At 47.5% G+C, this 121,475-nt stretch overlaps 6 protein-coding genes across 22 annotated transcripts; 2 read left to right on the top strand and 4 right to left on the bottom strand.

Annotated features, from left to right (window-relative positions):
- Window positions 1-3,556: 3,556 nt before the first annotated feature.
- Window positions 3,557-6,996, top strand: Znf414 (zinc finger protein 414). Of its 4 annotated transcripts, none has more exons than XM_020160384.2 (8): window positions 3,557-3,690; window positions 4,362-4,674; window positions 4,957-5,064; window positions 5,165-5,270; window positions 5,682-6,025; window positions 6,105-6,155; window positions 6,594-6,767; window positions 6,843-6,996. In XM_020160384.2, exons 1-8 carry the CDS (start codon window positions 3,688-3,690, stop codon window positions 6,914-6,916), a joined length of 1,173 nt encoding a protein of 390 aa, XP_020015973.1. In that variant the 5' UTR covers window positions 3,557-3,687; the 3' UTR covers window positions 6,917-6,996. The 4 variants fall into 4 exon arrangements, with proteins under 4 accessions (XP_020015973.1, XP_020015972.1, XP_020015971.1 ...); XM_020160383.2 differs by having other exon boundaries at window positions 6,102-6,155; XM_020160382.2 differs by having other exon boundaries at window positions 6,594-6,996.
- Window positions 6,997-12,121: 5,125 nt separating this feature from the next.
- Window positions 12,122-20,391, top strand: Pram1 (PML-RARA regulated adaptor molecule 1). Of its 2 annotated transcripts, XM_020160378.2 has the most exons (10): window positions 12,122-12,246; window positions 14,628-16,164; window positions 16,249-16,315; window positions 16,392-16,468; window positions 18,960-19,014; window positions 19,090-19,198; window positions 19,307-19,469; window positions 19,550-19,583; window positions 19,658-19,692; window positions 19,800-20,391. In XM_020160378.2, exons 1-10 carry the CDS (start codon window positions 12,244-12,246, stop codon window positions 19,835-19,837), a joined length of 2,118 nt encoding a protein of 705 aa, XP_020015967.1. In that variant the 5' UTR covers window positions 12,122-12,243; the 3' UTR covers window positions 19,838-20,391. The 2 variants fall into 2 exon arrangements, 1 of the variants encoding a protein (XP_020015967.1); XR_002212159.2 differs by lacking the exons at window positions 19,307-19,469; window positions 19,550-19,583; window positions 19,658-19,692; window positions 19,800-20,391 and adding an exon at window positions 17,144-17,269 and having other exon boundaries at window positions 19,090-19,152.
- A 289-nt stretch (window positions 20,392-20,680) lies between these two features.
- On the bottom strand, window positions 20,681-61,523 carry Hnrnpm (heterogeneous nuclear ribonucleoprotein M). Of its 7 annotated transcripts, XM_020160375.2 has the most exons (17): window positions 61,360-61,523; window positions 50,545-50,714; window positions 42,866-42,918; window positions 41,948-41,955; window positions 41,769-41,862; window positions 40,314-40,352; window positions 40,161-40,196; window positions 39,282-39,435; window positions 38,190-38,239; window positions 37,188-37,248; window positions 34,261-34,362; window positions 32,900-32,944; window positions 32,336-32,413; window positions 26,101-26,154; window positions 23,444-24,246; window positions 22,713-22,764; window positions 20,681-21,103 (listed from the first exon to the last, which is right to left on the bottom strand). In XM_020160375.2, exons 1-17 carry the CDS (start codon window positions 61,470-61,472, stop codon window positions 20,940-20,942), a joined length of 2,076 nt encoding a protein of 691 aa, XP_020015964.1. In that variant the 5' UTR covers window positions 61,473-61,523; the 3' UTR covers window positions 20,681-20,939. The 7 variants fall into 7 exon arrangements, with proteins under 7 accessions (XP_020015964.1, XP_020015958.1, XP_073910366.1 ...); XM_020160369.2 differs by having other exon boundaries at window positions 40,161-40,352; window positions 61,360-61,518; XM_074054265.1 differs by lacking the exons at window positions 42,866-42,918; window positions 50,545-50,714; window positions 61,360-61,523 and adding an exon at window positions 29,580-29,678 and having other exon boundaries at window positions 41,948-42,705.
- Window positions 61,524-63,780: 2,257 nt separating this feature from the next.
- On the bottom strand, window positions 63,781-85,325 carry Marchf2 (membrane associated ring-CH-type finger 2). Of its 4 annotated transcripts, none has more exons than XM_074054261.1 (5): window positions 84,956-85,323; window positions 79,910-80,136; window positions 74,350-74,545; window positions 69,477-69,729; window positions 63,781-64,363 (listed from the first exon to the last, which is right to left on the bottom strand). In XM_074054261.1, the coding sequence occupies exons 2-5, from the start codon at window positions 80,083-80,085 to the stop codon at window positions 64,281-64,283; spliced, it is 708 nt and encodes a 235-aa protein (XP_073910362.1). In that variant the 5' UTR covers window positions 80,086-80,136; window positions 84,956-85,323; the 3' UTR covers window positions 63,781-64,280. The 4 variants fall into 4 exon arrangements, with proteins under 4 accessions (XP_073910362.1, XP_073910361.1, XP_073910364.1 ...); XM_074054260.1 differs by having other exon boundaries at window positions 69,477-69,686; window positions 84,956-85,316; XM_074054262.1 differs by lacking the exon at window positions 63,781-64,363 and adding an exon at window positions 68,101-69,338 and having other exon boundaries at window positions 69,421-69,686; window positions 84,956-85,321.
- An 11,054-nt stretch (window positions 85,326-96,379) lies between these two features.
- Window positions 96,380-106,419, bottom strand: Rab11b (RAB11B, member RAS oncogene family). The gene is made up of 5 exons (XM_020182656.2): window positions 106,261-106,419; window positions 99,147-99,342; window positions 98,158-98,351; window positions 97,821-97,901; window positions 96,380-97,352 (listed from the first exon to the last, which is right to left on the bottom strand). Exons 1-5 carry the CDS (start codon window positions 106,298-106,300, stop codon window positions 97,207-97,209), a joined length of 657 nt encoding a protein of 218 aa, XP_020038245.1. The 5' UTR covers window positions 106,301-106,419; the 3' UTR covers window positions 96,380-97,206.
- A 6,983-nt stretch (window positions 106,420-113,402) lies between these two features.
- On the bottom strand, window positions 113,403-120,804 carry Angptl4 (angiopoietin like 4). 4 transcript variants are annotated; one of them, XM_074054258.1, is made up of 9 exons: window positions 120,653-120,804; window positions 119,749-120,139; window positions 118,742-119,182; window positions 118,370-118,480; window positions 118,151-118,268; window positions 115,907-116,020; window positions 115,328-115,423; window positions 114,956-115,237; window positions 113,403-114,076 (listed from the first exon to the last, which is right to left on the bottom strand). In XM_074054258.1, the coding sequence occupies exons 3-9, from the start codon at window positions 119,072-119,074 to the stop codon at window positions 113,895-113,897; spliced, it is 1,236 nt and encodes a 411-aa protein (XP_073910359.1). In that variant the 5' UTR covers window positions 119,075-119,182; window positions 119,749-120,139; window positions 120,653-120,804; the 3' UTR covers window positions 113,403-113,894. The 4 variants fall into 4 exon arrangements, with proteins under 4 accessions (XP_073910359.1, XP_073910360.1, XP_073910358.1 ...); XM_074054259.1 differs by lacking the exon at window positions 119,749-120,139 and having other exon boundaries at window positions 120,653-120,775; XM_074054257.1 differs by lacking the exon at window positions 119,749-120,139 and having other exon boundaries at window positions 120,538-120,678.
- Between the last annotated feature and the right edge of the window lie 671 nt (window positions 120,805-121,475).

The following is a 121,475-nucleotide window of genomic DNA, read 5'->3' as shown; positions in this document are numbered from 1 at the left end:
CATCTATGCCCCTGCTTGATTTCGCTCCACTTTCTTTTCAGAAACTTCATCCCAAATGGTTTAGTGGGTGCTGTTGGCCTCAAATCTACAGCCCCCAAGCCCATCCAGTACCTGAGTAGACCGTGGGGATGAAGGCAGCTTCCCACATGGCTCCCCCGCCCCAGCCACTCTGGGTTACCCATGGTTCCTGCTTGCCATCTCACGCCTATGCCCTTTTAGTCTTTGGACAGCCCTTCAAAGAGCAGCCAGTCTGGGAGAGACAGTGCAAGACTAATGGGGTCAGGACAGGAGGGATGCAGAGGAGGGTGGTGAGCACCGGTAAGGAGGCCAGGAAGGCTGAAGCTGCTCTGTCTCTGTGGCTCATGGTGGCAACCACCACACAAGGATCTAAGCTGGAGCTGGGTGCCTGTGGCCCATGCCTATAATCATAGCTCTTGGAGACTGAGATCGGGAGGCTCGTGGTTTGAAGCCAGCCTGGAAAAATAGTTCACATGATCCCATCTCCAAAATAACCAGAGCAAAATGAACTGGAGGTGTAACTCAAGAGATAGAGCACCTGCTTTACAAATGCAAAGCTCTGAGTTCAAACTCCGGTCCCACCATTGGCACTCCAGGCAGAAGACGTCCGTCCCTCTGGAGAATGAGGCATGAGGTATCCAAGATGGACTGAATGTCCAGCAGATACAATCCATACTTTTTCCCTTCTGCATTGACCATGGGAAACCAAGCTTGGCTGGAAAAAAAAAAATCAAAAAGCTGCAACTGGGTCTCAACAGCCCTCTTAATGTCAATCATTCTGGGAAAGCATTTAACAATTCCTTGAATGTTCCTGGACACCTCTATCTTTGAGTTTCTTTACTCTGCTGCACAACACCACTGTGTGCCTCGCTGTCTGCAAGACTTGAGTTTGAGGACAGGTTGGGGTAGGGCTATGTGAGCCACCAACCTCATGGGCTGGGCATTTCCTGAGTGCGGAAAAAGAATGAGGTGGGGCTGGGGTGTAGCTCAGTTGTAGGGCACTTGCCTAGCATGCAAAAAGGGGAAGGAGAATAATTCTATAATCAGGGCTTCCATCTACCTTTTCTGTCCTCAAAGCTCAACACAGATTGTCTTCCCCTCCCGACACTTTGAGGTACATCCCCCCCATAGCACCACTGCCTTGGAGGGCACCCCATTTGCAGGAAGTAAAGCCTCTGAGCAAGATGGATGGATGAGTGTGGGCTGGGATGCTGGGGATGGAGAGAGAGTGGATTTGATGTATTCTACCAGACAGCTTGCTGGGCACTGGTGGTTCATGCCTATAATCCTAGCTACTTGGAACTGGTGATGTAGCACAGTGGTAGAGCATTTGCCCAGCCCTGTAGAAGGTCCTGGGTTTGATCCCTACTGCCTCAATAAAACAAAACAGAAAAAATAAAAGTGCTAACAGCACTCCAATAATTTTTTTAAATCCTAGCTACTTGGGAGGCAGAGATCAGAAGGATCGAAGTTAGAAGCCAGCCAGAGCAAATAGTTCTCGAGACCCTATGTCAACAAAACCCACCATAAAAAGGGGCTGGCACAGTGGCTCAAGTGATAAGAGCACCTGCCTAGCAAGCTTGAACCCCAAAAACTGACAGCTTCATATATTTAGGTTATATGTATCATCTTGGCCCCACCCAGCCCTGAACCTCATATCCTGTGCATTCTTTCACCAAATTTCTAAAATCCAGTCCTTCCTCTCCCTTCCCTTCTGAGGTGGGGCCCTGTCCCTTCTGAGACCTCACCCCACCCCTCCCCAGATTGCACCTATCTTCCCCAAGCATGCACATACACACCTCTCCACCTTGTGTCAAAATTCTGTAGCCCCCTGTGTGGTAGTACATTCCTGTAATTCCAGCACTCCAGAGACTGAGGCAGAAAGATCAGGAGTTCCAGGCCAGAATGGGCTACATAGCGAGACCCTGTTTCAGAAAAATTAATTAAAAAAAAATACTGATAGAAACACCTCACCTAAAGTCTACCCTTGCCTGACTCAACAAAAACCCTTTGAATTATCTAATAATGTATTCTAGAGATCTGAAATATGAGATCTATTTTACATCTGCCCCAAAAGCCCATGCTCCAAATGACTGCCAGAGATCAGATGCTGCACTTCCCTCTGCTGAAAATTCCTGGGGAGTTACACTAGAAACCACAGTTTTCTTTCCACTACTGACAAGTTCTCTGCAAGATCCCATCCAGCACCAAGTTTACTTTCTGACCTCCACACCCCACTTCATTCTACCCTCACTGTTCCTTGACAAAGACAAGCTTGCCCCTCCCCACCTCAGGACATTTGTGCCAGCTTCCCAAAGTGCTCTGTTTTCCTGACCTTCTATTCACTCACTACTCATCATCAGCCAACAGCTGAGAAGTCACTTTCTGGGACAGGCCTCCCAGACCCATGACTGTCACCTGTAAGTTTTGTTTTCTTCCTTGCACGGAATAAACCCAAGATAGTTTTCTGCATTTGTTTCTAACAGACAATAGTCTGTTTCCCTATTTTAAGATATGAGTTCCCTAAGGGCAAGGAAAGCTGTCCTGTTAACCTCAGGACCTCCAGCACTGAGATCAATACCAAGCACACAGAAGGCACTCCAAGAGCAAAGGATGGGGCCAGGAGCCAGTGGCTCATGCCTGTAATCCTAGCTATTCAATCAGGAGGCAAAAATAAGGAGGATGGCGGTGAGAAGCCAGCCCAGGCAAATCGTTCACGAGACTCTAGCTCTAAAAAAAGTCATCAAACACACACAAAGGGTTGGTGGAGTGACTCAAGGTGTAGGCCCCGAGTTCAAATCCCAGTACTACAAAAGAATTAAAAAAAAAAAAAAAAAGAGGAAGAACGTACGACGGACAGAGGACCACTTCATACCGGTGCCCACAGGGCGCCCCATCCATCTTCAGAAAAAACATACCTGAGGATTCATTATAAGTCTGAAGACCAACAATTAATTTGTTTCCAAGAGGGGGATGGGGGACAAACTATGTTTCCTGTTCTTGGCTGTTACAACAGATCCATTTCAACTGCATAGCCAGATAAACTGAAAAAATTTGATGACTGCCGGGCGCCGGGTGACCCACCTCTACTAGCTACTTAAGGGACTGAGATTGTTAGTTTCGCGGTTCGAGGCCAGCCCAGGCAAATAGTACGAGAGACCCCGCCACCCCATCTCCGAAATAACCTGAGCAAAATGGTCTGAAGGTGTGGCTCCAGCGGTAGAGCGCCTGCTTTGCAAGCGGGAAGCCCTGAGTTCCAGTCCCACCACAAAAAGAAATTGTTGCCAATTTTCTCCAAAAACAAAATTCCTGTTTATTGCCTTTCGAGGACCGGTGATGGGATGGGATAGGATGCGCGGGGATGAAGGTAGCCATTTTGCATACGAGGACACTGGGACCTGGAAAGATTCCCCCATGCGGGATCTCTGTGCTCCATGATTGCCTTAGGTTTGCAAATCTGAATCCGCGTCCAGCCCGACTACAGCCTAAAGAGCCTCAGACCCCGCCCCCTCGCAGAGCGCCCCGCTCAGACCCCGTCCCTGTTCTCGCGAGATCTAGGAGACGAAAAATGGCGCCGACGTGAACGCGAGCCTGCATCGCCGCGGAACCGCCGCCTCCAGAGACGGAGCAACCGAAGTCGCGGGAGCAAGAGGTCGAGCTGGGTGAAAGATGGTGAGCGCGGCCCCTGGAGCGCAGGCATGGCGGAGCAGTGGGGATTGGCAGGGAGCGACCCTGTCGCGCACCACCCTCCGGCCGACCCCGCCCCCACATCCGGGCACCCGCCCGCCGCTAGGTGTCACTCAGCGAGAGTCTTGCTCCTACTTCCGGACCGCGCCTGGCCTGGGCCGCGCGGGTCAGGCTGTCGTTCCGCCCCTAAACCTCACACATCCGGGCCCTCAGCACCTCCAAGTTCTCCCTCGTAGCTCGAGCCCGGCCAGTATATCCCCACTATAACACAATCCACTTCTGGCCCCAACATCGTCCTAGTCGCTCCCTGAACAAGTACCCACCTTCATAGTCTTAACCCCGCCCTCTCCCTCTAGGCCACGCCCCCTCCCCAAGCTCCTTTTTCCTGCCCCAGTTGAAAATGAGTGATGCTTCTTTCATATGTGTAACTCCTGAAAGATAACCCCTCCTGCATTTGGGATTTGGGAGGCAGGACCTCTGCTCCCCTCTTGCTGGTGACTCCTTAGAATGCGGGATGCTGGATGATGTCTGCTGTGGGGGGAGGGTAGAGGGATTCAGGAATGTTGAACCTGGTGGTCCTTTGGAGTGGGAGTGGTTCCCTGGTTGGCCTAGGCGAACCCTGAACCAACTCGCGTTTTCTCCGCCTCTTCCACTAGGAGGAGGAACCCTCCAGGCCCAGCCCCGACATGCTGGCCACGACGGAGCCCAGGTCCAATGAGAACGACAAGGAGGGGTTGTCTCAGGCTGTGGCTGCTACAGCCACCTTCTCCTCCATGGAGGAGGAGCCAGGCCCTGACCAGACAGCCCCACCCCCAGTGTGGGAACATGGAGGTCCTGGAGGGACACAGCAGGGTGCCTCTCCAGCCCCTGACAGCTGCCAGCCTGGTCCTGGACCCAGCCCTGTTCTGACCAGCACAGTCTCTGGGACCAGTGAGGACCTGCGGCCTCCCAGACGGCGTCCACCAGCAGGTGACCTGTGATGGGGCCTTCTGGGGAATCACAGGTCCTGCAACAATAGGAATAAGGAGTGTGGAGTATCTCCAAACTTGGGGCCCATTTAGGGGACTGTCTCACCATTTACTGAACACCAAGTGTATGCCAGGCATGGCTCCAGTGATGAGCCAGGCCAGTCCATCTCCTGTTTTCTGGCAGGTCAGCCTGGTGGGGGTGCTTGTTCAGATCCCTGGGGAAAGAGGGAAGGCAGTGTCAATAAAGAAGGGATTGGTGACTCTCGCTGTATGTATCTTGCAGGGAAACAAATTCCCTGCTCTAGCCCTGGCTGTTGCCTTAGTTTCCCCAGCGTTCGAGAACTGGCACAGCATCTCCGAACCCACTGCCCACCCACACAGTCACTGGAAGGTAGGGCCAGGGGAGGTAAGTGGTGGGGAGGCAGTGGTAGGCAGAATCCCCAGGGCCAGCTTTGGCCGTCCCACTCCACTCCTCTGTCCATCCCTGCCAGGAAAGCTCTTCCGCTGCTCGGCCCTGAGCTGCTCCGAGATCTTTCCCAGCATGCAGGAGCTGGTGGCCCACGGCAAACTGCATTACAAACCCAACCGCTACTTCAAGTGAGACGCTGACCTCCTTCACCAAGGAGTCCAGACCTTTATCCCTTCCTATGTGTGTGCGGGGCGAGTTGGGTATGGGGTGTGGGCGTACCCTGAGGAAGCCCCTCACTGCATGCCCAAAAGAAGTAACAGAGCAAGTCTCAGGGACTGAGGGCAAAGCCCCAAAGGGGAATACATGAGTGTGGGTACACCTTAAAATTGAGGCTTCTTTCGGTATTTTCCCAGAGCTGCAGGGGCCCGGAAGGGTCACTGCCACAGCAGGGGAGGGCACATAGAGAAAGCTCCTTCCCACAGATGGGGCGGCATCCAAAAATTGAACCCAAGATTTCCTTCCCACGGGATCCTAGGTAGCTGTGAATAGGCCCCTTCCTCATTGTCCCGGAGACAGCCCGGCCCTGTGCCCGCCTCCAGGTGTGAGAACTGCCTCCTGCGCTTCCGCACTCACCGCTCGCTGTTCAAGCATCTGCATGTGTGCGCAGAGCATGCTCAGAGCCCCGCCCCGCCGCCACCCTCGGCCCTGGACAAGGAGTCACCTGCGTCCGAGCGCCCCCCAGAGTCCGACACAGCGTCGGCGGCTGGCCTGCCGTTCCCGCTCCTCGAGTCCTTCGCGACCCCCACCTCTGCCTCCACTGGGCCCTTCCTACCCTACCTGAACCCCGCGCCCTTTGGCCTAAGCCCCTCCCGCCTGCGTCCTTTCCTGGCTGCCGCTCCCGGGCCGCCAGCCTCCAGCGCCGCCGTCTGGAAAAAGAGTCAAGGTGAGTGTCGGGGAGGGGCCGCCAGAAGGGCTGGCTGGGCTTACCCTCACTCTGAACTTGACCCGCCCGTTCACAGCAGGTGCTGGCGGCAGCCCCCGAAGACCGCAGGGCGGCTCCGATGCGCCCTCAGGTGCGTGCAGGTGACCACCAGGGTAGGGTGGAGGGGCTTTCTTTCCGTGGATTGCTGGGGGTCAGCAGTGCCCGCTCCCTTCCCAGGTGGCCAGAAATGCCACTCCCTAAAATACATGATTTTGCCTTTAAAATTACTGGTAACTACACCTTTATCTGCGCCGGCATTCCTGTGTGAAACTCGCGCCCCGTTCACCTCGGAGCGGTCCTTCCCCAGTTCGGCAGTTCCGGGGATGGGAGCAGATGATTAGGATCAGCCAAGTTTAGTGCCCTCCATAGCAGTGGCAAACGGGCCCAGGCTTGACTTGAGCGCCCGGGTGCTGATGGGGAGGCAGGTCAAGATCTGACCTGCCCTCGCCCGCGTCCATCATCCTTGGTGGACAGGACCTCTGGGGTGAGGCCTGGGATTGACGGGGTCCCGCTGCCTGCCTGCCCGCAGGGTACGCGGCCTCGAGCCGCATCGTGTGGGAGCACACGCGCGGCCGCTATTCGTGCATGCAGTGCGCCTTCTCCACGGCCTCGCGGCCCGCCATGACACTGCACCTGCAAGACCACCGCCCCGGCGCCCCCGCAGCCCCGGCGCCCGGGCAGCCGCGCCCCGACGCCCCTGCGGGTAAGGCTGAGAAATGCGTGGGCGGAGAGGGCGGGGAGCCAGAGGCTCAGGTGCCCCCTCCTCTGCCCCACCCAGATCTGACCCCTCTTGCATCTGCTGTGTCGCCGCTGCTGTCAGAAGGGGAGCTTCCGGTTTTCTCACAGCTTTGAACCCCCTGCGTTGGGCTGGATCGTAGGGTATGGGAATTTTTGTAATTTGAGGAGTGGGGACAATAAACGAGGCGCGATGAGCCAGCCTGTGCTGTGTGTGGGTCCCTTGGCACCTAGTGGACTTAGGGTGCTAACACTGTGGGAGGGGCAACTTTAGTACATGACATGTCCCCTCACAGCTCCCTGTCGCCATAAACCCCATCACCTAAAACCCTGGGACCCAAGTCTTCGGCTCAGTGCCACCCAGCCACCTGTAGAAGGGGTGGACCGTTCAGTGCCACCATCCTGCCCCACTACTTTGAAATCAGATGGAAGCCTGGCACCGGTGGCTCACGCCTATAATCCTAGCTACTTAGGAGGCAGAGCTCAGGAGTATCGAGTTCGATGCCACCGCAGGCAAATTCTAGAGAGCCTATCTCAAAAAAAACTTCACAAAAAAGTGCTGGTAGAGTGGCTCAAGTGGTAAAATCACCTGCCCAGCAAGAGTAAGGCCCTGAGTTCAAATCCCAGTACTGCCAAAAAAGAAAAATCAAGATAGGATGGGATTTTTCAGGGTTTTATTTATTTAAAAAGTTCCAGGTGGGCTGGCAGAGTGACTTAAGTGGTAGAGGGTCTGCTTAGCAAGTGTGCGGCCCTGAGTTCAAATTCAAGTGCTGCAAAAAATTTTTTTTCAGGAGTCAGGCCTGAGGATGTGGCTCAAGTGACAGAGCGTCAGGCCCCTAGTTCAGACTCCAATACTGAAAATAAAGTTCCAGTAGTCACAGGCTGAAAGGCTGCTTCTGAGAAAGTTCAAGGCTGGTCTGGATGGACCCCCTGATCCTGAGGCCAGTGGACTCGCAAAGAGAGAAAACTTAGGAGGGGAAGGGGAGAGTCATGTAGGGGTGGGGAGGAAAGGGCAGACTGGGGGCCCAAGCCTCATCTCCACCCTCCTTGATGTCCTGTACATCTTCCTGCTGCTGGCTTCTGCCCCTATTCCAGCTCTGGGAAGCCTGGGCTCCCTCCTGCCTCATCTTGGTCCTCATCATGGGAAGCCATGTGTCCTGGTTCAAGAGCCAGGCTAACCAAGCCTGCTGGATATGGAAGTCCAGGCATTGTTCAGTCACTCCTTGGAGGCTAGTTATACCCCCACTTTGCATCCTTCCCTTTCCTTTCAGACATATAGTCTCCTAGCCCAGGCCTCATCTCTCTCCCACTTCCCAGGCAACTCCTCCTGCCCTTCCCTTCAAGTCTAAACACCACTGGAAACACTCTTCTGATACTGCCCCTCTCCTGCCCAGTACCTTTCAACAGCTACGGGATGAAGATCCTGTTCTCCCTGTAGCCCACTAGGCCTATCTTGACCTTCCCCGTCCCCTCCTCATCCTTCCTTCATGCTCCTTCTGGAGACCACAGACATCCTGGAAGCAAGAACCCAAGGACCTCCTTAGCCCCAACCACTCCTTAACCTCCCCTTCCCCCGATCTTCTGACCCCATATCAGAATTATCACCTATCACCTCTTCATCCTGCAGCAAAGAAGCCAGTAATCCCCTGGGTGAGACCCCCCAGATCCTACCCCTGCCTCGGCTCCTCCATCTTCTTCTCCCTCCTCATCCTGGTCCCCCAGTACATTCACCCCAGACTCTGAAATGAAACCATCCAGGTGGACAGGATGAGGCAACTAAGCTCGTGTCACCTTAAGGTTGGGTAAGCGTTCCAAGCCCCACCAGCCCTGCAGCTTCTGTGAGAGGCAGGAACAGGATCCTGGACAGATGAGACCCAAGCCACCTGGACCCAGAGAGCCCACCAGCCTGCCTGCTACACCTCTGGGGTCCAGGTGACTCAAGCTGGTGTCTACTCTTCCAGGACCTAAAGGCCCCTGCTGAGTGGTTGTCATTTTTCACCAGCTGTGGGGTGGAGTCAGAATGGCCATCAGAGGACCCTGGGACTCCAAGGCCCTCTGAACTCCCCCCTTCTCAGCCAGAAGTCTCAGAACCTGTGTGACCCTGGCAGGGTCAACTTCTATGCACCTTGCCTTCTTAAGTTCTTAAAATGGGTGTCATCATGTTCATGCTTTGGAGTCTCTGGGAAGATTAAAAGGGGGACCTGGTGCGGGGAGAGGAGAAGGTTGGGAAATAACTGCTCAGCGACTCCCTCTCTGGCCACCAAGCCCATGATTACCTGGGATCCTGTGGGTGGCAGGGTGTTAAGAGTCTCATTGTCCAATGGAGAAGGTGAGGCTAAGACTGCCACGCTCAGTTCCAAGTCTGGGGTAATCTGCTGATTCTGCCCTGCCCAAGAGGCTGGGCCCAAGTTGTCACAGATAAGAAAGGCCCAGCACCCTTGGAGATCCTGCTCTGGTCCATCTCCTACTTCACCTCCAGAGATAGAGCCATGTCTTCTGTCCCTCAGGCCCCCAACCCATCTCCAGGGTAACCAGTGGCCCCTAGGAAGTCTTCCCATCAGGTTCCTCAATTGGCCACCCCCATCCAGGCCATGATACTTCCCAGCCGGCAGAGGTCCAGAGCCAGCACTTTGGTCAAGTACCTCTCTCCCACCCATCGCCCTCTGAGACAGAACAGCCCCTCCATGAGTCCCAGGGGGTCCACACCGCCTATGTAGCCTTTTGGAGCAGCAGAAACTCTGCCCTCAGGCCCCAGGGAGCTTCCACTGCACCCTGTCTACTCCAAAAGTACCTGCTAGCCTTACCGCCTACCACGTACGTCCAACATTTGCTGCCCTGGGAAGCCTTACTGTCCCCCCACCCACCCACCCAAAGTCTCTTCTGGGCTCCAGCATTGCCGCCGCCTCTTTCCTGGCCACGTTGGGACCTCACAGAGTGTTCTCTGCCCCTAACTCATAGAAAGCCGAGTCCGCTTAGTGCCCTGGCTGTCCCATAGGGGGCGCCTAAGAGCGTCAGACTGGGGATGAAAAAAAGGATGATCCTGGGCCAACGCAGCCTGAACCCCGGCGCGCACAGAAGTGACCAGAGGAACAAGCTGAGCGGCTCCAAGAGGCTTAACTGCGCCAAGAGGCCGGCCAGATGCCGCTCTACAGCCCGGCAATTACCAGCAACAGTTTTGTCACCCGCAGGTGCCGGCTGGGTTACCCGCAATGGGGTTAGGAGAGGTAGAGCGTATCCCCAGCTCCTGCTCCTGATGCCAGCCAGGTCGAGCTCCCTATTCCGGGCTTCCGACTGCTCCGCGTTCCCGACCTCTCTCCCTCCTCGCAGAGTCCCAGAGCCGCGCCCCAAAGAACCGCACTCCTCCAGGCAGGCCCTGGCCGGAGCTCTCTTGGGGCTTCTGATTCTCTATCAGTTGAAGCCACCTGGTCAGAGCCACGGCCATTGCTGCACGGACCCCGGCCGGGAACCGCAACCAAGGCGCCAAGTACACAAAGGAGAGGGGACACGCCCCCTGGCGGTCGTGACAGAGGCCTTCGCGCCACCCCAAGTCCCTTGCGCGCACCGTGCAGGGGCTTCGATCCCCATTGCCCCAAAGTTGGGTACGTCCACACTACTGAGTGGCTGGCCGAGAATCCTCAACTGTTATTTAACCCTTTAGCTTGCCTTGACTGAGCACTTACTGTATGCTCTGGTCCAACAGTCGCTTGTTCTTTCATTCTTCCCCATTTCATTTCATCATGGTGACTGAAAACCCAGAGAGGCCCCAGCCTTGGTCACCCTTGCCTTCCCAGTCTCCTGTTTAAAGGAGGACCCACATCTGGGAACTGTGACTCAGAAATACAGAGGCACAGAGGCGTCAAAATCTTGACGCTGTGCTCTTGAAGGAGATGTAAAAATAGAGCCCAGTCTAACCTTCCAGCCTCAGCTGAGTCCTTCCCATTTAAATTAGCTTATGAAAGCGCACCTGGTTTATTCCCTAGAGTCACCTATGTTCTTGCTACTTCAAGTGTGGCCCATGACCAGCAGCCTCACTCCCCCTGGGATCTGACTCACCACCTGAGCCAGAGCCTGCACTTTCACAGTGTCTGGGAGTGACTCCCCCAGACAGAGCCTCCCAGCACACAGAGCCTCTCAGCTCAGCCATGCAATAGAACCACCAGGCCAGGGTCTAAAAAGTCTCCCTGCCCAGGGCACACCCCAGCCCAAAAAAGTCAGAACCTCTGGAGGTTCTATTTGTAAACAGCTCAATGATTCCAATGTATGGCCAAACTGAGAATCAGGGTTCTACACTCTCCCGGTAGGCATCTTCTTCCTTCACCTATTGTGACTGAGGCCCCCAATTTCCTGAGGACATTGTATTTAACTGTCCTGGTTTGGCCTTTCTGCTCTCCTTTCTTCTCCCTTCAACCACTGGGAATGTGGGGTATCCCCAGAACCCATTCCACCCTGGGGACAAGCTGTGACACCACCCACCCCTGCAAATCTGCCATCCCAGCTGAGCTCTGTGCCCCAGGCACCAGCCAATGGGACATCTGCCCCCTAATGGGGAAGTCCTGTAGAGAGGGGGAGAAGTGTTGAAATGAGGAAGGCAAATGAGGCAACAAGGGCAGGCAGATGTGTTCTTACCATCCCACCAACCCCCACCCCCACGTCCTGGGTCTCCCCACTGAGATGACACCCCCCCACCCCGTTGCTCTCTGGCCCTGACTGAATTCCATTTCAGATTGCCCCTTTGAAGGTGGAAGGGCACTAGGGCCTGGCACTCAAGTCCAGAGGTCAGGCCGCCAAAGTGGTAAGAATAAAGGGACAGCAGAGAGTCAACAAACTAATGACAGGACTGGCAGAGTGGCTCAAGTTGTAGAGCGCCTGCCTAGCAAGCACAAGGCTGTGAATTCAAACCCCATGATACCAAAGAAAGACAGAAAAAGAGAAAACAAAGTTATTTAGCTCAGTGGCAGCTCACACCTATAATCCTATTTAGGAGGCAGAGATCAGTAAGATTGAGGTTCGAAGACAGCCCAGGCAAATAATTCATGAGACCCTCATCTCGAAAATACCTGACACAAAAAAAGCTGGTGGAGTGGCTCAAAAGTGGTAGAGCACCTGCCTAGCAAACATGAGATTGAGTTCAAACCCTAGTACCACCAAAAAAAAACTAGTGACAGCTAGTGATTGTGTGTGAGAGATACACTGATGCCCAACATATGCTTGGGGACAGTAACAGGCAGGACAGGTACTCAAGGGGAGAACAGAAGTGCCTGGCAGGATCTGTGGACAGACTGAGGCGGTCTCCGCCTCCTTTCCTTCCTCGTCTGCCCTCCCACCCCGAAGGCAGCCCCCACCTTTTGTGCTGGCCCGTGGAGCAGAAGCCACAGTTACTTCCTGAAGGCAGCCACCTCGGCTTAGAGCCCACTCACCCTGTGGCCCATCATCCACCTGCAGCCATGGTGAGTCCTCAAGACCTGGGAGAGGCCTGTAACTGGCAGAGAAGCAAGGGGCAAAACAGGTGGGAACTGAAAGGCATGCCCCAAGGGTGGAAATGGAAGGTGGAGGCTAGGAAAACAGTGCGGAGAAACAGAACGACTCAGGCAAAGGCCGAAAGGTAGGAGGAAGCAGCAGGGCACAGCTCCGGCTCCTATGGTCCAGGCCCGGTCTGTGACTGTGAAAGGGCAGGTGGGCCTGCCTGGGATGATTCCTCTCTCCCCGAGATAGCGTGAACGACAACCTGGGAACAGGCAGCTGAGTTGAGAGCAGAGGCTTCCTGTGGGGTAACTAAGTGGGTCATGCACCCACTGCCCCTTCCCCCTAGCTAGTCACCAAGTCATGACCTGCTAACCCCGACTTATCTAGCCCTGTGGTCACCCAGGCTGGGAGCTTTAACAGTGGCATTTCAGGCCCCAGCAAGAATCACCTCTTTTCCCAGGAGTGAGCCTGGTCTTCAGGATCTTGGTTAGGTAAAGTGAGGCACAAACAGGGACAAGGTTCAATTGTTCCTCCAATCTCTTTGATCCCAGGTGAAGACAGGCTAGGGGGCCCAAGGCAGAGCCTCCTTAGAGGCAGCCTGGCCTTCCTGAGCATCTACCTGTGTCTGTGACCCACAGTACATAACATCTTCAAGGACACCAGGAACATTCTGGGCATGCCCTGAATGGTGCATGTTCCAGCAGATGCCCGTTGTGGGGATGGGGGAAGACTGCCTGCTAGTCCTCACAGGGCTGTTGACTGAGCCTCTCGGCCCAATAACCTGGGTGTCAGGGACTGAGACACCCAGGCTATTGGGCACATCTCAGAGTATATGCTTGTCTTTGTGGGCCTGTATATTATTTCTGCAAATACTGACTGTGTGCCTACTATGTGCTAGGCACTGAGAGATCAGCAATAAATGAGCCAAGTCTCTTCCCTGCAGGGGTTAAGAAGAAATAGGGGTATGTGCATACCGAAACAAAAATCAAAATTTTAAAAAGCCAGGCAAGCTGGGCATTGTGTGGTGCACATCTGTTATTCCACCACTGGGATCGTGAACTCAAGGCCAGCCTGGGTTACATAGTGAGACGCTGTCTCAAACAAAGCAAAACATGTCATGCACCAGTGGCTCACACTGTAATCCTAGCTACTCAGGAGGCAGAGATCAGGAGGATCAAGATTCAAAGCCAGCCTGGGCAAATAGTTCACAAGACCCTATCTCAAAAAAGCCCATCACAAAAAAGGACTGGTGGAATGGCTCAAGGAGTAGGCCTTGAGTTCAAACCCCAGAACCACAAAAAAAAAGCAGAACAAAACAAACCCCCACATGGGGCTGGGGGTGTAGCTCAGTAGTATAGTGCTTGTTTAGCATGCACAATTGTTGGGTTCCATCCCCAGCGCCTGGAAAAAAAAAAAGTCAAGACATATTACAGAAAACCAACACAAGAAAAAAAAATATTTCTTATCTGTGGCAGATAAGAAGATGGGCAGGGATGGGGAGCAAGGAGACGGAGGAATTGATTGGAATAAGGAGATCCTGTCTCATTAGAGAGACTAATGCAGTTGGGGGTACATGTCCCGAACAAGGGGCAGGGCAGGGCAGAGGGGGCCAGCTGGGTGGTTCAGGGATGGTTCGTTTTTCCTTGTGGATAAGGTAAGAGGGCTTCCTTCAACTGCTGCGGGGGGAACTGAGCAAGTCTGGGGGTGGGGAGCAGCACCAGGAAGGGCCTGTTACAATAATCTGGGCAGTGGGGGAGCAGTTCCTCCAGCCGGGGGGACGGTGGAGGCAGTGAGAAGTGGTTGGATACCGGATGTGTTTTGAAATTAAAACTGAAAGGACATGGAGAGGTGGAAGGCTAAGGGGTCAAGGATCTTGAGAAGGTACCTCCAACTGGGAGAAGGAGTGTTTGGGGGGTGCAGGCATGGGGAGAAGCTTCTGGAGATGGGTCCTGCTTGGGGTGAAGTTTGACTCCTAAGGGGAAAAGTCAGGAAGGTGTGGCTCCCAGGAGGTCAGCTGGTAGTTCTTAGCCAAAAAGAAACAGGCCTAGCCGGGCGCCGGTGGTTCACACTATAATCCTAACTATTCAGGAGGCAGAGATCAGAAGGATCAAAACCTGGGCAAATAGTTTATGAGACCCTATCTCAATGAAACTCATCACAAAAAAAGACTGGTGGAGATACTCAAGATGTAGGCTCTGAGTTCAAACCCTAGTACTAAAAAAAAAAAAGAGAAGCAGGGCTGAGAGCCAGTTGGGCGCCGCAGAACAGGATGGTGGTGATAGATTTGGGTGTCTATAACTGCCAGATCTTTCCACCACCCACTCTTCTGTGTGAACGAGCTTACCTGATGCCTTGTGAACTCTAGGAGAACCATCAGAATTTCCGAAGCCTCCAAGCCAAGTTCCAGGCCTCTCAGCCAGAGCCCAGTGAACTTCCCAAAAAGCCTCCAAAGCCTGAGTTCAACAAACTGCTGAAGAAGTTCCCACCGCCTGAGTTAAGTGAACAGTCCAAGAAGCTCCCACAGCCAGAGATCACTGATCTCCCCAAGAAGCCTGCGCAGCCTGATTTCACTGGTCTCCCCACAAAGCCTCCGCAGCCTGAGTTCACTGATGTCCCCAAGAAGCCCCTGCAGCCTGAGTTCAATGATCTCCCCAAGAAGTCCCTGCAGCCTGAATTCACTGATGCCAAGAAATTCCCACAGCCCCAGTTGGCTGATCTCCCCAAGAATCCCTCACAGCCCCAATTTACGGATTTCCCCAAGAAGCCCCGGCAGCTTGAGGCCACTCAGTTTCCCAAGAAGCCCCCACAGCCCGAGGTCAGTGGGGCTACTCAGAAGGCCTTGCAGCCAGAGCCTAGCACACTTGCCCAGAAGCCTCTGCAGCCCCAGCTCAGCACCCCTGTCAAGCCCCCCTTAGAACCCAAACCCAGTCCATTAACTAAGAAGTTCTGGCAATCTGAATCCAGCGAGGCCTCCCAGATGCCCTCACAGACCCAGTTCAGTGCCTTTCCCAAGAAACCCCCACAGCTGCAGGGCAATGGCCTCCCCAAGAAGTCCTTGCCCCAGCCTGAGTTTGTGGAGGTCACTCAGACGTCCCCCTCAAAGTCTGGTCACAGGGAGCCCCACCCTCACTCCCCAAAGCCTGACTTCAGCACTTTTCCCAGGAAGTCCCCACAGCCTCAGGCCAGTAGCCTCTCTAAGAAGTCCCTGCCACAGCCTGAGTCTGGTGAGCTCCCTCATACTCTGCCCTGGAAGCTTGAGTCCAGTGAACCCCAATCCTACCCCCCACAGCTGGGCTTCAGTACATTTCCCAAGAAGCCCCCACAGCCTCAGCTAAGTGACATCCCCAGGAAGCCCCCACAATTGGAGTTTGGTGAACTTACCAGGACATCCTCAGAGCCCGAGGTCAGTATGCTTCCTAAGAGGCCACGGCAGCCCGAGTTCAAGCCACTTTCCAAGAAGCCCCCACAGCCTGAGCTGGGTGGTCTCCCCAGGACGTCCTCAGAGCCAGAGTTCAACTTGCTCCCCAGGAAGTTTCCACAGCCCGAGCACAGGGGGCCACCCCGCAAGCTCTCCCAGCCTGAGCCCAATGTTGTGCTCAAGAAGCACCCCCAGCCCGTGTTTTTCAGGGTTGTCCCTCAAAAGTCACCACTCCCTGGCTCGGTTTCTGAGAGCTCACTGCCCACTGCCATCGTGAGCTCCACCCACAGGTTCCCACTAAGTCCAGGATTTGGAGCCAGTGGGAGCCCCCGATGGAGGTCAGAAGACTTCAAAGCCCACCACCTACCCCGGCGAAGGCCTCTGCCCTCAGCCAGCAGTCTGGGAGACCCTCCAGCCAAGCCCCCACTGCCCCCAGGCCCCATCAATATCCACAGCTTTCGGAGACCAATGGCAGCATCCACAGGTGGGTTAAGGTGGGTGGTTCAAGTAGAGATGGCCTGAGGCTCCGGGGCAGGACTGCCTCCCTCCCATGCTCTCTTCTCCACAGCTCTACAGAGCACCTGCTCTTCCACTGTGACCCACTTCCAGGCCCAACAGCCTAAAGACATCCCACAGTGAGTGTGGAGAGGAAGGGGACCAGGCCCAGGGATGGGGTTGGGGGGGAGGGCCTCATCTCATGTATCCCTGCAGGGACCCAGATGAGATCTATGAGCTGTACGATGACGTGGAACCCACAGATGATTCCAGCCCCAGCCCCAGGAGCAGAGGTTTGTGGGTGGCTTTCCTAGACACATGGGAAGCTTTCTTTTCAAGGGCACTTTCTGCCATGCTCCTGGTGTAAGGCCAAGAAGTGATCCAGGTCACACTGGCTCCTGGTGGGCCAGACTGGGAGGAAGAGGAAGCCCAGAAGCCAGTAGCCAGTGAGAAGGTTGTTGTGGGCAGGAGTGGCTCCGGGTGGCAGGGAGCCTAGATAGCCATGAAGAATCCAGAGATCAAAAACAGCAGGACCTGGCAGTGTGTTTGGGGTGAGGTGAGCAAGCTCACTGCATGGTGAGTCCTAAGTTTAGAGCCTAATGCTCAGGTGTACAGCAGAGCCACCACAAAGTTGGACAAGATGCCAGCCAGGTTCCATGTTAGGTTAGAGCTGTGTTCAAGGTACCAAGGGGATGACGCTGGGCAGGACCGTGGGCCTGGATTTAAAGAGAGCGGTGCAGGCTGGCGATGGGTGTGACAGTGGCCGGAAGGGATACCACTCTGCTCTGGAGTTCCAAAGGACTCTTTTCTTTCTTCAGTCCATGCTTCTGGAGGTCGGGAGCGGGGAAGGCAGGCAGACTTCTGCCTCCAGGCCTGCTTCAGGGTTAGCACCGCCATGTGTACAATAAGGGCTTCCAGGCAGGCAAGCATTTCACTGACTGCAGCTTCACCCCCACCCCTGACCCAAGGCATCATCACCTCCATGGCATCAACCCGGAAGTTCCAGGATCTGAGACTTGCCCAGCTCACAGCACATCCAGAGCTGTGGGGGCTCCCGGTCCTGTATATGCAAAGGGCTTCCTGAAGGGAGCCAGGTAATCTAGCCTTTAGGATGTTCCTGCCCTCCCACCACCATACCAAACAAGGCTGCCTTCAGATTGTCCAGCCCTTGCTCCTTCCTGGGCCCCTTTTGCTTCCTCTGGGCAATCCCCGGGAGCTGCTTGCAACACCTTCCTGAGCACAGCTTCCTGACAGGGCCCCTTCTGCTTCCGCTACAGGGAGGCTCTGTGGCTTGGGTCTGGGGGCTGTGGGGAAGGCAACTGCTTAGCATTCTAGCCACTCCACTTCCAGGGTCCCCACCAGTCCACCCAAACCAGACAGACACAACTCCACCTTGCACCCTATAACCATATAACCTCCTCCCCAGACCCAGCTTAAGACCATGATCAAATACCATACCTCCCAGGGTCTCTCCTCAGGATGCTGGATGCCTGATCCCATGCACGCAGATGCTTTGGGGGACTTAACCAGAGCCTCCAGCTAGCTAGGCAAGCACTCTACCACTGGAGCCACACCTTTTCTTTGCATTTTGAGCCTCATTAATCTTGTACAGGCTAGCCGCAAACTCTTGATCCTCCTGTCTCCGCTTCCCAAGTAGCTAGGATTACAGGTATGCACCACCATACCTGGCTTGCTTTGTCATTTTCAAACTTATCCTTTTACTGGCAGGGTGGACCAAGTGGGTCAGGACTAATGGCTCCTTCCTTGGAGCAGTGATAGTTCCAGTTGGTCTCTAGAAAACTGGGGGCTCCTGTGCTAAAGGGGAAGGGTCCAGCCTTTCTCAGAATATGAGTAGGCTTACAGTAGAAGGCAGGCAGTGAGTGACCTGCTCAGGTTAACCCAGCACAGCAGGCCCCAGGGACCTGAGGTGGCACACTTATATATGCTCCTGACTGGGTGACCCCTCCACCTCCAGGCAGCCTTTGATGCAGGAGCGATGGAAGGACTGTAATCTGGGTGGGAGCCCTGAAGACATTATTGTCTGATGCTGAGCCCTAGATCAGTGCTGACTGGTTGAATGGGTCTAATACAGATGCCCCTCAGTGGACTGCCTGATATGAGGGATGATAAAAAGGACAAGCAGGGACCTCGGGTTCAACTTCACTTGTGGGGTTCCAGAGGCTCCTGCTTTCAGCCACACCCTTGGCCAGCAGGGCTCATACCCAGAAGACTGGTCCATTGTAAGAAGTGGCACAGGCCAGGCGTTAGTGACGCATGTCTGTAATCCTAGCTACTCAGGAGAGAGATTAGGAAATTGTGGTCTGAAGCCAGGCCAGGCAGTTTGTGAGACCGTATCTTGACATCACAAAAAAAAAAAATAAATAAATAGAAAAAGACTGGTGGAATGAATCAAGGTGTAGGCCCTGAGACTTGGAGGGCGGGAGGGATGCAAAAATCCACCCTGCCTCTACCACCTAGGTTGACTTCTCTGAGCCTTTATTTTACTCAGCAGCAAGTTATCACCTACTAGCACAAATAAGGTGGTTGTGAAGGTCAGAACAAGTCAACAGGGTAGAGCAGTTTCTGCCATGCCAGCATGTGAAATTAAGAAATGTAAGGCAATCCACTAGAACTAATGAGCCCTGAGAAAGGCCCACGAAGGTGCCAGACTCAGAGAGGTCTTGAGAACGGACACAGGGCAGGCTCACTCCATGTCAAGCCACTGGGTGGGGTAGAGGCTGGGCTAGAGGGTCCTAGCCCTGACTTGGTGTTAACTGCCCCCAGATGAAGTGCCATCTACTCAGCAAGTCACCAGGAGGCCGCCACAAGACCCAGACAGGTACAAGACAAAGGGGGTGAGACAGGGTTGGAAGAGGACCACTTCTTGCTCATGAGCATTCCAATTCTGTATCAGGAAAGAGAAGGCTCCTCAGTCACAGCAGTTGCCACCCATGGACCCAAAGTTGCTGAAACAGATCAGGAAAGCAGAAAAAGCAGAGAGGGAGTTCCGGAAGAAGTTCAAGGTATGGACCCCCAAGCCAAGCAAGAGTCCTGGAGGGCTAGGACCGGGAGAGAAGGCAGGATGCCTGCATTAACAGTATAAGCAGAAGATCTAACATCTTGCCCCTTAGTTTGAAGGAGAGATCGTGATTCACACGAGGATGATGATTGACCCCAATGCCAAAACCCGGCGTGGGGGTGGCAAGCATCTGGGGATCCGTCGTGGCGAGATTCTGGAGGTGATCGAATTCACGAACAAGGACGAGATGCTGTGCAGGGACCCCAAGGGCAAATGTGAGTGGGCTGGGTACCCAGGGAAGGATGGGAGCCAGCCAGGGATAAGAATCCACCATGCCTATTCTCTCCTACTTCAGATGGCTACGTACCCAGAACTGCACTCCTGCCCCTGTGAGTACTGGCTGGCCCTGCTCTGGTGGGAGATAGTGGGGACTGCCACCTAATCTGATTAAGCTCTCCACCAGGGAAACGGAGGTGTATGATGACGTTGGCTTCTGGGGTAAGTAGACCATTCAGGAGGGCTAGAAGGGACCATGGTGTTTCCAGAGGGGCTGCTCACTACCACGCCTCTGGGGAGAAGGGTCACTTGAAAGCCATTCTTTGCAGACCCTCTGGACAGCCAACCATTCCCCCGAGGACATTAAAGCCCACAGGTGAGGCTCAGGACAGCCTACCATCCCAGCCAGCCACTAAGCCAGGAACCTGGATTCCAGTTTGGCAGAGACAGCTGCCCAGGAGCACACGTGACCACATAAAGTCAACTTTGAAAGCAATCCTTGCTTCTTGTCTTTTCTTGACCTCCTAACTCGCACACAGTGAAGTCTGGGTACCTACTATCACTGCACATACACGTGTATATGTGAGTGGGGCACTTCACCCCTCAGCTATAAAGGTAACAAAGGAAAAAATCAGTTGCCTGTCAGAGTTGGGGGAGAGCTGGGTAGCAGCACACACCCCACATCCAGGACAAGCAGCAGCCAGTCTCTCACCAAGTGAGTTTATGACAGCCCTTCACTGGTGAGTGGACTGACAGGGCTACGGTATCAAGTTTATCCCAAACTTCTGACAAACTAGAAATGAGCCTGACATTGTTTGGACCCCACAGAATAAAATCACAAGGGAGCAGATAAGATGGCTTTCAGGACTGCTCTAAAATGTTCGACTGCAGGGACTGGTGGAGTGGTTCAAGTGGTAGAATGGCTGCCTAGCAAGTGTGAGGCCCTGAGTTCAAACCCCAGTACCACCAAAAAAAAATATTTTTATTATCAGCACTGGTGAATCAAAGACACCCTCAAAATGAGGCTTCCACAGAAGTTTTCCTAATGTGGCCAGGGCCCTTGTCCCCCTCATCCCTGGGGCTCTCAGACAAACAACAGGGGTGAGGTCCCTCAGGGTCACAGCTCTGAAGGAAGAAAGAAGCCAAAGTGGCTTCAGCTCCCAAAACGACAGGTGACTGCCCCCACAATACACACGCAAGAGCAAACTGCTTTCAGGAACTGGTATTTATTATCAAAGTCATATTTGATGTCAACAAGATGCCACAACTACAAAAAAAATTGCGCACATTGCAATCTCAATGCAAACAGTCAAATGGAACCCCAGTCATTAAAAAAGTAATTCGAATTACCCCAAAAAGCAACTGAATTTTTTAAACATCTTTATACATCCAGCCAACAAATTAAAATGGTTAACAAGAAAAAATACAAATTCAGAGGTCTGGTATTGATGTTTAAAAAAGGCAACCGCTTAAGCATTTCTATCGATTCGAACATCTATCTCTCGGCCACTCAGCTTCATGCCATTCATCATCCGGCAGGCTCTTTCAGCCACCTCTGGCGACTCAAATTTAACCACACCGCACCCCTTGGACTTCCCGTTCTCCATCTTGATGTCAGCGTACAGCACATGGCCTAGCACAGGGAGGGAAGAAGAGACCACACATGTCAGGCAAACTAAGAGCTCAGCCTCAGTCTGGGCTCCACTCAGTCCAGATCACCTGTTGAACTTTGGTGACACAGTCAAAAAGGAGAGAGACCCTTGAGCATGAAGTGCAAATGCTCAAAACACCAACACAGTGACTACAGCCCCTCTGCCACATTGCCATTGTTCTGTGAGCAGGAGAACAGTCTGCTCCCCTTTACAGTCCAGGAAATTTCAAAGAGAAGGGGTTGGGTGAAGTCCACTTCAGACATAAAAATTGTAGGGGCTCCGTTTTTGATACATTGCCACCTTCAGTCACAAAACCAATCACTACTGTACTGTCCCAATGTAAGCCAGGTAAAAACTGGCCAGCAGATTACACACATTCACCTCAAGCACCTACAAAGCACCCAAGAATGTGTTAAGCACTGTGGACACAGGGTCTACAGGTAAGAGCACATACACAAGGCTCAACTCCAGTGAGGGACAAGGATAGTGCAGGAGGGTACAGGGGACCAATAATGCTCTAGGGAAAACATTCCAGGGGCTTCTCACGGTAAAATTCTGAAAGGGCTTAAGTAGAAATTCAACAGAAAAGACTCCTGCCAGGAATGGCTGGAACCAGAGCATTTCAGGGGAACACTTAGAGCTCGGGTTCAAGGTCAGCAAGATGAAGAGACTTGTACATGTGCACTTTCTTAGAGGTGGGAAGTAGCAGGACTCCTTTTGATTTTTCAGAAAATCTAGCTACGATGTGAAAACTGCAACAGGAAGAGGGAAAAAAGCAGGCTCTGAATCAACAGCTTTCCTCCAGAAAAAAACAGGGAGAAGTGGCAAGAGTGGTGAAATGTGAGCCAATCCTGAAACAATAAATGAGAAAAAAAGAGGAGCTGGCAGCCACCCAAACTTTGGGTTAGGTCTAACACAGATGAAAAGGAGCAGTGCAATGAGGGTTCACCCCAAAGGGCAGGGAAAGACGACGAACTTCGTTTCAATCACAAAGTAAGCCTTCCAGAAGGGTTGCCTGGTATGCCAAGAAACAAACATGTCCAGACCTGTGCAGTCTCACCCACAGCACTTGCTGACCACACTGTGAGTGCAATTTGAGGCACCAAACCAGCAGTACTATGGGGAAAAGCAATTTTGTCTTGGATGTGGCTTATAGCTCTGACAAGCCACATAACCCTAGAAAGGTGGCTTTGCTGACTCATCTGTAAAAAAAGGAAAACACTACTTCCTTTCAAAATTCTAAAGGAAGCTTATGGGTGGTAGTGCACACCCATAATCCCAGCACTCAGGAGGCTAGGGAGGAGCATTTAAGAGTTCAAAGGCCAGCTTGGGCTATGTAGCAAGATTCTGTCTCAAAAATACTGTAAAAGGAAAAAAAAGAACACAGGTGAAAAGTACCTGACACATACCAGGACACTCAATTCCAGTCAGAGTATTTGCAGAGGCAGAACAATGGCAAGGCCCATCGTTATGCTAGAGCTAATGGACAGTGGCTGTGAAGACTAGAAATGAAACTTCCTTGTTTGACTAAGCATCACCAACAATACACAACACAGGAAAGCACCTAGAGAGCCTTTCTCAGACACTTACCACATTCGTTGAATTTGTCCTTTAGCATCTTCCAAGTAAAATCAAATGGGAGCTGAGGGGAAAAAAAGAGGTACACTAATGTGCAATCCAACCACACCTTAATGTACAAACATCACAACAGTCTATGAGGATGATTTTTAAGAATTCTCAGGCTGGGGTTATAGCTCGGTGGCAGAGCTACATCCCCCCAGTGGGTTCATTCCCAGTGGCCCACACATACATAAAAAGAATTTCTCATCACACAGAAAAACTGGCTAAGGACTACATTGGGATGCTCAGCACAGAGCAAACAAGTCTACCCAGGATGAGTTTTCTGATGTGGCAAAGTCAGCACACTCCCTGCAACTTTATCTCTAGTCTATGGTAACATCAGTCAGGGAACACAGCACTCAAGAGGCTGGTGTGGATAGCCCACACAACCACTAAACAGTGGCTAAAAGCAGCTGAGTTGTTACAGATAATTCAGTTAGAGCCACCTTTCTCAAAATCACTGTGCCAAGCCTTAGGTGCTCCTCAAGCTAAGGGATTAGAAACCACTGTCTTTCACCTCAGTCTACTCCATCACCTGGCAAGTCAAAAAAGCCAAGGCAATCACAGGACTACCATTCCTGCCATAAGCTCTCATATTCCTGCCTCATACTCCAGCACTAGATTCTGGGGACAGGGACAAGGTGTGCTCTCCATGCTGCCCAGGTCCCCCTTCAACACTGAGTTCCTGAAGAGCCACTTACATTTCTCACAAATATCTGGCAGGCCTTCCTGGCCACCCCAGGAGCATGGCCTCCAGCTCCACCAAAGGAACCTGCGAAGCTTCCTCCAAAGTTTCCACGTTCCATCTCAATGGCGCGGTCGAAGCTGGCACCGCCACCACCACCCATGGCCAGGCCCATGCGCTCAATGCCAGCGCCTAAGGCGGGGCCCATGGCCGGGCCCATGCGCTCCAGGCTATTGGCGCCCATTCGCTCCAGGCCCATGCGCTCGAGGCTGTTGGCGCCCATGCGCTCCAGGCCCATCCGCTCCAGGTTGTTGGCACCCATGCGCTCCAGGCCAGTGGCCATGCGATCCATCACAGGGCCCATGCGCTCCAGGCCGGCCCCCATGCCTGCGGGCACCATGCGCTCCATGCTCAGGCCCATGCGTTCGATGGCAGGGCCCATGCGCTCCACACCAGAGCCCATGCGCTCAATGGTCTGGCCCACACGGTCAATGGGTGCGGCCATGCGCTCCAGGCCGAAGCCCATGCCGGCACCCATGCGCTCCACACCAGAGCCAATGCGCTCCATGGTCTGGCCCATGCGCTCGATGCTGGAGGCCATGTGGTCGAGGCCCAGGGGGCCCATGCGCTCGATGCCAGAGCCCATGCGCTCAACTGAGCCCATGCGGTCCATGACCAGGCCCATGCGCTCGATCTCCGAGCCCACTCGATCCATGCCGTGGCCCAGGCCTGCGCCCATGCGCTCCATGCCGGCACCCCCAATGCGGTCAATGCCAGGGCCCATCCTCTCAATTCCGGGGACGCTGCCTCCTCCTCCACCTGAAACAGGGACACAAAACACAGGTGGGCATGAGGGATTTGTGCAGGAGTGCATGCACCATGCCAACCTGGGCACTTTACTTCACAAGCTCACACACAAATAAGAAGTTTAGTCCCTCAACAACTTAGAATTAAGACATGAAATGTTAGTAACTGCTAAAGCTGGATAATGAGTGCATGGGGTTCTTACAATCATTCTTCCCACTCTGTGACACAAAGTGAAATTTCCACAAAATTTAAAAAGAACAAAACCTCACCTCCATGTTGCTTCTGCAGTACTAGTGCCTGTGGCAAACTTTGTGAGCCACAAATTAGTTCCTAAGACCCTTGCAGTTTCACCATCACTAAACATCAAGAAATGCTTGAGGAGAGAGGAACAGAAACCCCACACTCATAGTTCCTTGGTATAACCAACAGGAGTGATGTGGAGATAATTCAGAGTCACACACAACCTTTACTCTCTCCCAACTTGTCCCCTTAAGATGTCCTGCTAGTGGCCAGTCTGCATTTCCTTAGCATTTTCAGGACATAAAGAAGCAATTATACAGCCATATAATCAAGCAGAGATAAAGGAAACAAAACACCCATATACAACATCCTGTGTGTACAAACACACATAGCTGGCCATTTCCCATGTTCTTACTTTATCAGGGAAATCACTGCCGAAGTGTAACTTCACTGGCTTTGGAAGAAAGAAGCCAATACCAGTGTGGGGTGTAATTCTGGAGGAGGCCTAGGGTCAGTCAGCAGTACAGAACGACCCGTGTTGGTGGTGTTTGCGACTCTGGACAAGGAGGCTTTTGCTCCAGCATCAAGGCCACTCCCCAGCACTTCCCACATGCAGAGCTCAAAGCTCCACAAGCTCATATTGCCCACCTCTGAACAGGGGCAGTCCAGTCAATAGCCAGCCCATTACTGACCCACACAGCCTACTTCAAGATGCAAGTGCAGGAAGAGGACACCCAGAAACTTCTAACTGGCTTTGTAGCTGACAAAGGCTGTGACCTGGCACAAGTCACTCCACCTCTCCAAGCCCATTTCTTAGCTGTAAAGCAGCACACTACCAAATGGCAAAAACAAGCACAACTTTCAGAATGTTAAGACTTTAGAGCAGAATGGCTGGAAACCATCTAACTTCCTCTTATTAGAAGAGAAAAGAGTGCTTCCCCAACAGTAACACAACTAGGGAAGAAATGATACCCAGCAGAGCTCTTCAACCAGCCCTCCACAGAAATACCCAGGAGGCAGAGATGCCAAGGGCAGGCCCAGATCCTCAGAGAAAAAAAACTCAACTGAAAAAGTACATTTAGATCTAAGTGCTCATAAAACTGTATCATGGAAGAATATATACCAAAATGTTTACACTCACCACTGGGCAATGGGCCTGCAAACACTACTTTCTCTTCGACATTTTTGGAATCTTTATGAGTACATATACACATTTTAGAAAGTAACTTATGTATCAGAGTTTTACAATCAAGTAAAAAAACATTTACTTTTGAAAATTTATACTTTTAGAGTATGGAACAAAAGAAGGTCCCCTAACTACACCAGTATGGTAATAATGACAATGGCTAACACAAAGCACTTACACAAGAGCTTTTATGTGAGAGTTAGCTTATTTACTCTTCACGACAACCCTCAGGTAGGTACTATTGCATCCCCATTTTACAGGTAAGTAGCACGAAAAGAGAGGTTCAGTCACTTGCCACACATCGCACAGCTAGGAAAAGGCAGAGCTGGCTCCCACCCTGGGCAGTCTGTGTCAGAGCCCATGTTTGTCACACTGCTCTGCTGTCCCCCAATGTAACAGCCTGTTCTAAAAATCAAAACATCAAACTAAGCGTTTCCTACCTCCTCCCTGCTTTGCAATGATCTCTCCTCTCTTCAGTGCATTACTTAGGATTTCTAAGGAAATCAGGAAGAAAAAATAATTAGCCAAATTTCTCTATGGTAATAGAAACTTGCTCATTACAGATTCCAGAGTAGAAATACTACTGATAAAAATTTTTTCAAAAGAAAGAAAAAGGGAAAGGGGAAGGGGTTTGAGAAACACATACACAGACAAGATCGTATGACAGAAAACTGAAGAGTCCTTGACGATGGGTCACAATCCTAGGACCTCATGTAGCTCCAGAGTCTGAGGCTGTTTGCAGGAATCCCTGCGAATGCGTCCAGCAGAGCGAGGAACCGTGTGCATCCATGAGCTGAACTCAAAGAGCAAGAACAGAGCCCTCAGCCCTTGCTCAGCAGCAGTTTTCCAAAGCTGGTCTGGACCCTCAATAGTGAGGCTTCCCCGTCTCACCTGGGCAGGAAATCAGGTCCCCTCTGGGACTCCTGGCTTAGATGCCTGAAGCCTACACATCCTCAGAACTGCTTCTGATTAGAGACCATTCAAGCTGTGGCTACTCACAACAGCAAAGGGGAAAACCAGCACCTACATGCAAGCTTGCCTGAAATAAGCTGGGTGTGATGATGGTGACTAAGTGATGAAGCTTCAGAAAATAAACTCCACTGTCCCACACACAACACAATGCTATTTGCAGCTCAACAGCACATCGAAAACTTCCTTAACATCTGCCTAATGATGTCACTAGTGTCCCCTTTTAAAGTTTCTCTTCAATCTTTTGTTATGTGGGATAACTTCTCTGGTTCTAAGTATACCAGCAACTTGGACAAAGGTCTCAAAAGTACATCTCATACTATCACCATACACAAGTAATTAAAACCTACCTCACCAGCTGTGTTTTATACTCCAATTAACTAGCCACAAGAGAAAGGTGGGAAGGAAAGCACACTGAAAACAATGGACTAGGTCCTGCCTGCCAGCAAATACTGAGCTCATTCTTCCATGTGACACTGGAGATCCTGTTCCAGTGAGGCCTATGTTCACTATATTTTCCTAAAACAGCACTCAGCTCAAACCACTGAAAGCAAAAGCTTTCAATCAGTACAACATGTATTTGAAAAAAGCCAAATTTCTTTCCATGGCCATTTGACAGGCCTCCCTGAACTAATTCTCCACCTGTTCTTCTCCTATACCTCCTACCCCACTGCACCGAACACCATCTGACCTGTCTGCCAACACACCCACTGCCTATGCCACCACTCATGACCCCAGCCCTCTAGTTTCAGCTGCACCCCCTGCACTGTCTCCCTGCACTGCTACTCTGAGGAGAGCACATGTACCAGGTGTCCAGAGTGATGCCTTTTTAGGTGCTAACATACCTCACATGGCTGCCTGAGGTCCTGGGAATCAACCCCTCCATGTACTTTTTCACTAGACCACTTCCATATCCTGACCTCTGGTGCTCTTCTGGGCTACTCTGAGTATCATCTCTTCAGCTGTACCACATCCCTCAAGGTAAAGGACCACAGACTTATCTTCAAAGCAACAAGTATAGGTGTTTGCACAAAGATATGCAAAGATCTACTGCCATGATATGAGAAGAGACAACGAGCAGAAGGCACTACATAAGGTGGCGCCCTGATGATTCAACTCTCAATTACATAGAAAAAAAAGACCAAGAACTGAATCCAAAAACTAACCCAGCTAACTAATCTGAAAAAAACTTAGACCTGTTATTTTACTACTTTGGCTCTAATCACAAGTAGCATCAGGGAATTCCAGGCAAAGACCTCATAATCCTAAAAAGAAAGGTGCCAAAGCAGTAGTGAACAGGCCTGCAGGTGGCATTTCCATTCAGATCTAGCAGGAAGAATTTCCTGTTGTCACATGAAGTAGCTCCACAGGCAAGAAGCCCACATCCACTCCTGTGCCACTTCAGGGACAAGAACAGGCTAACAGCCTCACCACAGAGTTGACAGGGGCCACAAAGTAGCAATGACTGAAGACTCAGAGCAAGAAAAAGGAATTATGGATGTAAAGTTACACGTCACCTCAGGCATCCACGAGGCCAAATGACAATACATTTTTTTTTTTTAAATCCCAACTACTCCAAGAATGAAAATGAAGCCAGTCCATGGCAACAGAAAACTTAAATTATCATAGTTACATACAGATATGAACTCACCCTCCCCTCAAATTCTAAAGCTTTAAAAACAATTTGAAGCCAGGCCGGGTGGCTCACAACTGCAATCCAACTACTCAGGAGGCAGAGATCAGCAGGATTGCAGTGTGAAGCCAGCCTGGGCAATAGTTCACGAGACCCTGTCTTGAAAAAAACCCATCACAAAAAAAACGGTTGGTGGAGTGGCTTGAGGTATAGGCCCTGAGTTTAAACCCAGGTCCCACCAAAAACAAACAAAAAAACACAGTGGTTAAGAAAGCCATTTGTGGGCTGGGATGTAGCTCAGTGGTACAGTGCTTGCCTAGCATGCGTGAGGCCCTGGGTTCGATCCCAGCACCAAAAAAGAAAAGACAAAAAAAAAAAAAAAAACCTCTCCCCAAGAAAGCCATTTGTTCAATTCAGCTAACCACTGTCAGGGAAAATGAAAAACTCCACCAAACAGGTCATTCTGGGAGACAGTTCCAGCAGTTCCTAACCTTCAGTAAAAGACACTGCAGATGGAAGGACTAAAGACAACCTGGACAGTTGAGAAGCTGAGATGAAGGATGGATTTTTAACACAGTATTTCTAGGGCCTTCATAAATTCTAAGAATACAGCTAATATCAACCAGACACAAAAAGCCTAAAATTCTGATCCCATCTACAAGTGTCCTTCAAGTCTCTTAGAGAATATCGCCCAGCAACCCTGTACTGCACAGGATAAGAGATGGGCAGAGATGGGGGAGGTATCCATGGCTCTAAGCTGTCTTTGACAAAAACAGTAGATCTACTTGCTCCCCGCTAACAAACGAGAATTCAAATTCTCAGAAACATGTAGGCTGAGTGGAGAAAGATAGTATCTACTGAAAAGCATAGAAACTGCTTTTCCATTTAATCCAAACAGAAAAAAAGAATTTCTGTACTGAGATAGTCCAATACCCAAGGCTTTCCATGCAAGAAAACATCCCTGGCCAATCTAGATCTGTTCCAAAGCTATCAATAAGTATCTTAGGCCCTGGAGGAGGGAGACTCCCACCCCCTTAGCAGGGCTTTGAAAAACTCTACCTGGTCTAGAGAGCTAACAGAGTTATATAAATACAACAGTTTCTACAGAATGCAGAAACTTTAAAAAGAAGCTACTGAAAGACTGAAAGAAAAACAGTGCTATAAAGGACTAACAGGTCTATAAGACAGATGATTTTTAAAAAGCCTAAGGAAAACCAGCAGACTTTGCCTGAGAAAGAAGCCCCAACATCAGGCTGAGCTTGGGCAGCCTATAAGCCCAGGGACCCCGCCCACGTGGGGTCCAAGGGGCCATCTTACCCATTCCTCTGCCAAGGGGCTCTCCAAAGCTTCGAGACATTCCCATCTCGTTTCTGGCAAAGTCTCTCTCAAATCCTCCACCCATGCCACGTTCCATCTCTGTGGAAAAAAATATTACCCTAGGCCTTTCCAGGAATACTGTTTTGTTTCAAACATTCGAAACAACACTATAGACCCACAACAGCCAACACCAAGTCAGCATATACAACTCTTCTACAGGAATCAGCATCCACCCTTTTTTCCTTAAAGAGGCATCACAAGCAAATTACTGAAAACAGCCTCTTTAGTCTCCTAAGAAGGACCAATTTAAAACTTTGATGAAACCAAACAGGTACACCTACAGCACACACCATCAAAGGCAGACTGCATAAGAGCCTGCAATTCAGCAATGCCCACCCACTGGGCAACTCAACACATGCCCAGCCACAGACTATCTGTTATAATTTCACTGAACCCTCAAAATCAACCCCTACCTGCACTACCCACACCACCACCACTGCTCCTGCACAAAGAAACTGAGGCTTACATCATTTAGTAACTTGACCAAGGTCACAGGCCTGGTAAGGCTGAGGCAAAGGCTCCTCTAACACAGAAGCATACCTGAACAAAACAGAGAAATATGCCCACGTATAGACTGGCTAGTTCCAGCTATGTAATAGGCAACTTCATCATTTTTTGGAAATGTATTTTAAAAAAAAGAGCTCTGAACTTCCATTGGCGGGGGAGCAATGACAGCTGACACCAGCTTGAGAAAGACTTTCATAGGCTACTTTTTTCCTGTAACCTCATGACTCAAATGTGTTCCACTTTGTTTCCCTCCCCTACTGAGACATCCTGGAAAAAACTAGTATTATTGGGCTGGGTATACAGCTCAGTGATAGAGCTCTTTCCTCTCATAACATGAAGCCCTGGGTTCTATCCCCAGCACAACATTAAAAAAAAAATTCTATTATTAGTCTTATTCCTTACATATCAGGTAAACAGGTGGTATATAATGGACACGATTTATTTATTTTATAATCACAAAGAATGCTTATATGCAGGCATGCATCCTCATCCATTCAATCAAGTAAACAATTAAGAGATGTGGAAGGAGGTTCAGGCATTATGAACTAAGAAGAACTCTGGCAAAGATGGACTTATTCATAGTTTGAACACCTAAGTAAACCTCATAGGTTTGCTATCTGTTGGAAATGCCTGAGGGTGGGCAGGGGTCAGTCAGCTCAAGTGGCCAAACAGAAATCGCAGAGTAGCAACATCTGTGAAGGTCATATGCCCTCCCACCCTCAGAAAAGGAAATCACATGCAGCAGACCTCAGAACTAATCTTTCCAACTGTCAACAGGACCACAGAGTGCCAATTAACTTAAATCAAATCTAAAATGTCTCAATTTTTTTGCAGTACTGGGGAATGAACCCAGAGCCCCGTGCCTGCTTGCTTGCTCAGTGAGAGCTTGCTAGGCCAGCTCTTATACACTTGAGCCACACCCCCAGCAAAGTTAAGAATCTTATTCACTGGATTACAATTACTAGTTTGTCACATGCTCAGCAGAGCTCCCATGCCCACCCTCACCACTCCTCTCCTCAGAGCAACAACCCAAAGTTTCTTCCCTAATGATCTGTTCTGAGCTCATACATTCAAGCCAGACTTCAAGTTTTCACTTTTATTAAACTCTCAGGAACCTAAGAGCAGTAGGCAAGCCCAAGAACACACTGGAAACATGAACCTCTGTCCACATATTACTGACAGTGACTACCTTCCTACATCTTTTCACCATCATATACAAGGCACCGCAGGAGAAAGCAGTAAATCCCTACCCCTCAACTCTGCACTCTGGAGGCAGCACAGTCTGCTGAATAGCCTAAGCTTATTAAGATGCTTGCTCACTCCACACTACTTTGACATTATACATTCCTACAGACCAGCAGAGAAACATTTAAACCCAAATCCTTAATAATGTCTCATTCCAGTTTTATAAATAAAAATAGCAGCTTTCCAGCAGGTGGAGGGGCAAAGAATCAACCAGCAAACAGATGATTTAAAAAATAAAGACTTCCACTTTCTCAGCACCGGGGCTGACGCTGTGCTGGAGGCGTTTCTAAAAGGCAGGATCGAGGCATGATGAAGAGCCAGGTTCTGGAGCCAACCTGGGTTCACATTCTGGCACCACCATTTACTAGCCATGTGAACTTAGGCAAGTCACTCTCTGTGCCTCAGCTTCCGATGAAATGGGGAGAACAGTACCTACGTGTCATGTGGTTCTTGCAAGGACTAAATGGAGTAACACACTGTTAATACTAAAATTGATACTATACTTTTGTTAAGAGGTTGGGAGAACAGTAAGTTTTGACAGAAAACACCAAAATTTGTGATGTGTAAATGCTACATTAAAGGAGTTTATGGTTTTTATTAATGCCTCTTCTCTGCCCACAGCTTGGAATCATCTAGGCAGATGATCAAGAACTACCCACCCAAGCACCCCTGGGATCATTCCATGAACCTGATCAAAATCTTCAAACAACCCATCACATGTGGAATAATTTTTAAGTTTGCAAGACATAACCACAGATGTCTACATGTTTTTGAGTGCTGGAGACAATAAGGAAGCTTTTGAAATAATTAAAGCAACTCAAAAACATCTGATTCAGAAGCAAAAGTAGGACATCATTCAAAGATGGTCTGCAGTCTATAAAGATCACTGGGGAGCCCACAGCCAGCAAAGGTTAGGCACCAGGAGGAGAAAACACAAATCTTACCATTTATCCGGCCCATGTTCATCCCAGATCCAAATCGCCCCATGTTTTCCATACCACCACCAAAGGGTCCCTCCATGCCTGCAACAAAGATGTACATTTTAGTGCCATCCCAATGATACTACTCAGACTGATCAAGGAAAGAAGAATGTTTTCACATGTTTTGCTTTCAGCATTTTCTACCAAGAACTTACCAAGTTTAAGAGCTTTTGAAAAACAAAACTGTTGTGCCCTTGTTTTCACAAAATTAAAAAAAACAAAACATCACCATCTTCAGAAAGCTCATTTGATCCAACCCCCTCAATGAATACACAAAGCAAAAAGAGGTCCAGAGAGATGGAATGATTTGCCCAAGGTCACAGAGCTAGTCAGCAAGAAAGCCAGAAGTGAAAGCCAACACCAGCAAAGACAATGGACAAGTAAGAAAAGTCATTTCTAGACCCAAATCTTTTGGAAACCGAAGTGCAGATGTCATGCAGGGCTTGAAAGACAAGGAAGAAAAGAGGAAGAAGAGAGGAAAAACATACCTAAAAGTGATTAATTTGTATTTCATTTTAAATTTCTTACCTCCCATTTTATTTATTCCAAATCCTATGCCTTCCATTCCCATTCCTTAAAAAGAAAAAGTCAATGCAAACTAAAATTATGTCAAAGCAGTAACGTTTAAACTTCAAAATCACAACTTTCCAAACCAATAAATGGAAATATCTGATGACAAATACATTCTGGGGGATGGGGGGGCAAGCTACCAATTCAACTGTGAAAAGATCGCATTTCAAGCAAACTAATCATTTAACAAATTAAGCATCATGTGGTTTAAAATTCTGTACGGTCCAGTTTTATTAAATGACCAAGCTGGACAGTATTTTAAACATGAAATATAATTATCAGACAGACCATGCATGAACACTCACTTTTCAGAATTTTATAGAACAGAAGTGGACTTTTAATAAACATCCCTGCTAAACGTAAAATCCTTTCTTAAAAAAGAAAAAAAAAAAAAAAAGCACTTCCTAGAACAGAGACAAAGGCTTTCCTTTGGGTGTCAGACAAGAGTGCGTGTTTTATGTTGGCAGAGTCATTTGAGGTAGTGACCCAGAGTTACCAGGGATATGTAAAAGTAACTGTGGGAGGATAGAGAATCATTCACATCACAATCTCAAATGATTCCAAGAAAGAAAACCCGTAAGTCTGAGGTCATGAAAGTAAAATCTCTTTGTAATTTTGGCAGGAGTGGGGTTTGAACCCAGGGTCTCATCCTTGGTAGGGAGGCATGTTACCACCTGAGCCACTCTACCAGCCCCTGAAGTTTCTCTTAATGTATAGAAATAACTCAGAAATATATATACAGAAATAAAAACTTTTAAGTGCCAAAGTTTAAGTTTATTCTACACAACCATCCTTTCATTCGTTAGCTTTTCCTTGTCTTCTTGAGCAAAGACAACTGTCCATTACTTTTCCTAGTCACCTGTGACAATTATGTTGTCAAACAGTGAGGCCCTCTATTACCACCTGGTACTATCAATGCCTTCACTGCTAGACGAAGCCATACCAACATCCAGGTGAGGCCCCAAGGTGATCTGAGTGACAGAATTATCAGGGCACTGCAGCACTGCTGTAGTCTCACGTCAAGATACCTACAGTCTGTCACTGATGGTGTGACCTTGGGCAAGACCAACTCTCTGGCTTGCCTCCTTTTATTGAATGATTTAACTATCTCAGCTCTGAAGTCATTGTTGAAGGTAAAACAGAAATGTATATTGTTTTAAAAAAATCCAACTCAATAAAAACACAAAATACCGCCGTTATCAAAATGAAGTATTTTGTCCCAATTATATCTTTATTCCATTTGAACTACTTAAAGCCCAATTACTACAATAATTTTAACTTCCCTAAAATTTCCAATCAAGTTGCACTATAATTCTCACCTGCAGGCCCTATGTTTCCCATTCCAATGCCTTTGTTCAGATGATTGGCATCAATGGGTTGCCCTCCTGGTCCCAACCCCATGCCAATACCACCAAGTCCATCTGAAAGGCAAAGACAAAGTCAGAAATGTAGATTCCCCTTCCCTTTCTTAGAAGACATTTGACCTCAAAGGCAAGCAAGTCAGTGTGCTGCAATTGTCGCACTCTATTCCCTCACCCTAAGCAAAACCAGGGCCCAATTCACACTTCAACATCTGCATGGATGGGAGCACTCTTTATTTAGAAATAGCTTTTCATATGCAATCACAGATTTGAGTTTGTGTTCTACAGCTACACAACAAAAGCAGCTAAAAACCAGTTCACTTGAAAAGTTGCCAAGAACTAAGAATAACCCATAGGATAAGAATCTTGAGTTCCTATTATTGTTTCCCTAAATAATGAAAAGGTTTCATTAGAAAGTGACTCAAGTCAGGCATAGTGGTCCACACCTATAAATTTCAGTTATTCAGGTAGTAGGAATGGGGCAAGTTAGTGAGATCCCATTTCAACCAATAGGTGTGGTGGTGCCTACCTATTATCCCAGGTACACAGGAAGTGTAAATAGGAGAACTGAAGTCTAGGATGGCCCAGGCCAAAATATAAGACCCTATCCCCAAATTAATTGAAAGCAAAAAGGGCTGTGGGCATGGCTCAAGTGGTAGAGCTACGTAGAGCCTAGCAAGTGAGCCCAAGTTCAACACCCGCCCCAGTACCAACAAAAAGGGGAAAAAAAAAAAAAAAAAGACAAAGTGACATCAGGTGACAAGAAGCACTAATGTGTCCCAATGCCCACTTATACCTACCTCCCGACTCAGCAGCCCAAAGGACTTTTCTCATGAAAAAATGTTACTTACAATCCAGTCAGTTCACATACTGTGCCACACTGTTCTCTGGATCTGAGTGCTTTTATTAACAAGAACACCAGTTTATTCAAAGAACCCATATTCCTGCCCTGAAAGCTTCCTAACTCTTGATACCCAAGAGTATCTACCCTCAGCTCCTGTCCCTAAACACAAATAAGGCCTGATACTTGTAATGTTCTGGCTAACTATGATCTGAGGTTTTAACCAACTGACATGAAATCATCAAAAGCAACAGAAACCTACCACAGGTTCCCAGGTATTTAATCTGATTAACATCCCTATTTCTAATTGCAGGGCAAGAGCACTAAGAGATTACCAAGGTTACTCATTCCCAAAGCAGCCAAGGCTCTGAAGTCAACCCTCTTGAGTTGTGAGGGGAGACAAAGAGCCAGGGATAACAGGCTCTCTGGGGCCCAGTGCTGCTGCTGCAGCTGCTCCTACTCCTCCTTGCAAGAGTCAACAAGAGCCATGGCAAACATTAGCAACCATTTACTTGAAAATAGGTGTGTTAACACAAGGAACAGTAGTCCCTCTCTACATAAGGGTGCCTTTCAACAGAAAAGCTATCTTCTGGGTGTGTGGGTGGTAGTATTGCAGGGGGGCGGGGGGAGCGGTGTCTTGGAGACTGAACCCAGAGCCCTGAACTTGGCACTACACCAAGGAGCTATACCTCTAACCTGTATTTTTGTTTTGTTTTGTTACTGGGTTTTAGTTTTAGTGCTGGGGATTGAGCTAGCTGTATTGATCTACACTGAGCTAGTCTTGATTCTTGAAGCCACCCATTTTCCTCAAGACCTGCCTCTATTATGCTGACACACTACTATAATGCAAAAACTTGGTGCTTAAACCTAGAATCCTATTCAACTTATCTCAATCAATGGGACTTGAGGCTGGAGGTGCTGCTCCAGACCAAAAGTGCTCGCTAGCCCTTCAGACAGCACCTCTTAGGGGGGTAATGGTCTACCTAAGACGAGGTCCTTCCCTATGCAGCACACACAGGTCTCTCACCTAACCCCCATCCTTCCTGCTACAGCTTGCCCAGCCTGCACCACAATTCTCTAAGACCTCACACTGCTGATTCTTGCTCCCACTGTTGTTGGTATTCGGGCTCCCACTTGCCTAGGGTGTTGTAACAGCCAATCCCTTTTTTATTCCTCATAAAAGATGCAGTTGATAAATCTTCACATACCATAAAGTTCATCATTTAAGTACAAAATTCAGTAGTTTTAAGTATATTCAAATCTATGAAAACATTCCGGTCATTTAATGTCAAACTATTGTCATCACTCAAAAAAGAAATTCCATCCCTATTGGCAGTCAGTCACTCCTTATTTAACCCTTCTCCAGTCCCTGGCAACCATGGGAATTTACTTTCTCCCTTTATGGCTTTGCCTATTCTGGGCATTTCCTATAAATGGAATCAAGGTTCACATATTCTCCTCCTTTTTATGGGTGAATAAAATTCTGTCTCATTTATGAGTTTAACCACGTTTTATTTATTCATCCATCAGGGTCATCTGGACATTTTTTTTTTTTAATTTTTCAAGATGAAGTCTCACCACATAGGCCAGGCTGGCCAGAAACTTGTGGCCTTCCTGCCTCAGCCTTCTGATTGCCACCATGCCAGCCCAACTTTTTGACTATAACGAACCATGCTGCTATTAATATCTGTTAAGTTTTTGCGTGAGCATGCAGTTTTAATTCTCGTGTAATATACCTGCAAGTGGGCCAATGTGGTAGCAACCAATGTCTTCTGATCGTCAATGCAACCTCACTTCTATTCCCTTTCCAGTTTCTGGTTCTTCTTTCTCTAGGATACTTACAAAAATGCCTAATTACAACCTCTACATTAGGGCAGCCTGCCTCATCACAAAGTAATTCAATATCCTTAAGTTGAAAATCTCTCTACTAATTACTCTCTGAAAAATCTATAAAAAAGAAATGTTCAAAAGAAGCCCAGACTAATCTGACACAAGTTCAAGTGTAATTGTACCAGTTTCTGTTTAGTGTAACTCAGATACTTACGGGGAAGTTGCTGTGGTCGTTCAGGAGGGAAAAAGTCTCCCTTTGGTAAGGCCCTTTCATCCTGAAAGAGAAAGAAAATGAATACATCCAAATATCTACTGCAGACTGTGTGCACTACCAAACAGAAACAACGCCCAGCAACAAAGAACTAGTTGGGCCTGGGGACAGAGCTCAGAAGTAGAGCACTTACCTAGCATGGGGAGGCCCTGGGTTCTACCCCCAAACTCCAAAAAAAAACGATTAAATAAGTTATTTAAGGGACTGGTGGAATGGTATGTTTGTGCCATGGAGAGCTACACCAGGATGAAAAGGCACATGGGATGGGTTTATTACCTTCTGTGTCAAGGGAAAGAAGAAAAATACACACATTACTGCGGGGGGGGGGGGTGGGGGGGGGGCTGGGACCTGGACAAGTGCGACTTGCATTCTCTTTTTATGCCTTTGATTTTGAGTCATGTAAATCCATTCACTCAAAAAACTAAAGTATTGCTTTATAGTACTTGTATCTTGTTCCTGTTTTGTGTCCTTTGTGTCCTAACTAAATTGCCCTCAGCATGTTCCCATGACATTTGTATTAACTATTATCTTTGGCATCACTGCAGCAGGGCTAATGTTTATTAACACTGAAATGCTTCACCTTTAAAGCTGTCTGAATTAAAGACTTAATTATGTTCACCACAGATGCAACGTTAACCAAACATCATAAGGTAATGCTTTAAAAACTGAACCCATACATAACCATTCTTCGAAACTGATCACCTGCTCAAGCAGGATACTCAAATAACTTCCTAAACATGCCAATAGCCAGTCAAAAAGAAAAATCTAGAGACAAAAGGTACATGAGCAAAAAGTTACGTGTGTCATAAATGTGCTCAACATTCTGTAGCCTATTAAACATAAAGTGATCTAGAAGTTTAGTATGACTATGTGCACAGTCTCAATAATTCCACATTTTTACCAGACTTGAGTGTTATTACAGAGAAAGAAATCCTATTAACTTACCATTTTGACGTGCATTGGTCTATCAAATAGCAGCTGGCCATTAAACATAGCTGGTATTACAATTAAGGTTATTTGTTTTAACTGTAAAACCATGTGCAGCAAGAGAGAAACAAAGGGGAAAAAAAATACTCCACAAATACCAGTCCCTCTAAGTGGGGAATTACAAGCAATTTTGATTCTTCATTATATTTTCATGTATTTGCTCCTCCAATAAGCATAAAAGAAACAAAGAAAACTTGAGGGAAAAAGAAGGTAAACTTGTTTGCTCCTTAAGTGTGAAGCTTCATTCATGATCCTACATTTTTCACTAAAGATTACTCAGAAGCACTCATGTCAGTTTTCTGTGTATCCAAGGGGCCAAGTGTCCTACCATTTTCTGAAGTGCCATTTTTCTAGTTAAAGATACTTGGTGACAGTACTGCCAGAGGTTTAATGACTGTGATCATGTGTGTTACTCTTCACTGTGATTAAAAAAAAAAAAATGTAAGGACAGGTCCCAGTGGCTCACACCTGTAATCATCCCACTTGGGAGGCTGAAGATCAGGAGGATCTTGGTTTGAGACCAGCCTGGGTAAACACTTCCCAAGACCACCATCTCCAAAATAACCAGAGCAAAATGGACTAGAGGTATAGCTCAAGCAATAGAGCACCTACTTTGCAAGTGTGAAGCCCTGATTTCAAGCACCAGTCCCACCAAAAAAAAAAAAAAAAAAAAAATGTGCATCTAAAGCAGGAAGTAGTGCCTGTTTCAAAATGTCTCCTCACTGGACAGAGTCCTAAAAGACACTATATACAAATAAAAGCCCCATTTCTCTCTAGTGATGCACTTTCTGGACTTTTCCCTTCAAACTCACTTCTCTGAAAAGAAAGTATTGGAAAGCATTCATGGGCACACACCTATGTTCTAACCACCCATTCTATCCACACTGGAACTAATTCATCTCCAAAGAATTTTCAAATCCCACAGTAATCCATTCCCTTTAGTCTCAGAGAAAATATGAGAACACAGTTACCTCTTCCTTATACAAACATGTATTACTGCCTTAACGTAGTTAAGGCACCCTGATCACATGAGTTCCTGCAGAAGGATACATATAGCTTGCACAGCTTCAATGGACTGTTCAAAAGTCACAGTGCCTATTCCACGACTTTTCCCATCTTTATCCTCCAGAATGTCTGCTCGGACCACCACACCAGCCATACTAAACACTTCTTTCAGTTTCTTCCAGCCAACTTTATAATCCAGCTAATCAAGAGAAAGGGGGGTACAGAAACTTCAATGTAAACATTGCAAGAAAAACATTTCTATTGCACGAACATGCTTTGGTTGATAACAAGCACTAGGAGATGATGTCACAAAAACTAATTGCAGTGGAATTTTTCAGATAGGATTACCAAGCCTGGCTTTAACTGACCTATTTACTATCTCTTTTCTGAAAAGGAACAGTTTAACTTTCCTCATACTTTTCAAACACTTACTTTCTGAACATTAAAAAAACAGAAACAAAAAATACCTTCTCCTCTGCTAAGGTTTACAATTGCCCCCCAAAAACTTGCTTTCCTCTAAAAATTATTTCCCCTTGCAGATGATGAAGGTATCGCAGTTCACCCCAGATATAACAAAGAGAGACAAGTATCAGTATATCCTCTTTGCTTACTCTTATCATCCACCAAAACCACACAAGATAAACCAGCAGAGAATGTAGACTCAGCTGCTACTTTTAAACACCTGCGAACATCAGTAAACAAGGCCCCAATGAGATTGTATAGTCAAGTCTGTGACTAGAAATGCAGTGGTCACTAAGGGGCAAAGCCCAACCCCAAGGCCCATTTCTAAATAAATCAAGATAATGTAACCCTGCTTTAAAATTTTCATCTCAAATGACAGAATTACTTGTTTAACATACTGACAAGATCAGCTCAAAGTTCTGTACAGGTTTTCTACTTTAGACAATGTATCCATTTACTTACATTTGCTACAAATACTGTGCTTCCAAGTCTTCCAGCCTGTAATGCATGGATAATCTCATTTGGGATGTTAGGATTATTTAGGATACTGGGTGGGATATTAATCATTCCTGGGCCACCTGGTCCCATACCCATCCCACCAGTCGTAGCCATCACCTTTTGCATTGCTCTCCTGGCATGTTCACCATCAGGATCCTGAAACAAGCACAAAACTGTTAACTGAACTGACTCAGTGACAATCAGAACCATGTGTGAATAATAATTAGTATTTGAAACTTCAGAGTGAATAGACTGTTTAGAAAGCATTTCTCAAAGGTATTAATAAGACAAAATGAACTAAACCACGAGCCTATGAAGAGTCCTAGCTAAAAGGAACAGGAAAGAAAAGGCATAAAATATAATGCTGAAAATATAGCACTCAATTGAGCTAGTAAATAAGAAAGAAAAGGTGGGAGATGACATGATTAGCTGACCTGATGCAGAAATTCCAGATTAAAATAAGATCTTCATGGGCTTGGTATGGCTGAATCTTACTAATTAATTCAGTCAGGTTTGTGTGACCTCTGCAAGACCCATCAATGATTTTCCAAAGTCTGAAAGCACAGTTCTACATTCCCCAGACTCCCTATTCCTCATGTGCTATAAGTACTGAGCTCACATACTAAAATCTGAGCAGTGTAACGGCACACAGACAAGTTTCGCGGAACTTTGGAATTGATAAGATTTTTCAACTCTGTCCTATCATTTACCACCAATACTTGAGACTTTAAGTATTAACTTAAACCCTACCATGCTTTCCTCTGAGCTCTGAATATACTGATCTTTTTCCCAAAAAGAAGTAAAAAGAAGTCAAGGAGGGTGACACACGCTTATAATCCCAGCACTTGAAGAAGCAGAGGCAGGAGGATCATGAATTCAAGGCCAGTATGGGCTACATAGCAAGACTCTGTCAATAAATAAATTAATTAATTTAATCATCGTCATCATCAACAACAACAAAAAACTTTTTCTAAGGGGAGAAAAAAAAAAAAAAGGTATGTGGAGGCCAGGGATACTGCTTAGTGGTAGAGTGCTTGCCTAGTATGTGCACGGCCTTGGGTCTGGTCTTCAGCACCACAAATAAAAGATACTTGGGTTTCGATCAGCTATGAAAGACTTGAGTAATGACAAATTCACTTAAAAAAAGAAGAAAATGAGCCAACGTAGATGTAATGGAGTCTCTTAATTCTACAAATCCAATTAAAAAAACTACGGGCTCAGGCAAAGGTGTCTCTGAGACAAAGCCTAAGGAAAGTGCTCAGCTCAGGTCACTTGGGATCTGCTTGGTCACTATTCAAATGTTAATAATTGAGTGGCTGCTGAAACCTGTGACTGACCCTCTTCATTAGAAAACAACAGGTTGGTCTGCTCTGTAAAATTCAGTCAAGGACCATTCTTGTCATCTGAACAGGCACAGCTCAACAATTACACATGCTATGCATGGTGATTAGCTAAGAGTTTACTTTGGGGGTAGGAGGCTAGCAGTGGTTAAGAGTGCTTGCCTAGCTTGTGTGAGGTCCTAGATTCCAGACCAAGCACCAAGGGGAGGAAAAATATAGAGAAAGAGCTTACTTCTTTGACTTTCAGTGGTCTTCCACTCAGACTATGCTTGTTTAGAACTTCAGCAGCTTTTTTCATGCTCTCTTCCATCTTGAATTCAACAACGCTACAAAGAGTCAAAAGGAAATGAGTGAAACCAGTCCTCTAACTTGGAAGGCTCAAATGCCAGTAAGTAACTAGACAATACTTACGCACATCCCTTTAGAAGAAGCCACAGACCAGTCAGACGAGCAAGGAGAAGGGAAAAAAGAAAAAAAGTAGTAAGTATCAATGACAGTTATAAAACAAACTAAAAATATGATTTATGTAACAAAGTTAGTTTTATTTTAAATTAACCCTTCCTCTAGGGGGAGCTGACAGAAGTGCATGGCCTCGCCTTCCTTATTAGAAGCTGAGCTCCTTAATAGCTCCTTTTCCTACACATTACCAGCACTGCACTATAGCAGAAGTTATATGAGCAGACCTAAATTCAGGTTCTCCAAGAAATCACACAAACATTAGATCTGCTTCTCTGTGTACTCAATCAATTCCTTATCATACTCCTACTAAATCCATCCCTTCCATAAATTAAGCTCGTCCTTTTGATTATTCTAAGCCATTCTATTGCACGACAAAATAGTTTGTTCTCATTAAACTAGGCCAATTTTGAACATTCAGGATTGTAGCATTTGCTTTACACTTTACTGGCACAAAGGCAACTTTTCGGAATCTTTGGTTCACACAACTTTCAAATTCAGCAAACAACCAAGAGTAACATTTTCTAGACAAGAACACACGTTTTACATTAATTATACCACCGCCAAAATTCCATGCATAATTCACACACAGCCAATTCCTCTGTTAACAAAGAGACAATGCTGCTAATAGTCCCCAGTTATCCAAATTGGGCATCCAAACAGAATACCAAAAAGCTCTTTGGCCAGCCATTTGGAAAAGCGGGACTCCCATTTGCAAACCCCCACCCACCCCACTGGAATGTTGGCAAAATCAAACATAGCTACTATAACATGAGCACTCACTGCCTTCCTGATTTCATTCGAGTCCACGCCACCATACAGTTACATTTGTCATGTTGTAAATCCACAGAAGAAATTCTCTCAGACACTTACCCTTGACTTTCCTTCAGCGTCCATTAAGAGCTCCACGTATGTTACCTCACCAACTACAAATCAGTTTCCAGACGACACATAAACCAAGGGAGAAAAGCCAAGAAAACAATGGGAATTTAGAACAATCATCAGCAACCTTGTATGGAGCCTCTGCCTTATAAGAAAGCCCAGAAACACTCCATATTCTCTAAACCACCAAACTAGGCATTACAGGTGTGCAGTAAAAGGAGGTGAAAACTCATTAATAACATGTCCTTGATTTTCCTCCCACCACACACAAGATACTTCCACAGATTTCCATTATCAATTTCCCTGTCTGGAATACTCACTCATGACTAGAGGCAATCCAAATCTATAGGAAAGAAATCTGCATGATTCATCCGAGGAAACCAGTTTTACACATACACTCTTACTGGTGATAGCAGGTAAACAGCACACAGGTTGCAATGCTACTGAACTGAGCTCACACACTATTAATATAAGGACGATCCTATGTACAAGCTCAAAGGCACAGGCACAGCCTCAGGGCCGGCTTTGTGGGTGTGCAACCTGTGAAAGGACAGAGCCCTGCGCTTGGTTTAATGTTTGTAGCGCATCTTGAAAATTTTAATGTTAATAAGAGGCCCCTCACTTTCATTTTGCACTGGGCCCCACAAATTCTGTAGCTAGTCCTGCAACACAGCACTAGGCTCCACAGTTTAGAAACAGAATGTTTGAGTGTATAACCAAATATACAAAACCAGAGCAGCATCTGGATTCTCTTCAGTGAATTAAGCCAGCCTTTACTCTTGGTGCTTTCTACACCTCCCCACAAAACGATACAAATTCAAATTGAGGGCTCAGTTGGTAACTAAACAGACTCACGAGATTCTACGCCACACAAAGGGGAAAATACCAAAACATTTCTAAAGTTTGCGCAGATTTTCCTCAAGGTTTGGATTGCCAATTCATGACCACCATGACCAATTGTTAGAATCTGTCAAAACAACCACCAAAATGGCTGCTGAACTTGAAGATGGCACACAGAAAACCTTAAAGCACGAACTTGTAGAAAACAATCTCTAAGCAGACTATCAAAAGTTTAAAAAAGGCTTTTTATTCTCAGGAATCTTTTTTCTTAAAGATGGTTATTATGTTGTTAAAGCCTTACTCACTTTGATTTAACAGAATAAGGGTAAAATTAATCCACTAATGGCCTTGACAGGCCCTGCTTATTTCAATTCCTTTGCTCAAAGGACATTAAGATTATGAGGATTTTCAAATCTATACAGCAAAACGATAGATTTACATGGGTAAAACTATCTCATAAATAAAGCCAACATTTTGAAGGACACATTTATTAATGGATTTGCACAGTGGTCGAAGGCAAGGAGGCCAAGTGTTCAAAGTTTTAAGTATATAGCCTCACCTTCCTTGTGCTTTTCTGGTATGTTACCAAACTGGCACTTCACATAAAACAGGTAAGAGAATTAGTGCAAAGAAATGAAGAAAGGAAATATGAGGGACCCAGTTTAGTTAACTTTTGGAACATGAACTTCTGTGGAGCAAGTTTAAAAAAAAAATCCCAGCCAAGGGACAGTCAAATAAATTGGTTTTATTTTTTACCTTTACAAAGTAAAACAGCTCCAAAAGACATCGGAGCCATTCCTGAGGTCATGTTAAATGCCATTTAGTTCAACAGCAGCAGCCATTCAAGGACCAACAGCTCTTTTGTCTCCACTTTGATGAAAATACCAAGTAGTGTCAAAACAGTGAACAGATTCCCCAAGTTTAGTTTCTACCAGCTATGCCTATCAACCAATAACCTTAAAAAAAAATCAGTATCTAACTCAAGACAGCTGTAACTCTTGTCAGAACTCAAATACTGCTACATTTGAAGTTTCTAGCCTGTGTCCATTAAAGACACTTTCATCAAAAAGATGTCATCACCAACTTATAAAACAAGTCCAAACCAAACTTTTTATTAGTCATAACCACTGTAACAAAGTATCAGATTAAGAAATTATGACTTTTCTATTTAAAATTCTAGGATGGCACACATGCAACTTCAATCCTGTGCACTAAAAATTTGCTTTAAAAATCTTTGTTCTTTTTTCCCCCAAATGGTATTGCTGTTATCTGTGGCTCTGACATGGGTAGCTCTGTCTTGGATCATCATCAATAATACCTATGCTCCTCACAAACTCTTAACATTTTAACTTAAGAGCCGTCATCAGGTTTGTCTTTTTTTTTTTTTGCTGAGACTGGGGATTGAACTCAAGGCTTCACGCTTATAAAGCAGGCACTCTACTGGTGGAGCCATACCTCCAGTTCCCAGGTTAGTCTTATGAAATCTGCAACTGTTTCTAATTCACACTTTCCTAAAGAAAGAGAATCATGAAGCTTTTAAAAAAAAACCACTTCCCTTTTAATTCTACTATATCAAAGCCAAGAGTTGTTTTGTAAAGTCGGCACAACTATCAGCAAGAATATGAGGACAAAATTTCTCAACTAAACATAGTCTAGTCACATTCCATGATTTTTTTTTTTTCCTTGCAGTACTGGGATTCTCAGGGCTTCATGCTTCCTAGGCAGGCCCTTGACAGCTTGAGCCACACTGGCAGCCCTGCATGAAATAATTTTAAAAGAGCAAGCCATCCAGAGCAGGTCACGGTCAGTAAGTAGCAGAAGCCTCACAGAACTAGAATTTGCAGTTACTAATGAGGAACATGGCTGCTCCTCTCAGCTGCACATGGATGGAATCCAAAGAAACTCAACAGTAAACAGCTAACATAAATCCACTGCAGCTTTAAACATCAAAATAACTAAATGAAAAAAGTGAAGACTGAAAAAAATCTAACACCAAATGCCGTCTCCTTCATTTTAAAATGTATCTAAGAAATCATTTAACCAGTATTTAAATGGATTACAAAAATACTCCAAGAACAACATACATTCTAAGGATGAATAAATGAGCAACTCAAAACAACTCAAGTGGTTTGCTCCTGAACAATCTTTTATCACAAGGAGTGTTTTTGTGTTCCCATTTACTGCTCAAGTCTAAAACAGACAAAAAACAAAACAGGGGGGAGGGAGGAGGTACAGAGTCCAAAGCTTCACTGAAAAGAACTCACAGGTGATAAGGCTTCCTTTTTTCTTTCGTTCAGTCATTCACCTGTTTATTTTGGTGCTGGGGACTGAACCTGGGCCCTTGTACAGACTTGAGTGCTATCACTGAGCTACATCCCCAGCCCCAAGGTCCTTAATTTTTTAAAAATGAGGATGAGGATGGGGTTGAATTGAAAGCAAGGTATGTCATCAAACAGGCTTTACCTCGTAATGGTCAATTCTCAGTCACTCTAAGGAGGGTTACATAAAATAAACACACATTTTGGAAGCTTTTCTCTCTAACAGTAAGACAACTTGAAACATGGCAAACTAACCATATTCTACACAATGACTACTTATATCTGGACAAGTCAGAAAATTACCGAGCCCACATTTGTTCCCAATTTTAATAGAAAGAGCATGACCCCTCTAACTAGACCAAAGACCATAGAGGAGGCCCCACAAACTGCACTGCTGGGGTTCAACATCAGCATTTACACATATGAATGCTTCAACAAAGCAAGCCTTTCAAAAGGCAGGCACAATTTCCAACAAAGGAAAATATGAAAGAGAGCAGACTGGATAAGAACTTTAAATTGAAAAAGAACTCTGCTTCACGGACCCACGACGCAGATCATCTCCAAGAACCAGTAGAGTTCTATCTACTGGACTACATTTGCCCTCTAGGCCTCAGTTTTCTGTCAGCTGCAATTTGAAATTTACTTAAAGTAATGCATTAAGTAATAACACATGGATTAAGTACTTAAAGAAATCTTTGCTTACACAAATTAAACTGACTGCTATTAAATTTGGGATTGATCAGACAGCAAACTATATCCCTGACTTTCCTTTCTTCCTCAATATGGGCTCTATGTTTACTTATGGTTCAGCACAGTTCTGCCTGAGTGGCAGCTGCCCCACCTCCACGCTGCTGGCTTCCTGGTTGAGCCAGGAAAACAAGTAACCCAGCACCCAGCTTTCTTCATCCTTGGAGGATTTCATGTTCTCTAACTAATGTAGCACACACTATTTTAAATTTAAAATGCCCAACAATCACCTTTGTCCATGTAAGTTCTTATTTTTTGTGCCCAGTTCTTATGGTCAAACACTTTAATTCATGTATCCTATTATCTGATCCAACTGAGTAGCTGTGGACTGTTTAAAGTCACTTTCAAACCTGGTTTGGCAACCTCCAATTAAAATTTTATGTTATCAATAGTTCTCAGGTTTTTTTTTTTTTTTCAACCCAGAAACTCTGTTGTTCACACATCCATTTGTTCCGTGTAGTATCTCCGCTAACAAATAAGCATGGTCAGCCAGGCACAGTGGCTCACGCCTATAATGCTAGCTATTTGAGAGGCTGAGATGGGAAGATCAAGGTTCAAGGATTGTGGTTCAAGGCCAGTGGGGGCAAATAGTTCAACAGACTTCCGTTTCCAAAATAACCAGAGCAAAATGGACTGGAGGTGTGACTCAAGCATTACAGCACCTGCTTTGCAACCACAAAGCCCTGAGTTTCAAACCCTAATCCCACTAAAAGAAGTTAAAAATTGTTTAAAAAAAGTTGTAAAGGAAGCACAGTCAAGCCAAGTGTGGTGTCACATGCCTGTAATTCCACATTCAGCAGGAAGACTGAGGGTTCAAGGCCGGCCTAGACTACACAGTGAGCCCCAATCTTTAATAATTGATAATAATAATAATTAATAAAGAAAGAATGGTCAAAAGACAAGAAAAACCTTTTATTTGTTCCACCAAGGACACCCAGAGCAGGAAGAAGGTGCTCAGGGAAAGAGCAAGTTGTGAAAACAGTGTCTAATCCATATCCTTGACTGACAGAACAGGAGACTTAAGCAAAACAGCCTGCCTCAACAAAATGAGGTTCTCAATATATTTCCTCTTTAAAACCAACAATGTTCATCTCATGATGCCACCAAAAAAGCTTTCTGATTCTATGGGGGAAGGCAGGGAGGGTAAGTGACCAGTTCACATATCAGATTTTTAACAGAACATCTTAGAATGATGCTAAAATTAAACATGGAAAACATATAACTGATGTCAAGATAGGGAAGATTAGGAATCAGTAAGGGACACATAAGACAATCTCATGCATGATTTACCTTAGAAAAGCTCCCTGTTTGGCAAAACTACTACTTTAGCTCTGAAAGGCTGCAATTAGTCACTACACCAATGACAGAAAATTCAAGTTGGGAACAACTAATTCTAGCTCTCATTCCACTAGCTTCCTGAAACAACAGGACTAAGGTTTCATCAGGGATAAAGTCTCAAAAAGCAGACTAGAAAAGAGTAGTTTATGTCAGCCAATCTCTGTGGTCAGTCCACCTGGAATTATTTTGAGACTACAATTTTACAGCATTAGTGCCTCTATCTGCCACGTTTTCCTTTGCTAACTCTTAAAAAAAAAAAAAAAACCTAAAGACATTGCCAACAAATTTCAAGTAAATATTTAAGATTAAAATAACCATTTAGAATATTTTTGGTATCCCAACACATGAATTAAAATGTATTTTTAAAACCTCGTAATTCAAAGACTATTTCTTAAGGAGCCATATGTATGTAAATATAGATTTCTTATACTGAATAAACCATTACTATAAAAAGATTACCTTTCTCTTATGAAAACCATTTATCCACAATCCAATACTAAATTAATTAAACAGCAAAGAATTAATTTAACCAGTACATGGGAGCTCTAAACAAGAACATTTTAAGGTTCATTAAAAGTAACAGATTTACTGCACACCTGTAATTCTAAATTACACCACCAAAAATACACTGAAAGGGCTGAGCCCAAGCATTCAATAGCAGTATGCCAGGGGAATATGAGAACCAGTTTGGAAGTATCCGAATAAACCACCAGGCTGGCTCCACACTTAATACAGTGCAAAATAGTAAATTGAGGTGAACTGCTTCTACATCCAGAAACGTCATGGCTGCTGCTGCTGCTGCTACCAGCTTTAAGGCTTCCAAAACTGATACTGAATGGTAAAGCAGTAAAAGTGTCACCTACTTTATCCATAATGTCCCAAAACTGGTTCACACACTCCTAAAAGTGAAAAAATAATTTGGCCTGCAGTCTCTTACAAAATTCTAACAATTGCATTGTCAAAACCACATTCCTGGTTCTTGGAACTACTATACCTTATCAATGGAAATAGCAATTCAGCGGTTCAACCAAATCACGAGAACACAAATTTGGGGGTTATTCCAAAAACTAATTCGAATGAGACCCAACGTACTGTACAGAAATTCTAAGCTTGTATTAAAGCAGCAGTCCCAAAAACCAAGAACACTGCATCTGGGATGCCACATGACACGCCCTTCAGACAAAAGAAACTTCACTCTTGCCCTAGGAGCATTGGCAGGAATGATTTGGCTGATCAAGGCAGGAAAACAAATCTCACACCAAAATATTTTTCCATCTGTGTTATCTGGAGAAATACCACATGGGAGTAGCACACATGACTGTACAGAAGTTCACGGTGCCCAGTGCTTCTTGTATGTCATGATCAAAGTAAGTGATGCAATAATGATGGCAGTGGCCATTCGTAGTTTCAAAACCCAATGCAGGGAGCACCAATTCACATACCAAAATGGCCTATCCAAGTGGCATCTTTGTTACTGAAATGTTAATCCTTTGACAAATCAAGCTCACATCTCTCTTCATTATGAATGCTCCAGAAGACCAATACCTTTCAGTCCTACAAAAAGACTCCATGAAGGGTGATTTGATTCTAAGTTCCTTTGGGGGAGAAGGGAGCTCAAGGTAACATACAAATTATTGTCTATCAATAGTTTTGTCTAAACAAGGGCTGAGCAATCTCTTTAGTCTTGAGTGCCACCAGCAGGGCCAAGAATTAGGAAAGGAAAATAATACAACAGAACACAAGTGAAGAGGGAAAGGAGAGCACACAGTGATGCATGTGGAGGTGAGCAAGAGGACAATGGGCAGCCTCCTCAGACCTCCTGGTGGCAGCAGAGTTTAGGTGCTTCCCCTGTCCTAAGCCAGGATTTGGATACCTGGGCTGGGACAACGTGCACCCCTGAGGCACCAAATCACAAAGCAGATTTTGCCAATGTCCTCTATTTCTTCCCAGAGGGGGAAAGCCTAACAATGGAAATAAAAGCCAGTACCTTATAGTTTGTAATCTGAGCAGCACACATTCCAGCTACCAAATTTTGATCTCAGAAGGACATACACAGTTTAAACAAACTCCCCTCCTGCCAGACTTTTTTAAAAGCCTTAAAAACTTTTTAATTAAGGAAAAAACCTCTCTCAAACATGAAGAATGTGATGAATTTCCTTAACACAAAAGGCTCCCCTCAAACCTAAAGCCCTATTAACCATATTAAGCCAGTAAAATCATTTGGAGGCCAAGGGACCATACAAATCACCCTGTTTGACACACGGGCATGACCACAAATAAAAGTGGGGTGGGGGTCAATGCTAAACCTGGACAGAACACATGCTCTTCCCAGAGCAGCTTCCACTGACAAAAAAAAAACCAAGGAATTAGCCACAGAGAAGATGACACACCAACCTTCTTACCCTACTCCACCACCAGTACCATTACCTTTTTCTTTAACCAGGTCTTTAAGTGACTGCCATTTCACATCAAAAGGTATGTTTGTAATGAAGGCTCTGTATCTTTTAGTTGGATTGGCATACGGCTCAAAACGATTGCCTCCTCTTTTTATGTTTTTCTCCTTCCTCTTCTCATTCTGAGTAGGTCTTTCTCCTTCACTGAATTCAAAAAAGAAAAAATATGTTAGCACAATATGAAAGCCAATTATTTGACTTGCCAGGTTTACAATTCCACAGTTATGTATAACACAAGGCCAATATTGGTTCTGATTTGATTCAAACTACAAGGACTCCTCCACAAGGCAGAAAATTGCAGTAGTGCATTTCTTAAAACCTACCTTTCCACAACCATGCTCCTAGGTTTATCAATGCTCCTATGGGCTGTAACAGAGAGGACTAAGGTCAACTCCATGCCAATTAATTTCAAAACAACAGGAAAAGGGAAGATTTGGCCTGTAACACTGGCTACTCAGGAGGCTGAAGCAAGGCCAGCCAAAAATTAAGCTGGGCATAGTGGTTCACTTCTGTAATCCCAGCTACTCAGTGGGAGGCGGAAATAGAGAGGACTGTGGTTTGTGGCAAGCCAGAGCAAAAAGTGGGCCACCTCACACATGCCTGTAATCAAGTCAGAGGCCAACCCCAGGCAAAAAAGCTTGCAACCCTATCTGAAAAACAACTAAAAGCAAAAAAGAATGGGGGTGTGGAGCACCTGCACAGCAAGCAGAAGGTCCTGAATTCAAACCCAAGTATCATCAAAAATAACAATGAGAAATAGAAATTTTAAAAGGGCTGGGGATGTAGTTTAGTGGCAGAACACTTGCCTAGCATGGAAAAGGTTCAATTCCCAATATCGAAAAAAAAAAAAAAAACACAGGTTTTATGAAATGGAAATGAGGACGTGCTCAGAGGCCCAATCAATTTTTTTCCCTTTTTTTTTTTCTTTTATTATTCATATGTGCATACAAGGCTTGGGTCATTTCTCCCCCCTGCCCCCACCCCCTCCCCTCAATCAATTTTAGTTTCATCCAAGTGTCTTTTTTTTTTTTTTTTGGTGGTATATTGGGGTTTGAATTCAGAGCCTTAAACACTCTACCACTTGAGCCTCACCTCTAGCCCCTCACGAAAGTATCTTTTCATGTGAAGAGAAAAAAAAAAAAGTAGGAATGTAAAAGGGAATACAGTTCAGTGTTTATTTAAAATGAAACTGAATTACCATATAAGGGGGGTGGGGCCAGAGTGTAGCTTAGTGGTACAGTATATGCTTAGCATATGCCAGGCCCTGGACACCAAAAGGAAGAAAGGAGGATTAAGAGACCACTCTCTCTACTCAACCCCACTACTTTTGAAAATAGGACCCTCCAAGTCTGAGCAATCCTTGTAGATATAAGACAGCATGCAAACAAAATTACCTTCAGCAAAGAAGGGTGGATGGTCTTTTGGCTTGCCCTTTCCTATAATACTCTGCCTTTGCAGATTTTCCCTTCTCTTTTCCTGTTTCTGCCTGGGAATTAAAAGAGACCTCCATCCTCCATGCTGATTTAAGAGTAGGATGTGAAAAAGTTTCAAAAAAAGGTACATTCCTAAAGCAAAGCACAGGCCATCAAGCTGGAAGCCATGTGTGTACAGCCAGGGTACAGCCCATGCTCTTGCTGGGCTGTTCTTAGCTGCTTGCTCAAATTTAGCCCCTGACTATAGGGAGGCACCAATGGGAGCTGACAAGTAGGGAGCAGCAGCCTAGAACTTTCCCAGGATATAAGCGTGGCAGGAAGACAGGGAGGGGGAAGAGAGATTAATGAGTGCTACAGTGAAACAAAAACAACAACAACAACAAAAAAAAAAGCCTGGGAGTTGGGGAATGCTACCTGGAGACCAGAGAAAGATCACTTTGACCCAGAGGTTAGAGCAGCCAATGAAATGACATGTGACTGTGTATGGGACAAGCTGCTTTTCTGTAACCTGCTCTAAATGGCATACAAGGGAAAGCCCCCTTTGTTCTCAGGGCTTGAGTTCGCTGAGTCGCTGCACTTGCTTAATAAACTTGCTGAAGGCTTTGGTGCCCTCTCAGTCTATGTCTGAGCCCTCCTGCTACATAAGCTTTGCACTATGTGCTTTCTACTCACTAACTAATTTTCCAAGACTGTAGCAGAGTTTTTCATCTATGAAAACAGTGGAACAAACAAAAAGCTAATAGTCTGTTACTGATGATTTGTAAAACTACCTTTATTTAATTAAGGGATATCGTTTCTTTTTGTGGGAGAGGGACAGTGTTTGCTACCAGTATGACCTATACACAATTTGACACAAGGCAAAACTAAGGAAAGCAGCTTCCTTCGTGAACTACACCAACACAGTCTGCAGGCTTCCCTTCTCATAGGCTGGCAGAGGAGGTGATCGCCTCCAAAATCCTCACATTCCTAGCACTCAGTCTACCTGAATTCACAATAGATCCTGCTCAGGGTGGCTGGACATCACAAAGCAGATCCCAAAGGGAACCCACAATTATCATACAGGCCATCCACATACTCCATAAGAAAGCTCTGTAACAAATTTTGCCAAACAGTATTTACTGCCTGCCAAAGTTTCTCTTACTCTTTCTTGATATGTGAGGAAAGTGTTAGTAAAAAAAATGCATAAAATATAGATCAGTCAACATGCCATGGTCCATCAAAGGGCCTGTGGATAGCAATCTATTTTTAATAAAACCAGTTTCTTTTTAAACCCCAACCATTTAAAGACTTCCATTTAAAACATTCTGACAGAACTGGAGAATTCCATTAAAAACATTCTGACAGGACTGGAGGTGTGGCTCAAGTGGTAGAGCACCTGCTTTGCAAGCACAAACTCCTGAGTTCAAACCCCAGTCTCACAAAAAAAAAATTAAAAAATAAAAAAAACTGACAGTAAATAATTCCAGTCTATGTTTTCATAGACTGTTCAGCTTACAAATTACAAATTTATACAAACTGTATAATTACAGCCACAGCAGGTAACAGAGTGTCTAGGGCTATACTCTCCAGATCCACATGCATATGGCTAAGAATAACTACTCAATCTAAGCACAAAACCCAGGTACTTGATTTGGGGGTATTTCTCATCACAGGGGTCAACACTGAGGAAACAGCTCACTGTGTTTAATGCCCCATGTATAAGTCACAGCACCACTGAAAACAAATCCTGCTCCTGTTAATTATTTTCTCAATGAAGTTTCCTCATAAGTAAATGGAGGCAGAACTCTTATCACTGCCTGTTTTACAAAAATTGACCTTTCTAAATATCTTTTATCACCACCAACTGTATCCCTTGTAGAGAGTTCATTCAAGATATACTCAAGTGTAGATGATATGGCAGTGTCCTGGAAAGTTCATTTTTTTTAACGTTAAGTCCATTCTTACTTTCTTGTCTTCAGGATAAAATAAGGGGGATATTTCTGAAGTCCTTAATTGATGTAACATTAAAACTGAAAGCCATTTTTATAGGCAGATAGTATATCTTTATAAGTAGACTGCTTTACCCTAAGTACCCCAATTTTAGAATACTACAAATATTAAAATTGAAGTTTAGGAAGAATCTGTAACAAAACAAATTCTTATTTAAAGTTAAATTTTAGTGGGAAGATCTAACCCAGGCATGGTGGTATACACACTTTGAATCCCAGCACTCAGGAGGCTAAAGCAGGAGGATGGAAAAATTAAAGCCAGCCTGAGCTACAGAGCCAAGACCCTGTCTCAAATACTCAAAAAAAATTAAAAAATTTAAAAAAAAGTAAAAGCAGGATCCAAAATTACCTGAGTACATGTCCTATCACATAACCTGTCAGCTATTTTTAATGGAAAATTAAGTGTTTAAAGAACTTAAAATTTAAAAGACTCTTAAAGTTTGACCCTTGCTATATCTTGGCATCATATACAAAATTTAAAATGGATCACAAATCTAAAAAAGGAAAATTATTTTCAAAATTAAAAACTTCTGCTCTTTGATAGTTAAGATTATGAAAAGATAAGCCAGGTGTGGTGGTATATAATTGTAATCTCAAGCTACTCTGGAGGCTGAAGTAGGAGGATCACATGTTCGAGACCAGCCTGGGAAATATAGCAAGACCCTGTCTGAAAATAAACAGAAAGAGCTGGAGATGTTGCTCAGGTGGTAGAGCACAGAGCACTTGCCTATCATGTTCCCAAGGGACTGGGTTCAATCTTCAGTGGGGAGGGAGGGGAGAGCATATGAAGAGACATGCCAGACTGTAAGAAAATATTTGCAAAGCACCTATCTGGATAAAGGTTTATATCCAAAACATAAATAATCTCTCGAAACTCAGCAATAAGAACAAAATTTGGAAGGCTCAAGTGGTAGGAGCACCTGCATTAGCAGCCTGAGATTCTGAGTTCAAACTCCAGTTAGTGCCACCAAAAAAAAAAAAAAAAACAACAACAACAACATAATTTGCTGTCTAGCAAGCCTGAGGCAAACTCAAGGATAGCTTTTAAAAAAAGGTGTTTAAAAAAAACCCACAATTATAAAAATGGGCAAAAGATTTGTAAACACCTCACCAAAGACATCTGGATGTCAAATAAAGATATTAGGGAAACCTGTTAGAATAGCTAAAATTAAAAAGAATGATATTAAAAATCAGCAAGAATACACAGGAATTGGTGAGAATGTAAAATGGTGCAAACAGTCTGGTTATTTTCTTAAAAAGTAATCACACACATACCTATGACCCCATCATCTACAACTAGCTACTTACTCAACAGACAAAAAAGCAAATATCCATACAAAATTTATACTCAAATAGTCATAGCAGCATTATTTGTAGTATCCCCAATCTGGAAACAGGTACATGAAAAAACAAACTGTAATATAAATTAAAATACAAATTGTAATATATCCATACAATAAAATACTGAGCCACAAAAAAGTTTGCAATCACATGTATGAATCTCAAAAATAACTATGCTCAAATAAGGCAGACTAAAAGGGATACATATTGTACAATTCATATACCCTAGGAAAATCTTATCTAGCAAATTAATCTGCAGGTTTCTCAACCTCAGCACTGAGGTGAGCCAGATAATCCTGTTGTAGAGGCCTATTTGATGTACTGCAGCACCCACAGCCTCGACTCAAGAGATGCTAGTGGTAGCAACTCCATCCCCTAGTTTGAAATCAAAAATGAAAATCAAACGTCTCTAAAACACTCCCAAACTTCCACTGAGAACTGCTGATGTACGAAGATGGAAAGCTGATAAGGGGTTGTCTGGGGATATAGTAGTACGGGCAGGAAGAGTTATTACAAGGATAATCAGGGGCATAGAAGATATTTTTTTTCAGGGGGTGGGGAGGAGACTATGACATATGATATGCTGACATATCAAAACTGTACATTTTAAATATGTGTAGTCTACTGTGTCTATACTTTAATTTTGAGACCGTCTCACTATGTAGCTCAACCTTCCTGCCTCTGCCTACAAAGTGCTTAGATTATAGTCATATACCACCACAGCCAGCTAAAACATGTACTTTCTACTCATGTTTGCTAAACTTCAAACCCAACCCCAATAACTTGACTTGTTAACCCAGTCATTTGGTCTCAACATAAAATAACAAATTTGTAATTTTCCAAAGATGATGAAGCCATAGCATCCAGGTTAACCAAACATTTCACCATTTTTCCAATATTCTCTTTGCTAACTGGCTATCCATTCCAAACTGCCAGTGAAAACTAAATTCTGGTACCCAGTTATCTACCCAAAGTTCTAAACAGATCCAATAAAATAAAAATCTTTTCTGATAGTCTAACAACTTGCTATTCAATAATATACTGATAAATCCTAAAATATATGTTAAGTACTTTCTAACCTATTAAAATAAGATTAAGTGTGTTTTGGCGTCTTTGCTCCCATTTCCTGCATGGTGAACAGGAAATGTTTTCCATTTTCTCTTTCTGCATAATTTATCCTGTTAATCTAAAATAAATCCTTGCTAAAATTTAAAAAAATTTTTAAGTATGTTTTATTGGCTTCAGAATTGTTTCACTGAGTTTCTTGCAAAGTGACAATGTATCGAGTCACTGTTCCACAATACCAGAATTATGCTGTATATATAAAGATAACAAGTAAAACAAAGATTGAGAACCTTCTCCACAAAAGATGGCTATATTCACTGCATTAAAGTGTTTCCCTACCATCTCTTATGCCTCCATGACATTCCCACTCTATTTCAGGAGTTTCTCAATCAAGGGTGCAGTCTCAATACCCTGAAATTCTGATCACATCTTCTGAGAGACAAGAATCCTCCTTCACCCTTGAAACCATCCCTTATGTAAAGTGATTTAGAATCACCTTAAATTCTGAGCCTCTCTAATGCATTTAAGATGTGGAGAGCACTACTGTAGCTCCAGGTCCACCAAGTTAACTACCCACATGACTCAGCTCTTTACCTATTCTTTACCAGCAAAACCAGCATAACCTGTACCCATGGTAGCACTCAGACATGCTGTGAGAAATCAACAAATAACACAATAACAAAAAGCAGGTTGGTAAATGTTAAGTACAAAATACCTAAAAAGCAGTACTGCATAGGAATGAGCACTAGGGTCACACATCTGGCACTAGGTCTGAACCTTATTCAAGTAATCCATAGTCTTCTATTTTAATCTTAAACTCACAATCTAATGTGCCTCAAAAATCCTTTTCACCAATTATGCAATCACTTTCTAAAGTACAGCAAACACACAACTGCGAAGCGCAGAGAATCTGGGTTAGTGGCTCAAGTGGTAGAGTGCCTGCCTAGGAAGCATGGGGGGCCCTGAGTTCAAACCCCAGTAATACCAAAAAAAAAAGAGCTAGTGAAGAAGCTGAGCTAAATAAAACAAATGAGTGTTAACTGATTAGCAGAGTAGTATTATGGAAGCAGCAACAGCTGTGGTGTCAAGATGGTCTCCCTTAGAATCTTTTTTTTTTTTTAACAACACTGAGATTTGAACTCTGGTCCTACACCTTGACGCCTTAAGCCACTCCACCACCCATTTCTCAATGGTTTTGTTTTTTGTTTTTATTTTAAGAGATAGGGTCTCCCGAACAATTTGCCCTGGGCTGGCTTCTAACAGTGTTACTCCTGATCTCTACCTCCTGAGTAGCTAGGATTACAGGCGCGAGCAACAGGCCCCAGAATGTATGTTTTCTTAATTGTTCAAAAATTTTTCTCAGCCACCCAGGTGCCAAACACCTATAATCCCAAATCCTGGGAAGGTGGAGGTAGGAGAATTGAGTTCAAGGCCAGCCTGGACTACATAGAGAAATGATGCCTCAAACAAAACACACATTTTTCTTCTCACTGTGGATGTAACTTAGTGGTGGGGTGCTTGTCTAGTATGCTCCCAGCCCTTAGTTGATCTACAGCACCACAAAAACAAAGTTTTCGCAATCATAAAATGAGTTAATACTAACAGTAGCTCTTCTGAAACCTATGCTAAATATTCATTTTTATTTTTAAAACAACTAATCTACACAAACAAGGAGTAGGTGAAGTCACTGACTTTAAATGCTATACATACTTTTATTTAAAAAAAATCAAGGGGGGAGGTGGCCCAAATAATGTATGCACATGTAAGTTCATGTAAGAATAAAATTTTTAAAAAATCAAACCTTAAAAAAAAACAGGAAATCGATAGAGAAAAATTAAAAAAAAAAAAAAAAACCAAACCTAAACCTAAAAAGCAAATGTTCCCCTCTCCCACTAAACATATTCTAAGTCTTGACCTAATGTTTCACGTTCTCAAAGTATTTCTTCAAAATAAAATAATCATGCCTCTCAACGCAGGAAAGAAATTACTACAAAACAGTATTTTCAACATGGGTCCTGCATCCAACTTCCTGGTTGTCTTTTTGGTCTACAGGACATCCCTTTTCTGGTGGAAATACAGGTCAGAAGAATCAAGTTTCTCCTTTCCTTCGATCTTTGAAAGGCTTTCAAAACAGAAAACCAAAATTCCTCAGGTAGGAATTCACTGCCCATGAGCTGGCCCCAGGGCACCAACCTTAGTTCTTCATAAAAACAGAGAGTAGTACTGGAGATGTAGCTTAGTGACAGAGCGCCTGCTTAGCATGCATGAGGGTTTCATCCTCACATAATACATACACTCAAAAAAAGTCAATTAATAAAACAGGACGTGGTGGCTCACACCTGCAATCCTAGCTACTTCAGGAGGCAGAGATCAGGAGGATTGGGTTTGAAACCAGCCTGGGCAAGATCCTATCTCAGAAAAACCCTTCACAAAAAAGGGCTGGAGGAGTGACTCAAGGTTGTAGGCCCTGGGTTCAAGCCCCAGTACTGCAAATAAATAAATAAATAAATAAACCTATTCCCAAGTGCTTTGGTCTTTGCTCACAGTCTGGTCTGCCTCATCTCAATCATATTCTCGCCTTCCTCCTCCTCCTAAAGAAAGGCATCTTGGCCCCAGGAGGATGAGGAGGGGTTCCATTCTCCTTACCCTGCAACTTTGAACACAGCATAATTACTACAAAAATATTAACCAGCTTCCCTCCTCTGGGTATGTACTTACAGAGTCTCGTGTCAAGAACTTTACAATGCAAAGATAACATTTCCACAGACCTTACAAAAAAGATCTAGGTGTTGTCAGTCTCCTTAAGTATCCTCTACTAAGCTAGTTTCAGGCTCAGGCTTTTTCCAACAAAGGCTATTTCATCTCTAAAACTTTCTGTCCACATATTGTTTGCCAAATGATTCGGTCACAAGATGGCTGTTTGAAAACTGACAGTGGAAAATGTGAAAATGTGTCCCCCACTGCCTAAGAAGAGCAAAGCCCTGAGTCCAAAGCCAACAATAAAAAGTACCCTCCACCCCCCGTGATATAATTTATAACTAATAACTACTTCAACTCTTACCTAGAAAGGTTCTAGCAGTACTCCACCCTTTATATGGAAATAAATTATCTTTTAAGGCCTTCTAAACAGGGCTCTCAAAAATCCTACAAGGGCCCCCTCCCCTAAGAAAAATGCTGAAAAAAGTACAAATGATGCTGGGAGTGTGGCTCAGTGTACTGTGCTAGCCTAACATGTTCAAGGCCCTGAGTTCAATCCCCAGCCACCGCCACTACAATGTAGGAAGAATGAGCACATCCCTCTCCAAAGGTTAACACTAAACAGCTGGGAATACTTAGAAGACACTTTTTTTTTTTTTTGATGGTACTGGCATTTGAACTCAGGTCTTCACACATTGCTAGGCAAGTGCTCTACCACTTAAGCCAGCCTCTAACCCTCTTTTTTTTTGGGGGGGGGGGCGGTACTGGGGATTGAACCCAGGGCCCTAACATTCTAGGTAAGCACTCAACACTGACCTCAACATGCCCAGCCCTCTTTCTTGATTTCTAAGGATAGTTAACTGTGCTTATTTTGTTCCTCCCCACCTAAGAAGACAAAGGATCTGGAATTTTCTCAAGGTATGTTGTCCAAAAACAATGTAACCAGTACTTAGTGAGTGCTCATTAAGGTGAAGTGTTTAAGAATATTCATTTTCAGTCCCCAGAATCTACCATGTTTCCCACGTTAAAAATTTGAAGAAAGGGAAATTCAAAGACCTAGACTAGATATTACCAGAAGAAAAGAAGAGTTAGTATTCAGTAACGACTACATTTTGTTTGGGATGGTGAAAAAGTTCTGAATACGGATAGTTTTGATAGCTGCACAAAATTGTCAATGTTCTCTATGCCACTTAACTTTAATAGTTAAAATGACAAATCTTATGTTTAGTTTACCACAATAGTGGGGAAAAAACTGGGGAAACGGAAATCCAATGTGGGCTCGGCCTTCCCAATCCTTCTCACGACTGTGATCTTGGGTCCAAAACAATTCTCCGAACCTTTCTCAAATTATTACAATCAGTGTAAGATGGATTCCACGGGAGCACAAGTTGATCCTTTCCTCTTTTACGGAAAACTTTAAACACCCGGGATTCTAGACAGAACCCAGAGCAGGAAACGAAAAGATGACAGAGTCGGAAAGTGAGTGATCTTAGTAAGAGAATTATCTTCCCGCGAAAGAGGTCCCCCGCACACACTTTTTGTTTGTTTCTAAGCAGCAGCAGGTCTGATCTCTCCACTAAAACCTACTGCGCACCTGGGGACGCCGAGCAGGAAGCGGAGAGGGACTCGAGCCCGGGCCAGGAGCGGTTCCGAGGGAAGCACACTACCCGCGGGGCGGGGTACCCGGGTGGCTGGGGTAGGGGGTAGGGGGTAGGAGGTGGGGAGTAGGGGGTAGGGGGTGGAGGTGGGGGAGAGGAAGCAGAGTAGGAACCTGGACCCGGCTCTGCAGCCGTTTACCCCAGCGGACCGCGCGCGAGGCCCTTCGCGCGCACTTGCTCCCCTCCCCCCACTTCTCGGATAGGGAAACTGAGACCCGGGACTGCATGGCGGGGGTTGAAACCACGCGCCCACCGTCAGTCCACAGGCGAACAGTAAAGCGAGCCTCGGACTCGGGGTTCTCCGTCTCCCGGGCCCGCGCCATCACTCCCGCGCGCAGTGGCCTGGCCGGAGGCCTCGCCAAGAACGTCGGAACAGCCCGGGAGGGGCTTAAGGGAGCTGAGCCCAACGTCTGGCGATAGGGGGCGACCCTAAAGGTACTCCTGCGGCAGCCAGGCTCCCCATCTCACAGCCTCAGCCGCCCTCAACCCTGGCTGGGAAAGCCAGCCGAGGCCGCGCCAGGGGGGTGGCCGCCAACAGACCTAACGGAGCTGCCGCCGGCCGCCGAGAGAAACCCCAGCCCGGGAGAAGGAACCGAGGCATACTCACCCCTTCGGGCCCGGAGCCCCGTTGCCGCTCGGCACGCCGGGCGTGCCGCTCTCTTCCTCCATTTTGGGCTCCGTCGCCGCCACCTCGGCCGCTGCTTCGACCCCTGCCGCCATTTTCTCCGCGTCTGGGCTTTGTGTGAGCGAGCGGGCTACGCGGCGCTGCGCCTGCGCGCTCACGTGACCCCGGCGCGACCAGTAACGCCTGCGCGCGCCGCAACCGGCTCCCGCTTCTTCCCCTCCCTCCTTGGGCCACGCCCCCGTCCTTAGTCCACGCCCCTCTCCACCCGCAGGCGCAGACTAGCCGCTGTAGATTCATTCATTCCCGCGACGAACTTGTGTTTAGACGTAGGATACTCCGCCCGTCCTCGAAGTCCTGTAGAAGTGTCTCCCTTTCACACCTACATGCACACACCCAGACCTAGTCAATTAAGCTTTCTGTAACCAGGGCTGGGTCAGAGGGGCACCGAAAGTGTGCCCCTCGGTGGTTCCTGGAAGGTTCAGAGGATTCTTACAGACAGGCTAACATCAAACTAAAATTTTGTCCTCAATGTAATTGAAAATATTAAAAGAGATTTGCAAAGGAAACGACTGTCTTCCTGATGGCATCTCCTAGGGCATCCTTTTGTATCATCTCCAAGGGGTGCCATACTCAAAGTTGGCATGTGGGGAAGTGGATTCCAGGCTGTGTAGGGAGTCAAGCTGCTGATGCCAGGAGGGCCCCCAAGGGCCAGCATGGCTAATGTGCGTGGGTGTGATCCTGTGTTTCTGCAGATAACCAGCTCACCAGTCACCAGATGCCTAGGTGTTTAGGGAGGTCCTGCCCATCTCTCTGAGCCCTGCCCCTCAGGCCTCAGTCACACTGCTCCAGCCATGGAGGTCTTCCTCACTGCTTTCCTACAGGACAAGCAGTTTCCAGCCTCTGAGACTTTGCCCTTTGCAAAACTGACTTCTTACCCTTCCAGGCAGGGCAAAAACAGTTTTTCTTCCTCTGTGGGTGAGCTATGTGTCAGACAGGATTTGTGTAGAAAACAGGAAGTGCTAGATATTGTGCTAAACCCATCAGGGATGTGTAACCTTGAGCAAGTGACCTCACTGCTCTGAGGTTGTGTGCTCATCTGCAAATAGAGTTAATACGAGAACTCGCCCAGAATCCACAGGGCTGCTCTGGGCATCAAATTCAGGCAGATGTCAAGAACCCTGGAATGTAAACAACTCCACATGCAAAAAGTGCTCAAGAAGTAGGTGCTGGCCAGGCACCAGTGACTAATGGCTGTAATCCTAGCTACTCAGGTGGCATAGATCAAGAGGACTTCAGCTCAAAGCCAGCCCCGACAACTAGCTCGAGAGACCCTACATCAAAAATACCCAAAACAAAAAAGGACTGATGGAGTAGCTCAAGTGGTAGAGTGCCTGCCTACCAAGTGTAAGGCCCTGGTTCAAACCCCAGTACCACCAAAAAATAAAAAAAGCAGTGAGTGTTATTATTAGCAAGACAACATTCTGCTTCTTTTCTAAGTATCCTGGGAAGCAGGACACTAAAGCTTAGCACTGGGGCAGTGCAGATCTTGGGATCCCCACTTCCTAAGACTTTCCTGCACTTTGCCTTAGACTTCTCATCTATAAAATGTAGTGATAACTGTTCATTCCCCCAAGAATGGTAGCAAGAATCAGAGGGGAAAATCTGAGAAGGCTCAGAACTGGGCCTCATCCATGGCGATCTCAGGAAAGTGTGGTAGTATCAACATTAGTCATTAGTGAGAATTAAGGGATCAACATGGTATCTGGCCCGAGGGAGGTACAAGCTAAATGGAAATCATTCTTACGTATCTTTCTTTTTAGTAGGTACTGGGGATGGAATCTAGGGCCTCATGCAGGCTAGCACAAGTTTAACCACTGAGCTACACTTCTAGCCCTTGTATGTTCTTAATTTTTTTTTTTTTTTGTGGGACTTGGGGCTTGAATTCAGGGAAGCAGCACACTACCACTTGAGCCACACCTCCAGTCTGTTTTGCTGTGATTACTTTGGAGATGAGGTCTCACCAATTATTTGCCCAGGCTGACCAAGAACTGTGATCCACCTGATCTCAGTCTCTGAAGTAGCTAAGACGACAGGCATGAGCCACTAGTGCCCAGCTTATTTATTCATTTATTTGAGTCAGTATCTGGTTATGTAGCCCAGGCTGGCCTGGAACTCATAATCTTCCTGCTTCAGCCCCCAGGTCTTGGTTTTCAGACATTTGCCACCACACCCAACTAACCATTTATTATATAACCCTGCTACCTGCTTTTCACTTGAAAACTCAGTCTTTGCTTCTTCCTGTGGCCTCCATAAGAGACCCTTCAAAACAAGCCAAGCATTATTTTTTTATTCCCATATCGTCCTTCACTTTGAATGGTTTAGAAATGTAACCTGACAAGTTCATTTTGTCCAGCAAGGGCTCCTTTTATTCATTCAGGGGTGGGTTTTTGAAACGCAGTGCAACTTTATAAGTCAAGAGTGCCAGGAAAGCAAGCCTGCCAGGTGCAGAGAAGCGCAAGAAGCTTGCTGGAACCTTCCATCCCAATGGGCACCCTTGACGCACCGGCCACAGCTGCTGGCCCAGGACGCATCAAACGGACCTCAGAATGAGATCGGGGTGCCTGCCTGTCCCATACGAAGCTCAGGACCACGTCCGTCTGTCCTTCTCATGTACTAGTGTGCAAAAAAACCTGAAAGGATCACAGATTGGCTCTACTTGGCCCGGCTCTTGGCCTGAGAAGCATTCTGGCCGTGCAAGAAGGGTCGGGCAGTCTCCGTCCTTCCAAACTCCAAGGCATCGCCAGCTGACTCTGGCTATAGCCTGCCTTCATACAGGCGTCTCCTCTGCCACCTTTTTGAGGAGTCCAGCTGCCAGGGGGGAGTGGTGCGGATCCTCAGAGCCATCAGCGTCCCGGATCTTCAGCCGTACTTTCTGGTTGGTCCTTCTCCACTCGGAATACAACTGGCAATGGTATCGAAAAGAGACCTGCGGGGCAGATCCACAGTGAGTGGAAAAGTCGAGAGGGCCTCCACCACCAAGGGAGGAAAGGGGCCTATGGCACCTGCAGTAGCCCAACCAGCGGCCAGCTACCGTCAGAGCCACATCCGGGCACAAACTCCCCCATTCTGTCCACTGGGGATACTCCGCAGCCGCAGCTTTGAGTCTTGTAAAACTGAAGGATCCCTCCCCCCCACCCTAGCAGGGTGCAAGGAGCTCCCCTTTTGCTTTCAATTGAGATGGACTCATACAGCCTCTTGAAAGCCACACAATTGCCCCAAGTTGGAAGCAACCAAGATACACCTCAATAGGTGAATGGTTGAATAAGTGTATCAGACAATTATTACACACTGCTAAAAAAGAAGTGAGGCAACTGGGCGCCAGTGGCTCCAGTCTGTAGTCCCTGCTACTCAGGAAGCTGAGCTGGAGATGGAGATGGGGAGGGTTTTCCTTCAAGGCTAGCCCCAGCAAACAGCAAAACCTTATCTCAATCAATAAAAAGATGGCAGGGAGCTGGTGGCTCACGCCTGTAATCCTAGCTACTCATAAAGTAGAAATCAGGAGGATTGCAGTTCAAAGCCAACCTGGGCAAATAGTTTCCGAAACCCTATCTTGAAAAAGAATCCATCACAAAAAAAAAAAAAAGGGGTTGGTGGAGTGGCTTAAGGTGTGGGCCCTGAGTTCAAAACCCGGTACCACAAAAAAAAAAAAAAAAGAAAGAAAAAAAGATCTTAAATAGGAGTGTCTTGGTCCAGGCTGGATTGAAAGCATAAAAGCAGGATCCTAGCCCAAAAATAACTAAAGCAAAAAGGGCTGGTGCATGGTTGTAAGACAGGACATGATAGCTGAAACCCATATATTCCAGCTACTCTCCAGGCGTAGGAGGAGACAGGGATGATTGTGGTTTGAGACTAGCCGGGGTAAAAAGTTAGCTAGACAAATAAACCAGGTATGGTAGTGTGTACTGTAATCCCAGTGCATTGGGGCGGTGTAGATGGATGATCTTGGTCTGAGGCTGGCCCCCAAGGAAAAACGCAAAACCCTACCTGAAAAATAACTAAAAGAAAAAAAGGACCTGGGTGTGGCCCAAGGGGTAGAGCACCTGCCTAGCAAGCTCGAGGCCCTGAGTTCAAATTTCAGTACTGTCAAGAATAACACAAACAGAAGTGAGAGCTGGGGTTGTGGCTCAGTGGTAGAATGCTTGCCTAACATGTGCCAGGTTCTGGCTTCCATCCTCAGCACTGGCCAAAAAGAAAGGGAGGGGGGAGAGGGGGAGGGAAAGAGAGCAAAGGGGAAGAGAGAGAGAAAGAGAAAGTTATCAAGCCATAAGGAGACATGGAGAAACCTTTAATGCATATGACTAAATCAAAGGCCAATCTGGAAAAGGCAGCGTGCCGTATGACTTCAACAACACATCTTGGAAAAGGCAAAACTATGGTGAAAGTTAAAAGATCAGTGTTTGCCAAGGTTGAGAGAAGAGGAGGGAGGAATGAAGGTGGAGCACAGAGGAGTTTTAGGGTGATAAAAATATGCTCTATGATAGATGGATGCATGTCAGTATACATTTGTCAAAGCCACAGAATGTACAAATACAAGAGCAAAGCCTAATGTGGGCAATGGACTCTGGCTAGTAACAGTGTGTCCATGGGAGCTCATCAGTTGTAAGGAATGTGCCACTCTGGGGGAAGAGGTGAATAGTGGGAAAGGCTGTGTGTGCGTTGTAGGAAGAGGGTTGATATATGAGAATTCTCAGTGCTTTCTGCTAACTTTTGCTGTAAAGCTAAAAAGTACTCTAAAAAATAAAGTCTTTTAAAAACTTAGAAATAAAGGTCAATGGTTCATACCCCTTTACCAAGCAAGTTTTCAAGAAATAATTGCAGGTCTGGGGTGGGGAGTATAACTTGCCCAGCATTCTGAAGACCCTAGGTTCCATGCTCAGCATCACAAAAAAAGAGAGAGAGGGAGGGAAGGGGAGAAAGAGAGAGAAAGAGACAGAGAGAGAGAGAGAGAGAGAGAGAGAGAGAGAGAGAGAGAGAGAGGAGGGGAATGAACATGGTGGTACACGCCTGTTAAACTAGGCAGAAGTAGGAGGACCAAAACCCCAGGGAAGCCAGGCACAGGTGGCTCACACCTGTAGTCGTATCTACTCAGGAGGCAGAGAGCAGGAGGATCAAGGTTCGAAGCCAGCCCAGGCAAATAGTTCTGAGAGACTCTATCTCGAAAAAACCCATCACAAGAAAAGGCTGGTGGAATGGCTCAAGGTGAAGGCCTGGAGTTCAAACCCCAGTACCACAAAAAAAAAAAAAAAAAAAAAAGGCACAAAGTATAAGATCCTATCTCATAACCAGAACAAAAGGGGCTGGCAGTGTGGCCCAAGTGGAAAAGCACCTGCCTAGCAAGTGCAAGCAAATCCCTGAGTTCAAACTCCAGTGCTGTCCAAAAGAAAAAAGAAAACACACTGGAAAAAATCCCAGTGTCTCTCAAAAAGAATTTGATTAAATAAATATGGTACACCCACATGAGTGATTGCTGAGTGGTTCCTTTTTTTTTTTTTTTTTTTTTTAAGGACACTAGCAAAGTGAAAACAAGCTGACTGTAAAACAGTACCAAAAGCCAGTGCCAGCAGCTCACACATGTAATCCTAGCTATTTGGGAGGCTAAGATCAGGAAGATCTCGGTTCAAGGCCAGCCCAGGAAAATAGTTGGAGAAGAGACCTTATCTCCAAAATAACCAGAACAATTGAAAGTGTGGCTCAAGTGGCAGAGCACTGCTTTGCAAGCATGTAATCCCTGACTTCAAATCCCAGTCCCACAAAAAAAATAAATAAATAAAAGAAAGAAAGAAAACAGCACTTAAGGTTTTATGCTGTTTCAATTTTAAAAATACAATCATGGGTCAATTAATGACAGAGCTCTATCCTTAGAAATACAACATTAGACAGTTCATCACTGTGTAAATATCAACAATCCTTACACAATCTGACATCGTAAGGCAATATAAGCTATGGGACCATTTACGGTTTGTTGTAGGAAATGTCGCCCTATAGGTACGTGAATTCTGTGTGCTGGCAGATGCACTGAAAACAACTTCCATTCAGTCGCGCACGCGTTCACCAGTTACTTATAGTTGGGTGTCTCACTATGTTTCCCAGGCTGTTCTCAAACTCCTGAGCTCAAGTAGCCTTATGCCTCAGCCTCCCAAGTAGCTGGGACTATAGACTTGAGCCATTATACAGGACTTATTTCAAGAAGCAGATTTTAGGAGGTGTGGCTCAAGTGGTACAGTACCTGCTTTGCAAGTGCAAAGCCCTGAGTTCAAATCTCAGTCTCACCAGGAAAAAAAAAAAAAGTAAGTTTTCAGAGTCCAGCACAGTAGTACAGGCCTATAGTCCAAGATATAAGAAACACTAAGGCATTGAACCCAAGAGTTCAAGGGCAGCCTGAGTAACACAATGAGACCACATCTTAAAGAAAAAGTGTTTTGTTGTTGTTGTTTGTTTGTTTTGGGTTTTTTTGCAGGGGATGGCACCTAGGGCTTTTTGCATGCTAAGCACATGCTCTACCACTGAGTTACACTTCAAGTACTGGAGACCACTTCTTGATGAGGGGAATCCCCTGTAGTTAGACAACAGTGTTTGTTTGAGGGGTGAGAATGTGGGGGACTTTCTCTAGTGCATGCTGAAACAGTACCCCCACCTTAATCATTCTGTCTCTGCCTCTGTCACTCTTACTTCTGGTCTTGGTCTCAATTCATTTTTTCTTTTCTTTTTTTTTTTTTTGGCAGTACTGGGTTTGAACTGTTCAAGTTTGCTAGGCAGGTGCTCTACCACTTGAGGCACTCCACCAGTCCTGTTTTGTGTTGGTTTTTTTCAAGATAGGGTCTCAAAAACTATTTGCCTGGGCTGGCTTTGCATCATAGTCTTTCTGATCTCTGCCTTCTGAGTACCCAGGATTACAGGCGTGAGCCACCAGCACCTGGCTTTTTTTTTTAATTTAATTTTTTTCACTGATACATAAAAACATAGACGTTATACATATCTATGAGTGTCCCTTCTAATTTCTTTTTCTGTTTGTTAGCAACGCTGGGTATAGAACTCAGGGCTTCACATGTGCCATCCACATGCTCCACCACTGAGCTGCTCCCCTAGCCTTTCTATTCCTTTCTCTCACATACTCGGTCACATGCTCTTTCTTTTTTTTTTTTTTTTTTTTTTTTGGTGGAACTAGAGTTTGAACTCAAGGGTTCACATTTGCAAAGTGGGTGCTCTACTGCTTGAGCCATATCTGTAGTCCATTCTACTCTGGTTATTTTGGACATGAGGTCTAACAAACTATTTTCTTGGGCTGGGACTATTTGAACCTGATCCTCTCAATCTCAGCCTCCCAAGTAGCTAGGCTTACAGGAGCTGCTCTAGCCCAGCTTCTTTCTTCCTGTCTTTTGGCTTAAGTCCCTCCATGTCTACTCAGTTTCTTTTGACAGTCACTAGCTGTGTGACCCAAGCTGGTCTCAACCTCCTAAGAGGTGATCCTCCTACCTTAGCCTCCTGACTAACTGGGACGACAGATTTGCACTACTGCACCAGGCTCCCAATCAGTCTCTTAACATTTCTCCCCCAATGTCTTTCTTTCTTTCCTTCTTTTCTTTTTTGAGATAGGATATCACTATGTCACCCAGGCCAGCCTTGAACTCATGATCCTCTTGTCTCAATCTTCCAAGTGCTGAGCTTACAGGCGCCCACCACCATACCCAACTTTCCCCCAATTTGTTAATATCTATCTCCCCCATTTCCCTCTCTCTGCCTTTTTCTTTTTCAGTCTTTTGCTGCTGTCTCTCTCTCTCCCTCTTTTTCCTCCCCACTCCCATCTTAGGGGCTCAGGACTGGTGACCACTCACCTTTGGAGCAGAAGGCTCACACCTGCCTCAGGGCCTCCCTGGACCTTTGCATGCTCAGAATCTGGGGCTCTACAAAAGGCATAGGAGATCACTTCCACCTTGGGTCACATGCTTAGGCAACCAGAGAGCCCCTCCTCTTCAAACCCTTTACCTGGCTGCTCCCAGCGGAGCCCTTCCAACTGTCTACTGTCCACTGCAGCCACTCACCAGCGTCCAGAGAACATAGATGGTGAACAGGGCAATGGTAAGGGCGATGAGCCCCACGGCCTCCAGCCGGCTGTGGAGGCGAAGGTGGTCCTGGGCTCCTCGTAGGCACAGCCAGCCCGAGATCGCAGCCAGTGGTGTGATGAACAAGAAGCACACCATGTCGCAGCACAGTGTACGCTTCTCTGTCCGAGGCCCTGGGTCCTTCAGCCACTGCAAGGGAGCAGATGGGGCAGCAGTGGGATGTGGAAAGGAGCTGCTTAGAGGGGAGAGGGGAGGGAAGGGACTCTGCAGGCCTGGACCTTCCTCAGTCCTTTCTTTCTCTCAAACACTTCCTCAACCTACAATAGGCCAGGCCCTGCTAGGTGCTGGGCACTTCTCCCCACCCCCACCCCCATTTTACAGATGGGTAAACTAAAACACATAGCTAATACAAAACATTCCTAGTCACAAAAATCCATAATCCACTGAGTGAGATAGCTTACACCTGTAATCCTAGCTGTAATTATGGTTCAAAGCCAGCCTGGGCAAATAGTTGGAAAGACACCATCTCCATCTCCAAAATAACTATAGCAAAATGGACTGGACTGGAAGTGTGGTTTAAGTGGTAGAGCACCTACTTTGCAAGGACAAAGCCCTGAGTTCAAACTCCAGACCTACCAAAAAAAAAAAAAAATCCACAATCCAAAATGCTATAAATCAAAACCAAAATTTTTTTTTCTTGGTGATACTGGGGTTTGAACTCAAGGCCTCATGCTTGCTAGGCAGGTGGGAGCTCTACTACTCGGGCCACTTCACCAGCCCTGTTTTGTGTTAGGCATTTTTGAGGTAGAGACAGTCTCTCAAACTATTTGCATGGGCTGGCTTTGAACCAAGATCCTACTGATCTCTGCCTCCTGAGTAGCTAGGATTAGAGGCGTGAGCCACTATTACCTGGCTCCGCCACTTTTGTATTGGGTATTTTTGAAATAGGATCTTGCTTTTTTGGCCTGGGCTGGCCTCAAACTGTGATCCTCCTGATCCTCTGCATCCCAAGTAGCAAGGATAACAGGTGTGAGCCACCAGCACCTGGTCAAAATTAGAAACTTTTAAAATGCTAACAATGATGCCACAAGTGGAAAATTCTGTACCACAAAACTTTTTTTCATGTACAAAATTATTTAAAATATTATGTAACAGCCAGGTGTGATTACACCTGTAATCCCAGCACTCAGGAGGGCATGGCATCAGGATCTTGAATTGAGGCCAGCCTGGAGCTTGGGCTACACAAGGAAGACCCTCTATGAAACAAAACTTAAAAAAAAAAAAAGGCTAAAAAATCACATGAAAAAATGCTCACCTTCTCTAGCAATAAAGGAAATGCAAATTAAAACCACACTAAGATTCCACCTCACCCCTGGCTGTTAGAATAGCCATAATTAGCAACACCACCAATAACAGGTGTCGGCGAGGATTCGGGAGGGGGAAAAAGGAACCCTCTTACACTGCTGGTGGGAATGTAAACTAGTACAACCACTCTGGAAAAAAATTTGGAGGCTACTTAAAGAGCCAAACATTGATCTACCATACGATCCAGCAATACCACTCTTGGGGATATACCCAAAAGAATATGACACACGTTTCTCCAGAGGCACCTGCACACCCATGTTTAATGCAGCACTATTCACAATAGCCAAGTTATGGAAATAGCCAAGATGCCCCACCACTGACGAATGGATTAAGAAAATGTGGTATCTATACACAATGGAATTTTATGCAGCCATGAAGAAGAACGAAATGTTATCATTCGCTGGTAAATGGATGGAATTGGAGAACATCATTCTGAGTGAGGTTAGCCTGGCCCAAAAGACCAAAAATCGTATGTTCTCCCTCATATGCGGACATTAGATCAAGGGCAAACACAACAAGGAATTGGACTTTGATCACATGATAAAGCGAGAGCACACAGGGAGGTATAAGGATAGGCAAGACACCTAAAAAACTAGATAGCATTTGTTGCCCTCAACACAGAGAAACTAAAGCAGATACTTTAAAGCAACTGAGGCCAATAGGAGAAGGGGATCAGGAACTAGAGTAAAGGTTAGTTCAAGAAGAATTAACCTAGAAGGTAACACACATGCACAGGAAATCAATGTGAGTCAACTCCCTGTATAGCTATCCTTATCTCAACTAGCAAAAACCCTTGGTCCTTCCTATTATTGCTTATACTCTCTCTTCAACAAAATTAGAGATAAGGGCAAAATAGTTTCTGCCAGGTAGCGAGGGGGTGGGGGTTGAGGGAGGGGGCGGAGAGGTAAGGGATGGAGTGGGGGAAGGGGGGAGAAATGACCCAAACATTGTATGCACATATGAATAAAAAAAAAAAAGGCTAGAGCATGGCTCAAAAAGTAGAGCCCTTACCTAGATGAGAACCTGGGGTCAATTCCAGTAACACACACACACACACACACACAAATTATACAAAATTACCTTTGTGATATGCAGGATATGTGTATGAAGTGTGTGAAGCATAAGCAAACTTTGTGTTTAGATTTGGGTCTATCCCCAAGATAACCTCTTACCTCATAATGTCCATGTAAACATTCTAAAATCCCCAAAACTAGGTCTCAGTTGGGATGCTGTATTATGAGCTTCTGGTAGGAAGTCCAGTCTTCAAGAGCATCTCTGACAATGAGACCTCCAAACACATCCTGCAAGTGGACATGAGGTAGCCCCATCCATGCTGTGGGGCCCCACAACCTGATGTCTAAGCTTCTTAGGTACCAGCCTTCAGAGCAGCAGCCACTGGCCTAGATCATGGAGCACCTTTGGGTCCAGGCCCACTCCTAGAGTGTGCTATCTTCCTCTGCCCAGCTGGCTTCCTGAGCCCTATTTGACTCTGTTCCTTCTGTCCTTGTTCAGGGAGCTCTCTGTCTCTGCCACCTCAACTGTCTTTTTCATTTCTTCTTTTAACATTCTAATTAATAAAAACTGGAAAAAAAATCTTCCCCAAATCAAAAATTCAAAACAATCGAAGCACCAGTGGTTCACACCTGTAATCCTAGTTACTTGAGAGGCTGAGATTGGGAGGATTAGGGTTTGAGGATGGCATGAGAAAATAGCTCTAGAGATTCCATCTCCAAAATAACCAGAGCAAAATGGACTAGAGGTATGGCTCAAGCAGTAGAGCTTAGTTCAAACCCCAGTCCCACCAAAAAAAAAAAAAAAATCCAAAAACACTTCTAGTCCTGAGTGTTTTGGATAAGGGATATTCAATCTGTAGTCCACAAAGCCAGCCAGGACAAGACCCAGAAAATCTTGCTTGGAGCCTCAGCAGCCTTGGCCACTATTTCACACTGCCTTTCATGGATGCAAGATGAAAAAAAAGGCATCACTCCAACAGTTCCAGGGAATGCCCTTGCTAGTAGAGGAGGTGAAATGGGGAGGATGATCAGGAAGGGGCCTTGCTGAGAACAGAATAAGCAGACGAAAGGGAGAGACAAGATTCCAGGCTGTAGCAGTAGATGCAAAGGCCCTGGGGTAGGTGTGGGAAGCCTAAAGAAGGTACAACAGGGAGGAGGCCCATTTGGCTGGGGCATGAGGATCAAAGGAGGCATAGAAGGGGGTTCAGGCAGGGGACTGTACCTCCCTCCCACTGTTCTCCCTGGAGCCCAGCTCCCAAGTGGGCTAGGGGCTTTTCCAAGGCCCACATTCTCCCAAGCTCTCCAGTCTCAGGGCTGGACTTTGCTCTTCACACTTCAGCCGGTGATGGCCACCTTGCAGTGCTCAACTGCCCATTTCAGGTGCTGCAGAAAGGAACCAAGTGCAGGCAGCACCCAAGTGGCCACCCAGTTGCTCTAGGGAGTATCAGTAGTGAGACATCCACCATGACCAGGAATGCCTGGCACAATCCTGACCCATCCCACTCAGGCTTAAGTCTGAGTGCCTGGCCGTGGCCAATGCTTCCTCCTTTCAGGCTACTCTCCTCCTGCTTTAACTTTACCCACTTCAACCACTCAGGCTTCATCGAGAACACCAAACTCCTCTCAGCCTCAGGGCCTTCACACTTGCTGTGCATCTGTCATGACTGCCCTTCCCCAGCCGTCTGCATGCTGGCTCCTTTTCATCCCTCAGGTATCAGCCGTGCCCTTTCTTGCCCCATACACGCCACACCCCCGCAACATGGTTCTCTCATAGCACTACTGCGCCCAGCACTGGAGGGTCAGTTCGTTAGTTTATTACACTTAAATCTTCACAAGCACCAGCCATATGTGTCTTGTTGGTGGCTGGGTCCTTAGCACCTGAGCATGCTGGAGATGCTCAAGAAATACTTGCCACTGGGCCAGCCATAACCCTGTAATCCTAGCTCCTCAGGAGACAGAGATCAGGAAGACTGCAGTTTGAAGCCAGCCCAGGCAAATAGTTTGCAAGACCCTATCTCAGAAAAACCAACACAAGACAGGGTTGGTGGAGTGCCTCAAGTGGTAGAGCACCTGCCTAGCAAGCAGAAGGCCCTGAGTTCAAACCCCAGTACCACCACACACACATACAAAAACAAACAAACAAACAAACAAACAAACTTGCAGCTGGGTGTGGTGTTGCACACTTGTAATGTCAGTACTCAGGAGACTGAGGCAGGAGGGTCTTGAGTTCAAGGCCAGCCTGGGTTACATAGTGAGACCCTGTCTCCAAAACAAAATAAGAAAGAAAAAGGAAAAAAGAGCTGCTAGTGAAACAATGACTCTGAACTGGGCAGGGCACGGGGTTTGGCAACCCAGCTCAGGCCTGGTTCCCACACTTATCAGCAGATTCTACCACGGGGAGGGGGGTAGCAGGGAGGTCTGCTTCCCCAGCCCCCCACACCTCCCACTCCCACCCATCAGGTGTGCAAGAGTACCTCTGTGAGAGGTCGGGGCCGCTTTTCCACTGCAAACTCCGTGTGGCACAGCTCACAGTAGCTGGTGTTGGATGAAGAAAGCCACTTCTCCAGGCAGCTCTTGTGCACGGCTCCCAGAGTGCCGGTACAGCCACACGGGGACAGCAAGCTCTCCCCATTGGCTCCCTCGTGACAGATCCGGCAGAAAGGACAGTCACTGGATAGAGATAGGATTCATGAACAATGATTGGGCTTCCTGCCTGCACCTGCTTTACTACTCACTAGGTTACAAGTTCACTGTCTCCCCATACTACCCCTTTGCGAACTCCTACTCATCTCTTAATGCTCCAAATGTCCTCTCCTCTCCTATAGGGAACCTCCTCAGAGTTCTACGAGAGGGGCAGGGATTGGATAATGTGCTCACTCCCAAAGGTCTTGTGGTACCATTTTGGGCCCAGGGTGGTCATCTTGTGAGCACCTGCCCAATGTCCTCTCCTTTTCCTGCAGTACCATCATGACTGCCCTCAAGGACTACAGCAGAGCAGAGGATACTCTGATGACCCCAGCCCTGACTAATCAGAACAACACATGCCCCACGTCTCGGGGACAGACTCAGAGGAGACCTTGTATGATACAGAGCCACTGAGAATCAATATCGGAAATCCAGCCCCTCCCAAACACCAAAACAGCAAGGCTGACGTAAGCCTGGAGCACTGGCAGCCACTTGGTCCCTATGGAATGATGCCAACAGAGAGGAGAGCAGAGCCAAGAGTCATAGAAAGCGGGGAAAGGCAGATTCTTATGGACATATAAGAGGCAGGACACGGTAGCACACATTTGTAATCTTATCACTCAGGAGGCTGAGGTAGGAGGAACGTAAGTTCAAAACCAGCCTGAACTACACAGGAAGACGTTGTCTCAAAAGAAAAGATCAGAACCCCTAGATCTAGCCACACCTGAAGGACACACTGCCTGAGAAAACTGTGCATCCAGGGAAAATTGCTCACTTGCTCCTCTGTCCCTGTGAGGGGAAAACAGACATAAAAACCATTCACACAGCTGCCTGGGAAAATCTCCAGCCACAGCCCAGTCTCTGGGGATGCTGGGTCCTTCCTGGGCAACTCAGAAGGGAGGAGGTGTGGCCTTCTGGGCCCAGAGTCTATCCAGCACATGACTCATTGTTTTCCAAACATTTCTGCCCAGAAAGCAGAAGTTGTTGGGAACACACAAAGGAGCCGAGTAGGAGAGCCTTTCCCAGATAAGGCTGTTTCCCCTGGAAACTGTTTTCCACCCTTTCTCAGGCTTTCCTGCTGCGGGTGGGGCCTGGCTACTTTTTAAAAAGCCCAACAGCCCAGGAGCCCAGAAGACTGCTTGCATCTGCTTTCCATCAGACACTGCCTCCTACAGTGTCAAAGGCATTCCCAGACCTTTTCTCTCTCTCTCTCTCTTTTTATTTTTTTTTGATGGGACTGGGGTTTGAATTCAGGGCTTCAAGCTTGCCAAGAAGGCGCTCAACGGCTTGAGCCACACCATTTTGCTGTGGTTATTTTGGAGATGGGGTCTCGAGAACTATTTGCCTGAGCTGGCCTCGAACTTCGATTCTCTCAAACTCAGCCTTCAAGGTAGTTAGGATTAGAGACGTGAGACACTTTTTCTAATCCCATACCCTGATCCCCCTTACATACACACACACACACACACACACACACAAACACACACACAAACATACACACACACACACACACACACACAGGTTCACAGGAAAGGAATCCAGTTCCAGAAAGCAACTCCAGGAAATGGAACTGACCAGAAACCCTCAGGAAAAGCCACATCAGTGTGGAATTTGTTTTGGGAAACCCTGGAAAACTTTGGAGGCGCAAATACACAGAAACAGAAAAAAAAAGGCAAAACTTAATATTTATTGCACACTATGTGCCAGGACTATTCTAAGTGCAACATCTGGATTTATTTGCCTCATTATCACAATGAGTCTGTAAAGAAAGTTCTCATTCGGCTCCCCTTTTTTTTTTTTTTTTGGCAGTGGGGTTTAAACTCTTGCTGGGCAAGCGAACTACCTCTTGAGCCACATACCTAGCCTTTTGCCTTTAGTTTTCAGATAACATCTGCCTCCTGTTTTTCAGATAAGATCTAACCTCCCCATTGTCTCCCAAGTAGCTGGCATTACAGCCATGCACCACCACACCAGGCCTTTGGCTCCCATTTTACAGATGCTGAAATTGAGGCATGGAAGAGTTTTGTTCATTTGTGCAAATGCACACACCTAAAAGTCTGTAAAGCAGAGCTGGGAACCAAAGAAGTCTCACTCCAGGCCTGATCACCCCCAGCTGCTTCTACACTGCCTCCCACAGATGATGGGCAAGAGAAATAGGCTTTTCTCATGACATTCTGGCAGAGAAATAACACAAAATATATAGATGAGAAGGAACAGTGTAGTGAGGCAGATGTTGACAGCCTGGTACTCCAGGAGCGAGAAGAGAGCACATGAGCAAGTAAGGAAATTGAAGTGCCAGGGAAGAGAGTGGCAGGGAGAAGGCAGGCAGAAGGGCTGTGGGTGCCAAATACAATCCTAGCTACTCAGGAGGCAGAGATCAGGAGAACCACAGTTCGAAGCCAGCCTGAGCACATAGTTCATGAAACCCTATCTCAAAAATACCCAACATAATAAAACACCAGAGCTGGCAGAATAGCTCAAAAGGTAGAACACCTGCCTAGAGAGCGTGAGGCCCTGAGTTCAAACCCCAGTATCGTCAAAAAGTGACTTGGCTCACTCACAGGTTACTGGGCAGAAAGTCAAGAGGGGTAGGGGATCCCAGACGCTGAGCCTTTGGGGGCTGGCTGGGACCATGAGATGCTTCCTGGGCCTTTCTCTTTGACCTCAGCTGGTTTCTGATACCAAAACTCTCTGTCCAGCCCAGTCTCTGCCAAGATCTCTGCCATATGCCCCTAGGAATCAGAGAATCCTTAGAGGCAAATGGAAGGTTTTGACTTTTATGGCTGTGGAACCAGCCGAGACACTGGGTTTGACATCTTGGAGTTCTGTTTTTGCTGCTATCAGATCAAAGAGGTGAGGGTGGGGGGATAGGGAAGATGACATGCCATGTGTGGCCTCTGCCAAGCTCAGCACCATGAATAAGGAGCCCCATTTACTCCTGGGGAGACTGTCCAGAGGCTGGAAGGAAGCTCATAGACCTTGAGGTCACCCTTTTGACATCAGTGGCACTGACTGTGAAGTTGTGAACTGAGAAGACCTCTGGCCTGGAGAGGTTTGAGTTGAGCTGCATCCAAACACAGAGGAGAGGAGGAGAAGACACAGACTCTGAGCTGTGCCACAGGCAAAGAGGCCAGCAGGCAGATCAAGGAGGGCCCTGAGGGCTCAGGGTGCCATGCTGGCCTAGTCACCAGCCACTTTCTGATTGGGCAGGCCACAAGGAAGAGTCCCAGAGAAGCAACATCAGTTGGCCAGGGACAGGAAAGAGAATAGCCAGGCTCCTACCTGGCCACTCACCAGGGTCTTGAGGGTGGCAGAGTAAGCTACAGCTTGCCTGGGGTCAAACATCAGCTCTGTTCAGGGACTTTAGCAGTGTCTACATCCCTTGGGGTCTCGGTTTCCCCAGGTGTGAAAATGGATAGTGGGGCAAGGTGAGGTCAAGTCCCTGGCTCAGCACTTTCCCTAAGCATGGCTCCTTGAGAGTCTCTGCCCCTGCCACTCTTATAGCCCCAGCCCAAGAAAAGGTTTGGGCTTTTATGGTTGTGGAATCATAAAAGCACCCACAGCCTGCTCTACTAACACAGACCCCTTTCTGCCTTCCAAAGGAGGTTGTTTTTTCTTTCTTTTGTTTCTTGCATTCTTTTTTTTTTTGAGTGGGGGGACCGTACTAGGTTTGAACTCAGGGCCTTGCATTTGCCAGGCAGGCACTCTATCATTTGAGCCATGTCACCAGCCCTTTTTCTTTAGTTATTTTTGGCATAGGGTCTTGAGTTTATGCCTAGGCTAGTCTGGAATGCAGTCTTCCCTATTTACACTTCTTGCTCCTAACTGGGATGACAGGAGCACATCACCACAGCTTTTTTTTTTTTTTCTGGTACTGGGGTTTGAACTCAGGGCTACACCTTGAGCCACTCCACCAGCCCTTTTTTTGTGATTTTTTTTTTTTCAATAGGGTCTCTCAAGCTATTTGTCCAGGCTGGCTTCAAACCTCAATCCTCCTGATCTCTGCCTCCAGGGTAGTTGGGACCACAGCAGTGAGCCACTGGTACCTAGCATGCCCAGCTTTTTATCAGTCGAGATGAAGTCTTGCAGACCCTCCTACCTCAGGTTGGCCTCAAACAGAGGCTCCTGATCTCCACTTCTGAGTAGCTAGGATTATAGGCTATGAGCCACCACACCTTGCTTTCACCTTTGAGTTTTAAGTAGAGACAGTCTCCAATTTAAGAAGGTTTGACTTATAATTTTTCAAGACTTTGATACAAAAGCAAAACACATTCTGGTAGAAATTCTGGTTGGAATTTTGAAGTTTGATCTTTCCCTGGGCATCTCTTCACATGCTGAGCAGTGGCAGTGACCCGTAGCTTCCAATGGACTCCGAAATCATGAGTGAACAACAAAGACTCTACAGTGAATTGTGTTGCTAAACTATACTGAGTTTTTTAGTTGTATTTTTTTTTGTTTTGTTTGTTTTGGTTTGTTTGGCAGGTTTTGAACTCAGGGCTTCACACTTGTGAGGCAGGTGCTCTACTGCTTGAGTCATGCCTCCATCCCTTTTTTCTCTGTTTATTTTGGAGATAGGGTCTCGCTCTTTGCCTGCACCATGACCCTCCTATTTGAAGTTTCCCACTATTGCTGGAATTACAAGCATACACTATCATGCCCAGCATTTTTTTTTTTTTTGCGGGGTACTGGGGTGGGGAGGGGGTGTCTCATGAACTTTTTTTGCCTGGGCTGGCCTAGAACCTTAATCCTGATCATTCTCAGCTTCCCGTGTACCTAGGATTACAGGTGTGAGCCACCAGCACCCAGCTTAACCTATACTGTTTGACAGATGTCAATTTATGGTATTTTCAATTTACAATGGGCTTATTATCAACCAAGGATAATCTGTATGTTTATCAAGTCCTTATAAGGTGGCAAACCCACTTTCTGAGACCATGGCATCATATCCTCAGCCATCATATTCTCAGAACAACCTAATCAGGAAGATGTTTTTGTTTCAGAAGTCTGGTGAAGTAACTTGGCCAGGTCAGTGTGAAAGAGGTGAGATGTGAGCCAGGTGCGGAAAGTGCACAGCCTGATTCCTATCCACTCCCTATACTGCTTCTCCAAAGTCTGGGTGACCTGCCAGCATTTGACATTCAGATTTTCACAATCATATGGAATTTGGGCTTTTCTTGGAATCAGACCTATTAGCCTGGGTCCCCATTTCCACATGGCCTCTTTTCTCTGGTGTATTCACCTACCTGGCCTCTCTCAATGGCTAGACTTCTTACTTGGGACAGGGAGGAAATCACTTAGCCCAGAGAGAAAAGGGGGTAAAGGCCAGGCAAATGCATGGTCACCACTCACCTTGGTGTGTCCAAGGCCCGGATGACAGTTGAGAGGAGCCGGCCATCCCTTGAAGTCACCTGCGCCACATACTGAGGTGGCCCGAGGCCTGTGGCCTCCACGACCTTGGAGAAGGCTGGACTGCCAGAGCAGTCACACAGGGAGCCTGGGAGGTGGCAGCAGTCGCCTGTCGTCATGGCCACAGGGAGCCCTATTCCTCAGGGCCCAAGGCCCATGGTCCCAGGAGCCTGCAGAGAGGCCAGCAGAGAGATTAATGGCAAAGTTAGTGAGTCCAACAGACTAAGGTTTGAGTTCCCTCTTGTGGGGCTCTAGGAACCATAGAAAGACTGCCTCTTTGAGCCTCAGTTTGCCATATCTGTAAAATGGGGCTTTATTCAGAGGCTGGGTGGAGTCTATGAGAAGAGACATGCAACTTAGCCAGACCTGGCAGACAATAGGGGCTCAGTTAAAATATCTCTCATTGTCCTAAGAAGAGGCAGGAAAGGCCCTGCTTTCAAAATCTACAAGCCACCTTCCATGTCACCACTCTAGACATGGGAACAGCATTTTTTTATGGTAGTTCTGGGGTTTGAACTTATGGCCTCAAGCTTACTAGGCAGGTGCTCTACCACTTAAGCCCCAGAGAACAGCATGTGACAGTTACTGAACTCTTTCAGAGGCCACAGCGACCCTGTCATCAATCATTGTGGGCTTTGTCTTCCAAGGATATTCCTGAGCTGGGCTCAAAGCATCCCATCAGGCCTTTGCTGAAGCAGAAAGGAGCTAGAGGGCTGGGTGTGTGAACTGTGGTAGAGCGCTTGCCTGGCCCACTCAACTCAGGTTGGAGACCCTGAGCTCCAACCCCAGAACCACAAACAACAACAAAAACAAAAGAGTGAAGCTGGGCGCCAGTGGCTCACACCTGTAATTCTAGTTACTCAGAAGGCAGAGATCAGTTTCGAAGCCTCCCCCCACCCTCCCACCAAGGATAGATAGTTTAAAAGACCCTATTTAAAAAAACCCATCACAAAGAAAGGGAGGTGGGGCTGGTGGAGTAGCTCAAGATGTAGGTCCTGAGTTCAAATCTCAGTACCGAAAGAAAGAAAGAAAGAAAACCAGAGCAAGACATTTAGCCTTAAGGATCGGAAAAGTAAGTGACTCTGACCCTTCTAGTGCATGCTTTTCATCAGGCTATGCTTAAGACCTCAGGCCATCATGGAAGTGTCACAGGCTGAGGCGACATCAATAGCCTCTATCCTTGGCAGACTAGCTGCTCTGAGCTATACCTCAGTCCCAAGGAAAGGCAGGTATCTGGGGCCTTAGGTAGCAATTCTGAAGTCTGTTCTGGGTGACTTCAGTGGGATTCTGCCCTCTGTCCATGGTCTGATCAGGAAAAAACAACCTTAGGCAGGAGGCTGGGCACAGTGGCTCACACCTGTAATTCCATGTACTTGGGAGGTGAGATGTGGAGGATCATGGTTCGAGGCCAGCCCAAGCAAGTTATCAAGACCCCATCTCAACTAATAAGCCAAACATGGTGGTTCATGCCTATGATCACAAACACAGGAGAGACTGTAGGTAGGAGGACTGAGGTCCAGGTCAGCCCTGGGCCATAGCACAAGAACCTTATGTGAAAAATAACTGAAAGTGAAAAAAGGTCTGGAAGTGAGGCTAAAGTGGTAGAGAGCCTGCCTAGCAAGCCTGAGTTAAGAAAAGAAAGAAAAGAAAAGAAAAGAGGAACCTTAAGCAGCCTCCTCTTCTACCCAGAGACTTGGGTAGGACTTTTTGACCCCTATGTGTTCCCCTCTGAGGATTTCATGAAAGGGACAGAGGTCTCCTTGACACCAATATAGGTGGCCTCAGAGCCAAGGATTGCTTGTCTAAGCCCTGGGGCCTTTGTCTCCCACAGCTGGGGTCTAGAGCCCATAGCAGTCCTCATAGTGTTCAGAAACTCCAACAGACAGGGCCAACCAGGCACTCACTTGAAGTATGGGCCCCATCCCAAGTCAGCTTTTACCAACCCTGTTAGTCAAAATCAAATACTCAAAGAGAGAGAGAGGGCTAAACAGTGTAAATTATTGATTCATTGACTTTTTTCACTGGGACAGTGTGCTGACAGATCAGGACTCTCTGAACAGCTCAGTCAGAAACTCAACATGCCCTCTGGTCTCCACAGTTGAGGCCAGATAAGCAAGTATCGGCCAAAGGCAGGAGGAACCCAGGAGGAAGCTGCATGCCTGAGATAACATCCGCCAGGCAGTGGCCAGGCCAACAGTGTTGTGCATGCTACCATCCCTCCCAAGCACTTGCAACCAGAACTTCCAATTCAGAGGTCAGCAGGGAAGCTCCTCGGCCCTCCAAGTGAACACACACAGAAGGAGTCCAATTCCTCTGACCCTTTGAGAATCGGTCTCAGCATTTCTACAAACAATTGAGCACTACCGACACAAAGCCTGTAGTGGTGGTACCCTCCTGTAATCCCAGCACTCAAGAAGTGAAAGCAGAGGATCAAGAGCTTGTCTCAAAAAACAAAAACAAGCCAGGTGCCGGTGGCTCATGCCTATAATCCTAGTTACTCAGGAGGCAGAGATCACGAGGATCATGGTTCAAAGCCAGCCAGGCAGATAGTTTGAGAGACTCTATCTTGAAAAAACCATCACAAAAAAGGGCTACTGGAGTGGTTCAAGGTGGAAGCCCTGAGTTCAAACCTCAGTACTGCAAAAACAAACAAAAACCAAGTCAGGTGTAGTGGTTCATGCCTATGATCCCAGCTACTCAGGAGGCAGTGATCAGGAAAATAAGCACATAAATAAAGGCCAACCAGGGCAAAAATTTATCAAGCCAGTTATGCACCTGTAATAAATAAGAGGATTGTGAACTGAGGTTGCCTCTCCCACACCAGGCAAAAACACAAGACCCTACCTGAAAAAATAGCTAAAGCAAAAAAGGGTTGCAGGTGTGGCTCAAGTGGTAAAGAGTGCCTGCCCAGCAAGCTCAAGTCTGAGTTCAAGCACCAGCACTGCCAAACAGAAACAAGAAAGAATGATCACAGCTCCTATGTATATAGAAACTATTTGGGGAAAAAAAACAAAGTTAAATCTGCCAATGCAGGCCTACAAATCAGTAACTGTAGCAAGGGTTTACTAAATACCAGGTACTGTGCCAAGCAATGTGCCTATATGTTGATGATCTCTTTAAACTCAAAACAGTTGTCAGAAGTGTTCCCTTCAAAGGTCACTGCCCTGGAGAAGCCTTCCCTGACCACTCTGGCTAAAATACCACAGATGTCCACATTACCCCTCCCCCCACATGGCACCAGGCCCTCTCTGAAATGCTCTAGCTGTGATAGGCTTATTCAGCCATGCCTGTCTTCCCACTTTTCAGTGAACTCTGGAAAGGAGGGATGTTGCTGAACATGGTCCCTTGCAGTCTCCAGCACCATCTTGTGTCTGGCACAGGCTGGCTGTATGCGTGGTAGCTGTATTCATTTTTCAGCCTCTTTCTCACTCTGTGTAAGAACAGACTGAGAGAACCAGATCTTCTCAACCTGCCAGCCGCCACAGTGGGAATCAGAGATGTTCAGAGGCTACAGGTCCATGGAAACCACATAGGAAGAGGCCAAACTTGGGACTGGACACAAGGACAGGGAGGTTGCAGGTCAGACTTAGCTCTGGGACTGCTGGGATGGATTTTATTGAGTCTTAAAGATAAAACCATACTATAAGTCCAGTAATTATCCCCAGTTGGTGGGAGAGGAGGCTGAGGCTCAAAGAGGGGCACCTACTTGCAGAAGGTCACACAGTCAGGAAAGGACAGTGCCAAGATTTGAACTTAAACAGTCCAGTGAATTGGTTTGGGCCTCAAGAGACTGGGGTGCTTTAAATCCTGGCTCTGCCACTGCTGTGTGTCCTGGATCAAGTTACTTGGCTCCTCTGGGCCTCATCTTTCTCCTTTGTCAAATATGGTGATGGAGCTAGTGGACTGTGTCTGCTGAGGGGGTCTCCTAAGAAGCCTTCAGGCTTAATTCCTCCAGCCTTAGCTAGGCTTGGATGGAGTGGCACTAGGGCACCCCAATCTTTTCTATGTCTGCAGGAAGCTGTAAAAGGGTCAGAGCACCCTGGCTCTCTACAGGCAGCTGCTTCACTCTGTGAACCTGTTTTTCTCATTTATAAAATAGAGGTCATAATGATACTTAGCTCATAATTGATAAATACTAAGAAGTCAATAAATATTGGCTCTAATTACCATCATCATCTTACAAAGGTATTAGGAAAAGTTTGATGAGAAGACACGTACCTGGAATGAAGCAAGTGATGCTTAATAATTTCTTTAAAAAAAAGAAAAAGAAGAAAAGAAAAGAAAAAGAAACATGGAAGCTGGGCACCAACGGCTCACACCTGTAATGCTAGCAATTGGGAGGATTGGAGTTAGAGGCCAGCCCAGGCAAGAACTCACCTCCAAAATAAGCAGAGCAAAATGGACTAGAGGTGTGGCTCAAACAGTAGAGGCCAGTAATTGTGTAGGTGCTCTACTGCATGAGCCATACCTCCAATCCTAGAGTGCCTGCTTTGTGAGCACAAAGTCTTGAGTTCAAACCCCAGTTCCCTCCACCCCACAAAAAAAAAAAAAAAAGAAAAAGAAAAAAAAAAGCAAGGAAGCCTGTTTAAATGAATTCTCTCCTCTTCACTCATCACAGACTCTCCTGTGTGCCCTTTAGTAACTTCATAGCCTTGGATCAGAAGCCAGATTCTAATCCCAGCTCTGCTTCTTATTTGCTGTGTGACCCTGAGCAAGGCACTTAACTTCTCTGAGCCCCAACTTCCTTATCTGTATGAGGGGAACCATTTCCAGTACTCCCACCTAGTATGGGTCCCAGAGGACTAAATAAGCAAGTTAACCCTATAAATCCTGACCACCCTGTTTTGAACACATTTCAGCGCAGTGCACTCTGAGTAGCTTCGCACGCAGTGCCGGGCTCTTTATATTTACTGTTCTCCAGGCAGATCCCCTCTGAAGGAGGTTACAGAAGGACACTGTCCACTTACTGACTGTGTGCCAGACGCTTACCTTTCAGCCACCTCCTGAATCGGGTTGGCGCTGGGATGACCCAGTTTCACAAATGGGTAAACCGAGGCTCAGAGAGGCGCCTACTGTGTACCGAGGCCCGGAGACCTCTCGCCGTCCTCGAGGTCCCGGCTTCCCGGGGAGAGAGCTGAGGCCAAGAGTCAGAGCCCGGCTGTCCCGCCCGAGGACTGAGCTCGGGCCTCGAACCCGGGATCCAGGACCCGCCTGTGTCCTCCGGTCCGACCCACTGTTCCGTGCCTACCTGATCCGCGGCCGGGCCGGGCGGCCGCGCAGGCCCCTCGGTTCACCCTGGCCCGGGTCCCGGCCCGGCCCGGCCCGTCAGCGCCGCTCGCTCAGCTCCGGCCGGCACCTGCGTCCGGGCACCGCCCGCGGAGCAGACAGCGCCGTAGGCCAATGGTGACCGACTCTCACTCGCACTGGCCAATCGGCGTGCACATCCCGCCCCACCAGGCGGGGCCGGAGGCGACGGGGACGTCCTGGGCAGTACAGGCCCCGCGGCGCCGCAGCTACTGACTCCGCCCCTGCCGATCCTTGCTCCGCCCAACCTTTGGCCCCGCCTCGTACCCGACTCCGCCCCCTCCCCAGCCGGGGCTCCAGGGAAGCCGGCTGCGCCACCTGCAGAACGCCAGGGCTTTGAAGTAAATAAAACCTTTACCGAATTCAACTTGACGCTTGCCAAGTAATTTGTAAGTGTTCATCATCTCCTCTAAGCTTCACATGTATCCTGAGGGAAGGAGAGACCGTAAGATCACATTTCACAGAGGAGAAACAGAAGCTAGCGTAGTTAGGGACCGTAAAGGAGCCTAAAGCCAACATCATTTACTTATTCATCTTCATTCATGCGATAGATCCAATCAAAAGATGGAGCAAAATCAATAGAAAAGACTGTTACGATCCAGGCACTGTGCTGGCTGGGGACACGTGTTAACTAAGACAAGTATTTTGCTGCCCCCGTAGATCTCGATTTATGAAGTGGGACCCAGAGTAGTAAGCATTTTTATTATTTTTTGTTTGTTTTTTAGGCAGGATTTCACTGTGTAACCCAGGCTGACCTCAAATTCCGTATCTTCTCAAGAAAATGTGGTATCTATACACAATGGAATTTTATGCAGCCATGAAGAAGAACGAAATGTTATCAGTCGCTGGTAAATGGATGGAATTGGAGAACATCACTCTGAGTGAGGTTAGCCTGGCCCAAAAGACCAAAAATTATATGTTCTCCCCCATATGTGGACATTAGATCAAGGGCAAACACAACAAGAGGATTGAACTTTGATCACAAGATAAAAGCGAGAGCACACAAGGGAGATACAAGGATAGGTAAGACACCTAAAAAACTAGCTAGCATTTGTTGCCCTCAACGCAGAGAAACTAAAGCAAATACCTTAAAAGCAACTGAGGCCAATAGGAGAAGGGGACCAGGAACTAGAGAAAAGGTTAGATCAAGAAGAATTAACCTAGAAGGTAACACACATGCACAGGAAATCAATGTGAGTCAACTCCCTGTATAGCTGTCCTTATCTTAACTAGCAAAAATCCTTGTTCCTTCCTATTATTATTGCTTATACTCTCTCTTCAACAAAATTAGAGATAAGGGCAAAATAGTTTCTGCTGGGTATTGAGGGGGTAAGGGGGAGAGGGAGGGGGTGGAGTGGGTGGTAAGGGAGAGGGTGGGGAAAGGGAGGAGAAATGACCCAAGCTTTGTATGCACATATGAATAATAAAAAATTTTTAAAAATTCCATATCCTCCTGCCGCAGCCTCCCAGTGCTGGACTATAGGCATGAGTGACATGCCTGGTTTTCATTATTATTATTATTAGAGTTGCTGAAGATTGCACCCAGGACCCCACATGCTAGGCAAGCACACTACCACAGAGCTACACCTCCAACCCCAATTTCTTATTATTTGTAAGACCAAAACATTTATTTCTTTGTTTTTTTCTTTTCTTTGGCAGTACTGGAGTTTGAACTCAGGACCCTCAAGTTTGCTAGGCAAGCCCTCTTACCCTTGAGCTACTCTGTCAGCACTTTTCTTGTGATGGGTTTTTTTCGAGATTAGGGTCTCCCTAACTATTTGCCCTGAACTGGTGGCTTCCAACCTCGATCCTCCAGATCTCTGCCTCCTAGAGTAGCTGGGATTACAGGCATGAGCCACAGCACAGGGCTTAAAATCCCTAAAGTAAACAATTAATTACAGATGTGATATCTTAGGGTAGAGCCATGGCTGAAATGGTAGAGCGTTTGCCTTGGGTTCAGTCCCCAGTACCACAAAAAACAAATGGAAAACAAATGTGATACCTTGTAGTAATGGAAGGATATCATGTTATAAGAACATGGAATGATTTGGGAAGTTGGGATATATTTCCTCAAAGAAGAAGAAATTGAGCTGACATCTAAGATAAGAGCAAAGGGTACCCGGGAAAAGAAAGAGTGAAAGAGTGCTAGGTAGAGCATCTGGAAACAGGCAAAGATCCTGAAGTAGGACACAAAATTGCCTGTATTCTTTCCCCCTCCTACCCTGCATTTGTTGCATGTATAGGTCAAGTCAGTAACCTCAGGATTTTTTTTGTGGGTGGGGGAGGTTGGCAGTCCCTAGCAGCAGAAGAAAAAAAAAAGAGAAAGAAATAAAAGTGAAGCATATGTAATGCTAGCTACTCAGGCAGCAGAGATCAGGAGGATCGCAGTTCGAAGCCAGCCCGGACAAATATTCGAGAGACCTTATCTCGAAAAACCCTATCACAAAAAAATTGGGCTAGTGGAGTGGCTCAAGGTGAAGGCCCTGAGGTCAAGCCCCAATACCACAAAAAAAAAACTGGAATTTTGAGCAACAATTGAGGCAAGAAGATCTCAAGTTTCAGGCCATTCCAGTCTACACAACAAGACCCTGTCTGAGAAAAAAAGACAAACTAGACTTTCCTGTGGCCCTTAAATGGGTCAGTTTGGACTTTGATATGGATATTGATGGGCCAGGCACAGTGTGGCTATGGCTGGAATTCCAGCTTTTGCGGGATGTAGAGATCAGGAGGCTCTTCAACTACGCCAACCAGGACGAAACATTTACTTAGACTCCATCTCAGCCAACCAGCTGGATTAGGTGGGGCATATCTGTACCCCAACTATTCAGGAAGCATATGCTCCAGTAAAAACTTGAGGCACTATCTGAAAAATAACTAAAGGGCAAAAGGGATGGAGACATGGTTTCTGGGGTAGAGCATCTACCTAGCAAGCGTGAGGCCCTGAGTTCAAACCCCAGTCCCTCCAAATACTATTGATTGTAATAGATCAAACACCTCATTTTTTTTTTAACAGTAATGGGGTTTGAACCAAAGCCCTACACCTTGAGTCACTCCACCAGCCCTTTTTTGTGAAGGTTTTTTTTTTTTGAAATACAGACTCAAGCACTATCTGCCCCAACTGGCTTCAAACTGTGATCCTCCTGATCTCTTGAGTAGCTAGAATTATAGGCATGAGCCACCAGTGCCGGGCTTCCCTTGGTTATTTATGAGATGGGGTTTTCACTTTATTCCCTGGGCCGGCCTGGACTGCAGCCCTCCCTCCTATTTGTGCTTCTCTGCATAGCTGGGATGAGAGACATGGGCCACCACTCCCAGCCATTGATTGAAATGGGGTCTGGGGAACTTTGTTGCCTTGGCTAGCCTTGAACTAGGATCCTCCATCTCTACATCCCATGTAGTTAGGATTACAGGCTTGAGCACCATGCCGGGCTATATTATTCTTTCTTAACCACTCTCCCTTATTCTCCTTCTGTCTAGAATAGTTCCTCAATCTTTCCTTGTCTTTATGACCTTGACACTTTTGGAAATTATGGTATCCTCATTTTGCAGAAAGTCCCTCCATTTAGATTTTGTCTAAAATGTCCTCAGCCATTATGCATTTGTATCAGGGAACACAGAAACAGTATTGTGTTCTCAGGATGGATACAATGTTGATTTCTTCCATTACTGATTCTGTTAACTTTGTTGAAATACTGTCTGCCAGACTATCCTGCCAGGGTCAATGTGCTGCAGGAATCAACAAATGCTTTATGGGGCCATGGGGTGTGGCCCAAGTGCTAAAGCACTTGCCTAGCAAGCCAGAGACCATTATCTCAAATCCCAGTGCTGCCAAATAAATAAATAAAAAGGTGTATCTCTCTCTTTTTTTACCTTATTGGGGTTTGAACTCAGGGCCTCACGCTTGTGAGGTAGGCACTCTACCACTTGAACCACTCCACCAGCCCTAAAAAGATATCTTGAAGCTAGTACTGGTGGCTCAAGCTTGTAATCCTATTCAGGAGGCAGAGATCAGGAGGATCAAGGTTCAAAGCCATTCTGGGCAAATAATTCAGGACACCCTATCTCAAAAAAAAAAAAAAAAAAAACCCATCACAAAACAGTGCTCGGAATGACTCAAATCTCAAATGGTAGAGCACTTGCTCTGCAAACGTGAGGCCCTGAGTTGAAACTCCAGTACTATCAAAAAAAAAAAAGAGATTTTGAAACTAATTAAACATCGTGTTTCGCCACAAATATTTGCCCACCAATTTAATATCCATGGAGGATTCTTGCCTGAATCACTTATTATTATGATGGCTGCCCAAGGGTGATTTTTCTGATTCCATCTGTGAGCACATCCTTCCTTACTAGCTCAACAAGACGTTTCAGGATGACTTGGATTCTTTCCCTGCCCCTATTCTGGAACCAACCATTTCTCCCAGGAGGCCTGGTTACATTTGTTTGTTTGTTTGTTTATTTACCTATTTATTCGTTTTTGTTTGGGGCGGTACTATGGCTTGATCTCAGGGCTTGCTCTATCACTTGAGCCACTTCACCAGTTTCTGATTCCTTTTAGTGGGAAACAATATTTAGAAATCAAAATCAGAGCACTAAGTGTGGTGGTTGCTACCATGATGACATTAATTCTTGGCTTACTTATTGCAATACAAATGCATACATTGCTTAAATAGAGACATTCATATAAATACCTATCCATCCAACCACCTTTAAAACCATGAGGGAGGGCTGACCAACTGGCTCACGTGGTAGAGTGCCTGCCTAGCAATGTGAAGCCCTGAGTTCAAACTCTAGAACCAGGTTGGGATATAGGTCAGTGGTTTAGTGTTTGCCTAGCATGCACAAGGCCCTGAGTTCAATCCCTAGTACCACAAAAAAAAACCTCCAGTACCACCAAAAAAACCAACTCATGAGTGAGACAAGGGATATAGTTCAGTGGCAGAGCACTTGTCTCAAATGCTGGGTTCCATCTCAGCACTGCAAACAAAATAAAACAAAGCTGGGTGCTCATAGCTCATTCCTGTAATCCTAAGTACTCAGGAGTCAGAGATCAGGAGGATGGTGGTTCGAAGCCAACCAAGGCAAATAGGTCACCAGACCCTATCTTGAAAAAACTCTTCACAGAAAAGGACTGCTGGAGTGGCTCAAGGTGTAGGCCCTGAGTTCAAATCCCAGTACAAAAAAAACGAGTTGAACATAAATACCTCTAATTTTAATCCAACACTAAAGTTTATTCCAGTCCCTTTATCCCAGCCCATTTCTAACTTCTATTTCTCTGTTTTACTTTTTTTTGGCAATAGTAGGGTTTGAACTCAGGGCCTCACACTTGCTAGGCAGCCACTCTTTTGCTTTAGGTTTTTTGTTTTGTTTTTGCTTTTCGTAGAACTGGAGTTTGAACTCAGGGCTTCATGCTTGCTAGGCAGGCGCTCTACCACTTGTTACTCTGACAGCTCTTTTTTTTGCAGTACTGGGGTTTGAACTCAGGGCCTACACCTTGAGTCACTCCACCAGTCCTTTTTTGTGAAGGGTTTTTTTAAGAGAGGGTCTCAAACTACTTGCCTGAGCTGGCTTCAAACCACGATCCTCCTGATCTCTGCCTCCTTAGCAGCTAGGATTACAGGCATGAGCCACCAGCACATGGCTTTATGTTATGGGGTCTCAACCCATCTCAACTTTTTGTCTGGGCTGTCCCCAAATCTCAATCTTCCTGATCTTTGCCTCCTGAGTAGCTGGGATTAGGCATGAGCCACCTCACCTGCCTTTTTGTTTTTGTTGTTTGTTTTGAGTCAGGGTCTCCTCATGTAGCCCAGGCTGGCCTGGAACTCATGATCCTCCCCAGTCTTGGCATTACAGACATGTGTCCCCACGTCCAGCCTCATGCTGACTTCTATATACTGTGTACCTTATGGTCAACCACATAGTAAGTGAGGAGAAATTTCTCTTTATAGAAGGATTGCAGAAATAAATGAAGAAGGGATACAGTTTGAATATCATTATTTTGTAAGCTCTGGGGGATTATGAACCTAGGAAATGGCTTATTGGCAGTTGCTAACAACACAGAGACAGGTTGACTGACATGTGCCTCCAAGTATCAGGTTCTTTACCTATGAAGTGTTCAATGCTAAATCTAATCAAGCCTTTACATCTAACTATTAGGTTGCAGGAAATGCAAAGGACAAAGGGACATGTTAAGTGACACCATAAGACCCTAGAGACAGAAAGCCAATCAATGGTTGCTGGGGAGTGGAAAGGAGCAAATGAGGAGTACTGCTCAATAGATAAGAGTTTTCTTTTGAGGATGGAGGAAAACTGCAATTAGATTTGGTGATGGTTGCTCAACATCATGAACATAATAAGAACCAGGGGATGAGGATGGGGGTGCAGCTCAGTGTAGAGTGTGCAGCTTAGCATGTGCAAGGCTCTGGGTTCCATGTCCAGAACCAAAAAAAGTAATTAAAAAAAAACCCAGTCTTAGTGGCTCATGCCTGTAATCTCAGCTATCTGGGGACTCTAAGTAGGAAAATAGTGGTCCAGACTGTCCATGCAAGAACAAGAGACCCTGTCTCAAAAACAAGTGAAGCAATAAAGGGCTACAGATGTGATTCAAGTGCTAGCTTGCTGGCCTTGCAAGTTTGAGGACCTAAATTCAAACTCCAACCCCACCAGAAAAATAAATTCAGAGAGAATCTGTATGCTAAAAGACTATAGAGATGCACTGGCCAATAGGAACAAATCGACTGTGTTTGGTATTAATTCAAACTAATCAGGAAATATTTTATAAACAATCAGGGAAATGTGAACATTGGCTAGGAGAAATTATTCATTTCTTTAGTTGTGACAGTAGCATTGAGGTTGTGTTACCAAAAGCATCTTGATATTTTAGAGAGGCGTCCTGAGTATCTTGGAGGTGGAGTATGTCAGGGATTTACCAAAAGGAAAGAGGTGTACAAATGGAACCAGATTGGTCTGTTGACACTGCACAATGAGCACATGGGGCTCATTAAACTAATCTGGCTTTATATATGTTTAAATTTTTCCATGACAAAACATCTGTGTTTTATTATTCATTTATTCATATGTGCATATATTGTTTGGGACATTTCTTCCCCCACCCCCCTCACTACTTCTCCAATTTTGTTGAGGAGAAGACATAAGCAATAATAAGAAAGACAAAGCATTTTTGCTAGTTGAGATAAGGATAGCTATACAGAGAGATTCCTAGCGTTGCTTCCACGCACATGTGTATTAGAATCCAAATTGATTCATCTCTACCTGACCTCTTCACTACTTCCTGGTCACCTTCCCATACTACCTCTGTCGTTACAAAACATTTAAACATGGTGGTTAGAGCCTGTAATCCCAGCACTTGGGAAACTGAGGCGGGAGAATGGCAAGTTCCAGGCCAGCCAGGGATATATAGGGAGACTTTCTTGCTCTCAAAAAAAAAAAAGTGAACTAAATAATTTTGGTACAAGCCATCCTTCTCTATCTGTGATTTCCAAATCTGAACATCCAACCAACCTCACATTAAAAACATCTGCAAACCCGGGTGCTGGTGGCTCGCGTCTGTAATCCTAGCTACTCAGGAGAAATGAAGTTCAAAGCCAGGCCAGGCTAATAGCTCTTGAGACCCTATCTTGGAAAAAACTCTTCACAAAAAAGTGGCTCAAGGTGTAGGCACTGAGTTCAAACCTCAGTACTTCAATAAAAAAAATGATGTCTATACTGTGAACAAACTTTTTTCCTAAACAATAAAGTATAACGACTATTTACATGGGACTGACATTATATTGGGTATTATAAGTCATCGACAGTTGACTTAAAGTACACAAGAGCCGGGCACCAGCGGCTCACATCTGTAATCCTAGCTATCTGGGAGGCTGAGACTGGGAAAATGGAAGTTTGAGGCTAGTCTGGGCAAATAGTTCACCCTCATCTTCAAAATAAGCAGAGCAAAATGGACTGGAGGTGTGGCTCAAGCGGTAGAGCAACTGCTTTCCAAGTGTGTAAGCCTTGAGTTCAAACCCCAGTCCCACCAAAAAAAGAAAAAAGAAAAAACTACACAGGAACAGCTGGGGATGTAGCTCAGTGGTAGAGTGCTTGAGTAGCATGCACAAGATCGTTAGGTTCGATTCCTAGCACCACACGCGCTTGCGCGCGCACACACACACACACACACACACACACACACACACAAAGTATTTAGGGCCGAGTGCCGGTGGCTCACACCTGTAATCCTAGCTACTCAGGAGGCAGAGATCAGGAGGATCAAGGTTGGAAGCCAGCTCAGGCAAGTAGTTTGAGAATTTATCCCCAAAAAACCCATCACATAAAAGGGCTGGTGGAGTGGCTCAAGCAGTAAAAGAACCTGCCTAGCAAGTGTGATGCCCTGAGTTCAATCTGCAAAAAAAAACTATATGGGAGGTTTTAGGGCTGGGGGTGGGTCTGAAGTTGAGTTCAAACCCCAGAACTGCCAATAAATAAACAAATAAATAAAGGACAATGGGCTGGGGTCATACGACCAAGGCTCTAAGTTCAAACCGCCACTACCACCAAAAAGAAAAACAAAAGTGTATATGAGAGTCTATGTAAATACACTCCATTTTACATAAGGATCAGATTTTGGAATCTCTGGGGAGTCCCTATAGATATCAAGGGTTGACTATACTTCTTCCCTGGACATTTAATCCACTTCTTAGAACTTTTTGACTTATAGTAGGCATGCAGTATAGAGGCCCTATAACCTAGGGACTACATACATATCTCTAGGCTTGACATCTGTTGGCATCTTATTAATCATAGATCCACTTTATTTCTGTTTCCCATCTGAAAACAGGGATGGTATATTGTGCTCACCCCTTTGGATTATTTCAAATACCAAATAATGATGTACAGTAGACTTAACATAAATCTAAAGAAGTGAACACAGAATCACCACATGATCTGGTAATTCCACTTCTGTATAGACACCCAGGGACTCAAACAGCTATTTGTACACTCGTGTTCATAGTAGCATTATTCCAAATAGCCAAAAAGAAGAAGAAGCAATCCAAATGTCCACTAACGGATGAATGGATGAACTAATGGGGTATATTCACAATGGAATATAAATCAGCCTTAAAAAGGAAAGAAATGTGGACACACGCTACAACATGGATGAACCTTGAGGACATTATGTTAAGCAAAGCAGTCACAAAAGGACAGATACTGTGCGATTATATTTTTAGAACTAGAGCTGTCAGATCCACAGAGGCACAAGGTAGAATGGTGGGGACCAGGGGCTAGGGAAGGGGAAAGGATGTTAGTGTTTCATGGTGACAGTTTCAATTTGGAGATATAAGGTTCTGGAAATCGATGGTGGGGAATGACTGCACAACAATGATGGCAGCGGGGACACTGGTGGCTCACTCCTGTAATCCCAGCTACTCAGGAGGCAGAGATCAGGAGGATTAAGGTTTGAAGCCAGCACTGGGCAAATAGTTCCCAAGACTATCTCAAAAGACCCATCACAAAAAAGGGCTGGCAGAAAGATGCATTTGTTAAAGTATAAGCTTGAAGATATTGACATTGCTTTAAAGAGTGTTATCTGAGTACAGTGATCTTCCATTAAAACCCATGCTCATAAAGGATATTTATGCAAATAAAAAAAAAAAAGGGCTGGCAGAGTGGCTCAAGCATTAAGAGCACCTGCAACTGTGAGGTCCTGAGTTCATACCCAGTTCTACAAAAAAAAAAAAAAAAAAAAAAATCAATGAGAACATGCAACACACCAGTGAGCTGTGCACTTGGAAATGGTTAAAATGGGCAAAGGAGCTGCCAGCATGGCTCAAGTGGTAGAGCACCTGCCTAGCAAGCACACAGCACTGAGCTCACATCCTAGTACCGCAAAAAAATTTAAAAAAAGAAATGGTTAAAACAGTCAATTTTATGTAATGTACATCTTACTGTAATTATAAAAAAAAAAAAAACCTTCAGAACAGGGTCTGGTGCACACACAGTGAGCATGATGTGCTTACTGAAGTACTCAGAGTAATTAAAACAGCAGCCCTGGCCTGTGATTCTCAAGGACAGGGTGTGTTTGTGGAGTGACTCAAGTGGGAGAGTGCCTACCTAAGAAGCACAAGGCCCTGAGTTCAAATCCCAGTACTTCAAAAAAAAAGATAAGAGTGCTGACCAGTGCCTGCCTTGGGCTTGGCAAACAGCAGAGGTCCTAGAAATATTGGATCTTTTTGACTGCTTGAAATCCATATGTTGCTTCACCTGAATCCCTAAAACCCCATCCATTGCTTGTCTCTCCCTGTCCTGCTCAAACGCAGGGTCCTCAGCAACCTCAGCTGGGTATAAACAGGGCCCTTGAGTGTGTGGGCTGCTGCCCCGCCCAGACCCCACCTCCCATCATCAGCCTTGGTTGGCCTGGGCTGCCCTCCAGCCTGTGGCACACCCTAGCTCACTTCAATTCGCTTAAATGGCCCCAGTGGCTCAGGACTCTTCTACAAAGATGTGTCTGGGGTGGCCCACCCTCCAGGACAGGTGGCCTGAGCTGGGAATCAAAAGGGAAGGGGGTCCCCAAGGTATCCAGAGCATGAGTGGCCTCTTCTACCACAGAGTGGGACTTCTACAACAGCTGGCAGTCCTCAGGTGACAGAGACCTCCTCCTGCCAGCCCTGGCCACCTGGACAAGAGAAAAACTGAATCCTGGGAAGAGGTAGAGGAATAATCCCCCAGTGGTCTAGTCTAAGCTGGGGCATATGGAAATGATGAGTAGCAGGTAGAGCCACTTCCCCTATTCCCACCAGGGGGCGCCTTCCACCTGCTGGCCCAGTGATCCCCCATCAGGCCACACTCCTAAGTCTTCCCTCCTTTCTTGCCACAGGGCAGTTTGGAGAGGGCTCATTCAATCCTCATTAGGCCCCAGACTGTAGCCACAGGAAGGCCTGCCAGCTCAGCTCAGGGGGTCTGCACACTGCCTTTGGCTGGTGCTCTGACCAAAGGTCTTCCTGCTCTTGTGGGGTTGAGCCAGGGTGGCTAGCCTGCCATGGGGGGACATGCAGTGAGGGGTATTGGCTCAGGAGTGCCACCTGGCATAGAGAAAGAAGACAGAGGCGCAGCAGGTTTATGTACAGGAAGTCGGCTTATACATTTTAGTGACGGGCAACAGTGCAGGGGCCACAGGGAGAATAAGAGATCGAGAGCTGGGGTTTGGCGTAAATCTTACAAAGTGTATAAAGAATCTGTTTCTCTACAATAACAAAAACCAAAGGCTACAAGAGCGGTTGTATATACAAAACATTGAGATATTGCTTCACTTGCAAACAGGTTCCTGACCAGACAGGGAGACAAGACAGAGAGGAAGGACGGGCAGGGAGGGAGAGCTGCGTGCAGAAGAGTGGGGCAAAAAGGGGCGAGGGGTCTTTCCCAGCATAAATCTACAGGCAAGAGCAGAAGTCACGCAGGCCCGGGTGCATTGGAGGCTGTGCTGGCGCTGGCTGTGTGTGGAGCAGGCAGGATGCAGAGCCTGGAGTGTCCGCCTGCCCAGTCCCTGCTGCCTGGCTCTTCAGGCTGCCTGGAAGGGGTTCTGGGTGGGGATGCTGGGCCAGCTGGCCAGAGATGGAGGGAGGTGACAGCTCCCTGGAGTCTGCCGTGGAAAACAGGAGAAGCCGGCTCCATCCGCTCATCCTCCTTGCCTCTGGCCAGCCCTGTCCATCCTGCCCACCTCCCCACTTTTCCAGACCCAAGGAGACCAGGTACACAGCAGGGGCTTCTAGCTTTCTTCAGGCAGGACGGGAGGTGTCACTCAACTCCTGCTCTTCCTGGGATGGGCTGGCTGACGTGTGGAGCTCACTTGGAAGGTGGGAGCGAGCTGGGGAGAGGGGCCAGGAGGACACTGGTGAGGGGCAGGCTGAGGACGTGCACGCACGCTGGGTGGAGGCGCAGGGAGGTCACAGGTTCTGGCAGCACTGCAGCTTGTTGGGTTTCTGTCCGTCGGTGGTGGGCGGCACACTGATGTCTACCACGTTGTTGCCAGGGGACTCATCGTGGGCTGCACGGTCTGCAATTTGCTTCTGGGACACGATGCGGTAGATTTCTGCAAACAGGGAAGATGCAGGCTGAGCAAAATGTGTGCACTTCCCAGGGTGAATGGCTTGCTCAAGGACTCAGGCCACATGTTCCCCCAAAGGCCTCCCACTGTACCCCATGATACCCCATCACATCAGGGATAAAAGAGTGACTGGGGTTGGGCTCCCATGCATGGTCTAAGGACACAAGGGTGGGGCACACACCTGGTTATGGCTGGTCTGGGCCTCTTGTTCCCTAACATCACAGGCCACTTGCTTCCTTCCCTACTCCACAAGGGGCCCACCCAGGTGAGATGGATGAGGGGTGTCTCTCCTATGCCAGCAAGGGCCAGTTGTGGTCTGACCCCATGGAATGGCCACATCTGTCCTGGGTCCATACTGAACAGTAAGCGTAATGAGTGAAGGCCCAGGGGCCGCAATGCACCCTGTGTACTCAGCATCCATCTACCCCATGTCCACCCAGACCCTGTGCCCACCTGTGAGGATGTTCTTGAATGCTTCCTCTACGTTGGTGGAATCCAAGGCTGAGGTCTCAATGAAGGACAAGTTGTTCTTTTCTGGAACAGAGACAATATGGTCCCAGTGAGTGGTGTGGCTATGTCTGGCTTCCACACCCCTCTCAGGGACCACACTTGCCCAAGGATAAGAATGGCTGGTGCTAGTGGGCAGGACCTTAGGGAGGGGAGGTGGGCACTGTTAGTAAACCTCAACACCATGGCAGGTCACCTGTCTTCCAGATGCTTCTTTGAAGCCTGTCAGCCCACTCTGGGAGCAAGGTCTAGTCACTTCCCAGCACACCTGTCCTGAGCTCACCTGCAAAGGCACGTGCCTCGTCGGTGGGCACGGCCCGCAGGTGGCGCAGGTCACTCTTGTTGCCCACCAGCATGATGACAATATTGCTGTCTGCATGGTCCCGAAGCTCTTTCAGCCAGCGCTCCACGTTCTCGTATGTCAGGTGCTTGGCGATGTCATACACCAGCAGTGCGCCCACGGCACCGCGGTAGTACCTGCAGAGTAGGATCCAGGTGTAAGCCTCAGGTTCTGTGGGCCTCACAGGATCTGGAAGGCAGTGACTTCTCAGTCCATATACAGGGCCTAGCCAAGAGTCCAATGTCCTGAGGCCCCAGATATCCCCCAGATTCAGCTCAGGGATATGGGAATTTGAAGAGGAAGTTTGGGGTCTGGGGCAGAAGGTATCATGAGAACACCAATAGGGGAGAAGGAAACAGCTGCTGTGCAGAGGAAACGCCAGTGCTGGGCAGAAACTCTGATGCGCACTATGCCGTGCTAGGCCTGGACCCGAGGGGACAGATGGACTCATATCCACTCAAGGGATGAAGCAGATGGGGAGGTGAACAGGCCATGGTGAAGGGAGTCCAGAGGACAGTGAGTGAAGTGAGAACAAGTGGGGAAGCCTCAGGGAGGCATGGGTGGGAAGTCAGGATGTGAGCTGGGGCATGGAAGGGGGCCAAGGAAAAGGAAGGTGGGGAAGATGGCCAGGGAGGGCCAGCCTGAGTGGGCAGGGTTTGGGGGGGCAGATTAGGGTGGTCCACGCTATGCCCTCATGTGTACCCAGTGATACCCCAGGGCCATGATGTACCCAAGGCTGGATGCTGGTCTACCTGAGGGCCACACAGCTCCTGGGGGTCTCTGAGGGAAAGGGCTGAGGTGTCCCTCCACATCCTAGTCCCTGATCTCAGGAGCTCTCCCCTTCTCCTGCCTGACTCCTAAGAACCTTTGGAGGCCCCCACGCACCACATGCCCACAAGCCCTTGCTATCTCAGCCCCTGGCTGACACGCACGCAGATGTGATGGCACGATAGCGCTCTTGGCCAGCTGTGTCCCAGATCTGAGCCTTAATGGTCTTGCCGTCCACTTGGATGCTGCGAGTGGCAAACTCCACACCGATGGTGCTCTTGCTCTCCAGGTTGAACTCGTTGCGGGTGAAGCGGGACAGGAGGTTGCTCTTCCCCACACCTGAGTCACCAATGAGCACCACTGGGGGGGCAGGGAGGGAGGAGAGGTAAGGATCTGGGAGGTCCCCCACACCTCCCGTATCTACCTACAGAAACTTCTCAGCAGCTCCCTGGGTGCCATGTGGAGCCCATCACCCACAGGCACACTGGTAACTAGTGCAGAAACAAACAGAGGCTTCTGTGTTCCAGAGGCAGTGTGAACAGCACAACACTTACCTGTCTCTGGTCCTCACAGGGCTGTCCCAGCCACTCACACAGGCTGGGTGGCTTGATATTCACCAAGCCCTGAACCTCTACCTGAAGCATGGTGGTTGGGCAGCTGAGAATGGCCAGAGAAAGATCCAGGGTGAGTTTGAGCAAGTGGCTTAACTTCTCTGGACTAACTTTTCCACATGTGTGATCAGGACGCACTAATGGGCCATCTCAGAGGAAGTGAGAGCACATGGGGTCAAGGCCGGGTTAGCACACAGGAAAGAACACAAGTGAACAGTTGTCATCATTACTGTCATGGTTTGGTTGGGGCATGGGAAGGTCAGCATTCTTCAGGGTTATTACCTAGGAGGGTCTGTGTGGTGCTTTAAGTGATAGGAGATTAGAAGCCACCCCCGCTTCTCTTTCCATGCTTCCCCCTCTCTGGCTGCTGCAGGCAAACCCACATTCACCTCCAGCACTGATCATTCGGTGAAGAAAAAGAATGTGTGCCCTGGATGCAGCCCAGTGGGAAAGAGCCTGTCACCATCCCTGCCCTGGGGTCAGGACTAACCTTCTGAGCCCTGGCATGGTCCTTGGTGCAGGGGGGAGGGCCCTGAGGTTGTGTGCATCTGTATCCTCACAAAAGTTCATACAGTCTCTCCCTCGTCTTGCCTGAGAGCTGGCCTCTGTGGCTAGGGGCAGGGGAGTGGTGGTAGGGGGGGTCTCCACCCAGCCAAGCACACACCTGCTTGAAGCTGGAAAAGCTCATTAAGATGCAAGCCCACACCCAGAAGGGGCATCAGGGCAACATGGCTGGGAGGGAGATACAGGGTTGTGGCAACAGCATCTCAGAACATAGGGTCTGACCCCAGAAGACAAACGGTGTGTGGGGGTGGGGTGGGGAATTTGCCTTGCTTCTGCTAAAGGACATCAGGATAAAAGCCCTTGGAGGGGAGCATAACAGACACAGGCAGGCCAGGCTGTAAAGCAGGGTCCTGCCTTAGCCATGCCTCTTGGGGCCGAGCCACCCAGGCTCTGGGGTGGGTCCTGAGCCTGGGAAGGCTGTCCTCAGACCTAGAGTGCACTCTGCCAAAGGAGATCGGGGTGTGTGCATGTGTTTGTGTGGACATGTGAACACACGTGTGTGTGTGTGTGTGTGTGTGTACACACGTGCACACAGTGCAGCTGTCACAGGCAGTAGGCATCAAACCAGACACCCTGGCCAGAAACTGGTCCCCCAGGCACATGAGGGTGAATCTACTCAGTGGAGAGCCACAGGGGCTCCGGCTCAGTCATCCAGGGCCCTGAGCAGTAGGAGGGGATGGTCCACTCAGAATCAGGCAGAGGCTGGTGTGGCTGGGCCACAGAATGAGGCTGAGCTCACTGGCCCTGCTAAATGGGGTGAGGGAGAGGCAGTGGGCAGAGCCCTCAGGCAGGACCCAGGGTACAGCCTGGGGGTCCTGTCCCACAGCAAGAGCAGGGCCCAGAGCCCTCCAAGCAGCCTCTCTTCCTCTCCCCACAGCCACACTGTGCTGCTGTGCTTGCATGTTTGGCTATCTGCCTCCTGAAAAGATAAGTTCTTCTTTTTCTTTTCTTCTGAGATAGGATCTTGCTGTGTAGCCCCAGCTGTCTACAACCTACTTCAGTCTGAGTGTTGGAATTCCAGGGGTGTGCTACCACACCCAGCCAACAATATAATGCTCTTCTGATCCTACTTTCCACTCCAGGTGTCTCTCTGATTTTCTCCTTTCTGGACTCCCCTAGAAGGTGCACTGTCTACATTCACTGTCTCCACCTCCCATCCTCCTGGCTGTGCTAGGAATCTTGCAGTCTTGTTCCCTGCTACATCCACAGGCCTTGGTATAGAGTAAACACTGACAAATGTCTGTCAAATAAGTAAACAAATACCAAAGCCTCTGGCAGAGCTTCCCAGGCCTACCTCATCTGACCTCCCCACCTCCACATACAGCCTACACACACACCTGGACAATATCCAGGTCATCACCCCTGGACACAGGTGAGAATGGGGACAGGTCAGACAAATCCCCAACCCCATTCTGGGCTGGCTGCTTTAGAATCAAGAATAGTAGGCTGAGAACAAAAAAAAGATAAGGGAACCCCTGGTGTGCACCACCTCACTCAGCCTCATGTGGTCCATTTTACAGATGAGGAATCTGAGGTTCAGATGGCAAATGATAAGCCCAGGCATACTGTGAGCAGGGGCCTGGGGACAGAGCAGGGGTCTGAGCCTGTGTATATGAGCTTGTGCATAGTTGTAGACTTGCCTCCACCTCCCATCCATGTCCACCAAGCATACTGGGGGCCACCTGCTTGGGAAGTGGTCCAGGCAGAATTTGAACCCAGGTCTCTGGGGCAAAGCCTGAGTCCTTTCCCTCCCAACTCATGTCCTCACTAGCGTTCTCCTCCCATCCTTGCCATGTGTGTGGCTCAGGGGTTTTTGGTTCTGCCTCAGGGGGGCAATGAGGACAAGGGCACCCCAGTGCGCCCACCTGTCCAGCTCCTACCACCTGAGCATTCTGCTCTGGGGCAGTCAGCAAACTCCTGCTCATCCTTCAAGACCTCTTGGTTTGGGCCTCTCCTCAACCTGCAGACCACCATATAGCCTGGCCCATGAGACATACAGCAATAGGACTGGCACCCTCTTGTGGCATTCAACAAGAATGCCAAGTTCAGAGAAAGATGAAAAGAGGCAGAGCAGGACTAGGCTTGCAATCCAGGGCCAATGACTACCAACCATGGCAGTAGGGGAAAGAACTGGCTACCAGGCAATGCGAAGCCAGTTGAACTGGCCATGGGAACACCATCCACATCACCCACTCTTCCCCTCCTTCCCAAGCTTTGCTCCCTACCCTCACGTCAACAGGAATGGAACAGGAAACTTGAGTCTGCATGGGGGCCCCCCAACACCCTCACTCCCTTTCTAGCTGTGCCTCAGTTGTATAGTCTCAGGTCCCCTCACTCCCAGCAGTCATGCATCGTGCTCCATGCCCTGGCCTGGCCAACATGCTCCTTTGGGCCAGGCCCACTCCCAAATGCTTTGCCTTGGCTTACTAAATTCTAAAAGGCCACCCCAGGGACCAACACAAATATCATTCTCACTGCTCGAGAACACTCAAATCAGTGGCCAAGTCCCTAGTCCAAGGTCACCCAGTGAGAACTGTGGAGACCACAGCAGGCTGAGAGCCAACCAGCCACTGTCCAGGTGAACAGCAGGAAGGTGGGGCTGCTTCGGCCATCCCTGGCACAGGGCACCTTATGCAGAAAAAGGCTGGTAGGGCAGCAGCCAGGCTGGCCCAGTTTGCAGGGTGAGAATGAAAATGGCATTGTCAAGAGCACAAATGATCTGTTGTCCTGGGAAAATAAAGAGCCCTTGAGAACACAGCCCCCAGCATTTCCAAAGAAGTCAGTGACTTCGCTGGATGGACAATGGTCCCCCTGGACATACATCTTGGCATGTGGAGCAGGCAAGCCCAGTTGGCAAAAACAAAAGAGCTGGCACTTCTCAGAAGCCCTGGATGTTCTGGCCTGCCCCCATGACAGTGTGCACTCCCAGGGCCTTGACCCTGAGGTTCACAGTTTGAGGCTAGCCCGGGAAAAAAGGTTAGCAAGATCCCATCTCAATCAATAACCCAGGCATAGTGGTGCTCACTGGGATTACTGAATCCCACCTACTCAAGAGGCACAGGTAGGAGGATAAAGGTCTGAGGCTGGTCCAGGCAAAAAACTGAAGACTCTACATGAAAAATAACTAAAAGCAAAAAAGGGATGGGGTGTGGCTCAAGTGGTAGAGCTCCTGTTTAGCAAGCATGTGGTCCTGAGTTCAAACCCCAGTACTGCAAAATAAAAAAAAAAAAAAAAGAAGATAAATGTGAGGATCTATAATTAAGTACAAAAAAACAGTCTCACTCCTGAGGAAGAGAAGAATGTTGTTTGGGGAGAAAAACACAGCACATGGTCACCCACCTGAGGCACATGTTTGCCTTGGCCTCTGAGGTGAAGAGAGCCAACATGTGATATGGCTGCCAAAAACATGAGGCAGTGAGATTGGGGGCAGGGCCCAACAGAGGGCAGCCAGTGTCCCAAGCAAAGAGGTCTGGCTTCCATGCCAGGGGAAGGCAACCAAAGGAGGTAGAAGGAGGAGGGCTGGTTTGGCACAGGCTGGGGGCCTTGAGCTGTGATCCCTCCCAATTCCACCAGAGAGCCACATGGTGACAAAATCAGTTTTTGTCAATACTTCCAGTGTCATTGTGCTTTGGATGTCACCCAGCCTCAGTCCTTGTTGATGAAGGATGGCTGGGCCCAGGTCTAAGCCTCTGGAGCTAGGTCTAGAAGTAACTGAGGTACAGTGTATTTATGCTTCAGTGGACCTGCCATATGCAGGGCAAGTGATGTGATGTGGTGGCTTGTCTGCTGCTGGCTCCCTTTCTTCTTTCCTTTCTTTTTGATTTCCCAGGGCCAGAGAGAGCTCCCTTTTCCAAGTTAATAGAGTGAAAACTTGAGTGGACTGAAGGACAAATACTAAATAATAACAGAGGGTGTTTTAGACAAGGTAGGAGTTGGGAAGGGGATACCTGGGATGACACATCAGGAAATGCTGACCTTGTAGGTTAAGATTTTTGCTACCAATTGGCTCAAGAAGGTCAGCAAGGTACCTGCTCAACTCAGAGAAAGAAGGTCAGTGAGGGAGCACAGCAAGGCAGGCAGCTGCTCCCTACCATAACAACTGCTAAAGAAGTCAGACTAGTGTTTCCAGGAAGCGAGCTCTGGAGATGAGTCCTGGGAACCACATCACTGCTCTGTTGCCCCTGACCCAGTAACTGTACTTCTGGGAACACACATCAAGGAAATAACCCAAAGGGCAAAAAGAGGACTCAGGCAAAACACTCAGAACTGGGTTATTTATAACAGCAAAAGGTCAAAAATAACAAGTGAGGAATGACCACAGAAGCCTGGATTCGACCACTGGGCGGGCGGGGCGGGGGGGCAGGATATGGGAGCAGCTGACTCAGGATGGGCCCAGTGGAGATAGGCACCTGCCACTACAGAATCTGAGGCTGTTGGGACAGGTACTCACCACCAGAGGGCTCTCTGGATCTCAAGTCTCCAAAACCTTCCCAAAGTTTCACCCTGTTTTGGGGGTAAGACCTTGGGACTGATACCCACTGACCACACAGCCTCACATTCTCACATTCTCACAAGCTCTCTGCTAGCTTGTGGTGCTATGTGATAACTCTGAAACTCTGCAGGCACACCCTGTCCCTTTTGCCACACAGATATTCCAGACCCCTTACCTCTACCCTATTCTTCACAATCCCAAGATGCTGAGTACCACCACAGACACAATCCTCAGCTAAGACCAGCTTGGGCACAGTGCATATTCCTAGGCATGGCTGGACTCCCCTAACAAGGGGAAGATGCTGACACTGCCAGACCCTTACACAGCAGGCAGCAGGACAAAGGCACCCCTCAGCGTCCCAGGAGTTAGGTCTCAAGGGCCACCATTGTCAGCCATGGAGCCCAGCATGAATGGCAGAGGCCCAGACCAAAGCCCAGCCTGGCGCAGAAGGGTCCAAGAAGCCAGGGATCCCTAAAGCTACCCAGCTGAGAAATGAGTGACTGCAGTGACACGAAGGTAGCCTCATCAGGCATGGCTGCCTAGTTTTCACAGGATGTTCCTAGAGCCCTGGGTTCCTCAGGCAGGGAAGACCCTTTTGCAGACTGCCTGGGGCCTGGGTCATTACTGTGCTGTGTTGGAGGGAAGCCCTGACAACTCCAAGTCCCAGATCCAGCCCATGAGCCCCCAAAGACGCACTCCCTAAATGGTAAAGTCCACAGTTGGCTTGGGTTCAATCCTGTTCCAACCCTTATGAACTTGTCTGAGCCTCAGATTCTGTTTTACTTCAGGACACGGGGTCTCGTTATGTAGCCAAGCTCGCTTTGAACTAGTGATCCTCCTGCCTCGGCCTCCTGAATGTGGAGTCACAGGAATGTACCAACACACCTGACCTCAGTTTCCTGGTCCGTAAAAACAGAAGCTGGGTAATATGGACTTAACCAGGTCGCAGTAGGAATTTAATGAAACCATAATTGTAAAGTGCTCAGAAAAGTACAGGAACTGGGTCAGTGCAATGGAGTTTTAAGAATTAGAATTGGTGCTTCATGCACACGCATCTCGCCATTCAATTCCTGTCCCCGCACAAACCCATTTTCCACTTCGGCCCCGCCCCCATTGTCTAGCCCTCTCCTACATGGCCCCGCCCCCAAATGGGCTGCCACCAATCGGGTCTGGCAATGTAACAGCTCCGCCCAAACACAACCCACCTATTGGACCCACCCATCATGTGTTGGTTCTAACGGCCCCGCCCCCATCCCAAATAGCACTTTCAACCTAGCCTGACCCGCCAAATCCTGGCGCTGCCCCGCCCCCTCCGGAGGCCTCACCCCTAACGGCCTCTCCCACAGCTCCGGGCCCCACCTACTCTGGGCTCCGGTCCCGCCCCAGCGCATCCGGGGTCCCTAAGCCTCGCTGCGCCTCGGGTTCCTCAATACCCCGCATTCCGGCCCCAAGCTGACTGAACCCAGCCTGCCCCAGCTTCACTGGCTGCCTAATCCGCCAGGCCTCAACCCCCAGGCTCCAGCCTGGGCCTGCGGCCTGAGCGCGACCTCGACTCGCACGCCCGCTGCTTCGCCGTCGCACCCTCGACCGTCTGCTCCCTACCGACCGCACCTTTGAATAGGTAGTCGTACTCGTCGTCCCGGGTCCCCATTGTCCTGGCGCTTCCGGCGGGATCGGCGACTCCGCAGCCCCACCACAAACACCCAATGGGGGCGGAGCCGGCGCGGCGCAGAGCGGTTGTCTAATGACCAATTAGCAGCGGACGTAGTAGCGACCGGCACCCAGTGCAGCCAACCAGAAGCGGAAACAGGGGCCGAGGGGGTGGGTGCCTCTTGGACTCCACCCTCCTCGCCCTTGGTCTCCTGGAGAAAGGCGGAAGGAATGCGGACCTTTCTGAAGTGACGGCCTCAACGGCCTATCAGGAGCAGGTTTAGGAAGGCGGGGCGGAAAAAACTGGAGGAATTAAACGGATTGACCGCGTGTTTAGCCAATGAGAGGATTGACTCAGACCTTTCCTTCTATCAGAGAACCTGTCTGGGAAGGGAAATGGAGTTACGTCCAGGTGATGTTACGCTACCTAACGTCCCGATGACGTCATAGGTCAAGACATGGCTCTAGCCTCTTTCCTCTCTCCCCTAGCCCATAAATGACCATTTCCGGTTGTTTCTGCTCCTGTAGTCTCTTGTTTGCAGTTTCCCTTCTTACGCTGGTGATTTACGAGTTTATCCCTCTATTTCTCGGTTTCCTCCTCTGCGAACAAGGAAGAAACCCTCGTGGGTCTTGAGAAGGAGGATCATTCCCTTAAACATACTGAACTTTCTGCTATGAAATCTTTGGTTAACAAATATTTAGGGGCTAAGTTGTAGCTCAGTAGTAGAGTGCTTGCCTAGAATGTGCAAAGCAGAGCCCTAGCTTGGTTCCCCAGCACCACACACATCAAGTACAGATCCTTCACCAGACACTCCAACATAACCTTTTCCCCTTATCCTTTTTCATTTTCCCCTATAGGATTTATCCTGCCCGACTTTAAAGTATATATTTATTTTTACTTTGTGTATTTGAAGTGTAAAAATGCTGTTTTATTTGATATACAAATACATCCCTTTGTATTTCTATAGTTAATTTTTGTGTGTTAAGAGCACATGAAAATCTATGCTCTGGGAATATTTTCAGCATACATTACAAAGATGCTGCTGTCTTTTGACAGTCCTAACTCTGAATTATGTACTGTTTTCTTAATCCGTCGATCAGTTTCATTTCTGTTCCCTATCAAGCCAATGAGGGCAGGGATGGTATCTGTTTCAATCATTCGTGTATTCCCTGTGCTCAATAAACATTTATTCAGTGGTGAATAACAGAAATATAGAATCCTCGTGCTGTTTTAACAATTTTTATTATGGCTACTTGGATTGCAACTGTGGAATGTCCATCAGGCATCTCAGACAGAAATTTGTCCTCTTTCCCCATATCCAGTCTTGTGTCTCCATTCCCCCTCCTTCCTATGAATGCCAGAGGTTAAGCTGGGCCTGGTGGTACATGTCTGTAATCCCAGCACTCCAGACTGAGGAAGGAGAATCTTCAGTTTGAGGCCAACCTGGGCTACACAGGGAGACCCTGTTTCAAGAAAACAACTAAAAAGCACAGGTGGTGGACTCCTCTCTCCATATCTATTCTCCACCTCCCTCAGTTGCCTTATTCTGACCTCCACTTCCTAAATTTCTCCAGGTGTGACCACTTCTCACTGCTTCCACTACTACCACCTAACCGTAGCCTCTGTCAACCCTCCTTGGACCAACTCAGCATTTTCCTCTCTGGTCTCCCTCCCGTATCTTCACTTCCCCCCCCCCACAGTCTGTTTTTCCCAAAGCAATGAGAGGGAGTTCTAAAAACATAAACAAGTCCTATTACTTTCCTATTTAAAAAGCTCTTTGTTCTTCAGCAAACACTGAATGAGCACCTACTAGGTGCTGGGATACAGCACTGAAAACAAGACAAAGTCCCAGAGGTCTAGTGGGGGGAGCCTGACAAGAAGCAAGGAACCAACAACAGGAACAAAATAGTTTCCCTGTGGTACACCTGCTGGAGGGGAATAGCCTGGGTGGGCAGTGGTGGAGTGCCTTAGTGAGATAGTCAGGGAAGGCATCTTGGAGGAGGTGGTGTAGCACTGACTCCTTAGAATGAAAAGGTGTCAGCTGTGGGAGTTTCTTTTCTATTCCTCAAACAAAATAACCAGACAATAAGTCAATCTGTGTAGATTTTCTCTTCCTGATACTGGGGATTGAGTTCAGGGACTTAAATTTGCTAGGCAAGTGCTCTACCACGTGAACTACACCCCCAATACTTTTGCTTTTAATTTGTTATTCTGATAGGGTTTCATGCTTTTTCCCAGGCTGGCCTCTTGACTGTGATCTTCCTACCTCCACCTCCTGAGTTTCTGGGATTACAGATGTGCACTGTTATATCCAGCATATATAGATTGAGAAGTATATTTGACTCACAAGTATACTTCTCTTTTTTTTTTTTGCAGCACTGGGATTTGAACTCAGGGCCTCACGCTTGCTAGGCAGATGCTCTTACCACTTGAACCACTCCACCAGCCCACAAATATATTTCTGGAAAATCCAAGCTTATGGTATCTGGGGCCTTTGTACTGCAACACAACATAGCAGAGGGCATCATGAGGTGAGACAGAGCAGGTGTGCTCTCTCAGGTCTCTCTTCCTCTTCTTTTAAAGCCACTAATACCATTGTGGGTGCCCCATCCTCATGACTTCATCTAATCCTAATTACTTCCCAAGGACCCTACCTCCCAACATCATTGATACATGACTTAGGGGATTATGTTTGCAATACATAAACTCTAGGGTGAGGGAATCACATTCAAACCACAGCCAGGATAGGGAGGAGGAGCAGTGAGAGATCTCCAAAGGGTTCCAACAGCCAGGAGGCCATGATGACCAGAAAGGGGCCTACAGGGATGAGTGGAGGAAAGAGGGAATACTGAAAGCTAGAACAGAGAACTGTACTGGCTGTTGTTCTCAAATTCCTGGGCAGTGGGCTTGAAGCCTTGCATGTTCTAGTCCCTACCTCCTTCCCACTCCTGTTCACCACTCCATTTTCCGCCCAGGTGGGCCCACCTACCACTAAGCTTTTGCTCTCACAGTGCCCTCCTTCTGGAATGGCCTCTACCTCCCCATCTCCCCTGTAGAATGTTTTTTCAGTGTGTCTGGGACTTGAACTCAAGGCTTGCACTCGCAAAGCAGATGTTCTACTGCTTGAGCCATACCTTCAGTCCGTTTTGCTCTGGTTATTTTGGAGATGGGGTTTTGCAAACTCTTGCTCAGGCTGGCCTCAAACCGGGATCCTCCCCATCTCAGCCTCCCAAGTAGCTAGGATTATAGGGGTGCCCAGCTCCCCTGTAGAATTTCATCCTTAGAAAATCTGACTCAGGGCCAGGCATGTTGGCACACACCTGTAGTCCCAGGAGTTTATGGCCAGCCTGGGTAACGAGACCTCCATCTCCAAAAAAAATTAATGGAGCTGAAAAATTCCCATCACCTAGTGACCTCATAGTCATAATGTAGCACAACACATTCCTCACATTTGATGTTAAATAAACAAGTCCAATGTAAACAGTCTCATGTCTACCACATCTCAATTGCGTCAGGACGTCACATCTTGATCAGCTCAGCCTGTGTTACCAGTTTTAGGGGAGAAGCCCTGGCTCCAGGAGTCCCAACAGACTAGGCTCAGCCACCTGTCCCAATATGGCAGGTAAAGACATGAATAGTGGTGAAGGACAGAGAATGAAGATTTAATTAACATAGCCACTTGGGGAAAAACAGGGAAATGGGTTCAGTGATTTCCCCCCACACACACAGTCTGTCTTCAGGAGCTCACAGGAACTTTGAGGTTTTATAGAAGAGGGAGAAAAAAGAGGGGTTGAGGTATGCATAGCTCACAGAGCAGGTAATGTTGGCCAGCCAGCAGTATGATTAATCATCCTGTTTAAGTTTTTGTAAGGAGTTATGGAGTAGTTAATGCTGTTGCTTGGGGGTAGTTTTTAGCCCTCATTATAAAGATGTTTGTTGAGGGCCAGGTATGGTGGCTTATGCCTGTAATCCCAGCTACTAAAAAGGCAGACATAGAGGAATGAGGCTCAAGGCCCACACAGGCAAAAATCCTGAGAACTATCTGAAAATTAGTGTTGGGGGAGTGCTCACTTAGCAAGTGCATGATCCTGAGTTCAAATCCTAGTTCCTTCTCCACCCCCCCAAAAATGATGTTTATCAATTAGTTCTATCTTCTCTGGAATCTAAGGTGACTGTAAGGTAGAGAGACTCAGGAGAAAAAATTTAAACAGGCAAAATAGAGCCAGAGAGAGACAAAAATGGAGTTAATTAGGCTAGTGACTGGTGTCTCCTTCACCAGGACCCCAGGGAAGCTACTCTGTCCCCAGCACCTATCAGGAAGAGTTCCAGGACAGGAAAATCGCAGAGGTGAGCTGGGGTGTAGCTGAAGTGGTAGAGTGCTTGCCTAGCAAGTTCAAGGCCTTGGGTTCAATCCCCAGTACCACCAGAGAAGGAAGAGAGGGAAGGAGGAAGGAAAGGGAGAGAGGGAGGAAGGGAGGGAGGGAAAGAGGAAGGAACGAAGGAAAGGAGAAAAAATCACAGGTTACAGAGGTTTTCCTTTAGGGTAAGAAGTGTCCCTCTGAGTACTAAGAGAAGTATTTTTTGGAGGAAAATCTGGGCAAAGGTAGGTTCTACTGTTCAAGCAGAAGCTATGCTCAGGACAGGAGCACATTTGTCCTAAATATATGACTTGGAGATGTAGCATCCCATTCTTACAAGAACCACATACTGGAAAAACCCTACCCTGTCCCTCTCTCTCTCTTCTTGTGGTGCTGCAATGCAGGGCCCTTCATCTCCCTTTTCTTGCTTTGTTTTTTGTTGTTGTTGTTGTTTGGTACTGCGGTTTGAACTATGAGCCACTACACCAGCCCTTTTTTGTGATGGGTTGTTTTTTGTTTTGTTTTGTTTGAGACAGGGTCTCGCAAATTATTTGCTCAGGCTGGTCTTGAACTTCGATCCTCCTAATCTTTGCCTCCTGAGTAGCTAGGATTACAGGTGTGAGTCACTAGCTCCTGGCTTGTTCCCTGTCTCTTGCCCCTTGATACTTTGCACCATGTTGGGATTCTGCCAGCAAGAAAGCCACTAACAATACACAGGCCCTCTACCTTAGCCAGAACCATGAGCCTTTTTGGCAGTACCGTGGCTTGAACTCAGGGACTTACACTTGCTAGGCTTGTTAGATAGGTGCTCTATCACTTGAGCCACTCCACAAGCCCTGTTTTATATTGGTTTTTTCGAGGTAGGGTCTCAGGAACTTTTTGCCTCGGGCTGCCTGGGAACTGCCATCTTCCTAAGTAGCCCTAGGATTACAGGCACAAGCCACCAGTGCCCAGATATCAACTGTCGTTTTACTGACCTAGTTATGGTAAATGATATTGATTTCCCAGATTTGCTGCAGATATGTTTCCATTTTTTAAATCTGGGTAAATCCTGATATGCCTGATAGTGAGATTTATTTTGCCTGTCAACCTGCTTATTAACAACAGCCTGTTTTGCTCTCAAAATTGTCCCAGTGTGTGGTCAGGTGCCAGTGGCTCACACATGTAATTCTAGTTATTCAGGAGCTAGAGATCAGGAGGATGGTGGTTTGAAGCCAGCATGGGCAAATAGTTCTCCAGAGCCTATGTTGAAAAATACCCAACACAAAAACATGGCTGGTGGAGTGGCTCAAGTGGTAGAGCATCTGCTTAGCAAGCGTGAGGCCCTAAGTTCAAACACCCGTGCCACCAAAACATACCCCACTTCACCTGCTTTTTGTTTATTTTTTGCTAACATGGTCTCCTTATGTTGCATAGGCTGGCCTGGAACTTGCTATTGTTTCTCAGGCTGATCTTGAATTCAAGATCCTTCTGTCTCAGCCTCACAAATGCTGGGATTACAGGTGTGGGCATCTGGCTTTACTTTTTTTTTTTTTTCATTATATCTCCCAATCTTTACAGATTGGCTGTGCATTGGATATTCTTCAACATTTAGCCAGGCTGTTTGTAACTGCAGGTCAGCCACAAGGGAGCACTTGCATCTTTCCAGGCCTTTTCTAAACACATAGTCTGTTCTGGGCATGCACAAGGCCTTTTTGCTTTCCCCTGTAGCATACAGACGTGTTTTTTTCTTTTTTGAGTGACACTGGGGTTTGAACTCAGGGCTTCACACTTGTAAAGCAGGTGCTCTACCACTTGATCCACACCTCTTGTCCATTTCGCTCTGGTTATTTTGGAGATGGGGTCTCAAGAACTAGTTTACCTGGGCCAGCCTCAAACCATGATCCTCCCAATTTTAGCCTCCCAAGTAGCTAGGAATACAGGTGTGAACCACCTGTGGCCAGCTAGAGATTTATTTATTTATTTATTATTTATTTTATGTGACTCTAGGGACCTATCCCAAGGCCCTGAACTTGCTAGGCAAGTGCTCTACCACTTGAGCTATACCTCTGGCCCACTATTTTTCTTTAACATGGCTACTAGAAAAACGTAAGATATATATTTCTATCCAATAGAAAGACATTAAAAAGTTAACTGTAGACCATGGGCAGTAGCTCGTGTCTGTAATCCCAGCTACTAAAGAGGCAGAGATCAGGAGTCTCATAGTTGAAGGCCAGCCTAGGCAAAAAGTTAGCAAGACCCCATCTCACAAAAGATCTGGGTGTAGCAGCGTTTGCCTATAATTCCTATTATTTGAGAGGTAAGAGGATTGAAGTCCAGGCCGGCCTAAGCATAAACTTGAGACCCTGTCTGAAAAATAACTAAAAGCAAGAAGGACTGGGGGCATAGCTCAAGTGGTAGAACATCTGCCTAGCAAGCACGAGGTCCTGAGTTCAAACCCCAATCCTGCCAAAAAAAGAAAAAAAGAGCTAACCCATATGCTTATAAGTATGATTGGGAAGAAATACTCATTTTCCCCCAAAATCACCCGCTTCCATAGGGATTGAACTGTATTTTTAAAATAAAAATGAGGAGATCCACATCATGAAATGATAATGAAGGAAATGAGATTGGTTGGCAGAGGGGGGAAAGAAGGACCAGTCCTGTCCCTAAGGGACCTGGGAGTACACTCTCCAACCTGGGATCATGTTTACGTGGACTTTGAAACTGTCCACTTTTTAAAACAAGCCAAAAAACAAAGAACAAAATGTTCTGAGGTTGATTTTATTCCAAGAATTCTGTGAGCTCCACCCTGACACCACCGTTGGCACCAGCTCGTCCACAGCACCCACACACAACAGCACCGTGAGGGTGGCTGGGGCCCCTGAGAACCCCATCCCTCAGCCAGTCAATGTCACTGAGTCCATCATCAAGGGCCAGCCTGGCCGGCCCCAAGTGGTCCCTCTGTGTTCCCAACTCCTCGAGCAGGCGAGAAGTGGGACTCAATGCCCACCCAATGCCCTGTGACCCACGCTTCCAGGCGCTGAACCGTGCCCTGCTGCCCTGATCTCAGAAAACGATGCGTGCAGCCCCCCACTCAGAAAGGGGGCTCGCTCCAGTCGTGGACCTCTTCTCTGTTCACAAGGCTCCGCACGGCCCCTGCTTGGAGCTCCTGCTAGAGCAGAGAGCAGCCATGTTCTTGGGCCAGAGCCGAAGTCACTGTCCTCTTCAGCCTGGGACCAGGCTCCACTGGGAGGCTAGGAGGCTGCTGCAGCCTCTGTGGGCTGGATCAGCACTGTGGTTGCCTGCAATGGGTAGTAGCGGCCCCGCCAGGCCTTCCAGAACATTCCCTTCTTACGCTGCTGCCGTGGTTGTGGGATGGAGGGAAAGTACTGGCCATTGAGGTTGGAGTGGTCACAGGTGCCGAACCACCATCCACCTGCGGGATCAGAGGAGAGGGGTCATGGTCAAGGCCTTGGGCCTTACGTGGAGAGGGGAGGTAGGGTTGGTGTGGAGCAGGGGGCTTTGAATTTTACGCATTTTAAATGCGAAGACTTTGGCAGTGATTCTCACACTGGGTTCTAAGGGTGCTTAGGTGGTGACAAAGCAGCTGGGGTGGTGGTCTGGCCAGCCTCTTCTCGGCAATCTCAGTGAATCAACTTTTATGGTCTATGTCTGGCACATGGCTAACATTTATTACGGACATTCTGCTGGGCATGGTAGGGCATGTCTGTAATCCCAGCCACTCAGGAAGAGGAGGTTAGAAGATTGTAGTTCAAGGCCAGCCTGGGCAAAAAGCTAGCAAGAACCCTTCTCAATCAATAAGTCAGGTGGAGTGGTGTGTGCCTGTCATCTCAGCTCTGTAGGAGGCATAAGTAGAAAAATTTCGATCTGTGGCTGGCCCAGACAAAAATGCAAGACCTCACATGAAAAAAATCTACACAAAAAAAGGATGAGACATGGCTCACTTGGTAGGGCACTTGCTTGGCAGGTACAATGCCCTAGGTTCCATCCCCAGCACCACCAAAATAAATAAATAAACAAAAAGGTAATTTTTATGGTTTAACTTCACAGAGCCTAAGCTTTGCCTCTGACTTCACAAGAACAAAACAAGAGTTTGTCTTGGTGGTTTTTTTGCCCTGGCACAAATGTCTCATTGGCTTTTCATAATAAACCTATGGTTCTACCCATTTTAAAGACAGGAAAACTAAGAGCAGTAGTTAAGTCAACGTATGACCCAACAGCACACAGCAAGTAAGGAGAAAGTGAGGGTAGGGCATAGATGCACTTTGAGGTTGAAGGTAGGGCAGGTGCTCACCAGAGAGACTCTTGGCACAGTTCATGTCCACACGGAGGTCATGGTCCTGGTCCCACGTGGAGAAGGGTAGGGAGAGGCCATTGGGTGTGGTGGTGGGGACACCCAGCTCATCCGCCACTTGTGCAGTGAGCTGCAGACTGTAGGCTGTGTCTTCACCACCCAGGTGGATGGGGAACTTCAGTGACTTGGCATTGCCATCCCAGTCCTGAAGCTGCACGGCCAGGCGGCTGCCACGGTCCCCTGTGATGCTTCTCATCTTCTCCAGGCCCAACCAGAACTCGCCTGCAGTGGGAGAGGCCGCCAGGTGAGGTGGGCCCACCCTCCACGGCCCCCTCCTCCTCCCTTGCCTCTGGCCATGCCAGAAACACCAACCTTGGGGGTCTCCAAAGCCTGTCTTGTATGCTTCCCAGGACTGGTTGAAGTCCACAGAACCATCTTTGCGCCTCTGAATCACTGTCCAGCCTCCATCTGCCCAGAGACACAGGGTCACCAGGAGGCCCCTCTTCACAGGGAACCCTGGCAACCCCATCTGGTTGCTAACCCCAAGATTCCCTGCTAAACCCAGGGAGGGCAGCACTCCCTTCACTCCTCCCGGCCTCCATCTGGAAGGACCAAAGGAAGACGAGGCAGAGGGATGGATATTGTGGGTGTGCTAGCAGGCAGGGGATCAGGCTAGATCTTTGTCCCAAGGACCCACAGGGAAGGAGGGCCAGCTGGTGATCTTAACCACAGAAAACCATCTCTGAGTTTGGAATGGACGGTGATGGGGAAAGGGCTGCATTTTAGGAGTGTATGTGTGTGGGTGTGCGGTGCTGGGGATTGAACTCGTGGCCTTGCACATGGTAGGCAAGCACTCTACCACTGCACTATGTTTGGGCTGCATTTTAAAGAGCAGCATCAGGGACTGTGCTCTGCAAGAGGGAGCTCTGGTGGCCAGGGCATCCTTCCTACCTGAGGTCATCTTGCAGTTGACCAGGAAAGGTGGGGACCCCTGAGGCTGGATCTGGAATAGTCCACTCTTCCGCTCACCCTCTTCAAAGAGCTCCTGGCAGTCCCGGGGCAGCCCTGAAGACAGAAGGAAGGAGGAGTTCAAGCAGGAGAAAAACTCCCCAGGTAGAGGGCAATACAGAGGTGAGGGGCAATGTTCACGTTATGACCATTCCCTCCGTCTGCCAAAACTCTTCCATGGCTCCTTATTCTTCAGTGTGGGCTACAAGACACAGGGAATGCCAGCCCCGGGCCCAACTCCCTCATCCCTCAGTGCATCTCCACCTTCTCTGGCCACATAGGCTTCTTTCCTGCTCTCCCCCAGCCCTCTCCACCTTACTTGTATTGCACCCCTTCTGCCACAGGAATTTTGCCCATGCTCAGCCCTCTGCCTGGGACTGTCTTCCCTCACTTCTATCTCTGGGTCCCAGCTTCTGAAAGGATGCCTTCCCTCATCCAGGACTAGACTAACCCTCCCAAAATGAGCATGGAGCACTTCCCATAAATGTTCCTCACTGGGATGATCTGGAGGTATGTCTCCACTTCTGCAGCTCACTGGGGGCTCCATGAGGCCCCCTGGTCACCAAACGCACACATCCACTCTAAGCCTAGCCCATAGCAGGTGTTCAAAAAAAAACAAACTTGAATGAATGATTCAGGAAGCTGGGTCAGGAGTGGGAGGGGGAGCTCTGGCTTATGCAGTGCTGATGGTGGCCTGGATGGGGCTTGAGGTGACTGAGGCTCTGCCTCAGGGGTCCCAGCTATTAGAAAGTCAGGGGGCAGGATGGAGGAGAGGAGGAGGAGGAAAGGAAGAGAGGAGAGAGGGAAGGTAGCCTTGGCGTTCAGTAGGCTCTGGAAGAACCGCCCCCAGCCCAGCCAGGGAAAGTAGGGGAAAGGTCACCAGGGTAGGGTGGGGGCACTGGAGGGGACTCTCTGAGGGGAGAGAGGAGGGCAGGCCCAAAATGAAGGGAGGACACTTTCCCGGCCCCTCAGGCAGCTCCCCTTTCCCCTACTTTCTTCTCATCCAATCAGGACAGGCAAGCTGCCAAGGCCAATGTGGTCTCCATTAGGGCCAGCTGTTTGTCTCTCCAGCTGTGAACTTTCCCCTACTTGGCTGGGTTGAGTCTGGGAGTCCCAAACTCACATAACACCCCCCTTCTCTTCCACCACCTCTACCAGCCAGGACCTGTGCCTGCTGGCCCCAGAGAGCCCATCATCCCACACTCAGGTTTGGGAGGGTGTTCTCACCATGCCAAGATACCTGCCTGGGGGAGGGGGCGGGAAGAGGAAGGGGGTGGGGAAGAGTCCTAAAGACTACAGGGCTGGAAGCCAGCAACCAGCCCTGGGGTGTGAAATGGGGGATCCAAACTTTCACCCAGTTGGCTGTGAACAGCTGCAGATGCTGGGCAGGGTGACAAGGTGGCTGTGAACTTAGGGTGGGACATAGGAACCCCTGTCAGACAGACAGCAGACACACACACACACACACACACACACACACACACACACACACACACTACAGTTTGAGACAGGGGAATTTTGAAACTTGCACAATAAAGGATTTAGAGCTTGAGATGGAACAGAAAAAGCCCGTTCTGCAGTGTGTGTGCGTGTGTGTATACAAGTGCACGGGTGTAAGCTAGACAGGAACTTTGGGGATAGAAGAAGTGTGAGGGACCAGGAGCCTTGAACTTATAAGAAAGCAGAGTTATTGCAGTACTGGAGGTGTGGCTCAAGTGGTAGAGCCCCTGAAGTCCTGAGTTCAAACCCCAGTATTCCCAAAAAAAACAAAAGCAAGCGTTAATTGTCTAGTCTGGGAGCCGGGGGTCACTACTAGCTCTATACCCCAAAAGATCTTGGGATATCGAATCTCAGAAACCTCCCCACACATCTGGTACCTCTCCATCACAGCCTCCCAGAAGTTCCTAACTTTTAGGAACTCTCCAGCAGGGCAATTTAAGTTCCTCATGGACTGTCTCTCTTCCCACCCCAGCTAGCTTACTGGGAAGAAGAGTGGGGTGGCCTGGCCTGCCAAGGTCAGGGCTGAGGAGGTAGGCATCCCCATAAGCCCCTCACCAGAGCCTGGTGGAGCCTACAGGGACCCAAGACTTTTCCCTAAGGTGGACATATCAAGGGAGGTAGAGTTAGGAATGGCAAGTGGAGGGGTTGGAGGAGCTGCCAGAGGACAGAAAAGGACCAGACACTCACTGTGCAAGCTGGTGGCATTGTGAGCCAGGCCAGTGGACTGGGACATCTTGGGTAGCCTCTTTCTTCTGGCAGACTGGTTCACCCCATTGTGTAGGTGTGTGGGGGCCAGCAGACCAATCTGGGACAGGAAGAGGGTGGAGGGTGTCAGGTCTCCTGGCTCAGGCTGCCTGATCTTGGGTTCAGCTTTCCCTATCTCTCCAGCGCCATGCCTTAGGATACCTGACTTTGCAGATTCTGGATTTTCAGGTGCTGCTTCTCCAGGTGTCGCTGCTGCTGGGCAACCTTCAGGAACAGTTGTTGGATCCGGCTATTCTGAAGCTTGAGCTGTGCCTGTGGAACGGTACAAACCTTGTTGAGGACCTGGCATTGTCTCCAACCTCCAGTCCATGCTTCCATTTGAACATCCTTTGAGGCCGGAGCGGAGTGTCCAGAGAGCCTCGGATGTGCTTTTCTCTTCCTGTCCACACTCTTCCAAGAGGGCACTCGCAGAGCCACCAAACACACACACACACACACACACACACACACACACACACGTCACTCGCAGAGCCACCAAACACACACACACACACACCCGTCTGCCGAACCTACCTGCAGGCTGCGCAGGGTCTCGGGAGCCGTCTCGCCGCTGGCGATTGGGTTCTCGGGGTCTTTCGGAGTCGCGGCGGTCGCCTCGGATCCCTGGCACGCCGCCCCGCACGCGGCCAGGCGCCGCTCCAGCGCGCTCAGCTGCCCGCGGGTGCGCTCCACGTGTTCGTGCAGCCCGCGGCCGAGCTGCAGCAGCCCGTGCGCCAGCACGTTCATCTCCTCCCAGGACGCGAAGCGCGGCGGCTCGGGCGACGCGGGGCGAGCCTGGGCGCTCAGCAGCCCGGCGGTGGCGGCGCACAGCACCAGGACTGCGCCTGCCGTCGGAGCGCAGCGCATGTTCCCGGGCGATCTGAGTGCGGGGACTCCTGGACGCGGGGGACTCGAGATGCAACGGGTGGAGACGTGCGGATCTCGGCGGAGACTTCCCCTGGGATGCAGAAGGCTCTGCGAAGGAACGGATCACAATCTCAGGCCGGCCCTGTTTGGCTTTTCCCCACGGCGCCCAACGCCCCCTTTTATAAACCCGGTGCGGGGGTGGGAGGGGGAGCTTTGGAGGCGGGGCGCTGGGAGTGCCGGGGGCGGGGCGAGTGGCCAAGGGTGGGGTCCTCCTGCTGGAGACTTGGTAGTTTTGAGTGCCGGCGTTGTGGGGGGCAGTGCAAAATTCTGGCACCCCTCGCCCTTGCGCCAGCTTTCTGTTGGCCTTCCTTGGCGAACCGTGAGAGACGTGGCTCTTCCCCCACACAGGATGATCCCGCTGTGGACACAGGAATTCCGAGACCCCATCCCGCCCCCCGCCGGGATCAGTAGGGAAAAGGGCGTCCTCATCTTCAGAGACTGGAAGGCATTCCTCACCCCTTCCCCAAGTCAGAAGCTGGGGAAGAGGGCAGGAGCACTACGTGTGAGCGCTGAGTTTAGCGGGGGTGGCCTGGGAGCCCCGGACACCCCAAACCTCCCCGCTTCCGGAAGGCTTCCTCCAATCTCCAGTCAGAAGACCAAGCCAAAGCCCTCACCCCCGAGAGACATGACAGGACTCCCACGCTTCTTCCTGTTCAAGGGTTCGTTGTGGATATGTTTCTGAGATTCATTAATTTCCTCTTTCCTTCCCTCTCATTCGCTGCCCGGCAATTTGTTTGCGCCCTCTCGGCTTGTATTATCCAGGTGACAGCTCGGGGCCTCACTCACTATGGCCCACCCTACGCCGCCTCGGTCCTTAGTGTCCTTGGCTTTGCTTGCCATAAAGCAGAAACCTAAAACACTTGGAAGAAAGGCCTCCCTTCCACCCACTCTCCTCCCTCCCTCATTCATTCATTCATTCATCCAATAAACACAAAATGTTGATTTCAGCGCAGTCCCAGGAACTCCTTGGATGGTGGAGAGACCCCAGCACTCTGAGAGACAAAGCTGGGAAAAACGGAGACCTGAGTGAGGCTGTGGTGCCGGCCTCTGTTCGTGCCAAGAAGCTAAGCTTTCATTCAACAAGCTTGCACTGGCATCCCCTCTTACTCCTTCCGCACCAACTCCCCTCTACCCTGCCAGGAAGGGGAGTCTGGCATAGAAAACCCGCCTGCCAGGAAGAAGCACAGGGCAGGTTGACCAAAACAACCAAGTTGACTCAGCATGGCTGGGAGCCAGCCTCGAAGTGTCTGGAATGTGCAACTGCAGCCAGCGGGCAGACAGGGCTGACGTGCAGGCTACCACTCCTACACTTGGCCATAGGATGACTGATCTCAGCAGCAGTGACAGGCAGACAGGAAGGGCAGGGAGGAAACCCCCAGGGAAGGACAGGATGGGATGGTTACCATCTGATGGTGACAGACTTCCCAGCCTGACTCTAAGGATCACTTGCCCCGGCTCCTCCAGTCTCCTCTTTCCCAGCTTCTTGCACTAGGAGAAATAATCAATGGCTTTGCCAACCTGAGGGCCTTTTGTGATCCGATTTTCAGAGACTTCTTCACTAGGTTGTTTCAGAGAGCGTGAAGCTCCAGGAAGGCTCCTGGAGGCACCTGCTGGGTAAACGCTTTAGAAAAAGAGTACTGTCCTCCTGGGGCCTGGCTTTTATTCTAAAAAGTGCTCTTTGGAATTTGCCCTCTGATCAGCCAGTGACACAGTCTCCGTGATTGGTTGTCACTTAGGCACCTACTGTGGGCCAGGCACAATGCTGGGGCCATGTCAGTGAATGTCATTAGGGTCTGGGCCTGGTGGTGCACACCTGTAGTCCCGGCACTGGGGAGGATGAGGGAGGAGGATCTTGAGTTCAAGGCCAGCTTGGGCTACATAAGAAGGTGTAAAAAAAAAAAATGTGGGCTAGAGGCTAGAATCTGTCTTCAGAAAAGAAAACAGTAAGATGACTGTCTTGTTGACAATCCTGGCCAGTAGAATGAAGGAGACCAATCCCCGTCTTTGGAAGACTTCAGCCTTTGACAGGACACGGTCTCACCAATGGTGTCTTTCCATCTCTAATCATGGGATATTCTGGTGGGTGGGATAGGAGGAGAGAACCTGTTCTGTCAATGCAGGAACTGCTTATAATAAAAATAATAGCAAAGGCTGAGTGCAATAGATCACGCCTATAATTCCAGCTACCCAGGAGGCAGAGATCCAGAGGATCAAGATTCAAGGCCAGCCTGGACAAAGTTATTTTTATTATCATTTGACAGTACTGGAGTTTGAACTCAGGGTCTCACTCTTGCTAGGCAGGTGCTCTGCTACTTGAGCCACTCCACCAGCCTTTATTTAT

The sequence above is a fragment of the Castor canadensis genome, chromosome 14 (assembly GCF_047511655.1).
Source record: "Castor canadensis chromosome 14, mCasCan1.hap1v2, whole genome shotgun sequence".
Lineage (NCBI taxonomy): Eukaryota > Metazoa > Chordata > Mammalia > Rodentia > Castoridae > Castor > Castor canadensis.
This window is presented reverse-complemented; position numbering and strand designations above follow the sequence as displayed.

What these genes read in the sequence shown, in the direction of transcription:
- Marchf2 (XM_074054260.1), bottom strand. Translation starts at nt 80,085, where the DNA reads ATGACGACAGGCGACTGCTGCCACCTCCCAGGCTCCCTGTGTGACTGC. An exon ending in GGCCCCGACCTCTCACAGAG is followed by an intron (nt 69,687 to 74,349) that starts GTACTCTTGCAC and finishes GCTCCCTTGCAG; the next exon opens with TGGCTGAAGGACCCAGGGCC. An exon ending in TCTATGTTCTCTGGACGCTG is followed by an intron (nt 64,364 to 69,476) that starts GTGAGTGGCTGC and finishes TCTGCCCCGCAG; the next exon opens with GTCTCTTTTCGATACCATTG.
- Hnrnpm (XM_020160369.2), bottom strand. Translation starts at nt 61,472, where the DNA reads ATGGCGGCAGGGGTCGAAGCAGCGGCCGAGGTGGCGGCGACGGAGCCC. An exon ending in GGGGCTCCGGGCCCGAAGGG is followed by an intron (nt 50,715 to 61,359) that starts GTGAGTATGCCT and finishes TTTTGAATTCAG; the next exon opens with TGAAGGAGAAAGACCTACTC. An exon ending in GGACAAATTCAACGAATGTG is followed by an intron (nt 21,104 to 22,712) that starts GTAAGTGTCTGA and finishes TCCCTGTGCTAG; the next exon opens with GCCATGTGCTGTACGCTGAC.
- Pram1 (XM_020160378.2), top strand. An exon ending in ACCAATGGCAGCATCCACAG is followed by an intron (nt 16,165 to 16,248) that starts GTGGGTTAAGGT and finishes TCTTCTCCACAG; the next exon opens with CTCTACAGAGCACCTGCTCT. An exon ending in CCCCAGCCCCAGGAGCAGAG is followed by an intron (nt 16,469 to 18,959) that starts GTTTGTGGGTGG and finishes AACTGCCCCCAG; the next exon opens with ATGAAGTGCCATCTACTCAG.
- Angptl4 (XM_074054257.1), bottom strand. An exon ending in AGGCTTTGGAGACCCCCAAG is followed by an intron (nt 115,238 to 115,327) that starts GTTGGTGTTTCT and finishes CTCCCACTGCAG; the next exon opens with GCGAGTTCTGGTTGGGCCTG. An exon ending in CTGTGCCAAGAGTCTCTCTG is followed by an intron (nt 114,077 to 114,955) that starts GTGAGCACCTGC and finishes CTGATCCCGCAG; the next exon opens with GTGGATGGTGGTTCGGCACC.
- Znf414 (XM_020160380.2), top strand. An exon ending in CGTCTGGAAAAAGAGTCAAG is followed by an intron (nt 6,026 to 6,101) that starts GTGAGTGTCGGG and finishes GCCCGTTCACAG; the next exon opens with CAGGTGCTGGCGGCAGCCCC. An exon ending in CGGCTCCGATGCGCCCTCAG is followed by an intron (nt 6,156 to 6,593) that starts GTGCGTGCAGGT and finishes GCCTGCCCGCAG; the next exon opens with GGTACGCGGCCTCGAGCCGC.
- Rab11b (XM_020182656.2), bottom strand. Translation starts at nt 106,300, where the DNA reads ATGGGGACCCGGGACGACGAGTACGACTACCTATTCAAAG. An exon ending in GTACGACTACCTATTCAAAG is followed by an intron (nt 99,343 to 106,260) that starts GTGCGGTCGGTA and finishes CTGCCCCCCCAG; the next exon opens with TGGTGCTCATTGGTGACTCA. An exon ending in CGAGGCACGTGCCTTTGCAG is followed by an intron (nt 97,902 to 98,157) that starts GTGAGCTCAGGA and finishes TCTCTGTTCCAG; the next exon opens with AAAAGAACAACTTGTCCTTC.